Source organism: Spea bombifrons, chromosome 1 (genome assembly GCF_027358695.1).
Source record: "Spea bombifrons isolate aSpeBom1 chromosome 1, aSpeBom1.2.pri, whole genome shotgun sequence".
In the NCBI taxonomy this organism is placed as follows: domain Eukaryota; kingdom Metazoa; phylum Chordata; class Amphibia; order Anura; family Pelobatidae; genus Spea; species Spea bombifrons.
Window position 1 is genome coordinate 5,346,131 of NC_071087.1, and position 144,179 is coordinate 5,490,309.

Consider the following 144,179-nt stretch of genomic DNA (forward strand, 5'->3'; position numbering starts at 1 on the left):
TTACTAATACATTTTCTTAGCCCGTTAGCTTTTCCAGCATCGATATTGGCGAATGACTTCAAGCTAGCTTGTTACTTGTGATCAAGAGACATCTCGTAAATAACATATGTTTTTGAGTTTTAGTTTTGTCCACTTTGGTCACAGATTTCCATTTTCTTGATCAGCGACGTTACGAGAAGCACCGTTTTTTTCGCTGACCCTTGACGTTAAAAGAGACCCTCGATAAACAACTTAGAAAACCCCTCCATGCTACAAAGCAATCTAGTGTATTCGATAAAGCCTCCGCAGGATTAGGCAGTGCATTCTAGAACTTTACAGCCCTTGCTGGATTCCTGCCCTAATGTTTGTTAACGTATCTCACTGTTCCAGACATTTTTTTTTGCACGGTCGAAAGTTTTTCTGATCCAGACAGCTGGAGGGCTCAAGGGTTAGGAACCTTTTCTGGTTGGGAAACAATCTTTTTGGAGAGGTTAAAAGGTCTGTCATGGCAGCCTTAGTCATCTTACGTAATCTTGTTAGATGGTTGGTGAAGCTCTTCCTGGGTTGACCAAGCAGATGGACATCTGTCTCGTAGAGATGTCAGGATTTGGAGGTTTAAATGACTCGGCAGGCTATACGAGAGGAAAATTAACCTGCGATCAGCTTTGAACTCAACGGGCGATTTACAGAAAATAAGTACCTGGTTATGAATGGGATATACCCATGAGTAAGGAACCATCATACATACATTAAATCAGAGCCCGCAAGCAAACAGTAGCACAGAGGGTTATAGTAGAACATATGTAGACAAAATATGTAACACATGCTTCCAAATCTACCTTATCCCCAAGTGTGTGTGTATGCGTGTGTGTATGTGTGTGTGTGTATGTGTGTAAGTGTGTGTGTATATATGTGTGTGTGTGTGTGTATGTGTGTGTGTGTGTATGTGTGTGTGTATGTATGTGTGTATGTGTGTGTGTATGTGTGTGTGTATGTGTGTGTGTGTGTGTGTGTGTATGAGTATGTGTGTGTGTGTGTGTGTGTGTGTGTGTGTGTGTGTGTGTGTGTGTGTGTGTGTGTGTGTGATCTTCAACAAAGTATAGACTGTAAACATTATCGGTGGGATTTAAAAGAAAACTGATTCTGAAAGATTGTCCTGTGACCAGAAATTGTCCTGTGTTCAAGGCAACAGATTGAAAATATAATGGGTCGTTTTATATGATAAATGTCAACAACTCAACTTTTGAAGACTCACATGAAGACTCACAAAATGTGTGTTGGCAGGTGAGACCAAGAAAGCAGTTGCCTGTTAACCCGTTGGTTTATGGGAGTCATGGAGTTGGGCTGAAGGGTTTAAGTGAGTCAAGGTTTCTCGCCATGAAGAACGTGTATCTTGATGTAAATTGGATTGGTTTAAGGGGTTCTTTAAAAATCAGGGTGCGATAGTAGGAAAAAATTGGAAAATACTAGAATAGGCGTCTGAGGGACCGTAAACTACAAGGCACTCCACTGTGTAGTTTGATGGGACGGATACCCAGCACAAGGAATGCCCCGCCATTTACATAGACATACTAAATTCCATACAAACATTTAGGGGATATACAAACTACACAAATAAACACTAGGACAAGGGATCACAATCCAAAGTTAGAGCTTTAGAGGCTCAGATAACCTAAGAAAGTATTTCTTCACCGAGAGAGTGGTAGATAAGTGGAACAGCCTGGCAGTAGAAGTGGTAAAGATTATCCCAAGGACCAAGTAAAGTCTTACAACAGCTAGAAAAGTAGATAATACGGGCCAAACGCTCCTATCTACAGTCAAATGATGCTTCTATATATGTATAAAACAAATAATTATATTTTTTGGGATCACTACTTTTCAGGATTTCTCCTCTACCCGGGAAGCCCCCCCCCCGCATTTCTGCGCTGAGTAAACAATTAGGGGGATATTTGTATTGTGGCGGGGGAATAATATAAATCCAGCATAACCATCCTTGATGTGATCAGGCTGTCCCTGTGCCTGTAACTTGTGATCTCTTTGTTGATGCCTAGCCTCGGGGTAGAAGAGTCTGGGAACCTGCGAGAGAAAGCTCTCTTATTCATTAACGATCCCAATTAACAGGGGGACAATGCAGCGGCAGCAGAGCAAAGAGAGTAAGAGAGCCGGAGAATGGGAGAAAAGATAATTAAACAGAGTGGCCGGGATTATAGCCCATCATGAATGTACTAATTCTAGATCAATGGGGACCGGGCTTAGAACTCCTAATTCATTAGACATTAAAGGTCCCGGTACGCCGCTTTATATAATACCAGAACAATACAGAGAGGAGAAAGGAACGAGGGGGATAATTTGTGTCTACAATGATATGATACCCTCTGCCATTAACCCTTACAGGCTTTGATTCAAACGATTAATGAACAGGGCACTGGCTTTGTTTATTAGGGAAACAAAAGTAGGTGACATATATATTGCATTTCTATACGTTCACGTGATTTGGCAATTACGAGTGATCTTGATGGGGTGAAAAGTTAATATTTTGACGCAATAAATTTGGTTTTTGATTAGATCCTTGTGAAGGCTTAATTTTTTTTCAACAACATATATATATATATATATATTATTTTTATTATTATTATTATTTACCAGTATGTTCAATAAAGTTATTATTAATTTTGTAAATTGTTATTTTTAATGTTATTGTTAATTTTGTATTCTCCCTTCATTATAATAGTGCTACAGAATGTAACGGAGCTCTATAAGTAAAATACGTTTAAATAAGAGAAGTTTGGGCTGAGACAGACCATATTTTAAGTAAAATTCACCGACAATTTATATGCAGTTATGTAAATAACATTACACAGAATACAGATATGTGGATGGGACAAATATATGCATAAAATCTATATGTTATATAGGGATTGTTGTGATTAAATATTTTATTTTCCTACGGTTCCACATATAATATTTCGTTTACAGGTTTTCATTAATAATTTAGGGTCACTTTTATCGGAAACACCAAAAAATAATACTTGAGTTTTAGATCCATAGACCCTGCCCTACACATAGATAAACTCATACTCACTGAGAAGCCTCTTTTATTTTACCCAGATACTAAAATTAGGTTACAGAAAATATCTCTCTAAAGAGGACCCCCAGCATTTATTTTATTCCCAGTATCAGACTAAAAATAAGTTTTAAAAAATATTGTTTTTCTTTTTTTTTAAAAAACCTTTGTTGTTGTTTTTGCCCCGTAATATAATGTTTTCAGGCCTCATCATAGTGCCTGAGGGAAACAACAGAAAGCAGAACCGCCAGGAGAAAATTTAGGGCCCGGTACAAACCTAAAGAGCCGCTTTCCTGCTTCATCCCGCCCCGTGCCACTAGGCCCCATACTCCAGAAAGGGGCCCCTAGACACAGGTAGTAGGATGCAATAGCCTAGTTCGGCTGGGGGTTATTACTATATACAGCACTGGGGGGGGGATTATGCTCAAGGAGAAAAATATATTTTTCCACAGAATTTATACTATAAATAAGACGCAAACCACGCGATATAACCAGGTATAAAATCTTATGTTCCCGTGGCGAAAAATTATAAAAGACTTCTGATTTTCTTTGAATCACCAGTTTAGGGGTGCTACATTTTGAAGAGGTTTAATGTTTTGAAAGGTTGGTTAAACCCAAAATACCTGAGGCCGCACTTTCAAAAAGATTTATATAATAAGTACCTACAACCATTCACTTTTTACATATTTACATAAAACTCATGTATGTATGTATATATATATACACACCGAAAAAAGAGTACTTTTCTTGTAGAAATACTGCAAGAAAGCTGGCTTTTTTTAACATTATTCCACTAATAAATGGATATATAAACTTGGAGATTGTTGAAAACAGTTGGTAAATATTAAGCACAATTTTATAATTTCTATTATACAGTGATAACACCCAAACTAACTATAGTGAAAAGTGAATTAAAAACCTAAGATGTCTGTCCCCAGAAACATTATTATTACTTTGTTTATTTGATCTTAGGATGGTAATATTTCCCCCCCTATAACCAAGGATACATATAGGAAATCTATACTTTAGGAATAGATCGAAATTCTTTTTTTTTTCCCAGAAAACTTCTTACAAAAAAAATAAAATGTTTTTGACTCTTGACCCTACACGACTAGTATTGATAGTTTACTTTAACTTGGAGTTGCAGTTTCTTTTGACTTTAAATGACTTGGAAATATTACTTATTTAATATCAGCTGATAAATCACAATATATAAGATCTTAGAATGCTGGGTATGTAAGGACCATCGATATACAAAATAGTTGGGGAAATAAAAAAAAAAATCTGCGCCCCAACTGTTTTGTATATCGATGTTTCCACATTGTGAGGAATAGTGTTATTTGGGAAGCTGCGAACAAAAGGGATTATTAGGGTATTATTATTTTACCACTATATTTACCCGTGACTTTAAGGGGCTCTTTTTCTTTATTTCTATATAATGACCATATTGGAGTCTATTTGATATCAGCTTCAAAATGTCATGCCCATCAAACTGACTTTACTGGAAGTGTACTTAAGTATGCTTCCTGTTAACACTTCCTGGTTTCAGTAGAGGTAACCACGGGGAGCAGTTAAATGAGACAAAACTCTTACTTTATAAAGTTATATGCAGTAAAATTCATTGGGAAGACTAGATTGTCCCTCCAACCGCTATCATTTTTAGCGCTACCACAAAATGGCTGACTAGAATAAACGAGAGAGGCCATTTGGCTGGGTTGGCCAGAGAGCGTCATTAGGTCTGGTGATTGATGGGATTCCGCTATAATATATGTATGTATGTATGCATAAAATAGTAAAAGGACAGGCCTAAATCTCACTCATTTGTAGTAATGACCCACTCCCAACTTCACCCAACCGAAGACACGCATAAATCATGCAATCCGTTGACAATTAGCAATCAACAGCGTTATCAATAGACCATTAGTCTTCAAATGGCTAGAGAAACCCCGAATGATGCCTGAATGAATAGTCTTCACCCAGCGAGCATAACCCGCACCAAACCAGGCACAATACACATCATTTTATAAACAAGGGAGTGGGCCACGTGCATATCCAAGCCTCGTGCTCCTCACCCCCTGCTGTTACCACCAGATCTCCAATGTCTACCATCTGAGTGCCATACAATACGTGGCCCAACTGCCAGGCATAACAATACAAATTGGTAGCACCTTATGTTAATGCGTTCGGATTCGCATAAGAAGCAGCTTACCCATGTCTTGTGAAATTCATTCTTTATATATGACATGTTTATTTGTTTTTTTGCACAGCTGTTAAATAGATTGTAAGCTCACATAACCAGAGTCCCCCTTTTGCATCAATTTTATTGAAGTCTGTTAATGTTATTGTTTATTCGACTGTAATGTCATTGTTCGTCTTGTTGTTTTGGCTCGTTGTAATAGTGTTATAGAATCTGGTTGTGCACGATAATAAAAAAAAAAAATAATGAAAGTAATAGCAATAATATTAAATATAAAAAAGCAGAGAAAAAATAGGTAGTTAGCATTAGGCAACTAGAAGATATAACGGACCCCCATAAAGATTCTGCATTCTCTTAAATAAAGAATATTAATGTACAGTTTCTGTCTCCTCTGATTTGTCCTGGCTTTATGATGAATTAAAAATAAATATATGAATCACAAAGAAACAAACAGAAATAAATATGTAAAAAAAAATATATATAACTAGTATATTATGATAATTTATTTTTTATCGCCAACGCAGCGCTTCTTACAGTCCATTTAAAGAGTATGACGAAACTCAACACAAAACATTAGGTAAAGCGTGCCCTGCTCCCAACATTACAATCATTGTTCAAGGTAATTAAATCCATTTAAAAAATATATTTGGTGGGTTTTTTTTTTTATTATACCATTAATTTTGTTCAATAAATTTCATTAGAATTAAAGATTTTTTTTTTTTTTTACTTTTCTAGACGAGGCATGGTACAAGTTTTGGATTAAATAATATTAACTAATTGTATGATTAGACTTTTCTCATTTATAATATTTTTGAGGTTCGAGAAACCCTCCCTGTTGTTAGAAGCTGATTATTAAGCGTCTCACTATTAACAATAATTATCGGAATTATTAATCACCACCCCCTTTCTTCCACCCAAAACAGAGCGACGGCAAGCAGGCTACACTCCTTTCCTTAAAGTTTTAAACTGTACACCTGTGATGTCATAATATCCTCTTACCGGTTAAAGTAACTAGGGCTGTGATTTCTCTATAAAACAAAGTTAAAAGCCCAGCAGTGACTTTCATGTATACACACTGCAATCAGGCCTTTCATACAACACCCCGGCAAAGCATGTGTATAAATTTCAAACTATTCTTTATTTTTATTGTTTTAGTTCTAAATTAACAGAATTACAACACCTAATTAAAATTATTGAATGAAATTATTATAGTACAACTCATCTTGTAATAAACGATAAAATAAGTATCTTAAACGGATATCGTGTTCTGCTTACTAACTGTTTTGCGATAAGATAGAGAGATAGATAACTAGATAGATTGATTGATAGATAGATAGATAGACCATAGGTCCAGGGGCTAAAGGAGAACTGTCACCAAATCAGCTTTGGACATCATTAACGACCCAAATCTTCCTGCTATTCCCAGTACTGATCTATCTCACTACTCACAAGGGATTTAGTAGGACATCAAAGTGACAACAGTCTCTTGCATAGTAAGCCTCTTACACAAACATTTACAACATGACAAGTTAAAAGGAAACATGTTTTTGTATTACTGTTGTACCCTGATCCCGATGGACCCTTCCCCACCGGCCATCCAACAGAGAAGAACATTTGGTTTGTTAGTCTCACAGCTGGGGAAGGGTTAATCACGTTACATGGTTAAATCTACCCAGCTAGGAATATTGCAGAGATTAGCCCAGGTTCCTAATTCCATTGATTGGAAAGTGTCAGCCTGTGGAACATCTTACTTTAATAATTAGAAGACGTTTTGAAAGGATGGATCCCGGAGGAGTAGTTAAAGCTTGCGATGGTCAACCATGTGTCCTCCATGAGACGTGTAAAACATACGTGTAGAACATATGTTAGTAAGCGTGCCCTGTTTAGCACTACCATGGTCTTTGTTTAAAGGTGGATCTGTATAAATACCAATAATCTAGATGAACAAAATAATTGGAATTATTAAAGTTTCAGATGTGATGGAACTTTGCTGACGCTGAGAACGTCTGAGTTTCTAATATGAATTTGATTAATATACATAACTACTCATAACTACTAATACTTATTTTTTAAAGTTCCTTTTTAATGAGTATTCAAAAATTTTTAACTAAAGGGAAAATTTTAAAAAAACAAAAAAAGTCCAAAAATAAACTACCGTAAGTATAACATAATTAAATAATTACAAAGATAATATTTTGAGAGAAAGATTGTAAAAGAAAAAATAAGCAAAAAAACAAACAGTCAAAAAGTGGGTAAGAAAAAAAATACTGATAAATCTGAAAAACCATTAAAACTACATTTTGTGATTTTTTTTAAAAAAACATTTTTTTGTTTCTAGAAAATATTTATTTCTAGAAAATATTAGAATTGACAATATATAATGTGACAAATAAGATAAACACACATTAAGACATACTGGTACAGAAGGAGAAGAGGGCCCTGCTCTTGTGAGCTGACAATCAAATATATATTTAATTCCTCTGATCCCTGTGACGGCGAATATAACAATTTATAATACGGGCTGCAGAATTGTATTTTGCATCATAGCTCACGTTTTTAGAAGACAAGAAAAAGAATTAGGACGCTTTAGCTAGAACTTTTTTTTTAAACCAAGAATGGACTAAATCTGAGCCATATGCATCTTGGCTAATATCAATACTGACCCTTCTCTACACCAACAGAGCTGGTATTTCATACCTCGTGGGTCTGTTATATATGTATTATCCGGGTAAAAAAAAAAGGTTTATGGCACAATTGGTACAAAAAATATAGCCTAATATGGACATTATATAATACTATACCTGATACAAGTTATAATATGGTTATAAACACAGACCCTTCACTGAGACATGGAAAATATTGCAATCACAATATGGGATCCCAATCTGCGCATGTGGAAAAGGGGAATGTAACATGATGCAAAGGTATTGCCTACTGCGCAGAATGGGCTCTCTTATTGGGATCTACAACAATTCGAATTTTGGGGGAAATGAAGAACCCGGCAGGTCACGTTCCAAGCGGGCGCCGATTTGTTTATCCATGTGCTTTAAAAAAGGGTTAAGCTACCCGAGATATTTCCATCTCTCACCCAGAGACCTGGGCAGATGTTAATGTTGGCTGTTGATAAGATGCACGCTAGGTGTGAAATGCCTCAAGACCAGACAAGGAGCTCCGCAGGGTGTCACTGGGCTCTATCAACCCAATGGAAACTCATTGGAGGGGGGGGGAATGGAGGTTTCTGTTGGGGCGATTGTAAAATGCACCGTCTAAACTTCTCTTTTCCTTGTCCCCTATTCTTCTCCTACAAGAGTCCCCACTCCATATACTAGTCATTAGCATCTATTAGGGTCTTTTGAAGTGGCGAGCGGCATTGTGTGTGCGTGGAGGCCTTTCACTGGCCATACAATCCCATCTGCGGAGAGGACAGCGAAGCTCTCCTGGTCCCCGGCTTTCATCTTCTTACAAGGCACTTGGAATGTCAATAAGAGCGCTTTTCATTAATAAAGTTATCAGGAAATGCTTTTCAGCTCCTCTCCTCCCTTTTAAGAGCAGGGGGTGTCCCAATCAGGGCTGCAGTTTATAGGAAATCGAGCTCGAATTCCCACAATCAACGGATTTGGCCAACTAGACGTAGCATGGAGAATGGCGTGGGTTCTGCGTATTCATTACGGGCTGGAAGGTTATGCCAGGGTATAAAAACACTTTAATGATATCAGCCAAATTCTTTAGGCCCCTCCATTGTCAGGAAAACTATAAGGGGGGGCATCTATCCAGGTAGACACCTTGCTTTACAGCGAATGCTTGAATGACAATCTTTATAGGCTGGGTTTTTTTTCCCTTAAAGAAGTTTTGAACTTTTATCAATGAAAGAAGAACAAGGTTACAATAAACCCACAAGATCGAAAGGACGGCAAGCGGTAAAGCGGGAAATGGGAAAAAAATGGGGGGGCTAGATTGTTTAAAATCGTATATTTTCCATTTTAGGAAATTAACTAATGGGGGAATATGATACAGAGATTATTATATATTATTAATTTAGGATTATTAATATAGGATCCATCTCTATTTTTTTTTTCTTTCTGTTGTAAGCCATATTACCTGAAATCAATAAATTAATTAGTAAATGAGTCCAATTCCAGTTTTCAATTTGGGGCACATTCTACACCATGGGTGCTCAAATCAACCCGCAAATGACGGATTATGTATTCATTTATTATTGTCATATTGTAACCGTTTACAATAGTATTACACATGTTGTTAAAGGGAAGATCACTCCCATCAATCCCAAAGGGTGGCTGGGCAAACGGGAGCTACGTTTCGCAGCGACTTCGGTTTTCTGAGCTGGAGATAAGAAACAAGAGTCTAATAAATACAGTGAAAAATAATAGAGTTAATATGGATTAGGATATGTTTGTCTGGGCTAGAACTTTTTAATGCAAAAACAAATCTAAATAAATAATAAATATAGGTTATATTTCGTGAACATGCGGTTTGAGTAACAATCTATTTAAAGTCCAAAGGCAAAGGTTTTTGTTTGGGGGATATATAGCATTCTTTGGTGCCCCTGAGATGTGGACGGAAACCCACAATACTTCCCCCCCCCACCGATCACTAAGCTGGGAGTTCATTCCACCTGACTCAGGCCCTGTAAAATGTATAATTAAAGCAAAGATATTTCTTGTAACGTAACTTTGGCAGCTGAGGGGTCCCGTTAAATTTACGTGGCGCCCCCCTTCCAAATGCATGGAGAGATTCTGTAGAACCCCCCCATCTCCTATCTATTTTCTGTGCAGGAGATGTGTTCAGCGGGTTATATCTCCTGGCACGTGATATATTTACAGACAGTCAGCTCCAGCAAACATCACTTTGGGGTGCCTAACGAGACCCCCCCTGCGCATGTGCGCAAAGCAATCCCTTTGGGTTCAACAACCCGCTTTCCTGCCACTGGTTGGTTGCTTTAAGTTCTGGAGCTGCAGCTTCCCCCTAATGTAAAGGATTTCATTATTATTAATTTTACATTTCAAAGAATGCATATTAAAGTACTCATGAAGTAATTAATCATACATTATTATTTGGTAAAGCTGTTGGGCACACTGAGCTGTCCCTTTAAGGTTATCCATAGTAATATCATGAAATTGAAACAGTCAGCTCTACAAAGTCCCAGTTCAGTGAATAGATCCTTAGTTTTCATAAGCCTTCCTAGGCTAGGACCCTGTGATAGGTAGAGTGATAACTCATATCATCTGCAGACAGCAATTATCTTACCCCGGCACTGAAATGGTTAAGACACTTAAAGGTAGGGGGCTCTACAGCTGTGTTCACCAACCCCCCCCCTTCCAAGAACATCACAGCCACAAGTGTTGGTGGACATTGGCTTTAGCTAACATTACAGCCCTGTGTCACTTGTCACAAGGGCCCCTGTGATGGGAGACCCCCCTCTATTCTTCACTATCTGGTGCAAGATTTCCCAAGTCATTACCAAAGAGAGAAATTCTGCAGCTTTTTAAGTAAAATACATTAACAAAGCACACACAGCTAATGGGAAACAAAGTGACCCATTACCTTCTTAATTAATAAAAGCCTCATCCAATGGATGGGAATGCAAGGCGCATCTGCCCATATAATTACAGAATTATCACAGAATTTAAGGATTTCAGGTGCTCATTAATAATAGCATGCTGCTCTTAAGTGCTGATTGTCCTGGTAAGCAGGAGGGGTTAAATTGTGCTAAACCATTTAACGGCTTGTTGGGTGAGTGAACAAGGCACTGGCACACCTAAGGGTTAAATCCAAGACTACTTATTAAAATCTATGCTGCTCCATTCTGAATGGGTTAATTAAATCTGTGAGTCTGTCTCTCAAGGGGTTAAAATGCTTGTTTTAACAATAGCTCCAGATATACCCAGTGCTTGCATGTGAGCAAACATGTTACATGTGTCCAGTTAGGGGGTCATCCATGGTTGCAGTGTATGCTAGGGCTGTGTATAATTCTAATTACACTATAAAGGAGCTGGTGAAAAGTAACCCTTTACTCACCTACCCCTGGCAATCATAACTTTAACTGTTGAATTTCTAGAGTGTGATTACAAGACAGGTACCTGCGTAGTAATTATATATATATATATATATATATATATATATATATATATATATATATATATATATATATATATATATATATATATATATATATATATATAAATAAATGTGTGTGTTTTATATTTTCGGGTATTTTATTAATGAGTTAAGGATTTTGTAGTTATATTTTACTTATCACTAATTGGTGTCTTTTTAACGTTTTATAGAGAACTCCATGTAGTGTATAGATACATTGTATATCATTTTACCTCTATTCTGTTATTATTTCTGTGTTCTATCTTATTTTGTTGGCTGTATTTCAATCTATTAAAATAATTTACTGTATGGGATAAAAACTCCTCATACAGTAATATACAAATCTGCACTGGCTTATTTTTTTTATATAAAATCAAAATGATAACCAAAAATAACAAAATTTAAAAAAATCAAATTAGTGTTTGCTTGACATCTATATTTATTTTGTTTAAAATATATTTACTTATATATATTTATTTGGTTTTAAATGATGGCCTCTAATTGAAGCCCGTAGCATTGTTTCCTTCAGCACATATATCTCAGGTGTGAATGTACCTGGCCAGGTATCACCCTAAGTGTGAAGCGAAACACCTTGACCAGCTAGTGCATAACAGCCATTTTTCTCCAATCATTTTAATTATGGGAACATTAGAGGTGATAATGATTACATTAAAAGTGATACATCATTTATTTATCATTTATTTCACATGTGGTAATTTGGTGGCCATCATCAACAAATTCATAATTAACACAAAACCTTTCATAAACACCAATCATTACAAAAATATATTAAGCAATATCCTAAAATCTTTTTTTTATTGTTTTATCCACAAAAAACTTCACAAATTAACAATACAAGAAATAACTTTACAATGACCTTGAAAACAAACATAACACCAATATCCTAAAATCTTAAATTTGATATGCATTATATGAATTAATGACAGGATAAAAAAATATACAATTTCTAAGCAAAATAATAAATATATGGTCTCCAAATTTCACTGATAAAAATAATTTGGGTTGATTAAACCTCTACTTACTATATATTTTATTAGTGATTTATAGGTGTGTGTACATATATAGATATACATAGATAGATATACAATGAATATGATTTATTGAGCAAATACAGATTTTAAAACAAGTGTAATAAATAATAATAACAATTATGTCCAAGAGGAATTATCAATATGTCTTTTGAGTTTTATTTTTAATTAAATGTTCAAATTTAATGGGGAGTCAACCATAAAAACGCCCAGATTTTTAAAACTGATTATTTTAAATGTAGACCAGTCTATCCATCCTATTAATTAAACAAAAAAAAGAGAACATTTATTTATTATAAAAGACAACTTTTTGATATTGTGAACACACTACTTGAGCTTTTGTATTTCATCATGAAACCAATGCATGACCATTTCCACAAGAAAAAAATAGCCCTTCACTGATGCAAATTCAACCTGGCCATTTACTTATTTATATAAACACCCGGCATTTATAAGATAATGGAGCTCTTGTTTACACAAATTAAAATTTATAATCAAGGAATGTTTTTTAAGTAGAAAAAAAAACCCCAATCAATAAATTAGTCATTCCTAGGTCTTTCAAATCTATCATCAGATTCAGATTGACTTGATAGTGTCCAATATACTTATATATTTAAGTGGATGAATATATTTAGTAAATATAAAAAATATATATTTTTACAAAACATATTCTAAAATAAAAAAGGTAAAATACGCTCTTCTATATAATATGAATGAATACATCAGGATGGGATTTAATAAATAAAGTAAAAATATAAAAATAATATAAATATCGATGTTAAAAATAATTAGGGTTGTTAAATCTTCCCTCCACCACATATTTTATTAGAAATATATAAGTGTAAAATCATTGTATTACAAATAATCAACATTCTGTCTTTTGCTCGATCATTTAATTTTAGAAATGATCAAGATTTTACTCAACAGAACTTTAAATTTGTTAATTACTTAAATTCCCACAGATAACAGCTGATTTTATTAGGTCAGTGTAAAATGGATTGTGATGAATGGAGTAATTTTAAGGGGAAAAGGGGGTAATTGATGATTACTATAATTATGCTTAATTATTAGACCCTTTCTTACAGACCCTTCAATAATCAGCTTTATTTTAAACCTCATATTTTATTTTATTTTATTATTTTTTTCATTGTAGAAAGAAATCTGTAAACTCCAAATACGCAAAACAAGTGAAAGTAGCTAATAATTGTGTTTAAACTTTCTGATAGGAAATCTCTTAACCCTTTCAATCCACGTTGAGTAACCCATTAATAATTCACCTGCTATAACTAAGTGAAATTGGAATTTATTACCAGTGGGGACATGAACATTGTATGGCACTGAAAGGGTAAATCCAAGTGGATTCCTGCTCCTAAGGTTAAAAGTCCTGCAACCTTAAAGTACTGCAATTAGGGTATTCATCAGAATTGATCATTTTTTTGGTGGTAAACCCCCCAAAACAATACAGTGAAAGCAGTAAATAAACACATGGGGCTGTTAACTGCATCTGAAGTGATGGTGTCTTTGCTTTGGGTGAAATTCATTAGCCTGGTGGTTGAATGAGTTACAGGAAACTTTCTTCTGCTCTGTGATCCCTCTCTAAGCTGTGATGGGGGGTATACAAACCTTTACTTCCTTTCTCCTCCCATCAGACAGAGTGAAGTTTTGTTTGTAGAAGACAACAGAGTGTGAACATGGTCCCCCCTCACCCTCCTGTCCTGACTGGGTGAACATTTGCATACTAATGCCCTATTAACATTTCAGAGCCCAGAGAGGGGCATATATACCAAACACCCCTTGCTAGCCTCACTTGCCTACACAATCTTGATCCGAGCAGATCTTCTGACTAACCAGGTCTCAGGTCTTCGCTGAAGGTCAACCAAGGTCCGCAGAGAAGATCGCAATCTCCCTGTGGATAATCGCTAGCAGCCTACAGGTTTTCTGGAATATTTTGGAGTTTCTTGGCTGCCATCATGCTGCACAATCCTGTGTTTCCTGGTTATGTGCACTCCTTCTCCGAACCACCCAACATTCCTGTGGTCACGGAGGTTCAGAGGAGCTCTAAGCTTTCCTTCAACATAGACTCCATCCTGGCCAAGAAGGATACAGCTGCTTCCAAGGTGGCACCAGAGATGCCAGCATGGCAACCACCCTGTCCTCCTCCAGTGCCCTATGGATGTGCCTATGGTGTGGCACCCTACCCACCTGTGTGGGTTTACCGACCAACACCAGGCTACCCGCACCTGGCACCCCAACACCAGCCAGCTAGAGCACCCTGCCCATGCCCAGACCCCTTCTGCCAAGATAAAGGTGAGTCCACTTCCACTTTTGCAATCATTGATTTGTACATGTAATTTCAGACAGTTGTAACAAGTGAAATCCATAGTTATCAAAAGGAAAAGTCAATAATATTAATTTGCTATTGGTTTTGCAAATACATAGTAATATGTATGTACTGTGTAGCTTGGTTTTGTACAGTAGCATTTTGAATGTCCCAGTTGTATTGCACTCGCCACTTACATGTAAAGGGTTAACTTTACTTATGGCATTGCACAAATGTCTTTTATTTTCGCCTAATGCTTATGCTGCCATCTTGTGTCCGTTCTAGGAATTGCTTACACACATTACAGCAACAGCTCTATGGATTCCCTGCCTTGGCAGACAGGACAGTGCAAAATGAAAAGGGTCAGGACAGTTTTCACCCCAGAGCAGCTGGACAGACTGGAGAAGGAATTCCTCAAACAGCAGTACATGGTGGGCACCGAAAGAGTAGATCTGGCCTCTACACTGAACCTCTCTGAAACACAGGTAAGGACTTTTCCCATAACTGATCTGCCACCTCTTATACACATTTTGTGGATACTCTGGGTGATAGGGGGTAATACATTGGGGTTCAGCATAGCAATGGGATCTGACTGTGTCTGTCTTTTATAGTAACTTTGAGAGTTGAACATTTTCATCCTGACAATTTTTACAGTGCTTTATGAGGGGCCGGCCTCAGTGAGCTTAGTTCATGCTTTCTTTCTTAATCGCTTAATATACAATAAAAAAGGATAACTAAACCCTGTCTTATGTACTGGTTTCCTTATCAAGTTTTGCTTTCTTCCAGGTGAAAGTCTGGTTCCAGAACCGCCGTATCAAATGGAGGAAACAGAGTCAAGAACAGAAGAAGGCCAAATTGTCTCAGTTTGGGGTAATCCCTGCAGACTCAACAGGCCAAACAGAAGAGAGAAATCCAGAGGAACAAAAGAGAGGATAATCCAGAGACTGCACTCACTGAGACAGGGCTGACTCATGTCCTATGAACTTTGACCAGTAAGACTTTGGATAATGTTCAGTTTCCCTGGATCATCAGACCTCTTCACCGTAGCTTTTGTCGGTGGAGAATGTTGCCAAAATTAATTGAAAGAAGAGCACTACAGATTATGATCTAGATATAAAAGAAGCCAATTAATTGACTTCTAGCAGCTGGACTATGATTCTTTCAAGCAATGCCATCCTTGGGACTAATCTCTTACCCTGGTTTCTCCTAGTCCTTCCAGGTTGCACTTAAACCAAGGGTTCCTGGCAGTGATTGGGATCAGCAATGTCCCCTCTCTAGACCGCATATACAAGGCCAAAGTATTTATGTTTTTTACCAAAAAAAAATGTTTATGAATCATTTTTCTTTGCAGTGGTTGCAGTGGTTTACTCTTTGGGCTGTTTTTATTATAATGATCCAGCACTTGGATGCTATTACCAAGTAAAGACTGCAGGAAGGGATCATCTTACCAAATACTTGGCAAATAAGTGCCAAGAGACAGACAATCAACGTATGATGGATTATTGCCTCCTTTTTATTAAATGTGTTCCAAAAAAAGGATACAAAAAATCTTTTCTTTCTTTTGTTGGATTACAACTCCCATTGTCTAAGCATCATGGGAAATGTAGTTCAACAGCAGCTGGAAAACCTTTTGTAACTTGTTTTAAGAGAATGTGGTTTCCTGCTTTTAACCCACTCGACACCACTGATCATAGTGAAATTAAGTAATTTATGGAATTTATCAAATTCTTTCCTCTGGACACCCTTCTTTCTAGAAGGTTTTCAGAATATCCTTTCTTGAATAGAAGTGGATTAACCCCTTTCTATTTTTTTTTATGTATACAATTATATGATCCTTTCTTGAATTAAAATGGTTCTGGCTTTTGAAACATTTAAAGCTTACAGCTCAGTTCTTACACTGTTTTATATCCTCTATTAGACTGGGTTAACCATTCAGCTGCTATTGGTTTGCAACTCCAATTTATAGCCAACAAAATTCTTGTTTGGCTGATGGTAATGAGAGTTGTCCTCTAATATCAGCTGTGGCATTGCACAAGTAAGCATACACCCGGTTCTAGACTAATGATGTGACGTTAATACTCCGGTTGTAGACATCCACTGTGAATCTCTCAGGATGATTTTATCCCTTATTCCTGTACATATCTGTTAATATGTTATTATTTATACAGACACCCAATCTTTTTGTTTTTATATTGTAATTTATTTATATATGTTTTTTTATTTTTTTTTTATTCTTTTTTTTTTATTTTACTCCTATACATTAAATTTTCTTATCCTTATTCCAAATGAGAATAGGGCAGATTGATGGGATTATATAGATGTTTGCAATTTCACTAAAAAAGAGAAAGTTGGCTGTAATGTTTCACGATACTGGAAAGATATTGCCTTATTTTCAGACTTTTTGTATTATGTACTTTGTTTAAAAATGTAACAAAATATCTGCAGATGTTTTTGACCCAGACACTTCTATAATGGATTTTTCTCTCCTTCCAAATAAATCCATACAATGAACTCACATCAGTTTGTGCTTTATTTTATAATGCCACATTTCCACCTTCACTATTAAATCGGCTTTAGTCCTCGCAGATGAAGAAACATACAGCTCTAGTTATTCATTTATTAATAAAAATTTGATCTATACCTTTTTACACACTGTCCAAATACATCAGTGACCTGATTGTACAGCGCTACAGAATTTGATGGCGCTATATAAAACAATAAATAATAATGCTCATGAGACACCTTCATGATGTTTCAGAATGCTGTGAACATACAGCATTCTGGGATAGAACAGAAGGCTGCTAGCAGCAATCATTTCTTTGAATTTGTGCCTCCTGGGTACAATTTTTACCATGCAAACTGCTTTTTGGGGATATTTCTAGATTTTATACTGGCCGCGTCATAAAATCCCTCGCATCTAAGGATTTGGGGGTTTTATTCACTAAAGAGAGAGCGATTTTTTTTAATTTTTTTTTTATTTATTTTTTTTTAATTAATTTTTTTTATTTATTTTTTTTTTTTTTTGTCATTGTTTTGGTTTCTACTCTAACTCAGTATACACTGCTGTAGGCAGTTCCATATTAATATTCAGTGCTCACCTATGCCTAAGCAATCTAACTTCTGAGCGCTAGCAAAGGACGTCTCTTAAGGATATGACTTTGGCTTTTATGGACGCAGAAGTGAACTTAGTACTGTCCTCCGTAGTGTTAAAGAGCTCTCCCTTTTAACAGAGTAGTGGTGCTACAAGGAGCTTGATCACCCAGCGGGCCAGCTCATCCTGGTCTTTGTAATTAATAGTGAAGGAAAGGTGCTTAAACCACAACTATTCAGCAAACTCTCCATTTAGTGAATAAAGCTCCCTTTTAGCATATCTGTGAGCATAGAAACAGATAGAAGATAGACTAATGTATTTTCTAAAAATAATTTAGTTGTATTAAAATTGAAAATTAAGTTAAACAGCCACTACTTGATTAAAATAGCTTTTTTTTTCTAGAATTCTAGTGCACACAATGTACAAAGGAGTTGTGAAGCCTGGAAAGATTTCATGAGTGGATGTTGCTGGTTGCGCCACCACATATGATGCAAAAGTGACACCTAGTGGACAAACTGGGAATATAACAATATTTTTGTGACCAATCTAGAATAGCACACTGCAAAAAACAAAAAACAAAAATATACAACGTTAAATACAATTGCGAGAGTAAATTGGGGTAAATTTCTGGGGTAAAATTTAAAATCGCCATGGAAACAATGGTAGCAATCGCCATGGAAACAAGTAAAAGATTGATGCTGATTAATGCTTTGGCTAAAAGTGGCTCCATTAGTTTGAAATGCAGGTATTGCGCAAAGCTCTATCAAGATATTTATTTTACATGCAGCACATTAGTATGTAATTGATAATTTAATATTACAAGTTTTCCTAGTATTCAAATGTTGTTTAAAAAAAAATAAAAAAAAGTAATGATGAAATTAGGTGGTTTGATTCTTTTTTTGTTGCAATGGTTTTTTTGGTTACTTTTTGTGTTTTTGATCAGTTACGATTCAATAGGATTCTCAGTCTGTTAAGTAATGTAATAATTACGAATAACAAAGCTACAGTGTGTTTACTTAAAAAAAAGACTGATGCCCTTTAAAATGCAAAATGCGACCTGTTTTCACACTGATCTGCATACAGTTAAGCTTCCATTATAAAAACAAAGCTTATTTTGGGGTTTATTTGGTTTGGGGCTATTTTTTGCTTTCTGGTCTTTACAGAAGGTGTTAGAGTGTATTTTCTGGGTGTGGATTCAACATAAGAAGAACACACCTGGATTTTGCATTTACTGGGGTGAGCACCTGCTGATGCATATTTTGGAGCCAGATAAATGTAACAGGGATATACAAATTGTTATATTGGTATATTTACATGCCTATAGCTTGGGAATTGATAACCTCACTGGATTTATGTTTAAATAGGACCAAAAGCGGCTTTATCTGTAGGAGACCACAGTTGGCAGAAAGGTCAGAACTCTGAAGCCTCCTTGATAAATGTACAGGGAGAAGAGATGATCCATCCATCCATGTATTTGTATGCAAAAAATAAAAAATCATCTTTTATGTGCATTTATATGAAGTCTTTAGGGCCACGCCAAGGCAGCTGCAAGATTGTGATGTCCCCAACCAGCCCTGCTCGGTGGGCGCCCCTGTGGGCAGTGCGCACCCAGGCACCATGAGTGCTGGTCTGGGTAGGAGGTATCCGATGAGCAGGGCTGGTTGGGGAGATCCCAATCCCCCTCTAACTGGCCCAACATTAGAGAGTGTGAAGTCTGTCACTTCAGATCTCAGCTTCTGTGCTCCATAATCACTACGTATCAGCGAGCGCCGGGATATGATGTTTACCCCGTTCTCTGCATCAATAGTCGGCGCATAGTGATGAGGGAGCGAAAAAGCAGAGGTCTGAAGTGACAGACCTTGTGCTCCTATGACAGGATGGAAGAGAGAACATGAGAAAGATAAGATATGGGGAGAAAGGGGTGTAAGGGCAGTCTATGTGTATGTACATGTGTGTTTGTAAGCTGGTATCTGTATATGTGTGTGTATGGACAGGCGTATGTCAGGGCAGTGTATGTGTATATGTGTGTGTGTGTTTGGGCAGGTGTTTCTAAAAGCAGTGTGTGTGTGTGTATAAGAGCAGTGTAGGTAAATGTGTGTTCGCAAGCTGGTATGTGTATATGCGTGTGTAAAGGCAGGGGTGTGTAAGGGCAGTGTATGTATATATGTGTTCATGGGTAGGTGTGTGTAAGGGCAGTGTAGTTGTATATGTGTGTTTATGGCTAGGTGTGTTTATGGGCAGTCGTGTGTGAGGGCAGTGTATGTGTATATGTGTGTTTATGGGCGGTCGTTTGTAAGGGCAGTGTATTTGTATATGTGTGTTTATGGGCAGGTATTTGTAAAGGCGGTGTGTAAGTACAGTGTATGTGTATATGTGTGTTTATGGGCAGGTGTGTGTAAAGGCTGTGTGTAAGTACAGTGTATGTGTATATGTGTGTTTATGGGCAGGTGTGTAAGGGCACTGTCAATACAATAACCTCTGTAAAAAAATAGCGAGAGGGGACACAATTTTCTATTCGTCGGGCGCAAAAGCAGCCAGCTACGGCTCTGCTCACAACCAGGCAGCGCGAGAGCCCGTCGCTCTGTCTCTGCATTTATTTGTAAACTAGAAGGAAAAGCTTTCAATAGTTTTCCTCTCTTTCTCAGGTCTGAAGCAATACCCGAGGAAGACTTTTGAAAGCTTGTCTTAAGTATTATGTTAATCAAATAAAAATGTATCACTGCATACTGCAATACTCTGGTATTTTGGCATCTTATTTATATATATATATATATTTACCGTATTGGCTCGGATATAGGCCGCACCCTAAAAGTTTGGTGCTTTTTTAAAGAAAAAGTTTATTAATAAACATGCTGCCACTCTGTCCTCCCCCCTCGAGATATGCTGCCACTCTGTCCTCCCCCCTCGAGATATGCTGCCACTCTGTCCTCCCCCCTCGAGATATGCTGCCACTCTGTCCTCCCCCCCTCGAGATATGCTAACACTCTGCCCCCCCCCCCGATTTACCAGAGCAGACTCCCGGGTGTCTTGCGGGGCCGGAGGGGGACATCTACGCAATACGCGTATACAACTCCCGGTGCCGGCACACCCGGGAGTCTGCTCTGGTAAGTCTTGGGGGCAGAGGTAAAACGCATCGTGGGAATTCCCGGCAAGGGAGATTGTTAAAGCACATCGTGCAGATGTGCCGTCAGCGGGGGCTGTTTACGCGCATCGCCGCTGCCGGTGAACGTCTGCGCGATGCGCTTAGACAACCTCACGTGCCGGCACTCCCCCTGTGGAAAGTCCCGGCAGGGGAGGCTGTCTGAGCGTATCGGAGAGTAGGATGCAGGTCCCCTGCACCGCTGCGGGGGATCTGTATCCTAACCCCGCTGCCTGCCTGGCGCCCGGGACTGCATGTCCCGGGCGTCGGGCGCTAGAACCCGAATATAGGCCGCACCCCCATTTAAAGACTTAAAGTGGGGGGGGGGAAGTGCGGCCTATATTCGGGCAAATACGGTATTTCGTTTTTCAGTGGCATGATTTAGTGGTGGAACTTAATAGTGCCAGTTTTGGCTGTGGTATCTTTTGTGCCCCCCGCCCCCATATCTTGTTCCTAGAGTCGCCACCGGTAGTGAGTGATGTTACAGAAGACAGAAGATTTTTACACAATACATGCTTCAGCACTTGGCAGCCTCACTCAATGAGTGTGCGTGCTCTACAGCTTTATGGCAGAACTTTTGCTTTTGTGTCATTTGCTTCCTATGACACCTTTAACCCCTTAAGGACTGAGATGTTTTTAATAAAATGTCTACCCTTTATGACCGTTGGCTGTTTTTAACATTTCTGGTATTTGTGTTTTCTCTCTCATTTACTGTACGCGCACAAATTATGTATTGCTTCTTACAGAACAAGAAGGACTTTCTTTCGATATCATTATTGTGATCATATCATCTAATTTACTAAAAAAATAAAATATGGATTGGAGGATCGGGGAGATTAGCTGCCAGCGTCTCTTCTTGATACACAACCAACAATGATGTGCCCGCAAGCGTCATATTGCACCTGAGTTCACCTGAGGGCAAAATGACTGCGCTTGAAGTGATGTCCTTTCTGACATCATTATGTCTGTCACTGCAAGCAATGCAAGACTGCCGCTTTCTGTGACATCATCTTCCCCAATTGGAGGATTGGGAAGGACGTTACCATAGCGCCGCCATTTTGGCAGAAGTTAATGGGTTATGTCCGCAGAGACACGGACGAAGAGAAAATACACCATTAAGGATTGAAGATAGAATAGAAAAGATAAAAGATGAAGAAGACTATGCAGAAGAAGATGCCAATGTAGAAGTGGTTGTCAGAAGCAAAAGCGTTCGGCAGAAAAGGCAGAGAGCGTGAGAGAGTGAATGAAAATGAAAGTGTGAGAGAGTGAATGTGAGCACTGGGCAACGAATTTAATTCCCGAATCAAATGAATTTTTGGCTGAACTGAATGTGCAGGCAACGGAATTCGTTGCCCGAAAACTAATAGGCCAAAAATGAACCGAAAAATTATATTTATTTGGTCTTATGGCTATCAATCCGATATTCTACACATTTCTTCATCCACAATATCTTTTGAGCCTAGAAGCTCAAGCAGGTGTTCATCATATTATCAGGCAGCGGGGTTAGGATACAGATCCCCCGCAGCGGTGCAGGGGACCTGTATCCTGCTCTCTGATACGCTCAGACAGCCTCCCCTGCCAGCACTTCCCACGGGGGGGGTGGGGGGATTGCCGGCACGGGAGGTTGTCTGCACGATGCGTTTTACCTCTGCCCCCCCCCCGACTTACCGGAGCAGAATCCCGGGTGTCTTGCGGGGCCGTCGGGGGACATCTACGCAATACGCGTATACAACGCGTATACAACTATACGCGTATTGCGTAGATGTCCCCCGCCGGCCCCGCAAGACACCCGGGATTCTGCTCCGGTAAGTCGGGGGGGGGGGCAGAGGTAAAACGCAGAGGAGGACAGTGGCAGCATATCTCGGGGGGGGGGGCAGTGGCAGCATATCTCGGGTGGGGGGGAGGACAGTGGTAGCATATCTCGGGGAGAGAGGACAGTGGCAGCATATCTCGGGGGGGGACAGAGTGGCAGCATGTTTTTTTGGTGCTTTTTTAAAGAAAAAAACTTTTTCTTTAAAAAAGCACCAAACTTTTAGGGTGCGGCCTATATACGGGGATTGCGCATGTCTACTATCTATATTAAGAACTCTTTTTGTCCAAAGACTAACAAAATATAATTTGTTTTTATTACCTGCACACAGGGGTATAATTAGAAACCACAAGGCCTTGGTGAGAAAATTGCCCCTGGCCCCCCCCAACTTCAACAGATGGGGCATGATTGCCCCCAAAACAACTTGTCTGTGCCTTCTTTGACTTTTGCTCCCCCTTCCAGCATACAACAAATGTAACACACACTTACTCATACTTACTAACACACACTCCATCTTACCTCACTTACACATACATGCTCGCACACACACAAGTACACAAAAATACACAAGTATACATCCCTACCTTCACCCACACAAAAGTACACATGCATGCTCACACTCATTACACACACACAATACACTCACAAGTACACATCCATGCTTACATCCATCCATCCATGTAAATATACATACAGTACATACATACAAACACATATATCCATCCCACCGCCCGCCCCTGCTTACCTCTCACCGCTCCTGCAGCTTCTCCTTTGGCTGCTCACACATTGTGCGGGCAGCATCAGCTTTACCGCGGGGTCACATGACCCCCATACGGTACTGTCTCCCCGTGCTGGTTCAAAATAGTCTAGAAACTACTGTGAACCGGCAAGGGGAGACAAGAATAAGGAGTCGCAGGTAGTTACGCCAGTGTCTGCCCCTAACATTTATCTCCGGAGGTGTTTATCTTTAAATTTTGGGGATTACCCGCCATGCAACCCCAGAAGGAGAGGAATCAGACCGATTTGTTGATGGAGATTTTTCCTCTGTAATGGAACAAGGGAGCGAAAACTTGAGATTCTCCCAAGTTCTCCCCAGTTGGAATTCGGGTTTTGGTGGATGCATTTATTTTGTTGATAGAAAAAAGTGATGTCCAAGACAGCCGATCAGCACAGGTAGCGGGGTTATTTATATTAACCACAACCCTTGAACTATCAACTGGATACACGGTAAAGATTTATTCCGATTCTTCATATGCCACTAATAGATGTTATTGTTTTGAAAACCTCTGGAGTGAAAAAGAGATTGTTCAACTCTCAAGAGAATGACATTTAAAACCATAATTACATACAAAGGCTTCTGTGTCCCATGTGTTTTCTCCCACTCACACATTGTATGTCAAAATTGTGTAGACTAAAAACAAAGATATCACTGAATGTATTGAATTACAGGCTATGGTAATGATTGAACAGACAAATAACTCTGACAAAGAAGGGAACCCTAAAGGGTTTATATTTTATATATAATTATTATTATAATATACATAATAATTATATATAAAATATAGCGTATTTGCTCGATTATAAGACAAGGTTTTTTCCAGAGCAAATGCTCTGAAAAATAACCCTCGTCTTATAATCAGGGTCGTCTTATAATCAGACCTCAAATAGGTCTGATTATGAGACTAAGATCCAGATCCCCCGCAGCGATGCAGGGGACCTGGATCCTCCTGTGTTAAACACCCCCCCAACTTACCGGTGCTTCTGAGTCCCCGGTGCTTAGTCCGGGCTGCGTGTAGAGCTCTACGCGATACAATCCCCAAACCACAATGGGTATGACAATTTACAAAATGGTCCCTAACGTAACAACACACAGCCTTAACCTCCCTTTAACCTCTACACCAAAATTCAAAAGATGCCGCTGAGCCTAGTCCTCCTCAGCATCCCAGTCAAGGCCCACTCTGTCCTATTCTGGCCCATTCTGGCCCCATGGTCTTCAGTATTGTATTTTTGATTATATTCATTTTCACAATGTATTTCTCTAACTCTTTACTCAAAAGATTTCACATCAGTCTTATGCCAGGTAGATTATTATTACATACCTCCCAACATTTCAAAATGTGAAAGAGGGACACATAAAACACACTTCGTTTTTGTCAGCAATCATGCAAATTAAAAATAACCAACACATTGAATTGAATTCCCATAATTCAGACATACTACTTCCATGATGCTGGCTGAGAGAAATCTGAGAGTATTTGCTTATAAGGGCAGAAATGTATGGAGGAGCAGAGTTATGGTGGGCCCTATATGTTAGTACCAGGATTTTAAATTTAATTATAAAGGTAGTAGGGAGCCAGAGGAGGATTTCACAGAGTGGGGAAGCAGAAGATGAGCGGTGTGTAAGGAAGATAAGCCTAGCAGCGGCATTTAGGACAGACTGCACAGGAGAGAGTCGAGACAGTGGAGTGCCAACCAGGAGAGTGTTGAAGTAGTCAAGACGGGAAATGAAATGTGAATGAACCAGAGTTTTTGTGGATTCTTGGGTAAGGTAGATGAAGTAACATGCACACTCGTCATTTATGTTATAATTTGTTGTATGCATGTTCTGATGATTTTGATAAGTTTTAAATGTGAATAAGGTTTACACTGTCCATGTTGCAGGGGGAAGGTGTTTGGGGTAGGACTGTTACTCAGAAGGAAAGGGTATGCTGAGTCATACTGGTCACAGCAGTAATGAACAAGAGAGCCGGCACATTATCAAGAGTTAACAGAGTCCTTTCTCATATGTAAGGTTGATTAGTTTGTTTAGCAAACCCCCTGAAAAGGCATAAGGTCTGTATATTTGTTTAAATCACTATGTATTAATAATAAGGCTAAAGATGAATAGAGTTTATGGATAAGTCATTAATGCATATTATTTGTATTTTGTTCAGCTCTTACGGTGAATTTTTGGAGTTAAAACGGATAGCGTACAATAAAGCTTCTTAAAAATCATCAGTAAAGTTTTGGCCATCATTCAGACGGGGCCTGCTACACTGCTCACTATGTTATATTTAGTCAACGTAATTTGGGCGTTTTTTTTTCAATATTTTTATTAATAACATGAAACCTGCTGCTTTAGGGACATCAGAGGTCCCTCATTGCCTAGGGTGCAATATACAGTTTTCAGTGCATTTTTTTTTACAATCACTCAAACCAAAGAGTTTTCAGGTATGGCTTAACCTTTTCAGTCCCCTCAGGACATACCTATACATCCTTACAACTTGTGGCAAGAAGCCCATTAGGACGTACAGGTACGTACTGATTCTGTTGCAGCAGCAGGCCCATCTCCCTGCCACTACACAGAAGGTCAGGCTGTCTATCGACAGCTTGAACTCTCCCCATTGGCAGAAGCCAGCATCTCTGGTTTCCTGCTGATTGTGTGTAACGGCACTTGCCGGTACACCCTCATTCCAGAAACACCCGCCGATAGTTTTTTTTTTCTATTTTAGTATAGGTTTTTTCATCTATTATCATTTATTATTATTATTAATAATTAAATATTATTAATAATTTTTTTTATGTATTTCTCTGCTTCCTGCTGTGAAACGGACTTCTAACACTGGTCATGCGTTGACGTGCGTTACAAATAATAATCATTGGTATAAATTGTCACACCTCGTTACACGTCTAAATGGCAATTCTCTCGCTACCATCTTAGATGAAAATGTATACAATCATTACAATCAGTGGCGTCGCTACAGGGGGGGCAATTGCCCCCCCTTAGGTTATTCCTTGCCCCCCCTGTTGCCCCCCGCCGAATTTGGAACCACCAGGACAGTCCCGGCATGATGCTGTCGCTAGCAGTCCCAGTCAGGTGCTAACGACGGCACCAGGGTGTTATCTGGGTGCTGGCCAGGTTCTATGTGGGCAGTGTGGACGCCAGGGCTGGCTTTGGGGGTGTGCAACCTGCTCGTCCGGGTAATCGAGCTGGATCCACAACATCCACTGGATTCCGTTCCCGCTTTCTTCATAATTCAATTGATGGCTAGGAGGAAGAGAAAGTATGATAACAAGAACCCCTGCCTGGACTGGTTCACACCGGGAAGCTGTCTGTGAGCTGCCCTCCATTGATCACTGTGCAGGACATTCTGCTGTATGCATTTTTGATCAGGATGACCAGTTTGGCAGGCATGACGTAGTGTCAAAAGAGCTTCCAGAGGATTTCTCGATCCACGCTGTCAAATGCTTTCTGACATTTGACAAAGTGATGTACAATGGGCACTTCTACTCCATGGACTGCTTGACTATGATGTGGATCATTGCTATCTGGTCTTTGTATGATCTGCTCTACCTAAAGCCTGTCTGCTCATCTGGTAGCTGTGCAATAATAGCATCCTTCATTCTTTTCAGGAGGACCTGGCTAAAGACCTTCCCTGGCACTGAGTATAATTACTATGTAGCTGGCACAGTTGATGAGGTCCTCTTTCTTGGGGAACTTGAGGAGGTATCCATTCTTCCAGTCTGACAGCATAGCACGGACCACTGTTGATCCTCTTCTTCATGGTTCTGAGAAAATGAATTGAATTTAGGGCTGCAACAACTAATCGATAATAATCAATAATAATCGATAATCAAAATCATTGCCAACGAATTTCATTATCGATTAGTTGAATCGATTTTTATCGATTATAAAATGAGGATTTTTTCAGAGCAAGCGCTCTGAAAAATACCCCTTATTATATAATCCGTTTGAGTGACTCACAGCAGCAGCTCCTACTTACCAGTCTCTCCCTGTAATCACTGTGACAATTGGCCCCGCCCCTTCCTTCTCCAGAACAACATGGCTGTGACACTCATCTAACTGTAAGTAAAAAATAATATTTGAGCTGCTGGAAGTTAGGGGTGTTTAGGTTTAATTTAGGGGCAGTTATGGTTAATGGGGTGTTTAGGGTTAATTTAGGGGCAGTTATGGTTAATGGGGTGTTTAGGGTTAATTTAGGGGCAGCTGTGGTTAATGGGGTGTTTAGGGTTAATTTAGGGGCAGTTGTGGTTAATGGAATGTTTACGGTTAATTTGGGGCAGTTGTGGTTAATGGTGTGTTTAGGGTTAATTTAGAGGATGCTGTGGTTGATGGGGTCTTTGGGGTTAATTTAGGGCATGCTGTGTTTGATTGGGGTCTTTAGGGTTAATGTAGGGGATGCTGTGGTTAATGGGAGTGTTTAGGGTTAATTTAGGGATAGTTATGGTTAATGGGGTGTTTAGGGTTAATTTAATGATGAGGACTGAGGGTTAATTTAATTAATAAAGTTAACTTAAGGTGCAGTTAGAGGTAAAGGGGGGCAAACTAAGGGGAATCTAAATCCTGGGGGCAGTGAAGATTAACCCAGTACTTATTTATAAAAGTATGGTGTCAGTGTGCTGTGAACGGGTCTGTGACTCTATGAGGGGACTATGAGATGTCTGGGGGGTATAAGGCATATCTGGGGAGGATGGTGACATATCTGGGGGTATAAGGCATATAGGGTATATAAGGAATATGTGGGGAGGGCAGTGTGGCATGTCTGAGATGGACGGAGTGGTGTATCAGGGTGTATAAGGCATATCTGGGGCCACAGTGGCATATCTGGGGGTAGAATGGAGTGGCATATGTGGGGAGGGCAGCGTGGCATGTCTGGGAGGCAGTGTGGCATGTCTGGGGAGGATGGAATGGTGTATCAGGGGATATAAGGCATATCAGGGGCCACAGTGGCATATCTGGGGGTAGAGTGGAGTGACATATGTGGGGGTAGAGTGGCATATGTGGGGGTAGAGTGGAGTGGCATGTCTGGGAGGCAGCATGGCATGTCTGGGAGGCAGCGTGGCAAGCTCAAATAAATGGGGGGGGGCTGGTTGGGAAATAAAGACAAGAAATGCATTTTAGCAAAGTTTTTTTTATACTGCTGTTTGTATTTAACATCATTTATGAAATTATTTTAAATAAATGACAATTTTACATTCATTTGTTTTATCCGATTAATCGATTAATCAAAAAAAATAATCGGCCAACTAATCGATTATGAAAATAATCGTTAGTTGCAGCCCTAATTGAATTCGATGATCCTAGAGTTGTGCGCCTCCCATACAATCAGTGTTAGCTTGTTTGGACAACACAGAGCCTACTCCTTGTATATAGCTTTCGTCACTCTCTTCATATCCGGAGTACGGCAACATCGCTGTCCAGTTTGCATCAATCATGTCTCGCTAATGCCTAGTAGGGTAATGTTTTTGTTCCTCATCTCTGCTGCAACCTGCACCGTCTTGCCTGACTCATAAATGGTCCTCACGTTCCATGTGCCGATGTTGATCCTCATGGTTGAAAGAAGGGACAAATAAATATGGCCTGTTTGTATTAGGTGCCTGTAAAAATAGCCCTTTAATGGGATGCATTGAAAATTTGGATATGGTTATTGAGGAACGCTATACACTTGATCGGCTGTTATGAATCAGAAGGCACAAAAAAAGAAAAAGTTTATTAGAAAAAAATCCTTTGCGATCTAAAATAATAGTATTTGTGTGCCGAGCAGGGAGTGTATCCCAAGTGAAATATGTCTATTTTCTTTGTGGATAGTTATTAGAATGTGAGAGGTTTTTATCTATGTGAAGACATTATAAAGACATAAACTTTAGAGCCTCATCCTTCACTGTACAAAATGGTCTACAGATACAAAGTTATTACTGCGGAGCTGATGGTGTCTATAAAGCAACTTTGGAGAGTCACCCTTGGAGCTTAAAGTCATGATTTTTAAAGAACGGAGCACGATGCTACTGGTTTGCTGGTTAATTCACATCATTGTCTCCCAAATGTTCTCAAAATTATTCCTTTTGGTTGCCTTGTTGGTGACTCCTTGTAGATCTGCAATCCTGAAATCTCCATGTCATCTTATAAGAAGAACGTATACATTTGAATATGAGTATTTCCAGGAAGGGGATATCATTATTGGAGGAATATTCACAGCGAACACCTGGATAACAAACTGGTATACTGACGTCAATATGCATGCAAATCAAGCGTGTACGCAGTGAGTAGATTCCTTTATGTATTTATAAAAGATTTACATCATATAGGAGCTATCCCAGATAATGCGGCAAGACCTTAGGTGAGGCACGAGGAGACTGTTGTTCTGGTAACACTGACTGTAGGAAAGCGATAGTTAAATTCAAAGCTTTATAGTCTATGTGAAGGGTACAAAAAATAAAATCAGCTATTGTCACGAAGGGGTTAATATTTCCTTCACAACCAAACGAGACTGGAGCTTTAAGTGTAAAAAAAATAGCAATGCCACATACATTTATCTCACCGCCATCAGGACAGCACGGGGCATAAAACAAGGGCAGTCGATGCCGCACATTAACAAAACCGCCGACTCTGCTGCCTTTATATATTCGGGTTGCGATGCCAGCAAGAGGGACCTTTTTTTTTATTTTTGCTTTAAATAATTCGAAGGGCTGCGCTGTGGCTACTGGAGCAGAAATCTGGCAGGTTTAGCAGGTTAGCATACCGGTTAGACAGAAATTTCACCCCGCCACGCAGTTATAAATTACCCCCATCGTGTTTTATTATAATACAAATCTGTAACAGGATATTTGGCACTAATAATATTCAGCCATTTTTTCTGCAATACTTTTTGACAATTAAGTATCATGTATCACAGTTCTAAAATGGAAACTTGCTGTGTAACAGCTATTCGGTTTAACCTCTCATTTCCCACAGAAACACGTTTCAAAGACAAACATATTAATCAGAACATTTGCTGTTTTAACATTTCTGCGCTGCTCGTGTTTAGCTGTAATTTCCTTCTTTCTCATTTACTGAACCCACACAAGTTATATATTGTCTTTTTCAGAAAAAGAATAAAAAAAGCATAAAATATGGTGAAACATTGAGGGGGAAAAAGGACTTTTTCTGACTTTTACTTGAGAAAAATTTTACTCATCTATGAAAGCTAATGAAAAAAACCTGCTGAATAGATTCTGCTATTTGTCATGAGTTTAGAAATACCCAATGTTTTTATGTTTTTTGCTTTTTTCTGCACATTATGGGGCAATAAGTACAAGAAGACTAGACACCCCAGTGTATTTCAAATCAGAATCAAATCTTGAGAGTAGTTTCCTCATTCATGACAAACCTGCAAACAGATGCCCATGAGTAGTAAACTGTCTCTGTAGACTGTTGATAATCTTGTAGAGTTTTATGTTTTACACGTCAGCCCTGAATTTGTCACATTCTGTTATGATTGGCTCATCAACTGCACATTCATCCGCCATCTTCTTCTTTCGGCGTACCCTTCTACACATAGGAAAATGGTCTCTTAAGGTGTCTATTGTCTCTGTCACCATTCAATATGCCTGAAGAACACCCAGACCCTGGGTTTGCAGGTACAGAGACAAGGGAGAGGTATGTTTGAAAATAAATAGGTACATTTGGGCTGTGATTAAAGTTTGAAACTTTCTCAGTGACTCTAGGAATGTCCCAACTTTTACCTTGTTTCTCCATTAAAAAAAAATGAGATGTTGAGATTTCAGCCAGGGCCTAAATGAGTTCCACGTCCATTGCTGGGCTTTGGTCATTAAATGAAGCACACACTTTGGTCAGTGCTGCATCCTTGGCCCACCGCCTTGTTTCTCCAATAACAGACAGAGATCTAAATCGCTCTTCATGAGACTGCTCTCTCCAAACATTCATGTGGAGGTAGGATTCAGAAATAAATACTGCGCAAGAATTTAGCAGTCCAAATAACGATATTGCCTGTGACATGGTGTTTGTGTACACGTGCTGGTAGAAGATGCAAACGTTCAGACAGGGCTCTTCATAGACCAAACAGTAACATCTTTCAATCAGTTTTATCAGTCTGTGAATCTGTATGCTGCTACGACTACCACAGATTTTTAATCTTTAGCAATATTAGAAATAATGGAATCAAAACATTTGCTACTGCAAACATTTTTAGATGAAAAAGTTTTATTTTATTCAGTGGAACAAAACAGTGATCACATTATTTCTTGGCTATTAATACCACCACAACTGTCCTAGCACTGCATCACCCAATGAAAACTGGGTCCCAGATACATTATTAATTTTTTTTAAAAGAATACATATAGTTCATGGTGCAAAGTTGAATACTAGTTGGTCTGCCAGTGTGTTTGTGTAAAAGGTCCTGACCCCTTCAGGGGGAAGGACTGTGAAACCAAAGAGAATAATGAAATCAGTCAATTAATTTTCTGCGACTAATCCTTTGTGAAAAGATATGCAGATTGAAATAGAGTAAATAACACAAGACCTTTACTTTTCCTCTCACTGATTTACGGGCCTAGAAAGTTTTGTCCTCTAAAGTGACTACAAATTCAGAAGGGTGTTTTATCTCTGGATAAGTAAAAATTAAATAGTTCCATTTATTCCTAGAGTAAGTAAAGTGCCAGGAAACAGATATCCAAATACACATCAGGACAGGTTCTGCCATACTGACACCCAAATGCACACACAGCAGGAGAGGCGCTGCCACACAGACACCCAAATGCACACACCAGGATAGACTCTGCCACACCAACACCCAAACACACACACCAGGACAGACACTGCCACACCGACAGCCAGACACACACCAGGACAGGCTTTGCCACACCGACACCCAAAAACACACACACCAGGACAGGCTCTGCCACACTGACACCCAGACACACACACCAGGACTGGCTCTGCCACACCGGATCCAAACACACACACACCAGGACAGGCTGTGCCTCACCGACACTTAAACACACACACACTAGGACAGGCTGGGCCACACCGACACTCAGACACACACCAGGACAGGCTGTGCCGCACCGACATCCAAACACACACACCAGGACCGACTCTGCCACACGGAAGCATAAAACATTTATTTTCTACACTGCTTTGTCATTAACTCCCCCTTTTGTATTTTTGCCCCTTGTGTATTGATGCCCCAGCCAGGCAATGTAATACTTACATTTTTTGGTTTACTTTTTTCCTACTCTCCTCCGACATGGCGATCCTATCCTTGTCACGGGGAACTCTTCTGTGAGCCCGCCCCTTGAATTTCACGTCTTAAAAGGGAAGAATAGCTGAGGCACTGCCACTGGACGGCCGCTTTGAAGGTTGGTCAGCCCACCGGGAAATTTCCTTTTTTCCTGGTGGTCCAGTCCGGCCCTGGTCTATTCAGACTCCGTCCACATGAGATGATAGCACTCCTGTTAATTCCAGTGCTTGAAATGTTGTATCATGGAGTTGAAGCGTACCTGAAGGAACAAGGCTGCAACTTCTAGCTCAGCTATTTCTCTATAGGATAACATAAAAAATTTCACTTGCTACAGACCTGTAGACTGCTTTCAGTTTTGTGATATTGTGGGTGACTTTCCTGCTAAAGCATCACACTGATTATTATTATTTTATACCAATACCAATTAAGCCTTTATTTTTAAATTACTTCAAAAAAATGGTGTTATTTAATAATTGTAAGAAATCATTTTCATGCTTTTATTCTTTCCTATACATATACCTTAGTGTATATATATATAATGTGGTTTAGACCTCTCTTTTAGCCCTGTAAATTGAGACACAGAGAGATCATAGTGTAACCCATAAATGCAGTTATGATATTAATGGGGTATAGAATAAACTCACATGAGATAGAGCCGTGAACAGGCTGTATATAAAGAGCTCAGGGTGCCCATTTGAGGTGTAAACAAAAGGATGGCTTCCTTCTGAACCCACTCCAGGCAGTAAAGGATCCACACAGTTCTTTTTCTTCTGTTTTTTTTTTTTTTAATAAGGAGAACTAGGTATAAAAACCTATATTTCCACAAATATAAAAGTACAGTATATTTAAAAACACAACACGTTTCGACTTTTTGTGTATTGTCCTTATCCTTTGGTTCCATATTTATAATGTGCCCAACACTGGTTTTGGATCCAATTCCATAGACTTCCTATGTCTATTCCGGTGTGTAACATCCGGTTTGCGGTACGTCATGTCCGGTTCCCGGTATGTCACATCCGGTTCCCGGTATGTTACTTCCAACCTCTCATTTCTGCTAGGTCCTAGGTCCTGTGCAATCTTCAAAGTGTCCCTTCCAATCGGCTGTATTTTGAACTTAGTCCAATATGGGCATCACCCATTATAAAGGCTCTTATGAAAGGCAGAATCCGGCAGCCATTTTGGAAAAGGGCAAAAAGAAGAAAAGTTTAGATATTTAAGACAATGGAATATCTAGCAATAATAAACCGTATAGGCTCACAACAAAGGTTATGTAACATGGAGCTTGTATTTTCACAGTATTAACTATGAATATTATCTACACGTCCTGGCTTTTATATTCACTGTTGATGAAATTAACAAGAATCCAGATATTTTACCCAACGTCACTGTGGGATATTATATATATGATTCCTGTGGATATGTGACTAAAGCTCTAAGAGACGTCATACAGATAATATCTGGACGCGGTAAGATGGCACCTAATTATTCCTGCAAGAAACATGGCCAACTGGTGGGTTTTATTGGAGACATTGGTTCAGATACAACCATGGCTGTGGTACAAATGTTGAATCTTTACGGCTATCCTCAGGTAAGTTACATTGTTCAATTTCCATTAAATTAGGACTGACTGTGCTTTAGTAACTGGATGGCTATATGAGCAACTTATTTCTATACTTCCTCACTTGGAAAACTATCGACAGCTTTGGCTTCAAATACCACCTCTATGCAGACGACAAATCTATCTCTCCACCCCCAATCTCTCTGCATCTGCCCTCTCTCAGATCAGCAGCTGCCTATCTGGCATCTCTTCCTGGATGGCCTCTCACCACCCCAAGATAAATATGTCTAAAACTGAGCTCCTTCTAATCCCTCCCTCTAACTCTATTCCCCTTTCTGACCTTTCTATCACTGTCGAGGGTGCCACTATCTCTCCTTCACAAGTCCGCTGCCTCGGAGTGACCCTAGTCTCAAACCTCTCTTTTATCCCTCACAGCAAATATACTCCAGCTTTCCCTCTAAGATCCAACAATGACCACACAGTCCTCACCTCCTGTTTCTCACCCCTTATCCACCTAGATTGTAAGTTATAAATAAAGAATAATAGTAATAACTTAGTTTACGGAAACATAAGCTGCCTAGTTCAAATAGAATAAGTAATATATATTTCTAGTACAGGGGGACTCTGGCTTCTTTTTACCACCATTATTTCATTTTGGGTATTTTAAATGAATTGATAAAATTATCCTTTTAAACTTTGTGTATGTTGATATTGTATAGTTAGGGATTTACCGTATTTATCGGCGTATAACACGCACTTTTTTAACTAAAATTTGAAGCTGAAATCCTACCTGCGTGTTATACGCCGATAAATCCTAGAGCCAGTGGCGGAACTACCGGGGTCGCAACTGCGACCGGGCCCTGGAGTTCTGCCAGTCAGGGGGGGCCCAAGGGGTGCCGAGCGGTTGCTGAAGACGACCGCTCGGCAACTCTCGGGCCCCCCTGACTGACAGAAATCCAGGACTCCTCTGCTGGCGGCCGCCTGCCTCAGCCTCAGCCGCCGCCGCCGCCCGCCGCCTGCCTCAGCCTCCGCCGCCCCCGCCGCCTGCCTCAGCCTCCGCCGCCTGCCTCCGCCGCCTGCCTCAGCCTCCGCCGCCTGCCGCCTGCCTCAGCCTCCGCCGCCTGCCGCCTGCCTCCGCCGCCTGCCGCCTGCCTCAGCGCTTCAACTCTTGTGTTGGAAGCGTGAGGCGTTTGTCTCGGGTGCCGGCGCTCAGCAGTGAAGCGCCGGCACCCGAGACAAACGCCTCACGCTTCCAACACAGGAGTTGAAGGTAAGTGACCGGGGTGGGGTTAGGGAGAGGGGAGATCCTGAGAAGGGGGGTTAGGGTGTGTGTGTCTGAGTGTGTGTGTGTCTTACTGTGTGTGTGTCTTACTGTGTGTGTGTGGTTTCCCAGATAGCAGTGATTCTGATGAAGTTTTTTTTGTTCAGTTTTTTTGTTAAAAAATGGGGGTGCGTGTTATACACCAGTGCGTGTTATACGCCGATAAATACGGTAATTCCCACATATCCCCTGTGGTTATATACAGGGTGGGTTATAATTGTGTTTAGCCTTGACTGACCAAAAAATACCAGACATGTGAAAATCCCCTATTATCTATTAACACGTATATCACCGACATTTCTACCCAGTGTCCTATGCAAGGGTTCCTTGTTTCTATTATATCACTTTTACCCCATCTTTATCGAGAGCACTTTGTACTCTAAATCCTTGACCTTTATTTGTGTTTCTACAATATGTTTGTTTAGCTACGATTCCTCTTTTTCTCTTGATACTACTTTAGATGTATATTCCAAAATAATGTATTTATAAATGGAGAAAAAAAGCTACAATTTTGTATAATTTTAGTATGATAATTGACTAAATTAGCTGAATTGACCAAAATAACCCAAATATATTAATATACACTATAGTTCAAAAGCTGTAACATATTCGTAAAGGGCTTTTCTACTGATAAATTACTCTTTTAAACTTAAACTTAGATTAGCGAACACAACGTACCATTGAAACACAGGAGTGATGGGCAGGGCCGGCCTTAGGCGCCCTGTGTGGACTACTACTCTGGCGCCCCCCCATCCCACAAAAAGAAAGGAAAAAAATCTTGCAACAAACAACTAGTTTTAATTAAAGGTTATTTATGTGCAAGTGCAAACAAGAACAATAATATATAACTTGAAACACTGGTAACCTATAATATACATTAAATATAAGGAAAAAGACAGCTAATCTTTGTAACAAATTTTTTTTTTTAAAATATTGAAAAAATTCAACCCCAGAAAGCATTTCCTTGGGCCCCGCTCCACGCTCCCTGGCATGCAATCACTCCCTCCGCTCCCACACCAAAACAAAATATTTGCCACACTGACTACAGATTAGGGGAAGACTGTGAGTCAGTGCAGTCTTCCCTCTTTCTGACCCTACCGTGACTTTGAGTGGTCCTCCCCCCATAATCATCCCCAGAGTCCCCTGATTCGCTAAGCCATACCTCTTTTCTGTCCTCGCTGTGAATTATAGATCAAACAAACAACACATGTAAACAGCACTTGCATCACCTGAATAAGACATACAAATCCTATATTTGCAGGTATACATAAATAATGTATGGAAACAGGGCCGCCCCGACAATGGAGCCGAGTGGGGCAACTGCTCCATGCAGCCCTTTTTTTTTTTTTTTTTTTTTTAAACTGGAAGAGAGAGAGAGGGGCGCCGAGTGGTTTTCGCTTACCACTCTGCGAGCCCTCTAGCTCGGTCTCGGTGCCGGCTTGTAATGCTGGGCGCCGGAAGATGACATAATTTGCACTGAGACAGAGCAGGGAGACTCTCCGCAGGACTGCTGAAAGGTAAGTACAAGGGGGGGGGATAAGGGTAGATAATGGGGGGGCGGCAGGGACGGAGGGAGAGGAAGGGTAGATAATTGGGGGGCGGCATTTTAAACTTCGCCCCAGGCGGCATTTTGTCTTGGGCCGGCCTTGTATGGAAACATGGCATAGCAGGTATAGATCAAAAGAATAACACACAAACCCAGTTTTGCTGTTATAGATCAATTGGAAATCACATATAAACTTGGCATTAAAGGTATAGATAAAAAAATCGTAAATTACAGGCATAGGTCACAGGTTGTACACCCCAAAGGCCAGCACTGGCGTCCACATAGAACTTGACAAGCACCCAGATTACACACAAATTAAAGCCCAGCCTGAACCAACTTTGTCCCCAAACAGCCCAGCCTAAAACATCTTTGTCTGCAAACAGCCCACCCTTTGCCATCTTTGTCCCATAAACACCCTACATGTGCATTTGCCTTTCCCCAAATCACTTAACCATCCATGATACACACAAACACTTATACAGTCACTCACTCTTTCATTCACGCAATCATTCCTTCTCTTACTCATTCACACCAATCATTTATACATATTCATTAATGGATTCTCACATATAATTAAATTCACCCACACATTAATTCATTCTCTCACCCATTCTCACTCTATTTATTTCAATATTCTTACTATCCACTTTCTCACTATCTCTCCCCTTCTGACTATCTACCCCCTCTCCCCACTTCTCACTATCTACCCCCACCTTTGTAGTTCACTTACCTTGATGAAGTGTTGTGGTGGGAGTGCAAGGCCTCTGTCATATTCTGGTGCTCAGCATGAAGCACTGGCACCAAGACAGAGGTCTCGCGCTCCCACCACTGCAGTCAGAGCAGCGACGAGGCGGGTGACGGTAGGGAACGGAGGAGATAGAGGGGTGCCGAGTTGTTGCTGAAAACTTTTTCAAGAGCGACCACTCGGCGCTCCTCTCTCGCCTCCGCTGCCTGGGTACATCCGCCTCAGCAAGGCCCTAGCCTTGGTAATAGGGCAGTGCCTGGCACCTTGGGTGACCACATTTTCAGGAACAAACTATGAAGCGCATGAGATCACACACACATGTATTAGACATGCATTTTTAACTACATAATATGTACTTATCTCTTAAGTAAAGACTGTGATTGAAATATGATTTCAAAATAATATGCAAGATTAAAGGAATGAATGAGTATATGAATGATTGAATAAATGTTTGTGAATGAGTGTGTGTTTGTGATAACATGGATGTGTAAGTTTTGGGGGGGATAGCATGACATAGGGAGCCTGTAATTACACTCCTATCATACCCAGGTTCTAGCATGTACTGGCTGCCTGGGCATGATAGAAGTGTGATTGCTGTTAGATAGATATATGTATGAATGTGATATATATATATATAATTGTTAAAAGCAATCACACTCCTGTCATGCCCAGGCAACCAGTATATGCTAGAACCTGGGCATGATAGGAGTATGATCGCTCGGCGCTCATCTCTCTCCTCCGCGTCAATATTTTAAAAAAAGACAGCGTTTTAATAAGGCTGCATGGAACCCGGGCAATCCAGGACATGTGGTCACCTAGTGGCGGCCATGCTGCCATGGCGCCCTGTGCAGCCGCACAGCTCGCACCCCCCAAAGGCCGGCCCAGGTGATGAGAATGGTAAAGCGCCTGTCACGGACCGGGTGAGCAGGTCTAATAGGAGCTCAGGTGCAGGGGATACGAGGGGCTCTGTCTACCCCACGAAGCATGATGGCTTGGGGTTGTTACAGACAGGCGCAGGAAATAAACCACAGACAGAAGATGCTGATAAGAGTTGTATTGCAAACGATGGTACAACAACGTAAAATTATAGAAAGTCTCTTGGCAGGAAGCCCTCTGGATGGGGCACACACGGCAGGAAGCCCTCTGGATGGGGCACACACGGCAGGAAGCCCTCTGGATGGGGCACACACAGCAGGAAGCCCTCTGGATGGGGCACACACGGCAGGAAGCCCTCTGGATGGGGCACACATACACAACAGGTAAGCCCACTTGCAGGGCACACGGCAGATAGCCCACTTGTAGGGTACTCAGCTTGGGAGTCCACTTGTGGGGTGCTGGCCGCAACGCAGGAACAGATCAGGAACCAAAGCAGGAACCAAACAGGCAGTCCTAAAACGTCAATGTGGCTGGAAGCCAGAAACCAACAGCACAGAGTGAAGATAATTCCTAACAGCAAATGGTGGACGTTACAGCACCTCTGTATGCTTATGACTGACGATATGCCATTAAAAACATTACAACATTAACAATGTCTGCACTGTATTTCTGATCAATTTCTGTTATTTTATTGGGCAAAAACAAGGCACTTCCTATGTCACCCCAAATTTTTGAATGGTAGTGTAAAAGTGTTATATAAGTACAGCTCACCTGGTATAATCAGGAGGGTTTAAAAAGCCCAGCTTGGTGCAATTCAGTCCTCATTTTATTTCCAACAGCTCTCTTGCCCAGTGATGGTAAGTAATTTTCACATCAATGGTGCTTAGATTGGCCTCAGAGATTTTATGCAAAGAATTTACCCCTATGTTGTCCCTATTTCTAGATAAGCTATGGGGCCACAGACTCTATATTAAGTGACCGAAGGCAATATCCTTACTTTTACCGAACCGTTCAAGGGGATGAGGTCCAGTATACTGCAGTTTTGAAGTTATTGAAATATCTCGGATGTAACTGGGTTGGAATTATTACTACTGGAGATGACAGTGGAGAAAGGACATTGCAATATCTGACCAGAGAGACCCCTAAATACGGCATCTGCATTGATTTCTCCATTTATATTACGAAAGAAGGAAAATTTACTGACTACGTTAACATTATTCGGAAATCTACAACTGAGATTATCATCATTTGTGGTTCATTTAGTGCAAAATATATGACAGTCCTCAAGAAAGCATCAGCTATAGTTGTTGATAAAACACTCATCCTTCCTGCTTCATGGTCACATGAACGTGAGGTTATATATATTGCACCCAGATTGTATAACTGCAGTTTGCTATTGACATCACCCCATAGATACATCCCTGAAATGCAGACTTTTGTTGAGAGTGTTAACCCATCAAATCATGCAAAGGACCCACTACTCGAAGACATTTGGATACGCTTCTTTAAATGCTTGTCAAAAAACCCAAATAAAAATAGATTTTTTACATCAGCATTCCTTCATGTTAAACTTCATAACTGTACTGGGGATGACAAAACTTTACTATGCCCTAATTTTATGCTTACAGGAGCTCCTTATTTTGTATATACTGCAGTATACGCCATGGCCTGGGCATTGAACAATATTGATATCTCCACAATTAAGGATTCAACAAGAAAACCATTAAGCAGATACAGCTACAAAGTGAAGGTGAATATGTATCATGAATGCTATTATAAGAAATATAGGGGCATCAGTCATTATTAAATATTCTCCACCCCACCTACCAACGTGAGGCACAATTTTAGTCACTACCAAGGACTCGCAAAGGGGTCATGTTCTGGTGCTTTGGTGGGATCGAATGGGAAGATTGCTTATAAGCCATTTCATGGAGAATAAAACCACTAGTAGTGCCACCGCTACTGCAAGCGCTGCCATCACTGGAATATTCCTAACTTCCCAGAGTAAAGATGGGCAGGCAGTGTCAGATGAGAGCAGCAGATCTTTGTTTAGGTCACAAAAAAGTAAGAAGAGGAAAGGGCAACCCTTGCAGCAGGAGGGGGTCTTACTCTGCCTAGTGAAAAAGGATATTGTCATCGACAATGACAATGATCTGAATTTAAGTTATTAGCCAGAGGATGAGGAGTCAGGCAACACATCTTCCAGAAACTTCTTTGTCAGCTCTGTTGCTTTCATCCACTCTGCAGCAAGATAGCTATAACACTGATTCCCCAACATGCAATGGCACCAGTACCATCACCACCATTCTTTAACCTCAGCTTTTCCAATGCGTCTGGTTCTCAATAATGGAAAATAGTTGGCCACGTCTAGTCTAGAGAGAAAATTTAAAATCAGTCTGCTGTATCTTAAAATATATTAAATATAGCAAGAATTTTACATAAACCAAAATGCTTTGCTGTAAATTCTGTAAGAGGTATAAAGGAATCATCTTTTACTGCGATTTTTCCTATTCTCACTGGATTGTTAGTTGGAAAATACTCGTATAACAAACGTTCTTGAATTAGAAGATTGGAGGGGAGGGAAAGTATCCAGATCAAATATTTGTATTTGATTTACCTGGGATCTGTAATGATAACTATTTGTTCTTATTTTTAAGCTTAATACCTACCTAAAGAACGTTCGTTACAAAGACAGCACAGGCAGCGACATTTTTTTTAACGACAAGGGAGAACTTCCAGGAAATTATGATATTATTAATCAGATACTACTACTTGATAGCGAACAAAAAGAGAAAATCCTAAACCGGGTGGGCACGTTTAATTCACTTCTTCCCGATAACCAGCAAATGCATATTGAGATCCGGAACATAATTTGGAAACATGACACGGTGAGTTATATATGACATCATGTCAACGCTCCTGGAGCTTCTTTTTAAAAAGATATTCATCTCTAATTTCCTCAGACACCCCTTCCCCCCCCTATATACACTGTATACATTGACTTATGCTCAATTTTTGCTAAATGAATATTGTTCTCTTTCATACTGGTCTTCTATCAAACTTTAAGCTTGAAACTTGCTTTTACATAGTAGAGTAATATATTTAGTTATTACATGAATTTTATACGTTTGTTGAATTTTGCACACCAGCAACATTGATTCTTCAGTCTATGAACTATGAGTTCTTCCTTTAGATGCCTCGATTGAGGTGCACGGAAATGTGTCATCCAGGATTCAGAAAAGCACTAAGGGAAGGATATCACATCTGCTGCTATGACTGTATCCCATGTTCAGAAGGAGAATTTTCCAATGTATCAGGTAAGCCATTCTACCACAAAGAGGCCTTCATTACAATATTAATACATTTACAATTTCACAAACAGGGAATATAAAGCAGATACAATGTTTGAGCTGCAAATAAAATTCTTGTGTTAATTTGGTGTCGCAGTTCAAACCATAGGAACTACCAGAAGAACTATACGTCTCTGACATAGAATTTGACTGCGCGCAGACACGTTCTCGTCCCAGTATAGAGAATCCAAGTGAATCCTCATTGTTTTAAGATACATCTATGATGATTCACCCCTTCACGCAGGTGTAATATCCTGTTTAACCTCTCGAGGCCCCCCTTCTGAGTGTAGAACCTGGGACTGTTGGTGATCTTCTGGTACCAGCCCGGCTCGACTGCGTCTTATTGTGTCCTGTCTAGGGACTTTCAGCCATGTGCCCTGCCTGGGACTTTCAGCCATGTGCCCTGCCTGGGAGTTTCCAGCCGTGTGCCTTGTCTGCGGGCTTCCTGCCGTGTGCCCTGTCTGTCGGCCCCTGCCAGTGTGGCCACAGCTTCCTAACTATAAAATTCCCACACCGTATTTCCTGTTTGAGGTCCGTGTCCCTGTAAAAGGCCCATGTCCCTATCCTGCCAAGGTGCCTGTCCAAGTCCTTATCAATGTTTTTATCTTCTGTCTGTATCCTGCCTGTACATTATCCTGTTGGTGCATACCAGTCCTGTTTGTATTTACCCATCCAACCTGCACGTTCCAATACAGACTTCATTCCATATATCCAGATATCTCTTGTCTGTACCTACCTGACAAACATCATGCATCATAGGGTACCCTTCTATAACAACAATCTGGCATTCTAAACACACTTATTGTGTTATTTTTTCACTTTGTGCGCTTCCTTTAAACATCACGACAATATTCTTCTACCACATTAATATGATGCAGGAGTTAGCTTTTAGATAAACTTATTCCAGGTCATTCTTATATTTTTTTTTTGGCTTACGTTCATAATATAGGAGGTCCTTAGAGGTCACACTATTGGGCGGCACATGAGGTTTTATTGGGTTACATTTTCACATTTTTCTATTTGTTCTATATTTGTAGACTGGATACATACAGAAAATGTATTTTGATTATTCCTAGTTATTTATTTTTATGAAGATTCACATAGTTTATCAACATAATTGTAGGTTGCACATTTTGCTTGAAAACATATAAATATGCATATCCCTTTCTTTCACAGAATGCCTGCTATTTGCATTTTAAACATATCTCTTTATTTTCAAAAACAATATTTGACTTTTTTTATATATTAAAGAAAAGTAAATACAGAAAATCATATAATTTTAAAATGGTTTGCAATGTAACTGTATTTGAGATTCAGTATTGATAATGCCATTCATATTATTTTTTTGATAGACAGTGAAGACTGCTTCAAGTGTCCTGAAAATGAATGGCCTGACCAAAGGAAAACCAAGTGTATTCCAAAAATTCTGGAGTTTCTATCCTACGAAACAGATGTTTTAGCTTTAGTTTTTTGTGCTACTTCTATATTCTCAGTTCTAATTACTACTGTTATAGTTGTCATATTTTTCTCATTTCGAGACACCCCCATTGTTAAAGCAAATAATCGGAATCTTAGCTTTGTCCTCTTGGTCTCCCTCAAACTGAGCTTCCTCTGCGTGTTCTTGTTCATTGGTCGCCCGTTGGATATAACCTGCATGATACGTCATATTTCCTTTGGAATGGCCTTTTCTGCAGCTCTGTCTTGTGTGTTGGCCAAGACCATCATGGTTTGTATCGCCTTCAAAGCCACAAAGCCTGGCAGCATCTGGAGAAATTGGGTGGGACTGAAGATGTCCAATGCTGTTGTCTTGGTCGGCTCCTCTGGTCAGGTTCTGATCAGTGTCGTTTGGTTGTTAGTCGCTCCTCCCTTTCAAGAGCTAGACATGCACACATTCACTGGGAAAATCATTGTTCAATGTAATGAAGGCTCTGTCCTGGCCTTTTTCTGTATGTTGGGTTACATGGGGCTTCTGGCAGCTGTGAGTTTTGTTCTAGCTTTCATGGTACGGACATTGCCAGATAACTTTAACGAAGCCAAACACATCACATTCAGCATGCTGGTGTTCTGCAGTGTGTGGGTCTGTGCTATACCGGCCTATCTGAGCAGCAAGGGAAAAAACATGGTGGCCGTAGAGATATTTGCTACCTTGACATCAAGCCTTGGAATTGTAAGCTGTATATATCTCCCAAAATGTTATGTTATTGTGTTTAAAGCTGATCTTAACACTAGACGACATATTTTAATTAAAACGATTTCATAATATCAACTGTTATACAGGGTAGTTAGTTTTGCCTTCTTAGACAGCTACAAAAGCACAATAAGTGGTCCAGAGTGTTCTAAAAATTCTTCCCAGGAATTGTATAACTGAGACTCTGAGTGCAAACCAAGAATTGTTGTTCAGAAACTCTTTGCTGTGTTTTATTGTGTTGTTTTGATGTGCACCTCCATATGTTAATAAAATTATCAGTTTATTTATAAGCATATCCTACACGATGTGTATTTAACACTTTACACATAAAATCTGCACACATTGTGTTAAAGACCCAAGGGTTGGAGGTACTCGCCTAACACAGTACAAAGCTAGCGTCGCTCTCTAATACCGGTTACCACCACATAAGTAGAAGGCACTCACCTCCCCCTTGGCAAATAATACTGACAGCTCTCTCTGCTGCCCCCAATCATTTTAACCCCCAGCCATCCTTAAGCTTGGTGGGCACGTCGAAGGTCATTGAGCACATCATACCAGATGTCAGGGGGGGATTGAGCCCAACTTGCCTTCCTTCAGAGCAGCACAATACCCGTAACTTACAACCACTCTTTTAGCGGCAAGTACACTCCAACCGCCATCAACCCACACACACCAAAGCCATGGCCTGTTCCACCGCTGCCTGCAACGCCAAGTAAAAAAGGTCCGGTCCGATCTCATTCAAATGCACACCATCACTACGGAAAAGGTTGGCCACATCCCGTTTTAAAAACTCTATGCCACACTGCCACTCCACCAATCTTTGAAACAAACTTAGAAATCTACCTATTCAACTTCACCTTCAACCGCTTCAATGCCTGCTGAGTATGAGCCTGCTGGCAATAACCTCCGACCCAATCCGCACACCAGGAAATACCGAAAAATGGGACAAATCTCTTTTAATCATATCACCCAAGGACCGAACAGGGATCACCCCTATATCGTTCCCCCTAAGTGCACAACCAAAACTCTCTCGGAAACCAACAACCTAGACAAACAAACCAACTCTGGGAGAAGCTGCACCCAACTCATCCCATGAACCACTGAACGTCGGCCTCGAATGATGAAAAACCCAGCCCCTCACCATCCTGCCTCAACGCCGCCCGTTTCTCCGCCCAGAAAATAAAGGAATAGTCCACGAGCCACACCTGAGGTAAAGCAGGACCTGAAACACATAAACAGCTTCTGGCCGAACATATGACCAAATATATGCCAGTGCTCGATAAGCCGCACAGATGCACCTGACAAGCCAATCCTAGCCGTCTCCGTTGCCACGCCAATTCGAAACGAATGCCCCCATACTCCCTGAACGGGAGCCCCAACACCTCTAAAGAATTTTTAAATACCCCAACAAACTGAAAATGGGACAAAAACTGCCCATCCAGATGCACCATCAACTGGCCCACCAACCCCAGGGGCGTTCGACTCAAAACTCCCTGAAGGAAATTCCCGAGATTCAGTAATAGTTTTAATATACTTTGGTATGTACGTTACAACGAAGAAAAATATTTATTGCATTTAAATAATTATTATCATCCAAGCATTTTGTCATGTCCCTGAGGCACTTCACTGAATTTATACTTTCAAAATAATTAATAAAATGTGCAAAGCATCCATAATTTTTCACTGAAAATGAAAAGCATTTATTTGCATTTCTTTCTTGTGAAAAATAATTTTAAAAATAAATGCAGGATATTTTATTTAAAAAAACAGGCTATAAAGTTATGTGCCTCAGTCTACACTCAACCCCGTCACACAATTGCTTCTCTGCCCATAATAATTAAAACGCAACCCATATGTGACATCATTGACAGGAAGTGACATCATTCAGCTGTCTTCTACAGTGTGGTTCAGAAGAAAGTAAGCAATATCATACTTTTATTAAGATATTTGATGCATATTATAGCCAGGGAGGGTAGTGTCAAGCTTAACCACATAGAATTAAGATGAAAAATGATCACTTTTAAAATATATATTTTAATCAATATTTTAACTACATAAAATATAGTTACGGTATTTCATTGCTGCCATGTAGCCTTACACCTCATGAGGAGCATGACCCCGTCACACTCAACCCCATCATTTTGGGTTGTAAACTTGTGACAGGGTTGAGTTATTAACTACATTTATAAATAATTACATTTAGAACAATCACTTTGCATAAAGTGAGGATACAGAAATGTTCCTGCAGGACCCCATGAAAAACTTGCACAGAAATCAGAGAACCTTGGGAATATCTCTTATCCTCTGTTTTGCCATCTTAGACCTTTTGGGTTGTTACAAATCCATCGCCTCACTTGCCCAGCCCAAGGGCCCAGACGTCCGCCGGACACGGGTTCCCTGTCGCGTTCGCATAAGGTGCCGTAGCTCGAAACTCCGCCCACTGGAAGTGAGAGAGCGCATCAGCCATTAAATTCTTGACACCTGGAATCTGCATTGCCCTACAGGTCACATTTCAACTCAAAAAATCCAACACCGACTTGCGTAAAAGCCGAACCGCCTGAGGGGAAGAGGCCCTCAAACCATTGATATTCTGCACCACACCCAGGTTATCACACTGAAAGATTCCCCTCCTGTCCTTCAGAAACTCCCCCCAGAGCCACCACTGTGGGAAGCAGCTTGAGAAATGCTATATTTCTTGTGAGCCCCACAACACTGGGGACCTGGGTCACCCTTTATCCCCTCTGTGACCCCACCCCTCTCAATTTGCATACACCAATCACAGAGCGCTCACGCACACTCATACATGCTCCCTGTCCATTCAGCTACGCTAACAAAGACAACCACATCACCAGAACTCAAATCCAACCCTGCAACCAGGGACAGACTGAGACCATCCAGGGCCCCAGGCAAAAAAAAATTTATGGAATCGTGTAATAGTGGCCTAACGGGGCCATAATCCCAAGAGCTATGGCCGGAGAACATGGATCTATAGCCAGGGTGCTGAATAAAAGGTGCTTTAGCAATGTGTTTATTCACACCATTTTCAGAATGTAAGCCCAGTGATGTACAAAAAACCCAAAAAACAGCATCATCGGAACTCAAAATTAACCCTGGAACTATATACCTCGAATAAACAAGAACCATTACTACTGTATTGTAGTGCACAACATCAATCGCCATGCTGATATACCTCATAGGAGGTCTGTCCTAACTGAAATACAATTTTCAACAAAGCTAACTGTTCTCTCTGTAGGCCTTCACCGAAATGTAATAACCGAAATCAAGTTTTTTCCAGTACAAGTACAGAAGGGTCTCTGTAAACATAACCCTATAATGGTATGTTGTGTTTGTGGCAGGTTTTTATATACGTTAATTATACAAAATGTACGATCACGAAACACGTCAGTCTGTGAGAGGATATTTGCTGCTTATTGTTACGTTACCCCTGCAATAAATTGTTACCGTTGTATAGAAAAATTTGGATTTGATTTTTGAGTAATGCTATAAACTTGATTGGTTGTTAGGAATCAGAAAACAACATGCTTTACCAACACATCACACTTTGATGGAAAAAAATAGATTCAAAGTTTCCTAGAAGAAATATGATCTAAAATAATATTGGTATTTGAGGTGCCCAGAAGGTAGGTATCCCAAGTGAAATATATCTATTTTCTTTGTGCACAATTATTAGAATGTGAGAGGTTTTTATATAAACACAAAGCTGAGAGCCTTATCCTTCATTGTACAAATCGGTCCAGAGATACCAAGTTATTACTGCGGAGCTGATGGTGTCTATATAGCAACTTTGGAGAGTCACCCTTGGAGCTGAAAATCATGAGCTTTAAACAGAGCACAATGCTACTGGTTTGCTGGTTAATTTCTATCATTGTCTCCCAGATGTTATTGTTCTGTTTCCTAGCCCTCTGGGTGTCTCCTTGTAGATCTGCAATCCAGAAATCTCCATGTAATCTCATAAGAAGAACGTATACATTTGAATATGAGTATTTCCAGGAAGGGGATATCATTATTGGAGGAATATTCACAGTTAACACCTGGATAACAAACTGGTATACTGACGTCAATCTGCATGTAAATCAAGCGTGTTCGCAGTGAGTAGATTCCTTTATGTATTTATAATAGATTTACATCATATAGGAGCTATCCCAGATAATGTGTCAAGACCTTATGTGAGGCACGAGGAGACCTTTTTGGGTTATACTGACTGTAGGAAAGCCTAACGTCTTCTAAACGCTTTACTGGTGTCTGTGGGAAATAAGTGGTTAAACCGAATAGCTGTTACACTGCAACGCAACCATTCTAGAACTGTGCTACATGATACTTAATCACCAAACAGTATAGCCGAAGAAATGTCTAATCAGGTTTAATGTTATCAGCGCCAAATGTCCTCTTACATTTTTGTTTTACAATAAAACACAATGGGGGTAATTTATAACTGCGTGGCGGGGTGAAATTTCTGTCTAACCGGTATGCTAACCTGCTAAACCTGCCAGATTTCTGCTCCAGTAGCCACAGCGCAGCCCTTCAAGTTATTTAAAGCAAAAAAAGCACAATACGGTCCGTCTTGCTGGCATCGCAACCCGAATATATAAAGGCAGCACAGTCCATGTTTTATGCACTTGATGGCGATGAGATAAATGTATGTGGCATTGGGATTATGTTTTGTGCACGTTACGCACCAGTCTTGTTTGGGTGTGAAGCAAATATTAAATCTTAAAATGTAATATATTTAAAAAAAAAAATTAAAGTCCTTTCAAATTGTCCAGAAAAAAAAAATCAGCAACTAATTTTTAAAGCAGATGATGAACTATTGGAAGGGGGATCTTTATCTCCGGAAGAGGAAGCAAAGGGGGGGGGGGGGGTGACAAGATTTTAAAAAAGTAAATAAGGAAGGTACCAAAAAAAACAATAGGTATTTGTGAGTTTGGAAATATTAAAAATTATCACATTCATCCCAAAAAAAAAACACACATAGGTGAGGGCGCCCTTCACACCAAGTGAGTGTGAAAAATAAATACATTGATATATATAATACCAACAGAATCTTATTCAAAAGGGGTCCAAGTGATGTATCCGGCAGAAACATGTAACGGAAGATAACAATAAAATAGTATAATATGTCAAACAAATATAAAGAAATGTTGAAGGAAAGATGGACCCTTACGTTTGGTGGGGCTTTTCAAAAAGCCCAAATCATAGCGTATGTGAGTGAGATGGACGGTTTTTCCTCTCCCTGTTTAACCTCTCCTCTCTAGAAATATAACATAGAAACCTTCTGGAGACTGCTGCCAGTCCTGTGATGTTTTGACTTTTCCTCCTCATGCACCCAATCTGATTTTATGCCAGTTTCAGTTAAGTTTATATTATTTATTTCAATATATGTATAGGCACACCACAAGGGTTAAGTAATACCGAGCTTGTATATTCACAGTATTAACTTTGAATATTATGCACACGTCCTGGCTTTTATATTCACCGTTGACGAAATTAACAAGAACCCAGATATTTTACCCAATGTTACTGTTGGATATTATGTATTTGATTCCTGTGGATATGTGAATAAAGCTATAAAAGACGTCATACAGATAATATCTGGACGCAATGTGATAGCACCTAATTATTCCTGCAAGAAACATGGCCAACTGGTGGGTTTTATTGGAGACATTGCTTCACATACAACCATGGCTGTGGCACAAATGCTGAATCTTTACGGCTACCCTCAGGTAAGTTACATTGTACAATTTCCATTAAATTTGGACTAACCAAAAAACACCAGATATGTATATCACCAGCATTTCTACCCCACTGCTGGGTTCCTTGTTTATATCATATATCTTCTTTACCGAGGGTACTTTGTACCCCTAAACCTACAGCTTTATTTGTGTTTCTACAATATGTTTTTTAGCTATGATTACCATTTTTGTTTTTTACTGGGGGTGCCGATCGGTGCGTGGGGCGGGCAGCTGACAGACCAACATTCAAAACAGCCGCTGAGCGGCTGCAAGCGGGATTGAAAGTGGGAATCGCCGCCTCCGCCCGCGCCTAATGAAGTTAAAGTGGCCGGCGTGCACGCACTGCACTGCCCAATGGCCGTGCCTCAGCACTTCGGGGGTTAAAAGGCATATTATGGGGCAGAGTGGCATATAGGAGGGTATAAGGCATTTCTGGAGGCAGAGTGGCAAGTCTGGGGGCAGATGTGCATAACTCTGGGGACAGGTTGGCAAATAAATGGAAATAAAACCAAAAAAATATTTTTCTCAATCATAGCTTTTATTAAATATGAAAAAATAGTTTACATGAATTAATAAAGAAATAGAAGTTTCTTACAAGAATATCGTGAAGAATAATGTGATCGCAGCAAATGTTTTGATTCCATTATGTCTAATGTATTTCATTTATTAGGGCCTTATGCTTTCTGGCATTTTATTACACAGAATGTTTTATAGTTATTTGTACGGCAAATAGTGTGACTCGGGCATGTATAAGGGGTGCGTGTGGGAATAAGAGCTCGACCCTGAGATAAACCATATGAGGCTGGTCTCCAAATGTTTCCAGGGCTGCTTTTCATTCCCAGTCCGGCCCTGGATTTAATTAGTCACTTGAGGCTTTTCTTTTTTACTAAATATTTGCAGATAAGTTACACCTATGTTGTCCATATCTCTAGATCAGCTATGGGGCCACAGACTCTATACTAAGTGACCGGAGGCAATATCCTTACTTTTACCGAACCGTTCAAGGGGATGAGGTCCAGTATACTGCAATTTTGAAGTTATTGAAATATCTCGGATGTAACTGGGTTGGAATTATTACTACTGGAGATGACAGCGGAGAAAGGACATTGCAGTATCTGACCAGAGAGACCCCTAAATACGGCATCTGCATTGAGTTCTCCATTTACGTTACAAAAGAAGGAAAATTTACTGACTACATTAACATTATTCAGAAATCTACAACTGAGATAATCATCATTTGTGGTTCATTTAGTGCAAAATATATGACTCTGCTCAAGAAAGCATCAGCTACAGACATTAATAAGACACTCATCCTTCCTGCTTCATGGTCACATGTACATGAGGTTGTATATGTTGCAGCCAGAATGTTTAACTGCAGTTTAGTATTCGCATCACCCAGAAGAAACATCCCTGAAATGAAGACTTTTGTTGATAATATTCACCCATCTAATCGCCCAAATGACCCATTACTAGAAGACATTTGGATATGTTTCCTACAATGCTTGTCAAAGAGCCCTAATAAAAATAGATTTTTTCCATTGGCACTTCATATTAAACTTCATAACTGTACCTGGAAGGATAAAACATCACTGAGCCATAATTTTGTGCTTACAGGAACGCCTTATTTTGTATATACTGCGGTATACGCCATTGCATGGGCATTGAATGGCATTGATGTTTCACTAATGAAAAATTTGGAAGGAAAACAATCAAGCAGATACAGCTACAAAGTGAAGGTGAATATGTATCTTGAATGCTATAATAAGCAATATCGGTCATTATAAGTAAGTGTTCTGTCCTCCATAAGTGTTTAATGGTAAGATGTTTATGTGTTCCTATTAGATTTGGGCACCGGCCAACTCTTCGTGTTCGTCTTCATGGGGGGAAAAATATTCGTATTCCACAAATATTCGCCCATTCCTGTGTTTGGTTTGGCCGAAGTTTCATGTATATTCTTCGTGTTCATTTTTTTCTTCTTTTTTTTGTAGAAGTGGTTAATACGGGGTTAACGCGGTATGCACTACGCATCTGCTTTGGCGCCAGGATTTTAAAGGTCTGTACAAGCAACTCTATTGGTCGCGAGCAGGGCCCCCAGCTGGCGACCAATGGAGTCCCTCGTACAGACTTTTAAAATCCTGGTATGGACCTTTAACTCTTGAAGCAGGGAGACAGGCCAAGTTGAGCTGTCAGGAGTTAAAGGGCCATGCAGGCGACTCTATTGGATGCCTGCTGGGGCCACCTCTGGCATCAACCAATCGGGTGATCCCAGAGGAGGCCCCTGCAGGCGACCAGTAGAGTCGCTTTCATGGCCCTTTAACTCCAGATGGGGAACTTGGCCTGTCTCCCCTCTCCAAGAGTTAAAGGTCTTTAATGCCTGATGGCGAACCTACGGATTTCTGCTCTCGTTATCTACGCAGCATCGTAGGGGTTAACGGGAGAGTTTAAGGGCTGTGCGGGCAACTATATTGGTCGCCTGCAAGGGCCCCCTCTGGCATCATCCAAAACTGTTGAATTTTTACATTTGATATGATGGGATTACGACTCTAATTTTGAATAAATTAACCAAAAAATACCCACAAAAGTATATATTTCTGTAAATCAGACAGGCCAGACTATCGTATCAGGGGTATTTGGGCTCTTCACGCAGCTATTTGGCCACCAATCACTGTCAAAGGTGGTCGCAGAAATTGTGAATTGTTACGGCAGAGAAACCCGGCCAAAATTGTTCAGCCTTATCTCCAGATTATGGAAATACCCCACATCCATAGTTTTTTTTGGTTTTCTGGACATTACAGAGCACAAATCGGTCCATGCGAGTTATAGATTCCAAAGACAAATTTTTCACATTTTGCGTTAGTGGCCCTATGTCTCATTTGGGCCTGTTTAGGACCTCCTAATTCTAAATACTCCGATAAAAGTACATATTTCTGTAAAGCAGACAACCCAGAGTATCTCATCAGGAGAATTTGGCCATTTTTCATTCAGCCATTTGGCCACCAATCCCTGCTAAAGTCAGCCATAGCAATAATTTCCTGCGCTTTTTGTCAACAACACGTCAGTGTTGCTTAAGATATTTTGCACAGGATATGTGTTATGGCAGAGAAATCCAGCCTAATTTGTCCAGCCGCATCTCCTGATTACCTCGGAAATACCCCACATGCATAGGTTTTTTTATTCCTATGCTTATTTATGTTTTCCTTGGAATTTGCAGGGCCAAAACGTATGGAATTATGCCAATTCAAAATACCCCCGTTTTCCCCTTGTGGCTCAACTTAACGCAACGTAAAATATATAAATATATATTTAAAATAAATCTTATAATCTAACCTGGTATGGTAGATCATGAAGCGCTCATCAATGCAGAGTCCTAGCAAAGAAGGACACGAAGGGCAGTGGTACCAGTGGAGTCCTTCCTAATACCCTATATGTAACAGACTCTGCATCCGAGGCTTCTGTTTGCCATCAGGGGGGTTGTGCAAGAAAAATGCCTGCAAGTAAGATGCAGGACATTCTCATCTTGCACATTTAGGATGGACTCCTCAAAGAGGATATCCCTCAGGATTTTCAGCTGGAACGCTAGGAAGGTGTAGATCTTCCCAGTGGCACATGACATGTGTTGTGCATGGCAACCTGGCTGAGGTAAATAGCCACCTTTTTGTACCAGGTCTTGGTCTAATGCAGCACCAGGTATGGCTGCAGACACCGGTCAGAAAGATCTACACCCCGGTGAGGCATGAGCACCTGTGCATCACCTTCCCGTCGTACACTGCAGGTGACCACCTCTCAATGTTTATAGTTGAGAGAATATACACATCCTTCCTGTCAGTGTACCTGAGGGCCAACAGCTCATTACTGTGCAGAGCTCTGGTAGTGCCGCGCCTCTGCTTGGGGTAGGCCAACTTCTTGGGAAAACCTTGCCGGTTTTTCCTTACAGTGCCACATGCTGGGGTCTGTGGCAAACATAGAAAAAATGCAATAAATCTGGGCTGATTTAATAATTATCCACCCAGAGGTGGTAGCCTGTATTCAAATAGGGGGCAGCAGTTTACTGCAGGATATACTGTCTGAAGTGCAGTTTACCTTTGAACAGGACCAGGGACTCATAAACAGGAATATTTTTATTAGGGGTATACATTTCGGAGAAATTTCTACACAAAAAATTAATAATGGGCCTCAATTTATATAAACGGTCAAATGGGGGGGGGTGTTCTCTAGAGTAAAGTGACCAGATTTTGGTAGAAATGGTGAAAAATATTGTATTAGCATATTTTCTTCAAGCTATACATGCAGTGTATATACTTTTTAGAATGTGTTGGGCAGGGCCGGATTATGAGCATCACGGGCCTGGTGCCGAGGATATTGGGCCTTTTTATGGAAATAAATAAAATAGACAGGATCTTAAATCCTTGGCATCCATGTGTACCGGATAAAGATGACATCAGTGCTCGGCAGATAATATAAAGTAGAATCTTATGTGATGGGATTGGGAGTACATAACTACACTAAAAAAGTAATCATACACAGGACGCCTAAAGCCACAATTTAGTGCCACTAACATATACAGATTGAAATGGTCAAAGATATACGCAGATTGAAATAGAGTAAGTAACACAAAATCTTTACTTTTCCTCTCACTGATTTCTGGACCTAGAAAGTTTTGTCCTTTTTTTTTTTATCTCTGGATAAGTAAAAACTGGTTGCAGCTTGCTGTCCAGGGGTTAAATGGGTGGAGGTTTAATTGCACCTCCCCCAACACATTAATAAGGTTTTGGTAGCAGTATAAACTGCTTTGTGTGCCCACTATGTAGGAGGTGAGAGTAGGTTCTCACCCTATTGAGAGTGTGCCTTGACGTGGCGGGTGAGCTTAATTATGCTTTGGCCATTTCTTATAACCAAAACTTCTCATTTATATTATGTTTATATATTTGTTGCCAACTTTATTAGGGTAAGAAGCGCAGACAGTTTTTGTTTTTCTAAGTAAAAATTGAATACGGTATTTGCTCAATTAGAAGCCGACCTTCATTATAAGACGACCCTATAGGAAAAAAGTTTTACTAGTGAATATTAATGCACATGTGAACAATTTGTTCATATTTAATAAAAACTATGATTAAAAAAAAAAAGATTTTATTGTTTTTATTTCCTTTTATTTGCCAATAAGAAAAAAAGTTTTACTAGTAAATATTAATTGACATGTAAACTATTTTTTCATATTTAATAAAAAAACTAGGAGCAAATACAGTAATTGTCCCAGCTTCCCCCCTTGTGTATTGATGCTGCCAGCCCAGATAAAATGCTGCCCTGCAATAAGGCGGATGTATAGCTGACTAGTTGGTTCCTTCCATTAGTCTATACATCCCCCATACTGCAGGGCAGCATTTCATCTGGGCTGGTCAGCAATACGTAAAGGTTATATGTGCCCTGGAAAACATGGCCGATGTGGTCACCCTAATGCCCCCACACCGTTTTGTACAGGACGTACCAGTAGGTCCATAAGGCCATCTTAAGGGAATGAAGAGGTTAAACTCTACTACTCCAAAAGTTTTTGTATTTGAATAAGAAGATTGGCGGGGAGGGAAAGTCTCCAGGTGAAATATTTGATTTACCCGGGATCTGTAATGATAACTGTTTGTTGTTATTTGAATAGCTGAATAACAACCTGAAGAACATTCATTACAAAGACAGCACAGGCAGCGACATTTATTTTGATGATAAAGGAGAACTTCCAGTAAATTATGATATTATTAATCAGATAATACCACTTGATGGAAAACAAAAAGAGAAAATCCCGAATCAGGTGGGCACGTTTGATTCAACACTTCCAGATAACCAGCAAATGCATATTGAGATCTGCAACATAACTTGGAAAAATTACAGGGTAAGTTATGACATCACGTATCAAGTCAACACTCTTGGCCCTGTTTAAAGATACTTTTTTTTTACCACGTAACAGTAATTGGGGACGTAACACAAAGGATTCCAGATGCAACATTCTTTAGTGCTTTCTGAGGCAAAACAAATAAAAATAAAAAATATGACTGCACGTAATGAACATAGGTTTATTACATAGGTTTATTATCAAATAGGGTATTAATATGTATTTTTAAGTCAATTATTACACAAAATAGTATCAGATTTTAAATATGGTTTCAAAAATATTGTGCTTTTTTCTTTAATTAAAACAGTTACAGTTTTTGCCCTGTAATATACTGTTTTCAGGCATCTGCATATTAGCTATTTGTATGAGTTCTCGCTCTGTCCACAGACACTGTTAATCACCCAACCAGACACTCTGACTAATGAAAGTCTATGAAGGAACGGACTTCATTAGCATTGCCATAAAGCATCAGCTCAATGTGGTGTTTGAGAAAGGAAAGACCCCCAAAATATCACATCACTGACATCAAGAGTGGCCTCCAGTTCCGTAAATAATGGAACAAAAATTAGATAAAACAAGTCAATTAGTCATATATTGCCAGGTGAATGTGAAAAATAGAGATATCTGTGACATTTTTATACATCTTAAAAAATATAAATTTCTATCATGTTACACAAAGTTGACTACAGTTCAGTTTTTGCTAAGTTGTTTTTTTCTTCATACTGGTCTTCTCTTAAAATTTGATTTAAGCTTGATTTTGCATAGTAGATTACTATATCATTACTTCATTTTTGGAAATTTGTTCAATTTTGCACACCGGCAACATTGATTCTTCAGTCTATGAACTTTGAGTTTTTTCTTTAGATGCCTCGATTGAGGTGCACGGAAATGTGTCATCCAGGATTCAGAAAAGCACTAAGGGAAGGATTTCACATCTGCTGCTATGACTGTATCCCATGTTCAGAAGGAGAATTTTCCAATGTATCAGGTACACCATTCTGCCACAAAGAGGCCTTCATTACAATATTAATAAATTTACAATTTCACACACAGGGAATATAAAACAGATACAACGCTTGATCTGCAAATAAAATTATTGTGTCAATTTGGTGTCCATATCTAACCATATGCTCTAGCAGAAGATCTACATGTCTCTGACTGTCCACAGACACCATCTCTTCTCAGTATAGAGAGTCCAAGTTCAAAGGTTTTTTTACACTGTGCATACAGTCATAATGCGGGAGTTAAATACATTTATATTAGATACATTTATTCCACATCATTATTCTCATTATTTATTGGCTTTTACATCACCATCATATCACATATTCAAATTCGGTTGGTTGGCTGAAACCCCAAACTATTATTAAAATATTTGTTAAGAAAAAGAGTTGCATTTATTATAATATCATTAGAACAATTTAATTTGTCGAAGAACATCTCCCAGCACACATTATAAAGGAGATCCTTAGAGATCACACTATAGGGCATCATATTAGGTTTGAATAGGATGTATTTTCACGTTCTCCTATTCGTTCAATATTTTGAGACTGGATACAGGCAGGCAATGTGTTTTGATCATTACTAAATATTTATTTTTATGAAGATACACATTTTTCACTGTCGTAGGTTGCATCCTTTGCTTGATAACACATATACGCATGTCCATTTTTGTCACATCATACCTGCTATTTGCATCATAAATTTCAATTTTTTAAAAAAAACTAAATATATTTTTTTTATATATATTAAAAATAGTTAATACAAAAAATCATATAATTTTTAAATGGTTTCGCAATGTAACTGTATTTAACATCCAGTACTGATAATGTCATTCATGTGATATTTTGTTTGATAGACAGCGAAGACTGTTTCAAGTGCCCTGAAAATGAATGGCCTGACCAACAAAAAACCAAGTGTATTCCCAAAATACTGGAGTTTCTATCCTATGAAACGGATGTTTTAGCTTTAGTTTTTTGTGTTACTTCTATATTCTCCGTTTTAATTACTACTGTTACAGTTGTCATATTTTTCTCATTCCGAGACACCCCTATTGTTAAAGCAAATAATCGGAATCTTAGCTTTGTCCTTTTGGGCTTCCTCAAACTGAGCTTCCTCTGCGTGTTTTTGTTCATTGGTCGCCCGTTGGATATAACCTGCATGATACGTCATATTTCCTTTGGAATGGCCTTTTCTGCAGCACTTTCTTGTGTGTTGGCCAAGACCATCATGGTTTGTATCGCCTTCAAAGCAACAAAACCTGGCAGCACCTGGAGAAATTGGATGGGACTCAAGGTGTCCAATGCTGTTGTCTTGGTCGGCTCCTCTGGTCAGGTTCTGATCAGTGTTATTTGGTTGTTACTCTCGCCCCCGTTTCAGGAATTAGACATGCACACATTCACTGGGAAAATCATTGTTCAATGTAATGAAGGCTCTGTCCTGGCCTTTTTCTGTATGTTGGGTTACATGGGGCTTCTGGCAGCTGTGAGTTTTTTTCTAGCTTTCATGGTACGGACATTGCCAGACAACTTTAATGAAGCCAAACACATCACATTCAGCATGCTGGTGTTCTGCAGTGTGTGGGTCTGTGCTATACCGGCCTATCTGAGCAGCAAGGGCAAAAACATGGTGGCTGTGGAGATATTTGCTACCTTGGCTTCAAGTCTTGGAATTGTAAGCTGTATATATCTCCCAAAATGTTATATTATTCTGTTCAAGGCTGACCTTAACACTAAACGACATCTTTTAGGTAAAACCTTTTTATAATATTGTATATTATACTGTTATACAGCATAGTCAGATTGGACAACCCAGATAGCTCCAAAAGCACGACAAGAGGCCCAGAGTGTTCTAAAATCTTCTCAGAAATGGTATGAATGAGACTCTCTAAAATTGTTATTCTGAAACTCTTTGCTGTGTGCTCCTGTGTTGACTCTGCATTATATCTTTATGGTTATGTTTTCATACTTAGTTGTACTTGATGTGCAACTCAATGTGTTAATAAAATAATAATTTTATATATGAGCTTATTATACGCAGTGTGTATTTATCACCTTACACATGGGTGTCCTGAGAGGGGGCGCAAGGGGGCACTTGCTCTCCCAGGAGATTCAAAGAGGCTCACTGGGACAGCAGCAGTGAGGTGAGAAATGGTAGGTTTTTTCATGTCAGTTAAATAGACATAGAGGACAGAAAAACACCCAGTGGTCAGCAGAAAAAAAATATTTTATTTAATTCTGTACACCCCACCTGCCAGAGTGGTTTGGTCTGCTCTTTTCATCTTCCTCTAGCTGGTCTCTCTTTCACTCTGGCATCTGTTCCTTCATAGGTACAGAGTCCCTGTTTGGGCAGAGACACAGTTTGCATGCTACAGACAGAAGGTAGTTTATTTGAAACATGTATTGCCGCTAGGGTTACATAATGAGACTGCTGTTGAGACTACATTTCCCATGACTCTCAGCCAATGTTAAGCATCATGAGAATGTGAGTGTAATGGTATGGTGAGGTAGGACCCCAGATGGCGGAGTGGGCCAGGCCAAACAGGAACCAGAAAGTCAGAGAGCCAACCGGGTCAGACAGGTAATCAGGATAAGCCAAATCAGAATCCAGAGACGAGGTCAACAAGCCAAATCAATACCAGACGAGCAGGAATCAGGAGCCGAATCAGGAGACAGGAACGAAGTCAACAAGCCAAGTCAAACCTGAGCAGTCAGTCACAATCTAATGCGCAAGCAAATAGCAAAAATACACCAACCAAGGGTGATCCAGAAGAGGAAGTCGGGGTTTAAATAGGGAGAGGAGGAGGCGTGTCCTGCATGAAGAGGTCACCCGAGGTTATAAAGGCATGTTACAAATGTAACGTGCAATATTACGTTTTGACCACACAGTGGCGCTGTGGTACCTGTTTCCTGCGTGGTCGGCCATGCGGTGAAGACGCCGACCGGATAGCGGTGGTACTTGCTGCCCGGGAAGCTGCCTGAGGAGGAAGCGTCGCGGGAGCAGCCATGGATCGGGACCGGAGAGTAGTGATGGGAAGTTCGGATCATTAAAGTGAATCGGATCATTTCGATTCGTTCACTGAAATGATCCGATTCATGATCCGAATCTTCGGATCACTCAGTGTGACTCACAGGAGTTACTGTTTTCCAGTAACTCCGTGCAGGCACACTAACGATTGGCCCCGCCCCTTTCATTATGAATCCTCCCCCCTGCCTACTCCAGTGATGTCAATGAAGGCAGAGAGTCGTTCAAAGATTCGGATCTTACAGGGATCCGAATCTTACAGTGATCCGGATCACTGTAAGATCCGGATCAATGTAAGATCCGGATCTTTGAACGACTCTCTGCCTTCATTGGGATTCGAATCAGTCAGATAATATCACCATACTGTTATAAATAATACATTAATAATCACTGCCCCCAGGATTTACATTCCCCTTTACCTGCAACTGCACCTTAAGCTAACTTTATTAAATTAATTAAATTAACCCTCACCATTAAATTAACCCTAAACACCCCATCAACCATGACTGCCCCTAAAATTAACCCTTAACCCCCCATCAACCATGACTGCCCCTAAAATTAACCCTAAACACCCCATTAAGCATAACTGTCCCCAAATTAACCCTAAACACCCCATTAAGCATAACTGCCCCCAAATAACCCTAAACACCCTATTAAGCATAACTGCCCCCAAATTAACCCTAAACACCTCATTAAGCATAACTGCCCCTAAATTAACCCTAAACACCTCATTAAGCATAACTGCCCCAAATTAACCCTAAACACCCCGTTAAGCATAACTGCCCCAAATTAACCCTAAACACCCCATTAAGCATGACTGCCCCCAAATTAATCCTAAACACCTCATTAAGCATAACTGCCCCTAAATTAACACTAAAGACCCCATTAAGCATAACTGCCCCTAAATTAACCCTAAACACCCCATTAAGCATAACTGCCCCTAAATTAACACTAAAGACCCCATCAACCATACCAATTTATTAGGTAATTTATCTGGAGTACATGCAATTAATTTAGGGGCAGTTATGGTTAATGGGGTCTTTAGGGTTAATTTCAGGGGCCGTTATGGTTAATGGGATCTTTACGGTTAATTTCAGGGGTAGTTATGGTTGATGGGGTATAAGGGTTAATTTTATGCTGATGACTGAGGGTTAATTTAATTAATTTAATAAAGTTAACTGTTGGTGCACTTATAGGTAAAGGGGGGCAAACTTAGGGGAATCTAAATCCTGGGGGCAGTGTGAACATTATTAATGTATTTATTTTTAAAAGTATGGTATCAGTAATATTCTCTGTAAGATTCGAATCTCTGTAAGATTCGGATCCTTGTAAGATCCGGATCCCTGTAAGATTCGAATCATTTGAATCATTGAATCATTCGAGTCTTCGGATCATTCGAGTCTTCGGATCATTCGAGTCTTCGGATCATTCGAATCTTCGGATCATTCGAATCTTCGGATCATTCAAATCATTGAACGAGTCTCTGACTCTATGAGTCATCGGTCCTCTGTGAATTAATGAGCTGTAACCTGACCCCAGAGTCTGTGTCTGAGTGCTCTGCAGATGACTCACAGCTCTAGGATCAGGTTACAGCTGAATGATTCACAGACTGAACCGCTACAAATGAATCGTTCAGTCTACTGAACCGATTCATCCGGATCACAAAAAAGAACCGGATCAAATGAACGATTCGTTCATGATCCGGACATCACTACCGGAGAGGCAGGTAAGTCCTTACAGTGAGTAGTCAACTGGGGTGCCATATGTTATCTTTTATATCATTGGTACTGCAGCTGCTGTAGAATGCATATCTCATGATTCTCAGCTATCCATTTGGTTGGCTGAACTTCATGAGAAATCTAGTAACAGCAATTTCAATGCTAAATCTTACTGCTGGAAAACTACCAAGTGTCCTATTTTGGTTCCATGCTGCCATGTGCCTTTGTTACTACCCTCTAACTAGCATCTTTTTTGTAGTACCTCAGAATGTTTGCTGTGCATCACAGAGCTACACTACACAACATTAACTTTTCCTGATGGGCAACTCCCATGATGTAGAGTAGCAACACAGTTAGTTGATTAATAGTAGATTATTATGGGAATAGTAGCTTTAACTGTAGATTTGGCTTTAGGGGGGTTCACTTAGTGTACAGTGCAAACACCATCTTTTGTTGGCTGCATCTACAATGATATTCAGCCAGCCATATTGCTAGCTGAACTTCATGGTAATTGTAGTTATTATTATTATTTATTTTTTTATAGCGCTGTACAATGGGTAGACAGGGCATAACAAGTAGTATGTAACATAACAAATTGACTAACAGAGACAACAGGTGAGGAGGGCTCTGCTCAAAGAAGCTTACAATCTAGTTATAGACAGGGGTTGTGGTTTCCCACACTACACACTAGTTTTTTTGTTGGTGACTGCAGCTCTAATCATATGCAGTTGTGTTTGCAGCCACTAGATGGCGCTTATGAGCATAATTGTCAATGTATTTTATTCCCATAATGCATTGTTACAAGTCACTTACATAAAGGATTGAATGGTCTTGTCATCAGAAGTCATAAAGTTATCTCTGAGAATCATAAGCCATCTGATTAAGAAAATTCAAGATACACACCCCTCTCTTAGTTCACAAGCAGGCAAAAGTGGTATGTAGGTGTATTTCTGTCTAATTATGAGTTTCCAGTCATGTGTTTTTTGATATAATTGACTGTATGTCTGATGATTTGTCTTTCATATTTATCTTTATTTAGTTCTACGGTGTTGATGTAAATGTCTTAGTTGGAACCTGATATGTGCATTAAACATCTGTGAGATAAGAACCTCAGCCTTCTCATTGTGACTAAGGGCGGCATACCAGTCATCCATTGCTGGCTGAACATCATAGAAATTGTAGACTGGCGGCACTTCTAGCTAATATTTTGTCACTCCAGCTATTGTAAGCTAAAGGTCTCATTGCAGGTACATGCTGGTTTGTTAGCTACAGGAAACTTGGTAGGGAATAGGGAGGAGGTAAGGAGGGACTGGGGTGGGAGAGTGGGAAAGTGGGGAGGATATTTTGCCCCCCTCTGGAAAAAACCTGCGAACCCCCATGTTCATGTATGAGAAGAATGCATTTTGTGTCAAAGACCCAAGGGCTGCAGGTAAGAGCTACCTGGCCCAAGCTTGAATAAAAGCTGTTATAGTAATATCCTTTAGTACCATATTTTGGGCAAACGGCACAACATCACCTACCATGCTGCTATACCTCATAGGACAGGGGCGTCCAACATGCTTCCAAGTAAAGGTTTTGTGTAATTTTCTTTATTGTAATCTGCATATTTTATTAAATACACCTCTGTTGTCTATTAGCCATTGCTGAATATGTGAGGAGGTTAGTCTGGTGCTGATCTTGTCTGCATAATGCCATGCCGCTGTGTTATGCTTTTAGATTTTAGCCCGGATATTTTATCAAATCCAAAGAAGTTGACTGCTGCTATCTTGTCAAAGGAACAAACTGAACAAGTGGCACATTACTCTCTCATAGAGTCCAGAAGAGTTTGACAGAATGTTTGTTGCCACTTTCTAGCCAACTCTGAGAGAGATCTTGCATGGCAGGTTGCGCACGAATTTTTGCCAACTAGACAATTTTATCATTGGAGAGGTCTTGGTGCCACCGCTAAATGCCCCAGAGATCAGTGTACCCAAGATGAGTTACATATATTTTGGAACTGCTTTTATGCACAGGACATATGGGAAAAGGCAGGCCCACTCTTAAAATGGATTTGTGGCCTCCGGTTTTTAGGCTATATAGCTGTTTTATATGGCCTTTTTACCTGCCCCACAGCTGACCAGTCGCATGTTTTATGGATTATGATAAATTGTATAAAAGAAGCAATTTGGAAGACCAGGATTATTTTATTGCTTCATAAAGAATATATAGACCCTTCCATTTGTCTTAAGATGACTTTAAGTGGTATGTACACACACTTTTTAAAGGATTGTAAAGGCATGGGTTCAATGAACTTTGGCGCCTTAATATGTGGAACATTTTACTTGCATAAACGTCCCAAAGACTGGTTTTATGTATTTATTCTAATTTTATGTAAAATGTTTTAATTCATTTTATCATTTTAAATGTTGTATTATATTTGTTTACCTGTTTTAAAGTATTTATTTATTGTACTGTGGCATATAGTTAACAAAAAAGGTGTAATCTGGCTCCTGAAATCCTGTGATTTAACCTACACTTACCTGACTAAAGAACCTGGTTCCGTTGGAATTAAGATTACCAGACTCAAGTTCCTCAACTACAGAAGCCTGTGTATCTTTGTAAGAAGTCTTATTGGAACATCAACTCTGCGTCATTGATTTTGCTCATCATAGTTACACCTGCTACAGATTCCAATACTGCTTATAGCTCCAATATCTCACTTGGACTTCAACTCTGGGGCAGTGGCGTCACAACCTGAGTGCCCTGGATGGTCTCTGTCCACCCCTGGTTGCAGAGTTGGATTTGAGTAGGGCTGCAACTAACGATTATTTTAATAATCGATTAGTTGGCCGATTATTTTTTCGATTAATCGGATAAAAAAAAAAACAATATGCAAATTTTTCGTTTAGTTAAAATTTAATGAACTGGATGTTAAAAAACAACTTAAAATTTACATTAACATTCTTATTTTGTTATGATGTAATAAACAACAATATTTTCAAAGTACAAGAACCCAAACACAATATTTATCAAACTAGTTTTAATACCTAAACCACTCACTTTGCCCCTTGCCCCAGCACTTTGCCCCTTTCCCCGGCACTTTGCACCCTGCACCCAGCACTTTGCACCCTGCACCCAGCACTTTGCACCCTGCACTTTGCACCCTGCACCCAGCACTTTGCACCCAACACTTTGCACCCTGCACCTAGCACTTTGCACCCAACACTTTACACCCTGCACCCAGCACCTTGCACTTTGCCCCAGCACGTTGCACCCAGCACTTTGCACCCTGCACCCAGCACTTTGCACCCTGCACTTTGCCCCAGCACTTTGCACCCTGCACCCAGCCCCCACATCCACAAATTGGATTCTTTTCCTATGTAAATTGTTAAAATACACACTGTGTGGTATATGCCTATAAATAAACTGATCATTTTATTAGCACGTGGAGTTTTACATCAAGTACTTCAAGTATTAGGGACCAAACCTTTAAAGACGTGAGGCAAAGACAACACAGGAAAGGTTTTCTGGTTCTGATTCAGAGTCTCATTTGTATCATTCCTGAGATGATTGTACACCACTCTAGATCTCATTGTGCTTTTGAAGCTGTCTAAGAAGACCTGTATAACAGTTGATATTATAAGAAAGTTTTACCTAAAAGATGTTGCTTAGTGTTAAGTTCAGCTTTGAAGAGAATCATATAACATTTTGGTAGATATATACAGCTTACAATCCCAATACTTGATGCCAAGATAGCAAATATTTCTACAGCCACCATGTTTTTTCCCTTGCTGCTCAGATAGGCCGGTATAGCACAGACCCACACACTGCAGAACACCAGCATGCTGAATGTGATGTGTTTGGCTTCGTTAAAGTTATCTGGCAATGTCCGTACCATGAAAGCTAGAACAAAACTCACAGCTGCCAGAAGCCCCATGTAACCCAACATACAGAAAAAGGCCAGGACAGAGCCTTCATTACATTGAACAATGATTTTCCCAGTAAATGTGTGCATGTCTAATTCCTGAAACGGGGGAGAGAGTAACAACCAAATAACACTGATCAGAACCTGACCGGAGGAGCCGACCAAGACAACAGCATTGGACATCTTCAGTCCCACCCAATTTCTCCAGATGCTGCCAGGCTTTGTGGCTTTGAAGGCAATACAAACCATGATGGTCTTGGCCAACACACTAGAAAGACCTACGGAAAAGGTTGTTCCAAAGGAAATATGACGTATCATGCAGGTTATATCCAACGGGCGACCAATGAACAAGAACACGCAGAGGAAGCTCAGTTTGAGGGAGACCAAGAGGACAAAGCTAAGATTCCGATTATTTGCTTTAACGATGGGGGTGTCTCGGAATGAGAAAAATATTGCAGCTATAAAAGTAGAAATTAGAACTGAGAATATAGAAGTAACACAAAAAACTAAAGCTAAAATATCCGTTTCGTAGGATAGAAACTCCAGTGTCTTTGGAATACACTTGGTTTTACTTTTGTCAGGCCATTCATTTTCAGGACAATTGAAGCAGTCTTCACTGTCTATCAAATAAAATATCATATAAATATCAATACTGAAATTACATTATTGTTTTTATTTATTATGATAATAAAAAATTAAAATACCGTATTTGCTCGACTTATAATTGAGGTCTTCTTCTAATCAGACCTCAAATGAGGTCTGACTATGAGACTAAGATCCAGATCCCCTGCAGCGCTGCAGGGGACCTGGATCCTCCTGTTTGGTAACCTCAGCTGCTGCCGGCACTTACATTGGGCGTCTATCACTGAGCACCGGCGATAGTGCCGGCAGCAGCGGAGGTTGTGTACGTGCATCGCGCATACCTTTCCCGGCTGCCAGAGAGGAGAATTCCCCTCAGCGCTGCTGGGATTTCTCCTCTCTGCCAGCCGGCAAATGTCCACTCGATGAACGCAGACAACCCCCGCTACTGCTTGTACTTCCACTGTAGCTTTTATGGCGCAGCACCAGCTTCACATGACCTTCCCGTGCTCATAGATGTTCCGGCGGAACACCCACTGCCCCCACCATAAGGCTTTTCTGGAGGCAGAGTGCCCCATGATATGCCTTTTAACACCCTGTATGCCACTCTGCAGGAGACCAATAGAGTCATGCGAGCGACTCTATTGGTCTCCCGCAGGGGCCTCCTCTGATATCAACCAATTGGTTGACGCTAGAGGAGGCCCCTGCTGGCGACCAATAAAGTTGTTCTTATGGCCCTTTAACTCCTGACGGCGAACTTATGGTTTTCCGCTCCTGTTAACCTCTGCGATGCTGCTAAGATAACGGGAGTGGAAATCCGTAGGTTCGCCGTCAGCAGTTAAAGACCTTCAACTCTTGGAGTGGGAAGACAGGCCAAGTTCCCCGTCAGGAGTTAAAGGGCCGTGCAAGCGACTCTATTGGCATCAGCCCACACGGCCCTTTAACTCCTGACGGCAGAACTTGGCTTGGGCATAGTCTCCCCGCTCCAAGAGTTAAAGGTCCGCACAAGTGACCTTTAAAACACTGGCGCCAAAGCTGCTGCCTAGTGCGTACCACGTTAACCCCGTATTAACCCCTTCTACAAAAAACGAAGAAAAAAACCAACACGAAGAATATACAGGAATATTCGCCCAAACTGAAACACAGGAGCGGGCGAATATTCGTGGAATAAGAAGATTTTTTTTCCCCGCAAAGAGGAACACGAAGAGTTGGCCGGCGCCCAAGTCTAGTTTGAAATTGTAGATTGTAATTGTAATGAAGGCCTCTTTGTGGTATAATGGCGTACCTGATACATTGGAAAATTCTCCTTCTGAACATGGGATACAGTCATAGCAGCAGATGTGATATCCTTCCCTTAGTGCTTTTCTGAATCCTGGATGACACATTTCCGTGCACCTCAATCGAGGCATCTAAAGAAAAAACTCATAGTTTATACACGGCAGTATCGATGCTGCCAGTGTGCAAAATTCAACACATTTTCAAAAATGAACTAATGACGTTATCGTATCAAAATATAGTAATCTACTATGCAAAAACAGGTTTGGTATATTCAAGCTTAAATGAGAAGCCCAGTATGAAGAAAAAAACCCTAATAATTAAGTATTAAGCTGGCTCACCTATAAAGTAATATAGTGGCCCAAAACACAGATAGCACAGTCCAATCACGCTGTCCAAAAATGTCTGCTTGGAAAATTCTTCAAGAGCAAATCCAATGGGGAAAACAATCTTATTTGGAACATAAGATATAGTGGTGTATAAATAAACATGTCTATAAACATTATATTATGGGGCAAAAACTACTACCGGTCTTTTATCTCATACTAGTTATAAAAATGGTGGGAGTTGTCCCTTAAGTTTAGACAACTATTTCTTACTTTTTCCTATAGTTTGGGGTAGCCGTATTAGTCCAGTGTATACGAATGCAAAAAACAGAATGTTGCAGAATCTTGTAATACCTTTTTTATTGGACTAACAGTATTTAAAAAATTAGACGAGCTTTCGGGAGTCCTCCCTTTATCAAGTCAAAAGCATTTTGACTTGATAAAGGGAGGACTCCCGAAAGCTCGTCTATTATTTTAAATACTGTTAGTCCAATAAAAAAGGTATTACAAGATTCTGCAACATTTTATTACTTTTTCCTATATAGAATATTTACTTTGATAAAATATTATGTAATAATTGACTTAAAAATACATATTAAAAGTGAATTCGATAATTTAAGGAATGTTGCTTTCCAACAGATCCTCCTCTGCGGCCTCCATTCCTACTGCCGAGTGGTGAAATACAGTCCTCCATAGTGTATATGGGGAGATCACAGATTAAAATCTTTTTAAACAGAAGCATTCAGGCCAAGGGTGTTGACTTGATACATGAGGTCATATATAACTTACTGTGTCATTTTTCCAAGTTATGTTCCAAACCTCAGCGTATATTTGCTGGTTATCTGGAAGTAATGGATAAAATGTGCCGACTTGATTCAGGATTCTCTTTTTTTCTCCATCATGTGGTATTATCTGATTAATAATATCATAATTTCCTGGAAGGTCTCCTTTATCATCAAAAAAAATGTTGCTGCCAGTGCTGTCTTTGTATTGAACGTTCCTTAGGTAATGATTCAGCTTTTAAATAACAACAAACAGTTATCATTACAGATCCAAGGTAAATTAAATACAAATATTTCACCTGGATTCCTTTTCCTCCCCCTCCAATGTTATAATTGGAAACTATTCTAGCCTTGGTGTCTGAATAATTAAATTTTTTAAGACAGGAGTTAAGTTAACAGAAAACTAGTAACAACCAATGAAACAACTTCCAGAGGTACATAAACCCCAAAACATATAAAAAGCAATAAACAAAAACCTCCACCCCACCCAGATCACCAAGCCCTAGAAAGGTCATAAACGGTAAAATAAGGGGGAAGGGAGGGAGTGAAAATACTCGCCTCCTGTCTTTATTAAAATTTTAATTACTCAGATACCAAGGCTAGAATAATTTCCAATTTTTAGACAAGACAGGAGGCTCCTATTTTGTAGTTTTAACATCAGACACCAAAACCATTGCCGCCGATGTCAAAGGGCAAAAATAAAACGTACGGAAAGTGGAAGTCCGAGACCGGTCTGCCGCCCGCAATAAGTCACCTAAAGCCACACCTGCCACCAAGGCACCGGAGGCCGCAGCTACCCTGGGCTCCGAACGTACCCTCAATACCTGACTGATCTTTTGCCAGACTCTTTATCGCAAATAACCCCCCAATCATCTCCAGGCAATTTATGTGGAGGGAGCGTTCCTCCCGGGACCAAAGTCCTCCGGTCGCTTCCAAGAGGGAGGCCGCCCCCAACCCAGCTTGCTGGCTTCGGATTCTAACACGAAGTCGGGTTGCGCACCGAAGATCACTCGACCATTCCAGTCATCCATGTGGCAAAGCCACCACACGAGTTCCTGGCGTACTTAGTAAGGAGGATGGGCTGATCGTGTGATGGAAGACTGTGAAGATGCTGGGCTTGAGGCGCCGAAGAGTCCGGTAATGCAGGCGACCCGGAGAGATCGCCGGATAGGAGGACGACAGGAGACCTATCACACACGCCAACTGGCGTAACAAGCACAAGTTCTGATGCAGGAGAGAGTGTATTTTCTTCCTTATGGAAACTATCTTGGACCTCGGTAGGCGAAGCATTGCAGCCTTTGAGTCTATCTTGAACCCCAAGAATTGAATCCGCTGACTGGGAGATAGCTCTGATTTATGGGTGTTGACGACAAAACCCAGCTCTCGGAGCATCTGCATGACAAAATCTGTCTGGGATTGAAGGGTATCCTGGCAATCGGTGAAGAAAAGAATGTAGTCGGGATAAATGATGGACCTGATGTCGGCAAGGAACTACAAAGATGGCCGCCGCTACACTCTTAACAGAGGAACAAGGAACCAAGATGACGGTGATATATCGCGAAACGAGATCTTGCCGCCCCAACCAAGATGGCTGCCACGAGAACAAAGATGACAGGGACTCTCGCGAGACAAGAGTTCATCGCGAGAACCAAGATGGCCGCCGCAATGGAGAAACACTGGAAAAAAGGCAGAGCAGCACAGGACACAAGTAGAAAGGAACAGGATGGCGATACGGCAAACCCACAAGTAAGCAAATGAAAACCACAGAGGGAAACAGAATAAAAGGCAAACTAATACGGTATAACAGGAAAACCGGGCAGAGCCCAGACCAAAGGGGAAAGGAAAAAATTGGCAACTGTGCATACTATAAAACAATATAAATATAAATTAACATGTATAACTAAATAAATTCAAAAACAAGGTCAACCAATAACTCCCAAGGCAAAATGCTTGGAAAGAGAAGGAAAATGATCTGACCTGCAGCTACCTCTGGAAGTAGTTTCATTGGTTGCTACCAGTTTTCTATTAACTCTTTCTTTGCTGCTATGGGTGAAAGTAAAGAGAGATATGCAAAATATGAGCCTTCTGTCTTGCCTTAAAATTCAAATAAATTTTTTCCAAACCAACCTCTGTCTACAATCCAACGAGAATAAGAATAATCACAGATAAAGATGATTCCTTTATACTTCTTACAGACAGTATGAATTTACAGCAAAGTCTTTTGGTTTATGTAAAACTCCTGCTATTTTAAATATATTTTACGATACAGCAGGCTGATTTTTCATTTTCTCTCTAGACTAGACGTGGCCAACTATTTTCCATTATTGAGAACCAGACGCATTGCGAAAGCTGAGGTTAAAGTAGGTGCCATATTAGGACAAGGGGTAATAATGTCAAACTGGAAGGTAAGAGGCTCAGATGTGATGTAGGAAAGTTTTATTTCACAGAGAGTACGGTAGATAAACTACGGTAGACAAACTTTTGGAGTAGTAGAGTTTCATATAGGGAGTTAGTTTAAACATGTATGGGACATTAGGCTCTCCTGAATATGACACAAAACAATTACAGTTTAAGGTTTTACAGCAGGAAAAAATAGGCAGGCTAAATTAACACCTTAACATCCAATGACGGGCCAGGCATGCCAGACAAAAAACCTCAGGTAACAACAATGTCTGGAATGTCATTTCATTGAACAGGCTTAGAAAGTGATCTACGATCACTTTCTTCGCTTAAATGGTATTGCTATAATGCCTTGATGTCAAGGCATTTAGCGACACTGAACTCCCACCCCAGGACGCGCTGTGACCTCTCTTGAGAGCAGTCATAACCGCCACATGTGGTAACATTTAAAAAACAATTATGTAGTGATGTCACCATCAGAGGAACCATCCAGTTCCAGCAAAATGTAAAAAAAAGTCCAAAAAGAATAAAATAAAAAAATAAAGTTTATTATTATGATCAAGTGCTAAAATTAGCACTGTATCTTCCCAAAAATCTTGACATGGAAAGAGTTAAAATAGAAGCACTTCAAATACCTAAGGAGTTACCGGGTTCAAAGATAGGGCATAGACACAGACTGACCAAAATGGGGAAAAAAGCACACTTCCCAAATGTGGCCTTTTAGCCCCCAAACACTAGACAAACTCATGCAGGTGTGGTATCAGTGTGATCAAAAGATGTTGCTGAACACATATTGGGATACTGTTTGATAGTGAAATTAGATGATCTAATCAAAAAATGGTATCTGAAGAAATCCCTTCTCGTCCTGAAAAAAAATGTATAACTTGTATGGGTTCACTAAATGAGGAGAAAATTACAGCTAAACATGAGCACCGCAAAAGTGTTAAAACAGCCTTGTTCACAAAAGGTACAACAAATAAAAAACAGCCTGGTCCTTAACGGGTTAATAGTTCTTATCTGATGTGAAAATGTCATTGTTTGTTCCATTAGAATACGTAGGTTTCTCATAGAGGATGAGAGGAGTACAAAACACTAGAGAGAAAATGAAATAAGGTTTTACTCTTTCATCTCTGAATTTATTGATATATAAAAAGTGCTGTCTGTCTGTCACTATTATACTAAGGCAAATAAAGGTGTGTTTATCGGGCCTTCAAAATCATTTTCAGGGTCCATAATACAACACACCAAAATGTATTTAAATCACTTCAAGGTGTCTGACATTTTAGACTAACCAAATTAAAAAAGAAACATGCCGTGCTGGTAAAGGAAGCTTTTCGACAAACTGTTTGTTTTTCTGGACATCTGAAGCCTAATCCGTCTTCAGTTTTCTTCACTACAACTTAGGTTCCAATTTGCAACTCACAGATTAATGAATAGAATTGTGTGCGGCAAGCTTTGGACAAAATTTTAATTTTTCCCACATTTTCGGGCAAGGGACTTAACTTTCCAACCGTTTGGATGAGATTTGGAGGCCTTTATTGTTTCCAAAGGGACATTCCTAAAGTGGGGTTTCCCTGACACCTTCTGGACTCACTTTTCACCTAAAGCAGCACAATTACATGGTTCAAGAAGAGATCCAGACTCAATTTTTCACTACAGAATCACTACCACGAGCAACAGCAGCACTGCACCAATGGATACTTACATCCAGCAGCATGCTATGGGAATTTCTCAAACAATTGATCGTTGTCAACAATTTTCATTATCGATTAGTTGGTCGTTTGATTAGTTGGTCTTGGTACAGGATGTACTATTGTTTTAAAGTTAAACTTACTTCAGACTTTGGAGGGGAGTGGAGAAGACATGCCGGACTGTAGGCTGCTGTAAGGTATGTATTAACTCCCTCCCGCCCATCAGTCTGATGCAGTCCCCAGTCTTTCTGTCTTATCCCATCATTAACCCCCTCGGTCCCTCTGGTCTGCAAATAAAATAAACTCCCCGTCCTTCCCTCCCACCCTTCAGTCTGATCTGGTCCCCAGTCTCTCTCATCCCAGTTCGTCCCCACATTAACCCACTCCCATCCTCCGGTCTGCAAATTAAATAAACTCCCTCACACCCTTCGGTCTGATCCGGTCCCCAGTCCCCATTATTAACTTCTCCAGTCCCCTCATTATATTATCTTAAATAAACAAAAAATTGCATTTTCTTTATCTGATTAATCAAAGAAATAATCGCCAAACTAATCTTAAAATGAAAATAATCCTTAGTTGCAGACATAAGCACAGCCACAGTCAAATGCTTACTTTTGTCACTAATATTTATCAATGAATATAAAAATAATTGTTGTGTATTGTCCAACCCAATTCAGGAACAGTATTTCAACAAAGAAAACAAAAAGTGCAGATCCCTCTGTGAGTCCTTGGTAGTGACTAAAATTGACCCTCATGTTGGTATGTGGGGACGAGTATATTGAATAATGACTGATGCCCGTATAATAATTATAATAGCATTCATGATACATATTCACCTTCACTTTGTAGCTGTATCTCCTTAATTGTTCTCCTGGTGATTCTTTAATTGTTGAGATGTCAATATTGTTCAATGCCCAGGCCATGGCGTATACTGCAGTATATACAAAATAAGGAGCTCCTGTAAGCTGAAAATCAGGGCTTATTGAAATGTTGTCATTCCAGGTACATTTATGAAGTTTAATATGAAGTACCGATCGAAAAAATCTATTTTTATCAGTGTTTTTTGACAAGCACTCTAGGAAACATATCCAAATGTCTTCGAGTAATGGGTCATTTGGACGATTTGATGGGTTAACACTCTCAACAAAAGTTTGCATTTCAGGGATGTATCTTCTGGGTGGTGTGAATACTAAACTACAGTTAAACAATCTGGCTGCAACATATACAACGTTATTTGCATGTGACCATGAAGCAGGAAGGATGAGTGTTTTATTAATGACTGTAGCTGATGCTTTCGTGAGCAGAGTCATATATTTTGCACTAAATGAACCACAAATGATGATTATCTCAGCTGTAGATTTCTGAATAATGTTAATGTAGTCAGTATATTTTCCTTCTTTTGTAACGTAAATGGAGAACTCTATGCAGATGCCGTATTTAGGGGTCTCTCTGGTCACATACTGCAATGTCCTTTCTCCGCTGTCATCTCCAGAAGTAATAATTCCAACCCAGTTACATCCGAGATATTTCAATAACTTCAAAACTGCAGTATAATGGATTTCATCCCCTTGAACGGTTCGGTAAAAGTAAGGATATTGCCTCCGGTCGTTTAGTATAGCGTCTGTGGCTCCATAGCTTATCTAGAAATATGGAAAACATAGGTGTAAATTATCTGCATATATTTAGTAAAATACACAGCCTCAGATGACTAATTAAACCTGTAAAAGAATATGATCAATTTGACTCATGGAGAGCATGATCTGCCTGCTATGGTAAATCATCCCATGTGTGTGTAGCGCTAAGCTTTACTCAAGTTAGCTGTTGAATTTCACATAACTCTATAACAAGAGGGTGAACTGGAGAAACTGTCCCTCAACCTTACTTGGAGGTGTAGAGTTGGAAGATGGGGTAAAAATATATAAAGATTCCCTATTGGTGGCATGCACCCAATCCCATACCTCTCCCCACCCTTCCATCGTTGTCCTGTGGGAGAAATATCTACTCAACCCCACCAACTCTACTTCCCCAAGATGGTGGCAGTTGGGGAGTGAGGACAATCCAACCATCACTGGTGTGAAAACTACTGTCCATCCTTTGGCACTCAAAAGGAAAACAAAATTTTACTTACCAATTTTGGTGCTTCCTGTGAATAGTGTACCCTTGTAAACTATATATTGTTTTTTTCTATGACATTTAGAGATTTATTTTGATACCATAGTTACATACCTAAAAAAATAGCATAAGTAATTTTGTAAAAACTAGAGACAAAAAAGAGAAAAACATTTATCATATATTTTTAATTCTGAATCATAACAAAATTAGTTAAATTGACAGAAATACTTTGGCATAGACAAGCTGTCTGGGGACAAAGATAGAACTGGGGAGCTGCTTGGGAACAAAGATGGCACTGAAAAGCTGTTTGAGGACAAATATGGCATTAGGGAGGAGTTTTTGGACAAAGATTACCCTTACAAACTGTGAAAATAATGCAAGATTGTAAGGTCTAATATTTGACCTATGATTCCTAAAAAGATATAGGAAACCTTATATATCCAAATATCCAAATATCCAAACACAAGTCTTCTTTTTTTTTATTTTATTTTTTTTAAAAGAAAAGTAAATTTTGTCCGTTAAAATAACATGTAATGGATCAGAAATCCAGCGCAGACGGGGTTGATGTTGTAAATGACTATTATCGATGGAAATGGCAGATTTTTTAATGGAATATCTTCATAGGTGTACAGAGGCCCTTTATCGCTCCCATCACTCCTGTATTCCAATGGCCCTTTATCACTCCCATCACTCCTGTGTTCCGATGGCCCTTTATCATTCCCATCATTCCTCTATTCCAATGGCCCTTTATCACTCCCATCACTCCTGTGTTCTATTGGCCCTTTATCAATCCCATCACTACTGTGTTCCAATGGCACGTTGTGTTCTCTGATCCAAGTTTACGTTTAAAAGGCCAATTGATCGTGAGAAAAACCCTTTTGCAGCCATAAATGCCCTTGTTTTCCATAAAAACAGCTCAGTGACCCCATACCTTTGTATTGTAGTGTATATTAATATATTTTGTTCTATTCACAATTATCATATCAAAATCTTACAAAAATTTAGCATTTTTTCTTCACTTATTAAAATATTATTTATACTATGCAACTAACGATTATTTTCATTAATTTTCGATTAATGGATTAATAGGATAAAAAAATAAATGTACATTTTTTGTTTACTTAAAATAATTTAATAAACAAACTGGATGTTAAAAACAAACAGGAGAATAAAAAAACTTTGAGAAAAATGCATTTCTTGTTCTTCTTTCCCAACCCCCCCCCCCAGTTATGCACATTTGAGCCCAGGCTTGCCACACTGCCTCCCAGATATGCCTTGTACCCCCAGATATGCCACTCCGCCCTCCCCAGATATGTCTTATATCCCCTATATGCTTATATGCCCTTATATGCCACTGTGCCCTCTGATATGCCTTATACCCCCCGGATATGCCCCTCTGCCCCCCAGATATGCCTTATACCCCCTTTATGTCATAGTGCCCTCTGATATGCCTTATGCTCTTTATATAAATTGAACGATCTAACTTACCTATCTTTGAAAAAGGATGTATAATTTGTAAGGGTTCAGTGAAAATGAAAAAGGGGAATCATACCTAAACAAACGTATTGTAGAAACACAAATAAAGGTCTAGGATTTACAAAGTACTCTCTATAGTACAAAGAACTCTCTATAAAGAAGGGGTAACAGATATATATTAGAAACAAGGAACCCTTGCATAGGGCACTGGGTAGAAACGTCGGTGATATACGTGTTAATAGTTAATAGGGGATTTTCACATGTCTGGTATTTTTTGGTCAGTCAAAGCTAAACACAATTATCACCCACCCTGTATATAACCACAGGGGATATGTGGGAATTAAATCCTTAACTATACAATATCAACATACACAAAGTTTAAAAGGATAATTGTATCAATTCATTAAAAATATCCAACAGAAAATAATGGTGGTAATTAAATAGTTAACTGCACCTTTTAAAGAAGCCAGATTCCCCCTGTACTAGAAATATATATTTCTTATTCTATTTGAACTAGGTACCTTATGTTTCCGTAAACTAAGTTGCTCATATAGCCATCCAGTTACTAGCACAGTCAGTCCTAATTTAATGGAAATTGGACGATGTAACTTACCTGAGGATAGCCGTAAAGATTCAACATTTGTGCCACAGCCATGGTTGTATGTGAAGCAATGTCTCCAATAAAACCCACCAGTTGGCCATGTTTCTTGCAGGAATAATTAGGTGCTACTACACTCCGTCCAGATATTATCTGTATGACGTCTTTTATAGCTTTATTCACATATCCACAGGAATCAAATACATAATACCCCACAGTAACGTTGGGTAAAATATCTGGGTTCTTGTTAATCTCATCAACGGTGAACATGAAAGCCAAGAGGTGCGTATAATATTCATCGCTAATACTGTGAAAATACAGGCTTGGTATTACTTAACCCTTGTGGCGTGCCTATACGGTTTATTATAAAATAACACTGACTTAAACAATATAGACTTAATACAAATAATCTGATCAGTGTGGAAAGGTCACACAACTGACAGCCGTCTCCAAGTCTGTGGGGAATTCTTTTATGTTATATGTCTAGAGAGAAATACCTGAGCTAGAAGTTTCAGCCCTGTTGCCGCGGCTGCCCTCCCCCTCCTCCATGATATAACATTTCCAACATTGAAATGAATAGTAATGTTTGCCGCACTTGTGGATGGGGGTCTGATGGAAGTGTCTTATTATGTGAAGGGCTGCGCTGTAGCTACTGGAGCAGAAATCTGGCAGGTTTAGCAGGTTAGCATACCGGTTAGACAGAATATTCAGCCTGCCACGCAGTTATAAATTACCCCCATCGTGTTTTATTGTAAAACAAAAATGTAAGAGGACATTTGGCACTAATATTAAGCCTGATTAAACATTTTTTCTGCTATTCTGTTTGGTAATTAAGTATCATGTAGCACAGCTCTAGAATGGTACGTTGCTTTGTAACAGCTATTTGGGTTAACCTCTCCTTTCCCACAGACACAGTAACGCTTATGTGTCTCACATAAGGTCTTGACACATTATCTGGGATAGCTCCTATGTGATGTAAATCTATTATAAATACTTAAAGGAATCTACTCACTGCGAACACGCTTGATGTGCATGCAGACTGACATCAGTATACCAGTTTGTTATCCAGGTGTTAACTGTGAATATTCCTCCAATAATGATATCCCCTTCCTGGAAATACTCATATTCAAATGTATATCTCTTCCTTATAAACTGACATGGAGATTTCTGGATTTTGGATTTACAAGGAATCACAAACAGGGTAACCAAAAGGAACAATTTTAAGAACATCTGGGAGACAATGATATGAATTAACCAGCAAACCACTAGCATTGTGCTTTGTTCTTTAAAGCTCATGATTTTCTGCTCCACGGGTGACTCTCCAAAGTTGCTATATAGACACCATCAGCTCCACGATAATAACTTGGTATCTCTGGACCGATTTGTACAATGAAGGATAAGGCTCTAAGCTTTGTGTTTATATAAAAACCTCTCACATTTTAATAATTGTGCACAAAGAAAATAGATATATTTCACTTGGGATATACTCCCTGCTGGGAACAAAAAGGATTTCTTTTTTCTAGAAAATTTTGAATCTGTTTTGTTTTATTTTTGAAGATGTGATTTCTTGGAAGCCTTTTGATTAATAACAAACATAGACTCAACAAAGTTTATAGTCCGTAAGAATATCCAAATAATTTTTAATACAGGGGTAACGCAGCGAATATCCTCTCTTCACCTTAGACATTGTAAAGGTCGCCTTTGTTTCCTGCCATCTTAGGCATCTCATGGCTAATTAATCCTTTTATTGACTGGTCTTCCAGCTCCTTGTTGTTCACTTCTTCCTACTGCAGCACCACTTGTATCAAGAACACTGCCTGCCTCCTTAAAGCGCCATCAGCCCTGCCCCTCCCACAAAGATACCACAACTTCACGCACATCTTATAAAAGAAGGGAGCCAGGAGACCATTCGACTTTCCCATTGATCTGTTGCCTGGAGCCCCCTTACCATGTGGTCCCACCTACTCCTTATCTTTACCAGAGTCACAAGCCTTCAAACAGTACATCGAGGAGGAACTTCCGAAAGGGTTTTTTACGACCTTTTACGTCTCCTACAGAGGCCGGAATTTATTTTTGTCGGAAAGAAAGATCTTGGACTACGGCCTTGTGTTGATTACCATGCTTTCAATAACACAATAACCATCAAGAACAGGTGCCCTCTGCCTCTCATTCCTGATTTGTTGAACCGAGTAAAGAACGCCAACATCTTTACGAAGATAGACCTCCGAGGGGTTTACAATTTGGTTGGTATCAGAAAGGGGGACAAGTGGAAGGTGGCATTGTGGTCCAGATATGGACACTTTGAATACAGAGACATGCCTTTTGGACTCTGTGACGCCCCTGCCACTTTCCAACACTTTCTCAATGACATCTGTCTGACATGCTTGATACCTTTGTAGTGATCTATCTAGATGACATCCTGGTGTTCTCAAACACACTACAGGAACACGTGACACACATCAAGGCAGTTCTGTCTCGTTTGCGTCAAGACGGACTGCATGGGAAACTGGAGAAATGCATCTTCGAGGTACCATCCATTGAATTCTTTGGCTACGTGCTGTCTAATGGTCATATCGAGATGGAGCCAAAAAAAATCACAGCCATCGTGGAGTGGCCACCTTCAAAGAACAGACGCATGGTCCAACAGTTCATTCAGTTTGCGAACTTTTACCAATGGTTTGTCTGTAACTTCTCCAGAATCATACCCCTCACCAAGAAGGCCGTCTCCTTCCTGTAGACCCCGGTGGCACAACAGGCTTTTGAAACGATGAAACAAACCTTTCTGCCACACCACAATACCTGTATCATGGTTATGAGATCGACGTTCCTCGAGGGGCATGACTGAAAGTCATGCATCACCACCATGATTCCCCCATGTCTGGTCGTGGCAGTATCAAGAAAACTATCGAGAAGATACAATAACAGTTCTGGTGGCCTTCCCTACTCAAGGACGTCCAGAGGTTTGTCCACTCCACATGTGCCCCGAGTAAGCATTTGATCCTGAGACCCGCTGGCCTCCTACAACCTCTTCCGGTTCCATGTCACCCTTGGAAGGAGGTCGCCATTGACTTTACAGCCAATCTGCCATCTTCCCACAAACACACTTCTATTATGGTGGTTGTGGACAAAAATGTCCTATTTCATACCTGTGAAGGACCTTCCCTCTGCCAGTCAGACGGCGTCTCTCTTCGTCTCCATGAGATTCCCAGTTCCATCATCTCCAGCGTTGGTTCCCAGTTCACCTCACAGTTCTGGACCCCTTTCTCTCGTCTTTAAATTAAGAGATGTTTTTCATCTGCTTACCGTCCTCAGATGAATGGACAAACAGAGAGGACAAATCAGACAGTTGAGCAATAACTCTGGTGCTTCTCCTCGTACCTACAGGGCGATTGGATGGATCTACTGCCTATGTCGCCTATAACATGTCACCCTTCTACGCCAACTACAGATGTCATCCCAGTACCTTGCCTGACCTACCGTCTATGCTTCCTGTACCTGAAGCCTCTCAACGCTTCCGTAGCCTGTGACTACATTTTCGGTATCTATCACAACATCTCCACCAGATGAAAAGTTGCCAAAAGAACCAAGCACATCGTCAGAAACATCCAGCTCCTGCATATGCAGTAGGGGACAAGGTGTTGCTCTTTACTCCTCACTTAAGACTCTCCTGTCCTTCCAAAAAAACTGAGACCACGTTTCACCAGCTCTTTCCCTATAACAAGAACCATTGGTCCTGCTGCAGTCCTGCTCTCTTTACTTCCACAATATCGTATCCATCCAGTCTTCCTTGTCTCTCTTCTCAAATCTTGTCATGAAAACACATTCCCAGGATGACTGGACGTGCCTCCTGCCCCCACTACTGTGAACAGGTCTGTAGAGTATGAGGTCCATCAGATCCTAGACTCCCTCCTACGACAAGTAGAGTATTTAGTTGACTGGAAGTACTATGGCCCGGAATAAGGGTCCTGGAAGCCTGCTAGCCACATCCATGCCCCTGCAAAAATCTGTGCCTACTACGCCAAGCATCCTTCTCGTCCTTCTCCAGCTCATGCCTGGAGGTCGCGCCTAATGGTCCTCTTATAATAAGACCTGAAATAGATCTAGATACCCCGCAGAGCTGCATCGGACCTCTGCTGCTGCCGGCACTTCCGAGTGCCAGGGTGAGAGGAGGATCCCTCCAGCACTGCAGGGGACCTGGATCCTCCTCTCTGGTAACCTCTGCTGCTGCAGGCACTTCTGCTGGGGCTTCTATGATGGAGCACCAGCGGGACATGACCTTTCAGTGCTCAGTCATAGAAGCCCCAGTGGAAGTGGCAGGCAGTAGCGGAGGTTGTCTACGCATTTACTGGCTGCCAGAGACACCAGAGAATCTGGAGCAGGACCAGTCTGGGGATGCATTGGTAAGTCTGGGCGGGGGTGGCAGAGTGGCATATAGGGGGTATAAGACATTTCTGGAGGGCAGAGTGGCATATCTGGAGTGCAGAGTGGCATATAGGGGGTATAAGGCTTATCTGTGCAGGCTCACTGCGGCTGGGATGACATGAATTTCCAGTCATTCAACAGTGATTGATTAATAAAGCAAGCAGAAGCATTCTTCATGAGTTCTGCCTCTAAACAAAGCATTATCAACACAGTACTGTCCTTAATGTATAGGTAGGCCAATGTTATTACCATTTAATGCTATCATGAATTCTCTAAAGAGTTTAGCTGTTCCAGTCCCAACAAATCAAAATGGTGTCAATATATCTTTTCCAGATTTTAACGCGGCAATGAAATCTAGAAAGTGTTTCAAGAGAGAGGATTTATTTTTCTCATTTTCCAGGGGAAAAGATTAGCATATGCCAGGTCAGAGCATGTACCCATGACAATGCCTTTTTATTTGATGGTATATCTTATCGTGGAAAAATAGTTATTTTTAAGAATAAATTATAAAAATCAGAATTGCTGTGCGTTGAGTCCCTAGAAAGGAAATCCTTGCAGGCCATGATGCCTGCTTTGTGTGGGTTATATTATATAAGCTTTCAGCATGAAGATTCATTGGTGGGAATGCTGGAAGTCTGGCAGACAGGTTCTGAGTAAGGTGGCACCCTAAAGCCAGTGGGACAAGCCTTAAACCTACAGCCCTATATAAACCATGCATTGTCTTCATTCTATGCTTGGATTTTGTTCATTATTAGTACACTGAAACAAAGTTGAGGAATACATTACAGAGTTTATGAGGTTATTAGTGGAAACCAGATGGAACAAACCAGCACTCTTTCATCAGTTTCGCTGGCCCATGTGGAAGTATGAGGGTTACTGGAAGACATATCAGAGTCATCATCCTGTGACTACCAGGGTTCGTTCCACCATCATTAGCTGGTTATCAGGTGGTCCACAGGTGTGACAGGGCCAGGCTAGCTGGCTCATATGTTCATGTGAAGTTTAGCCGGGTCATGGAGCACTTTTGTGTCTAGTTCCTGATACCGTGACCCGGTAATATTTTATAATCTGTTTTATTGTATAACCGGCCCAGAGACTGAATGTGGCTGCAGCTCCAGCCTTCAAAGAGACGATCAGGTAACCCAGCTGGGGCACTTAATCAGCCAACACAGCCCTGTTTGCCCAGACGGCACCCGCACTACAGGGGGGGGGACACAGGTAGGGGAAACCATTGTATTCCTTAATCCCCTCATCTGATACATTGCCTGTGTACTGATGGGATTTGTGATGTGATGTGGGTTATGTGATTGAGGGTTGGGTTCGGTGCACATTGAATTGAGGTTATACCGTATTGGCTCGAATATAGGCCGCACTTTTCCCCCCCACTTTAAGTCTTTAAAGTGGGGGTGCAGCCTATATTCGGGGTCTAGCGCCCGACGCCCGGGACATGCAGTCCCGGGCGCTGGGCAGGCAGCGGGGTTAGGATACAGATCCCCCGCAGCGGTACAGGGGACCTGCATACTACTCCCCGATACGCTCAGACAGCCTCCCCTGCCAGCACTTCCCACGGGGGTTGCCGGCAGGGGAGGCTGCGTTTTACCTCTGCCCCCCCGGACTTACCGGAGCAGACTCCCGGGTGTCTTGCGGGTCCGGCGGGGGACATCTACGCAATACGCGTATACAACTTCCGGTGCCGGCACATCCAGTGCCGCACCGGAAGTTGTATACGCGTATTGCGTAGATGTCCCCCGCCGGCCCCGCAAGACACCCGGGAGTCTGCTCCGGTAAGTCGGGGGGGGCAGAGGAGGACAGTGGTAGCATATCTCGGGGAGGGAGGACAGTGGTAGCATATCTCGGGGAGGGAGGACAGTGGTGGCATATCTCGGGGAGGGAGGACAGTGGTAGCATATCTTGGGGAGGGAGGACAGTGGCAGCATATCTCGGGGGGGCAGAGTGACAGCATGTTTTTTTGGTGCTTTTTTAAAGAAAAAAACGTTTTCTTTAAAAAAGCACCAAACTTTTAGGGTGCGGCCTATAGACGGGGGCGGCCTATATCCGAGCCAATACGGTATATAAGTTCTGTGTGTTTGTAAATAAAAGAGTTCTTGTTTTACTACGAATGGTCGTCTGACTGATCCTTGGATAGCAGGAGCTATCCATATGAGGGACTGACTCGTGATTCCTCAGCCCTCAAACAGGGGTACCCAGCCTTGGGTACGGTTACCCTGTAACAACAGGAACCATTACTGTTGGCAACATTGTCTTATTCGTTCCTGTTTCTGCCCCACCCAAGAGGCTGCCCCTGTGCCTCCAAATTTACAGTTCCTTTAGTAAAGTGTTGTACAAAAGAAAGGCAAAACACGTACAACCTTGCAGGCCCTATTGATCTATTGTTGGTAGCAGCCATACCGTTTTGCCGGAAATTTCTGCTCTCTGAGCCTGAACTGGCAACATTAAAGAAATATTTAAAAGATAGACTTCATTAAGGCTTTATTAAGCCTTCCACATCACCCATGGGAGCAAGCCTCTTTGTTGTGGGTTAAATGGACGGATTACAGGGGACTAAATAACATCACCATAAAAAAACAAATACCCATTCCCTGTGATACTTGAGCTGGGCTGAGCATACAACCTCATTAGGATATGTAAAGGGGAAAAATGGAAGACCACCTTCCGAAGCATATATGGCCACTTTGAAGGCCAAGTCATGTCCTTTTGTTTCTGCAACGACCTAACCACATTCCCGCGCATCCTCAATTAATTTTTTAGCGATCTGTTGGAGTCCTGTGTGGACTTGTTCTACTCCCCGTCCTTTTCTATCCAACAGAGACACATGACTCACTCGTCTACAATACCACCTCTATGCCAAACTGGAGAAATGTGTCTTGAAACTACCACTGCGGAACTTTCACAATAATTGACTCATTCAGAACTAGCTAAGAACAATTCTAAGAAAAGGCAGCTTTCCTACTATTTACATATACAAATTGCTTCATATGTATCTAGTAGCTAACTTATAATGAAGATTTTTTAGGTGACTCCATTCATGCAAAAGTCATTCCCTAGGCTAACTCTTCTCAATTTACAATTTTAAAGGGAAAATATTATCTACCTATTACTATAGGATCTATGTACCATTTTTTTTGCTCAGTATAGCGGACAATACATACAGATCACAAAGACCATGTGATGGTCTTATACCATATATATGGTTTTATAGCTTTCTTTGTTATTTATCACATAAAACTAACACATACTTTATTTTTTCACATTTTCATTTGTATGTGTTTACAGGAATATTTATACATTTTTGATTATATAATCTTCATTTGGGTTACCGCATTGGTATTCTCTTAGTTGTGATGGGAATTTTGATGTACCACTGTCAATGTATTTGCACAATATATAGTGATAGGAGTAATGCTGTACCACCGTCAATCTCTGGCTCGGTATATACTGATGGGAGCTAAGGTGTACCACAAGCAGTGCCTGGCTCAGTATATAGGGATGAGAGCTATGCTGTAGCATTATCAAGTTCTAGGTCTGTATTGTCACGGACTGGGTCCAAGCTGGTGACTGGAAGGACCCAGCGCGCCCGATGTAGTTTTCAGGAGTCTCGATGCAGTAGCGGAGTCTGGGGCAGGACCTGGTGCAGGGTGACCACACTCGCCCAGACGTTGAGCACCTAGGTAGTGCAGCCAAACACCAGCGCCCTGATATGGCAGCAGATGGAGTCCAGAACAAAACGAATCCTGCAGGTACCCTGGAGCAGGCATGAAGCATATCACATGAGTCACGTGCTGGATGCTGCAGGCTGGGAGAATGGAAGCTAAGCAAAGGGCTAATGTAGCAGACACAAAACAAGCAAGAGAAAGGGAGACCAGGCAAGAAACATGATATAGGATATACACGAGAAGTGGCAAGAAGCATGACATGAATTGAAAGATATAAACAGGCACAAGACAAGGAATAAACATAACCAGACAAGACATACATGTTACAGGGCACAACAAAGGACAGGGAAGAAGGCAAGGAACACAGGGGAAGGAGTGAGGAGCCGGAACCCTCAGACGCTTCTCCTATAAGCAAGGATAGGACATATTAACAGGGACATGGGGAGAGGAGAGAGGAACCGGAATCCTCAGATGATTCAAGGAAGAAGGGCAAAGGTACATAAGAGACAGACAAACATGAATACAGAAACTAGCCTAGGACTACAAGATAACTATTGGAGATTTCGTCACATGATATGGCCATAGTATGCTTAGCCCACCACTACGCCAAAGTACTCCAATGACGGTGGGTCCTAACGCTAATCCCTGCAGACAAAGATACAAAACAAACCACACATGGAAACCAAACACATAGCACTGAGACATACCTTAGACTGCAGACTGCAGACTGAGACAAACAGAACACACAGGTGGGGCACACTTAATAAAGGAAGCAGAGCTGAAGCAAAGAGCCGGAGCAGAAGCAAGGAATGGAAAATAGAACAAAGCAAAAGGAAATCCAGGAATGGATCAAAGCAAAGCAGAGAAACTACAGCAGGACAGATATGCAGCTCCGCAGCCTGGGCAGACCGTGACAGTATCCCCCTCCGAAAAGAGCGGCCTCCGGACGCGAACAGAAACAGCAATAGAAGGAAGGCCCGCCCTCTGACGGGAGAACGGAGGAAACAAGTCAACCCAGGAACCAGCATACAGAGTCCGAAAAACGTAGGAGTCCTTCGATGACCAGCACTGCCGCTAGTAGACAAATCTCCTCCAAAAACAGGAAACAGAATGACTGTACAGGATTGAGGAAGTAGTCTCTAGCTGACATTTAGGGCCAGACGAAAGCAAGGTAGATAAGCCACTTGACAAGGCAAACACGGCAGGAACCCACTTGCTGGGCAGACACGACTGGTACAGGTTCAGGCACAGGCACGGTTCAGGTTCAGACAACAGGTTGCCCACTTGCAGGGCACACGGCAGGTTGCCCACTTGGAGAATACTCGACCAAGGTAGCCCGGATGCAGGCACTCATACTGGGAGTCCATAGTGGGTCTCTGGCCGCAACTCAGGAAACCCTCTTTCAGGGTACACGGCGGGTTGCCCACTTGGAGAATACTCGACCAGGGTAGCCCGGATGCAGGCACTCATACTGGGAGTCCATAGTGGGTCGTTGGCCGCAACTCCGGAAACCCTCTTTCAGGGTACACGGCAGGTTGCCCACTTGGAGAATACTCGACCAAGGTAGCCCGGATGCAGGCACTCATACTGGGAGTCCATAGTGGGTCGCTGGCCGCAACTCCGGAACATGACAGGAAGCCCACCGGAAGGGGCAAGCTTGGTAGGAAGCCCTCTGGAAAGGGCAAGCTTGGTAGGAAGCCCTACGGAAAGGGCTCACACATCAGGAAACCCTACGGAAAGGGCACGCTCGGTAGGAAGCCCTATGGAAAGGGCTCACACATCAGGAAACCCTACGGAAAGGGCACGCTCGGTAGGAAGCCCTACGGAAAGGGCTCACACATCAGGAAACCCTACGGAAAGGGCACGCATCAGGAAACCCTACGGAAAGGGCACGCTCGGTAGGAAGCCCTATGGAAAGGGCTCACACATCAGGAAACCCTACGGAAAGGGCACGCTCGGTAGGAAGCCCTATGGAAAGGGCTCACACATCAGGAAGCCCACCGGAAGCGGCGAGCTTAGGAGGAAACCCCTTTTGATGGGGTGTACACGACAGAAAACCCCGTTTGATGGGGTGTATACGACAGAAAACCCCGTTTGGTGGGGTGTATGTTAGATAGCCCTCTGGCCGGGCTGGAATGCTGCAGACAGGTACGGAGGCCCACTGGAAGGGCAGACGCTGCAAACTCCACTCCGCGAACTCCTGGCCTTTTACCTGCGGCCATGTGTCACGGACTGGGTCCAAGCTGGTGACTGGAAGGACCCAGCGCGCCCGATGTAGTTTTCAGGAGTCTCGATGTAGTAGCGGAGTCTGGGGCAGGACCTGGTGCAGGGTGACCACACTCGCCCAGACGTTGAGCACCTAGGTAGTGCAGCCAAACACCAGCGCCCTGATATGGCAGCAGATGGAGTCCAGAACAAAACGAATCCTGCAGGTACCCTGGAGCAGGCATGAAGCATATCACATGAGTCACGTGCTGGATGCTGCAGGCTGGGAGAATGGAAGCTAAGCAAAGGGCTAATGTAGCAGACACAAAACAAGCAAGAGAAAGGGAGACCAGGCAAGAAACATGATATAGGATATACACGAGAAGTGGCAAGAAGCATGACATGAATTGAAAGATATAAACAGGCACAAGACAAGGAATAAACATAACCAGACAAGACATACATGTTACAGGGCACAACAAAGGACAGGGAAGAAGGCAAGGAACACAGGGGAAGGAGTGAGGAGCCGGAACCCTCGGACGCTTCTCCTATAAGCAAGGATAGGACATATTAACAGGGACATGGGGAGAGGAGAGAGGAACCGGAATCCTCAGATGATTCAAGGAAGAAGGGCAAAGGTACATAAGAGACAGACAAACATGAATACAGAAACTAGCCTAGGACTACAAGATAACTATTGGAGATTTCGTCACATGATATGGCCATAGTATGCTTAGCCCACCACTACGCCAAAGTACTCCAATGACGGTGGGTCCTAACGCTAATCCCTGCAGACAAAGATACAAAACAAACCACACATGGAAACCAAACACATAGCACTGAGACATACCTTAGACTGCAGACTGAGACAAACAGAACACACAGGTGGGGCACACTTAATAAAGGAAGCAGAGCTGAAGCAAAGAGCCGGAGCAGAAGCAAGGAATGGAAAATAGAACAAAGCAAAAGGAAATCCAGGAATGGATCAAAGCAAAGCAGAGAAACTACAGCAGGACAGATATGCAGCTCCGCAGCCTGGGCAGACCGTGACATGTATAAAGTGATGGAAGTTATGCTTTACCACTGTCTGTGTTTGGTTCAGTGTACAGCGATTGGAGTTATGTTGTGCCATGGTTTATGCCTGGCTCAGTATATAATGAGCATGAGTATAGCTTGGATGAAGCCATTGAACAATTTTCAGAAATAGAGGCTCAGAGGCAGAGAATATGAATCAATTTACAGAATAGAGTGGTCCCTGTGGGCCTGTATTTGTTGTTGGGTTTTTTTATTATAGAAAGCAATTTTATCTGTTCAGTACATTTTCTTATTTAAACAAATTTAATTTAATAAATACAATTTTAATTTTTAAGTGTGTGTGTTGAGGGGTGCCACCTTTGGATCAGTCCGGTACCAAATACTGCATTCACTCCCCTTCTGTCTGCCCCTGTGCAGAGCTGATTTAGTTTCTTTATCTGAAGTTTACACCAGGCCAGGGAGCCATCTGGACACTATTACTTTTTGTTGCCCAGGCCCTGGATGGTCTCAGTCCGCCCCTAGTTGCAGAGTTGCATTTGAGTTCTGGTGATGCGGTCGTCTTTGTTTATTAAGTATATATCCATGAGTCCAGGGATTTCCTCTTACTAGCAGCCATTGGGTACTTGCCACAATGTGGATCCTTTTCCTATGTAAATTGTTAAAATAAATAAATAAACTGATAATTTTATTAGCGCGTGGAGTTTTACATCAAGTACTTCAAGTATTAGGGACCAAACCTTTAAAGACGTGAGGCAAAGACAACACGGGAAAGGTTTTCTGGTTCTGATTCAGAGTCTCATTTGTATCATTCCTGAGATGATTGTACACCACTCTAGATCTCATTGTGCTTTTGAAGCTGTCTAAGAAGGCTAATCTAACTGACCTGTGTAACAGTTGATATTATAAGAAGGTTTTACCTAAAAGATGTTGTTTAGTGTTAAGTTCAGCTTTGAACAGAATCAAATAACATTTTGGGAGATATATACAGCTTACAATTCCAATACTTGATGCCAAGGTAGCAAATATTTCTACAGCCACCATGTTTTTTCCCTTGCTGCTCAGATAGGCTGGTATAGCACAGACCCACACACTGCAGAACACCAGCATGCTGAATGTGATGTGTTTGGCTTCATTAAAGTTGTCTGGCAATGTCCGTACCATGAAAGCTAGAACAAAACTCACAGCTGCCAGAAGCCCCATGTAACCCAACATACAGAAAAAGGCCAGGACAGAGCCTTCATTACATTGAACAATGATTTTCCCAGTAAATGTGTGCATGTCTAATTCCTGAAATGGGGGAGAGAGTAACAACCAAATAACACTGATCAGAACCTGACCAGAGGAGCCGACCAAGACAACAGCATTGGACAGCTTCAGTCCCACCCAATTTCTCCAAGTGCTGCCAGGTTTTGTTGCTTTGAAGGCGATACAAACCATGATGGTCTTGGCCAACACACAAGAAAGTGCTGCAGAAAAGGCCATTCCAAAGGAAATATGACGTATCATGCAGGTTATATCCAACGGGCGACCAATGAACAAAAACACGCAGAGGAAGCTCAGTTTGAGGGAGACCAGGAGGACAAAGCTCAGATTCCGATTATTTGCTTTAACAATGGGGGTGTCTCGGAATGAGAAAAATATTGCAGCTATAAAAGTAGAAATTAGAACTGAGAATATAGAGGTAACACAAAAAACTAAAGCTAAAATATCCGTTTCATAGGATAGAAACTCCATTGTCTTTGGAATACACTTGGTTTTATTTTTGTCAGGCCATTCATTTTCAGGACACTTAAAGCAGTCTTCACTCTCTATCAAATAAAATATCATATCATTGAGAAACCATTTTGAAATTACATGATTGTTTTTATTTATTTTCATAATAGTAGAAAATTATAATAATATTTTTATTATAAAATATACAAATACATATATTTTTTTTTAAGTAGAGGCATATTTATAATGCAAATAGCAGGCATGCAGTGAAAGAGAGTGACATGCAAATGTTTTTTTTTTCATGATCAAAATGTGAAACCTACAATAATGGAAAATTATGTGTATCTTTATGAAAAATAAATAATCTGGAATTATCAAAATACATCATCCACCTGTATCCAGTCTCCAAGTATTGAAAGAATGGGAGAATGTGAAAATACATCCCAATAAAACCGCGTGTGCCGCTGTACTTAGCGTGACCTCTAATGACCTCTTTTATCACATATCCCGGAAGAAATTATTAAGACAATTGAAATTGAGTTTTAATGATATGATAATATTTGCAGCTCTTTTTCCAAATGAAATATTTTTAATAGTTTTGTTTTTTCACCAATTAACCCAATTTAAATATGTAAAATATTGTTATATATAATGGAAATTGTAGATTTGGTATATGATGGTGATGTATAACCCAATAAATAATGATGATGTTGAATACATTTATCTAGAAGCTAACTCCCGCATCATGATAATATGGTAAAAGAATGTTGTTGTGTTCTTTAAAAGAAGTGCACAGTGTGAAAACCTTTTTTTTTTTGAACAATAAGTGTGTATAGAATCCCAGGTCGTTTTTAGAGAAGGGTAAAGGTTAAAAAATAAGGAGTCACTCTCAATACTAAGGAGAAAACGTGTCTGTGAACAGTGAAATCCTACATCAAACAAGTATAGGTCTTCTGCTAGATCCTTTGGTTTGAATTAGACTTGTGCATTCGTATTTGGGCGAAAATGAAAACAAACACGAACAGTGCGTTTTCGTTGTTCAGCAAGAATACCGAACATACAAACATGGTGGCGGCAAAACGTATGCGAAGACACACAACACAAAGGATCTTCGTGTTCATCTTCGCTAACTAATCTCCCTTGTCCCTTCCTCGTCTAGCCTACCTTACCTATGCAGCATTGCAGGGGTTAACAGGAGCAGACATCCGTAGGTTCGCCGTCAGGAGTTAAAGGGCCATAAGAACGACTCTATTGGTCTCCTGCAGGGGCCTCCTCTGGCATCAACCAATTCGTTGATGCTAGAGGAGGCCCCTGCTGGTGACCAATAGAGTTCCCTGGCAGAACTTGGCCTGGGAATGGTCTCCCTGCTTCAAGAGTTAAAAGTCTGTACGAGCGACTCTATTGGTCACCAGGAGGGGGCTCGTCTGCCATCAACCAATGAAGTGCATTTGAACTTCATTGGTTGATGGTAGAGGAGGCCCTGCCAGCGACCAATAGAGTTGCTCGTACGGACCTTTAAAATCCTGGCACCAAAGCTGCTGCGTAGTGCGCACCGCGTAAACCCCGTATAAATCCTACAAATTCTACAAAAAACAAATAAAAAAACAATACGAAGAATGTACACAAATATTCGCCCGAACCGAAACACAGGAACTGGCGAATATTCGTGGAATAGAAAGATTTGGTTCCCCACGAAGACGAACGCGAAGACGAACACGAAGAGTTGGCCGGCGCCCAAGTCTACTTTGAAATTGTAGATTTATTAATATTGTAATGAAGGCCTCTTTGTGGTATAATGGCATACCTGATACATTGGAAATTTCTCCTTCTGAACATGGGATACAGTCATAGCAGCAGATGTGATATCCTTCCCTTAGTGCTTTTCTGAATCCTGGATGACACATTTCCGTGCACCTCAATCGAGGCATCTAAAGAAAGAACTCATAGTTTATACACGGCGGTATCGATGCTGCCAGTGTGCAAAATTCAACACATTTTCAAAAATGAAGTAATGAAGTTATCATATCAAAATATAGTAATCTACTATGCAAAAACAGGTTTGGTATAGTCAAGCTTAAATGAGAAGCCCAGTATGAAGAAAAAAAACAATAATTAAGCATAAATTGAGCAGGAGCCCCATGTCCCCAGTAATAAAGTAATACAGTGGCCCAAAACACAGATCGCACAGTCCAATCACGCTGTCCAAAAATGTCTGCTTGGAAAATTCTTCAAGTGAAAATTCAATGGGGAAAAAAAATCTAATTTGGAACATAAGATGTAGTGGTGTATATATATATTAATATAATAATAATAAACCAATAATAATTAGTTTTATCTAACTTTGTCCCAATAACTCTTATTTACAGACCTAGAGCCTGCCATTGCTGTCAGTCATGTGACATTTTGGGTGACTTTCCTGGCTCAAACACCACTCTAAGACGATGCTTTATGGCAATGCTAATGAAGTCTATTCCTCAACAGGCTTGAGTCTGGCTGGGAGCTGCTTTATATAGGCATATGATAAGGAGTCAGGGTGTTTGTCTTATAGTTTGTGTTCAGATACCAGAGCGACAACTCATACAAATAGCTAATATGTCTATAAACATTATATTATGGGGCAAAAACTACTACTGGTTTTTTATCTCATACTAGTTATAAAAATGGTGAGAGTTGTCCCTTAAGTTTAGACAACTATTTCTTACTTTTTCCTATATAGAATATTTACTTTGATAAAATATTATGTAATAATTGACTTAAAAATACATATTTAAAGTGAATTCGATAATTTAAGAAATGTTGCCTTCCAACAGATCCCCCTCTGCGGCCTCCATTCTTACTGCCAAGTGGTAAAATACAGTCCTCCATAATGTATATGGGGTGCTTGGGGAGATCACAGATTAAAATCTTTTTAAACAGAAGCATACAGGCCAAGAGTGTTGACTTGATACATGATGTCATATATAACTTACTGTGTCATTTTTCCAAGTTATGTTCCAGACCTCAACATATATTTGTTGGTTATCTGGAAGTGTTGGATCAAATGTGCCCACCCGATTCAGGATTTTCCCTTTTTTTTTTCCATCAAGTGGTATTATCTGATTAATAATATCATAATTTACTGGAAGTTCTCCTTTTTCATCAAAAAAAATGTTGCTGCCGGTGCTGTCTTTGTAATGAACGTTCTTTAGGTAGTTATTCAGCTTTTAAATAACAACAAATAGTTATCATTACAGATCCCGGGTAAATTAAATACAGATATTTCACCTGGATCCTTGGTGTCTGAATAATTAATTTTTTTAAGACAGGAGGCAAGTACTTTGCATATCTCTCACCCATAGCAGCAAAAGAAAAAGTTAACAGAAAACTGGTAACAACCAATGAAACAACCTCCAGAGGTACATAAACCCCAAAACATCTCTCCCTCTTCCCCTTCAATCGCTGTGAACCGAAGCTCTAGGACCCAGCCCCAAAACCAATGAACCGGAACAACTTAGTAACCATAACAGGAACCTAAACCCGGAACCAAATTCAGGAACGTCCAACGGACTGTAGGAAGGCATCTCCCTCAAAAGCCACTACTCCTCAGATGCTGGTTCAAGCTGGAAGAGAGAAGGAGACCTGGGCCATATCCAGGTAGAGAAAATCCATAAGGGAACAAGCGATAGCCAATAAATATGAAATAGATAAAAGACTACAAACAAAAACCTCCACCCCACCCAGATTACCCAAGCCCCTGAAAGGTCATAAGGGGGAAGGGAGGGAGAGAAAATACTCACTTCCTGTCTTTATTTTAATTGCTAGGACTTCCGGGTCGGGTAGCCAGCTGAAAAAATCGTATCAGTTTTCTGTTAACTCTTTCTTTGCTGCTATGGGTGAGAGTAAAGAGACATATGCAAAATAGGAGCCTCCTGTCTTGCATTAATATTCAAATACATTTTTTCCAAACCAACCTCTATCTACAATCCAGCGAGAATAGGTATAATCACAGATAAAGAAAAAGTCTTTTGGTTTATGTGAAACTCCTGCTATATTTAATATCTTTTACGATACAGCAGGCTGATTTTTCATTTTCTGTCTAGACTAGACGTGGCCAACTATTTTCCATTATTGAGAACCAGACGCATTTCGAAAGCTGAAGGTGCCATATTAGGACAAGGGGTAATAATGTCAAACTGGAAGGTAAGAGGCTCAGATGTGATGTAGGAAAGTTTTATTTCACAGAGAGGGCGGTAGATAAACAAAACTTTTGGAGTAGTAGAGTTAGTTTAAACATGTATAGGAGATTAGGCTCTCCTGAATATGAGACAAAACAATTACAGTTTAAGGTTTTACAGCAGGAAAAAATAGGCAGACTAAATTAACACCTTAACATCCAATGACGGGCCAGGCACGACAGACAAAAAACATCAGGTAACAACCAATGACATGTCTGGCATGTCATTTCATTGAACAGGCTTAGAAAGTGATCTACCTTCTTTGCTTAAACGGTATTGCTATAATGCCTCCAGAACCGCTTGAGAACTCTGGCTCCCCTTGCAGGTACTGCATACAATCCGTTCAAGTCAGTGGAGCCCAGCTTTCTAATCACAACGTGGTTAGTAAAATATTTATAACATTTTTAAAAAGTATGGAAAAAATAAAAATAGCTACAAAAAATGTGCTAATATTTAAAACCAATTATGCAGTGATGTCACCATCAGAGGAACCATCCAGTTCCAGCAAAATGTAAAAAAAAAAGCCCAAAAAGAATAAAATAAATACATTTTAATGGTTTGATGGGGTATATTGAAGTGGCAGGATTCAAAGATAGGGCATAGGCACAGACTGACCAAAATGGGGGAAAAAGTACACTTCCCAAATGTGGCCTTTTAGCCCCCAAACACTAGACAAACTCATGTTGCTGAACACATATTGGGATATGGGATTGTTTTAAAGTGGCGTATACCAGAAGCTGTAAATTTACACCTGAAGTACAATTTGTGTGATAAAAAAATAAAAATAAAATTACTACCACAAATTTTGACAAAGGCTGGTGGTAAAATTAGTGCATGGAAAGGGTTAAAACACCGCCATTTGAAATATATGGTTTGATGGGATAAATTGAATTAGCCGGCTTCAAAGATGGCTCATTTAGGACATAGGGCAGTAAAGTTCCAAGTTGAAAAACGTGCACTTCCCAAATGTGGCATTTTACCTCCCAAACAACCCAACAAACCCATTTCCCCTCGGGGAATGTTGCTGAACACATATTGGGGTGTTGTGTGACAGTGACATACACTATGAGCTGTAGTGCATTGTTTGTGATAAAAAAACACAAAATAAATTACTACCACAAAGTTTGAAAAAGGGTGGTAGCAGGGTTAAAATACTAGTATTTGAAATACCTTGAGGGGTAAATTGTATTGGCTGGCTTTAACCCTTTCGCTGCTAAGCCATTTCCCACCCTGGTGCTAAGGCAATTTTGAGTATTTTGGTGCAGCTCACGTTTAAACCTGTTTAGAAGTAAATTTCTTGGGCATAAAATTTACAAACCATATATTGAGAACAGTCAGATGGCGACCGTCCTGTAAAAAAAAACCAATGAAGTTGAAAAAGTTCGCTAGATGGTCTCCAGACTCTCTAGAGAACTCTAGCTCTACTTGCAGGTTGAATACAGGTACTGCATTCAACAATGCAAGTCAATGGAGCCCAGCTTTCTAATCACAGTGTGATTAGTAAAAATAAAATAAAAAATAAAATAAAAATAATAATAATTAGAAAAAATAGTTAAAAAAAACAGTAAAATGTATTTCCCACTGATGTCACTATCAGGGGAATCTTCAAGTTCCAAAAAATGTAAAAAATATTTTAAAAAAGGCCAAAAAAATAATATATATAAAAAAATATTTTTGTGAGCAAGTCCTAAAATTAGCACATTAGCTTAAAACAATTCTCGCATGGAAAGAGTTAAAATACTGGCATATTAAATGCCTATGGGGTGTCTACTTTTAAAAAGTGTATGATTTGATTGAACTGGCCGGGTTCAACAATGTCCCAATTAACACAGGAGGAAGGATGGCCACACATCTAATTTCCAATTAGAAAAATGCACACGTCCCAAATGTGGCCTTTTAGTTCCCAACAAAAAAACAAGGCATTTGGGGTATCACTGTACTCAGGAGATGTTGCTGAACACATATTGGGGTGTCGTGTGACAGTGACATATACCAGGAGCTGTAAATTCATACATAAAGTAGGTGTATGGGGAACAATACACACACAAAAACTTTCAAAAAATGCTGGTGGTAAAATGTGTACATGCAAAGAGTTAAAATACCAGCATTTAAAATACCCTGGGGTGTCTAGTTTTAAAAAATATGTGGTTGTATTGGGCACACTGAAATGTGAATCACCAAATGCCAAAGTTCAACACTGAAAAATGTGCATGCCCCAAATGTGGCCCTTTTTCCCCCAAACAGCCGGGCAAAACCATTCATGTGAGGTATCGCTGTACTCAGGAGATGTTGCTGAACACATATTGGGGTGTTTTATGATAGTGACATATACCAGAACCTGTTTATTCATTCCATGAAGTAAAATGTGTGTGGAAAAAAATGCAAAAAAATTACTACCACAAAGTGTGAAAAAGACTGGTGGTAGAATTAGCCCATGGAAAAAGTTAAAATACCAGCATTTAAAATACCTTGGGGTGTCTAGTTTTCAAAAATATATGGTTTTATAGGGCACATTGAAATGGCCGGGCTCAAAGATGTACCAAATAGGGCATGGGCAGTGGATCACCAAATGCCAGAGTTCAACATTGAAAAATTAGCATTCCTCAAATGTGACTCTTTTCCTCCAAACAGCCAGGCAGAATCATTCATGTGAGGTATCGCTGTACTCAGGAGATGTTGCTGAACACATATTGGGGTGTTTTGTGATAGTGACATATACCAGAACCTGTTAATTCATACCTGAAGTAAAATGTGTGTGAAAATAAATGCAAAAAAATGACTACCATAAAGTTTGCCAAAGACTGGTGGTAGACATGGTGCATGGAAAGAGTTAAAATACTAGCATTTGAAATAGCCTGGGGTGTCTAGTTTTCCAAAATATATGATTTGATGGGGTAAATTGCATTGGCCCGCTTCAAAGATACCCGAAATGGCACATGGGGGAAGAATTACCAGATTTGGAAAAAATGGGTTTGAAATAGCAAAACGCTATCTGTACTTATTGCCCCATAACGTGCCGAAAAAAGCAAGAAAACATAAAAACATTGGGTATTTCTAAACTCAGGACGAATAGTAGAATCTATTTAGCAGGTTTTTTCATTACCTTTTATAGATGAGTAAAAGATTTTTCAACTAAAAGTTAGAAAACCATATTTTATACTTTTTTTTAATAGTAAATAATATGATACAATCAAAACAATGTCATCTAAAGAAAGCCCTTCTTGTCCTGAAAAAAACAATATATAACTTGTGTGGGTTTAGTAAACGGGAAAGAAGAAAATTACAGCTAAACACAAGCAGCGCAGAAATGTTAAAACGGCCACTGTCAAAAAGGGTACAAAAAATAAAATCAGCCTTTGTTACGAAGGGGTTAAATAAACTCCCTCACACCCTTCGGTCTGATCCAGTACCCAGTTCCAATTATTAATTTCCCCAGTCCCCTCATTATATTATCTTAAATAAAAAAAAAATGCATTTTTTTGTATCCGATTAATCGAAAAAATAATCACCAAACTAATCTCAAAATGAAAATAATCCTTGGTTGCAGAACTAAGCGCAGCCACGGTCAAATGCTTAATTTTGTCACCAATATTTATCAGTGAATATAAAAATAATAGTTTTGTATTGTCCAACCCAATTCAGGAACAGTATTTCAACAAAGAAAACAAAGTGCAGATCCCTCTGTGAGTCCTTGGTAGTGACTAAAATTGACCCTCATGTTGGTAAGTGGGGACGAGTATATTGAATAATGACTGATGCCCGTATAATAATTATATTATTATATAATTATATATTATATTAGCATTCATGATACATATTCACCTTCACTTTGTAGCCGTATCTGCTTAATTGTTCTCCTGGTGAATCTTTAATTGTGGAGATATCAATATTGTTCAATGCCCAGGCCATGGCGTATACTGCAGTATATACAAAATAAGGAGCTCCTGTAAGCAGAAAACCAGGGCTTATTGAAGTGTTGTCATTCCAGGTACATTTATGAAGTTTAATATGAAGTACCGATCGAAAAAATCTATTTTTATCAGCGTTTTTTGACAAGCACTGTAGGAAACATATCCAAATGTCTTCGAGTAATGGGTCATTTGGACGATTTGATGGGTTAACACTCTCAACAAAAGTTTGCATTTCAGGGATGTATCTTCTGGGTGATGTGAATACTAAACTACAGTTAAACAATCTGGCTGCAACATATACAATGTTATTTACATGTGACCATGAAGCAGGAAGGATGAGTGTTTTAGTAATGACTGTAGCTGATGCTTTCGTGAGCACTGTCATATATTTTGCACTAAATGAACCACAAATGATGATAATCTCAGCTGTAGATTTCTGAATAATGTTAATGTAGTCAGTAAATTTTCCTTCTTTTGTAACGTAAATGGAGAACTCAATGCAGATGCCGTATTTAGGGGTCTCTCTGGTCAGATACTGCAATGTCCTTTCTCCGCTGTCATCTCCAGTAGTAACGATTCCAACCCAGTTACATCCAAGATTTCTCAATAGCTTTAAAACTGCAGTGTAATGGACCTCATCCCCTTGAACGGTTCGGTAAAAGTAAGGATATTGCCTTCGGTCATTTAGTATAGCGTCTGTGGCTCCATAGCTTATCTAGAAATATGGAAAACATAGGTGTAAATTATCTGCATATATTTAGTAAAATAAACAGCCTCAGATGACTAATTAAACCTGTAAAAGTATATGATCAATTTGATTGGCTCATGGAGAGCATGATCTGCCTGCTATGGTAAATCATCCCATGTGTGTGTAGCGCTAAGCTTTACTCAAGTTAGCTGTTGAATTTCACATAACTCTATAACAAGAGGGTGAACTGGAGAAACTGTCCCTCAAACTTACTTGGAGGTGTAGAGTTGGAAGATGGGGTAAAAATATATAAAGATTCCCTATTGGTGGCATGCACCCAATCCCATACCTCTCCCCACCCTTCCATCCTTGTCCTGTGGGAAAATTATCTACTCAACCCCACCAAATCTACTTCCCCAAGATGGTGGCAGTTGGGGACTGAGGACAATCCAACCATCACTGGTGTGAAAATTACTGTCCATCCTTTGTAAAAGGAAAACAAAATTTTACTTACCAATTTTGGTGCTTCCTGTGAATAGTGTACCCTTGTAAACTATATATTGTTTTTTTCTATGACATTTAGAGATTTATTTTGATACCATAGTTACATACCTAAAAAAATAGCATAAGTAATTTTGTAAAAACTAGAGACAAAAAAGAGAAAAACATTTATCATATATTTTTAATTCTGAATCATAACAAAATTAGTTAAATTGACAGAAAATACTTTGGCATAGACAAGCTGTCTGGGGACAAAGATAGAACTGGGGAGCTGCTTGGGAACAAAGATGGCACTGAAAAGCTGTTTGAGGACAAATATGACATTAGGAAGGAGTTTTTGGACAAAGATTACCCTTGCAAACTGTGAAAATAATGCAAGATTGTAAGGTCTAATATTTGACCTATGATTCCTAAAATGATATAGTAAACCTTATATTTATATATGGGATATCCAAACACAAGTCTTCTTCTTTGTTTTTTAAAAAAAAAGAAAAGTAAATTTTGTCTGTTAAAATAACATGTAATGGATCAGAAATCCAGCGCAGACGGGGTTGATGTTGTAAATGAATATTATCGATGGAAATGGCAGTTTTAATGGAATATCTTCATAGGCGTACAGAGGCCCTTTATCGCTCCCATCACTCCTGTGTTCCAGTGGCCCTTTATCATTCCCATCACTCCTGTATTCCAATGGCCCTTTATCACTCCTGCGTTCCGATGGCCCTTTATCATTCCCATCACTCCTCTATTCCAATGGCCTTTTATCACTCCCATCACTCCTGTGTTCTATTGGCCCTTTATCACTCCCATCACTCCTGTGTTCTATTGGCCCTTTATCAATCCCATCACTACTGTGTTCCAATGGCACGTTGTGTTCTCTGATCCAAGTTTACGTTTAAAAGGCTAATTGATCGTGAGAAAAACCCTTTTGCAGCCATAAATGTCCTTGTTTTCCATAAAAACAGCTCAGTGACCCCATACCTTTGTATTGTAGTGCATATTAATATATTTTGTTCTATTCACAATTATCATATCAAAATCTTACAAAAATTTAGCATTTTTTCTTCACTTATTAAAATATTATTTATACTATGCAACTAACGATTATTTTCATTAATTTTCGATTAATGGATTAATAGGATAAAAAAATAAATGTACATTTTTGGTTTACTTAAAATAATTTAATGAACAAACTGGATGTTAAAAACAAACAGCAGAATAAAAAAACTTTGAGAAAAATGCATTTCTTGTTCTTATTTCCCAACCCCCCCCCCCCCAGTTATGCACATTTGAGCCCAGGCTTGCCACACTGCCTCCCAGATATGCCTTGTACCCCCAGAAATGCCACTCCGCCCTCCCCAGATATGTCTTATATCCCCTATATGCTTATATGCCCTTATATGCCACTGTGCCCTCTGATATGCCTTATACCCCCAGATATACCCCTCTGCCCCCCAGATATGCCTTATACCCCCTTTATGTCATAGTGCCCTCTGATATGCCTTATGCTCTTTATATAAATTGAACGATCTAACTTACCTATCTTTGAAAAAGGATGTATAATTTGTAAGGGTTCAGTGAAAATGAAAAAGGGGAATCATACCTAAACAAACGTATTGTAGAAACACAAATAAAGGTCTAGGATTTACAAAGTACTCTCTATAGTACAAAGTACTCTCTATAAAGAAGGGGTAACAGAAATATATTAGAAACAAGGAACCCTTGCATAGGACACTGGGTAGAAATGTCGGTGATATCCGTGTTAATAGTTAATAGGGGATTTTCACATGTCTGGTATTTTTTGGTCAGTCAAAGCTAAACACAATTATCACCCACCCCGTACATAACCACAGGGGATATGTGGGAATTAAATCCTTAACTATACAATATCAACATACACAAAGTTTAAAAGGATAATTGTATCAATTCATTAAAAATATCCAACAGAAAATAATGGTGGTAATTAAATAGTTAACTGCACCTTTTAAAGAAGCCAGATTCCCCCTGTACTAGAAATATATATTGCTTATTCTATTTGAACTAGGTACCTTATGTTTCCGTAAACTAAGTTGCTCATATAGCCATCCAGTTACTAGCACAGTCAGTCCTAATTTAATGGAAATTGGACGATGTAACTTACCTGAGGATAGCCGTAAAGATTCAACATTTGTGCAACAGCCATGGTTGTATGTGAAGCAATGTCTCCAATAAAACCCACCAGTTGGCCAGGAGTTGCAGGAATAATTAGGTGCTACTACACTCCGTCCAGATATTATCTGTATGACGTCTTTTATAGCTTTATTCACATATCCACAGGAATCAAATACATAATACCCCACAGTAACATTGGGTAAAATATCTGGGTTATTGTTAATCTCATCAACGGTGAACATGAAAGCCAGGAGGTGCGTATAATATTCATCGCTAATACTGTGAAAATACAGGCTTGGTATTACTTAACCCTTGTGGCGTGCCTATACGGTTTATTATAAAATAACACTGATTTAAACAATATAGACTTAATACAAATAATCTGATCAGTGTGGAAAGGTCACACAACTGACAGCCGTCTCCAGGTCTGTGGGAAATTCTTTTATATTTCTAGAGAGAAATACCTGAGCTAGAAGTTCCAGCCCTGTTGCCGCGGCTGCCCTCCTCCTCCTCCATGATATAACATTTCCAACATTGAAATGAATAGTAATGTTTGCCGCACTTGTGAATGGGGGTCTGATGGAAGTGTCTAAAGTGACAGCCATAATATGCACTTGATTCTTATTATTTGAAGGGCTGCACTGTAGCTACTGGAGCAGAAATCTGGCAGGTTTAGCAGGTTAGCATACCGGTCAGACAGAATATTCAGCCTGCCACGCAGTTATAAATTACCCCCATCGTGTTTTATTGTAAAACAAAAATGTAAGAGGACATTTGGCACTAATATTAAGCCTGATTAAACATTTTTTCTGCTATTCTGTTTGGTAATTAAGTATCATGTAGCACAGCTCTAGAATGGTAAGTTGCTTTGTAACAGCTATTTGGGTTAACCTCTCCTTTCCCACAGACACAGTAACGCTTATGTGTCTCACATAAGGTCTTGTCACATTATCTGGGATAGCTCCTATGTGATGTAAATCTATTATAAATACTTAAAGGAATCTACTCACTGCGAACACGCTTGATGTGCATGCAGACTGACGTCAGTATACCAGTTTGTTATCCAGGTGTTAACTGTGAATATTCCTCCAATAATGATATCCCCTTCCTGGAAATACTCATATTCAAATGTATATCTCTTCCTTATAAATTGACATGGAGATTTCTGGATTTTGGATTTACAAGGAATCACAAACAGGGTAACCAAAAGGAACAATTTTAAGAACATTTGGGAGACAATGATATGAATTAACCAGCAAACCACTAGCATTGTGCTTCGTTCTTTAAAGCTCATGACTTTCAGCTCCAAGGGTGACTCTCCAAAGTTGCTATATGGACACCATCAGCTCCACAATAATAACTTTGTATCTCTGGACCGATTTGTACAATGAAGGATAAGGCTCTAAGCTTTGTGTTTATATAAAAACCTCTCACATTTTAATAATTGTGCACAAAGAAAATAGATATATTTCACTTGGGATAGACTCCCTGCTGGGAACAAAAAGGATTTCTTTTTTCTAGAAAATTTTGAATCTGTTTTGTTTTATTTTTGAAGATGTGATTTCTTGGAAGCCTTTTGATTAATAACAAACATAGACTCAACAAAGTTTATAGTCCGTAAGAATATCCAAATAATTTTTAATACAGGGGTAACGCAGCAAATATCCTCTCTTCACCTTAGACATTGTAAAGGTCGCCTTTGTTTCCTGCCATCTTAGGCATCTCATGGCTAAAACAACATAATCCTTTTATTGACTGGTCTTCCAGCTCCTTGTTGTTCACTTCTTCCTACTGCAGCACCACTTGTATCAAGAACATTGCCTGCCTCCTTAAAGCTCCATCAGCCCTGCCCCTTCCACAAAGATACCACAACTTCACGCACATCTTATAAAAGAAGGGAGCCAGGAGACCATTCGACTTTCCCATTGATCTGTTGCCTGGAGCCCCCTTACCATGTGGTCCCACCTACTCCTTATCTTTACCAGAGTCACAAGCCTTCAAACAGTACATCGAGGAGGAACTTCCGAAAGGGTTTTTTACGACCTTTTACGTCTCCTACAGAGGCCGGAATTTATTTTTGTCGGAAAGAAAGATCTTGGACTACGGCCTTGTGTTGATTACCATGCTTTCAATAACACAATAACCATCAAGAACAGGTGCCCTCTGCCTCTCATTCCTGATTTGTTGGACCGAGTAAAGAACGCCAACATCTTTACCAAGCTAGGCCTCCAAGGGGTTTACAATTTGGTTGGTATCAGAAAGGGGGACAAGTGGAAGGTGGCATTGTGGTGCAGATATGGACACTTTGAATACAGAGACATGCCTTTTGGACTCTGTGACGCCCCTGCCACTTTCCAACACTTTCTCAATGACATCTGTCTGACATGCTTGATACCTTTGTAGTGATCTATCTAGATTACATCCTGGTGTTCTCAAACACACTACAGGAACACGTGACAGCCATCGTGGAGTGGCCACCTTCAAAGAACAGACGCATGGTCCAACAGTTCATTCAGTTTGCGAACTTTTACCAATGGTTTGTCTGTAACTTCTCCAGAATCATACCCCTCACCAAGAAGGCCGTCTCCTTCCTGTAGACCCCGGTGGCACAACAGGCTTTTGAAACGATGAAACAACCCTTTCTGCCACACCACAATACCTGTATCATGGTTATGAGATCGACGTTCCTCGAGGGGCATGACTGAAAGTCATGCATCACCACCATGATTCCCCCATGTCTGGTCATGGCAGTATCAAGAACACCATCGAGAAGATACAATAACAGTTCTGGTGGCCTTCCCTACTCAGGGACGTCCAGAGGTTTGTCCACTCCACATGTGCCCCGAGTAAGCATTTGATCCTGAGACCCGCTGGCCTCCTACAACCTCTTCCGGTTCCATGTCACCCTTGGAAGGAGGTCGCCATTGACTTTACAGCCAATCTGCCATCTTCCCACAAACACACTTCTATTATGGTGGTTGTGGACAAAAATGTCCTATTTCATACCTGTGAAGGACCTTCCCTCTGCCAGTCAGACGGCGTCTCTCTTCGTCTCCATGAGATTCCCAGTTCCATCATCTCCAGCGGTGGTTCCCAGTTCACCTCACAGTTCTGGACCCCTTTCTGTCGTCTTCAAATTAAGAGATGTTTTTCATCTGCTTACCGTCCTCAGATGAATGGACAAACAGAGAGGACAAATCAGACAGTTGAGCAATAACTCTGGTGCTTCTCCTCGTACCTACAGGGCGATTGGATGGATCTACTGCCTATGGTCGATGTCGCCTATAACATGTCACCCTTCTACGCCAACTACAGATGTCATCCCAGTACCTTGCCTGACCTACCGTCTATGCTTCCTGTACCTGAAGCCTCTGACTAAATTTTCGGCATCTATCACAACATCTCCACCAGATGAAAAGTTGCCAAAAGAACCAAGCACATCGTCAGAAACATCCAGCTCCTGCATATGCAGTAGGGGACAAGGTGTTGCTCTTTACTCCTCCTGTCCTTCCAAAAAAACTGAGACCACGTTTCACCAGCTCTTTCCCTATAACAAGAACCATTGGTCCTGCTGTAGTCCTGCTCTCTTTGCTTCCACAATATCGTATCCATCCAGTCTTCCTTGTCTCTCTTCTCAAATCTTGTCATGAAAACACATTCCCAGGATGACTGGACGTGCCTCCTGCCCCCACTACTGTGAACAGGTCTGTAGTGTATGAGGTCCATCAGATCCTAGACTCCCTCCTACGACAAGTGGAGTATTTAGTTGACTGGAAGTACTATGGCCCGGAATAAGGGTCCTGGAAGCCTGCTAGCCACATCCATGCCCCTGCAAAAATCTGTGCCTACTACGCCAAGCATCCTTCTCGTCCTTCTCCAGCTCATGCCTGGAGGTCGCGCCTAATGGTCCTCTTATAATAAGACCTCAAATAGATCTAGATACCCCGCAGAGCTGCATTGGACCTCTGCTGCTGCTGGCACTTCCGAGTGCCAGGGTGAGAGGAGGATCCTTCCAGCACTGCAGGGGACCTGGATCCTCCTCTCTGGTAACCTCTGCTGCTGCAGGCACTTCTGCTGGGGCTTCTATGATGGAGCACCAGCGGGACATGACCTTTCGGTGCTCAGTCATAGAAGCCCCAGTGGAAGTGGCGGGCAGTAGCGGAGGTTGTCTACGCATTTACTGGCTCCCAGAGACACCAGAGAATCTGGAGCAGGACCAGTCTGGGGATGCATTGGTAAGTCTGGGCGGGGGTGGCAGAGTGGCATATAGGGGGTATAAGACATTTCTGGAGGGCAGAGTGGCATATCTGGAGTGCAGAGTGGCATATAGGGGCTATAAGGCTTATCTGTGCAGGCTCACTGCGGTTGGGATGACATGAATTTCCAGTCATTCAACAGTGATTGCTTAATAAAGCAAGCAGAAGCATTCTTCATGAGTTCTGCCTCTAAACAAAGCATTATCAACACAGTACTGTCCTTAATGTATAGGTAGGCCAATGTTATTACCATTTAATGCTATCATTCTCTAAAGAGTTTAGCTGTTCCAGTCCCAACAAATCAAAATGGTGTCAATATATCTTTTCCAGATTTTAACGCGGCAATGAAATCTAGAAAGTGTTTCAAGAGAGAGGATTTATTTTTCTCATTTTCCAGGGGAAAAGATTAGCATATGCCAGGTCAGAGCATGTACCCATGACAATGCCTTTTTAATTGATGGTATATCTTATCGTGGAAAAAGAGTTATTTTTAAGAATAAATTATAAAAATCAGAATTGCTGTGCGTTGAGTCCCTAGAAAGGAAATCCTTGCAGGCCATGATGCCTGCTTTGTGTGGGTTATACTATAATGCTGGAAGTCTGGCAGACAGGTTCTGAGTAAGGTGGCACCCTAAAGCTAGTGGGACAAGCCTTAAACCTACAGCCCTATATAAACCATGCATTGTCTTCATTCAATGCTTGGATTTTGTTCATTATTAGTACCCTGAAACAAAGTTGAGGAATACATTACAGAGTTTAGGAGGTTATTAGTGGAAACCAGATGGAACAAACCAGTACTCTTTCATCAGTTTCGCGTGGGTCTGTACAAAACTGTTAAAGAGGAACTGGCCCATGTGGAAGTATGAGGGTTACTGGAAGACATATCAGAGTCATCATCCTGTGACTACCAGGGTTCGTTCCACCATCATTAGCTGGTTATCAGGTGGTCCACAGGTGTGACAGGGCCAGGCTAGCTGGCTCATATGTTCATGTGAAGTTTAGCCGGGTCATGGAGCACTTTTGTGTCTAGTTCCTGATACCGTGACCCGGTAATATTTTATAATGTGTTTTATTGTATAACCGGCCCAGAGACTGAATGTGGCTGCAGCTCCAGCCTTCAAAGAGACGATCAGGTAACCCAGCTGGGGCACTTAATCAGCCAACACAGCCCTGTTTGCCCAGACGGCACCTGCACTACAGGGGGGGTAACAAAGGTGGGGGAAACCATTGTATTCCTTAATCCCCTCACCTGATACATTGCCTGTGTACTGATGGGATTTGTGATGTGATGTGGGTTATGTGATTGAGGGTTGGGTTCGGTGCACATTGAATTGAGGTTATATATAAGTTCTGTGTGTTTGTAAATAAAAGAGTTCTTGTTTTACTACGAATGGTCGTCTGACTGATCCTTGCATAGCAGGAGCTATCCATATGAGGGACTGACTGGTGATTCCTCAGCCCTCAAACAGGGGTACCCAGCCTTGGGTATGGTTACCCTGTAACAACAGGAACCATTACTGTTGGCAACATTGTCTTATTCGTTCCTGTTTCTGCCCCACCCAAGAGGCTGACCCTGTGCCTCCAAATTTACAGTTCCTTTAGTAAAGTGTTGGACAAAAGAGAGGCAAAACACGTACAACCTTCCAGGCCCTATTGATCTATTGTTGGTAGCAGCCATACCGTTTTGCTGGAAATTTCTGCTCTCTGAGCCTGAACTGGCAACATTAAAGAAATACTTAAAAGATAGACTTCATTAAGGCTTTATTAAGCCTTCCACATCACCCATGGGAGCAAGCCTCTTTGTTGTGGGTTAAATGGACGGATTACAGGGAACTAAATAACATCACCATAAAAAAACAAATACCCATTCCCTGTGATACTTGAGCTGGGCTGAGCATACAACCTCATTAGGATATGTAAAGGGGAAAAATGGAAGACCACCTTCCGAAGCATATATGGCCACTTTGAAGGCCAAGTCATGTCCTTTTGTTTCTGCAACGACCTAACCACATTCCTGGAGTCCTGTGTGGACTTGGTCTACTCCCCGTCCTTTTCTATCCAACAGAGACACATGACTCACTCGTCTACAATACCATCTCTATGCCAAACTGGAGAAATGTGTCTTGAAACTACCACTGCGGAACTTTCACAATAATTGACTCATTCAGAACTAGCTAAGAACAATTCTAAGAAAAGGCAGCTTTCCTACTATTTACATATACAAATTGCTTCATATGTATCTAGTAGCTAACTTATAATGAAGAATTTTTAGGTGACTCCATTCATGCAAAAGTCATTCCCTAGGCTAACTCTTCTCAATTTACAATTTTAAAGGGAAAATATTATCTACCTATTACTATAGGATCTATGTACCATTTTTTTTGCTCAATATAGTGGACAATACATACAAATCACAAAGACCATGTGATGGTCTTATACCATATATATGGTTTTATAGCTTTCTTTGTTATTTATCACATAAAACTAACACATACTTTATTTTTTCACATTTTCATTTGTATGTGTTTACAGGAATATTTATACATTTTTGATTATATAATCTTCATTTGGGTTACCCCATTGGTATTCTCTTAGTTGTGATGGGAATTTTGATGTACCACTGTCAATGTCTTTGCACAATATATACTGATAGGAGTAATGCTGTACCACCGTCAATCTCTGGCTCGGTATATACTGATGGGAGCTAAGGTGTACTACAAGCAGTGCCTGGCTCAGTATATAGGGATGGGAGCTATGCTGTAGCATTGTCAGGTTCTAGGTCTGTATAAAGTGATGGAAGTTATGCTTTACCACTGTCTGTGTTTGGTTCAGTGTACAGCGATTGGAGTTATGTTGTGCCATGGTTAATGCCTGGCTCAGTATATAATGAGCATGAGTATAGCTTGGATGAAGCCATTGAACAATTTTCAGAAATAGAGGCTCACAGGCAGAGAATATGAATCAATTTACAGAATAGAGTGGTCCCTGTGGGCCTGTATTTGTTGTTGGGTTTTCTTATTATAGAAAGCAATTTTATCTGTTCAGTACATTTTCTTATTTAAACAAATTTAATTTAATAAATACAATTTTAATTTTTAAGTGTATGTGTTGAGGGGGTGCCACCTTTGGATCAGTCCGGTACCAAATACTGCATTCACTCCCCTTCTGTCTGCCCCTGTGCAGAGCTGATTTAGTTTCTTTATCTGAAGTTCACACCAGGCCAGGGAGCCATCTGGACACTATTACACTGCTCCATGACTTTTTGTTGCCCAGGCCCTGGATGGTCTCAGTCCGCCCCTAGTTGCAGAGTTGCATTTGAGTTCTGGTGATGCGGTCGTCTTTGATTATTAAGTACATATCCATGAGTCCAGGGATTTTCTCTTACTAGCAGCCATTGGGTACTTGCCACAATGTGGATTCTTTTCCTATGTAAATTGTTAAAATAAATAAATAAACTGATAATTTTATTAGCGCGTGGAGTTTTACATCAAGTACTTCAAGTATTAGAGACCAAACCTTTAAAGACGTGAGGCAAAGACAACACAGGAAAGGTTTTCTGGTTCTGATTCAGAGTCTCATTTGTATCATTCCTGAGATGATTGTACACCACTCTAGATCTCATTGTGCTTTTGAAGCTGTCTAAGAAGGCTAATCTAACTGACCTGTGTAACAGTTGATATTATAAGAAGGTTTTACCTAAAAGATGTTGTTTAGTGTTAAGTTCAGCTTTGAACAGAATCAAATAACATTTTGGGAGATATATACAGCTTACAATTCCAATACTTGATGCCAAGGTAGCAAATATTTCTACAGCCACCATGTTTTTTCCCTTGCTGCTCAGATAGGCCGGTATAGCACAGACCCACACACTGCAGAACACCAGCATGCTGAATGTGATGTGTTTGGCTTCATTAAAGTTGTCTGGCAATGTCCGTACCATGAAAGCTAGAACAAAACTCACAGCTGCCAGAAGCCCCATGTAACCCAACATACAGAAAAAGGCCAGGACAGAGCCTTCATTGCATTGAACAATGATTTTCCCAGTGAATGTGTGCATGTCTAATTCCTGAAATGGGGGAGAGAGTAACAACCAAATAACACTGATCAGAACCTGACCAGAGGAGCCGATCAAGACAACAGCATTGGACAGCTTCAGTCCCACCCAATTTCTCCAAGTGCTGCCAGGTTTTGTTGCTTTGAAGGCGATACAAACCATGATGGTCTTGGCCAACACACAAGAAAGTGCTGCAGAAAAGGCCATTCCAAATGAAATATGACGTATCATGCAGGTTATATCCAACGGGCGACCAATGAACAAAAACACGCAGAGGAAGCTCAGTTTGAGGGAGACCAGGAGGACAAAGCTCAGATTCCGATTATTTGCTTTAACAATGGGGGTGTCTCGGAATGAGAAAAATATTGCAGCTATAAAAGTAGAAATTAGAACTGAGAATATAGAGGTAACACAAAAAACTAAAGCTAAAATATCCGTTTCATAGGATAGAAACTCCATTGTCTTTGGAATACACTTGGTTTTATTTTTGTCAGGCCATTCATTTTCAGGACACTTAAAGCAGTCTTCACTCTCTATCAAATAAAATATCATATCATTGAGAAACCATTTTGAAATTACATGATGTTTTTATTTATTTTCATAATAGTAGAAAATTATAAAATAGAAAAAATATTTTTTTTATTATAAAATATACAAATACATATATTTTTTTTAAGTAGAGGCATATTTATAATGCAAATAGCAGGCATGCAGTGAAAGAGAGTGACATGCAAATGTTTTTTTTTTCATGATCAAAATGTGAAACCTATAATAATGGAAAATTATGTGTATCTTTATGAAAAATAAATAATCTGGAATTATCAAAATACATCATCCACCTGTATCCAGTCTCAAAATATTGAAAGAATGGGAGATTGTGAAAATACATCCCAATAAAACCGCGTGTGGCGCCGTACTTAGTGTGACCTCTAATGACCTATTTTATCACATATCCCGGAAGAAATTATTAAGACAATTGAAATTGAGTTTTAATGATATGATAATATTTTCAGCTCTTTTTCCAAATGAAATATTTTTAATAGTTTTGTTTTTTCACCAATTAACCCAATTTTAATATGTAAAATTTAATAAGATTTGGTATATGATGGTGATGTATAACCCAATAAATAATGATGATGTTGAATACATTTATCTAGAAGCTAACTCCTGCATCATGATAATATGATAGAAGAATGTTGTTGTGTTCTTTAAAAGAAGTGCACAGTGTGAAAACGTTTTTTTTTCTTTTTTTGAACAATAAGTGTGTATAGAATCCCAGGTCGTTTTTAGAGAAGGGTAAAGGTTAAAAAATAAGGAGTCACTCTCAATACTAAGGAGAAAACGTGTCTGTGGACAGTGAAATCCTACATCAAAGAAGTATAGGTCTTCTGCTAGATCGTCTGGATTGAATTAGACTTGTGCATTTGTATTTGGGCGAAAACGAACACGAACAGTGCGTTTTCGTTGTTCAGCAAGAATACCGAACATACGAACATGGTGGCGGCAAAACGTATACGAAGACACACAACACGAAGGATCTTCGTGTTCATCTTCGCTAACTAATCTCCCTTGTCCCTTCCTCGTCTAGCCTACCTTACCTACGCAGCATTGCAGGGGTTAACAGGAGCAGAAATCCGTAGGTTCGCCGTCAGGAGTTAAAGGGCCATAAGAACGACTCTATTGGTCTCCTGCAGGGGCCTCCTCTGGCATCAACCAATTGGTTGATGCTAGAGGAGGCCCCTGCTGGTGACCAATAGAGTTCCCTGGCAGAACTTGGCCTGGGAATGGTCTCCCTGCTTCAAGAGTTTAAAGTCTGTACGAGCGACTCTATTGGTCACCAGGAGGGGGCTCGTCTGCCATCAACCAATGAAGTGCATTTGAACTTCATTGGTTGATGGTAGAGGAGGCCCTGCCAGCGACCAATAGAGTTGCTCGTACGGACCTTTAAAATCCTGGCACCAAAGCTGCTGCGTAGTGCGCACCGCGTTAACCCTGTATAAATCCTACAAATTCTACAAAAAACAAATAAAAAACCAATACGAAGAATGTACACAAATATTCGCCCGAACCGAAACACAGGAACTGGCGAATATTCGTGGAATAGAAAGATTTGGTTCCCCACGAAGACGAACGCGAAGACGAACACGAAGAGTTGGCCGGCGCCCAAGTCTACTTTGAAATTGTAGATTTATTAATATTGTAATGAAGGCCTCTTTGTGGTAGAATGGTGTACCTGATACATTGGAAAATTCTCCTTCTGAACATGGGATACAGTCATAGCAGCAGATGTGATATCCTTCCCTTAGTGCTTTTCTGAATCCTGGATGACACATTTCTGTGCACCTCAATCGAGGCATCTAAAGAAAGAACTCATAGTTTATACACGGCGGTATCGATGCTGCCAGTGTGCAAAATTCAACACATTTTCAAAAATGAAGTAATGAAGTTATCATATCAAAATATAGTAATCTACTATGCAAAAACAGGTTTGGTATAGTCAAGCTTAAATGAGAAGCCCAGTATGAAGAAAAAAAACAATAATTAAGCATAAATTGAGCAGGAGCCCCATGTCCCCAGTAATAAAGTAATACAGTGGCCCAAAACACAGATCGCACAGTCCAATCACGCTGTCCAAAAATGTCTGCTTGGAAAATTCTTCAAGAGAAAATTCAATGGGGAAAAAAAATCTAATTTGGAACATAAGATGTAGTGGTGTATATATATATTAATATAATAATAATAAACCAATAATAATTAGTTTTATCTAACTTTGTCCCAATAACTCTTATTTACAGACCTAGAGCCTGCCATTGCTGTCAGTCATGTGACATTTTGGGTGACTTTCCTGGCTCAAACACCACTCTAAGACGATGCTTTATGGCAATGCTAATGAAGTCTATTCCTCAACAGGCTTGAGTCTGGCTGGGAGCTGCTTTATATAGGCATATGATAAGGAGTCAGGGTGTTTGTCTTATAGTTTGTGTTCAGATACCAGAGCGACAACTCATACAAATAGCTAATATGTCTATAAACATTATATTATGGGGCAAAAACTACTACTGGTTTTTTATCTCATACTAGTTATAAAAATGGTGAGAGTTGTCCCTTAAGTTTAGACAACTATTTCTTACTTTTTCCTATATAGAATATTTACTTTGATAAAATATTATGTAATAATTGACTTAAAAATACATATTAAAAGTGAATTCGATAATTTAAGAAATGTTGCCTTCCAACAGATCCCCCTCTGCGGCCTCCATTCTTACTGCCAAGTGGTAAAATACAGTCCTCCATAATGTATATGGGGTGCTTGGGGAGATCACAGATTAAAATCTTTTTAAACAGAAGCATACAGGCCAAGAGTGTTGACTTGATACATGATGTCAGATATAACTTACTGTGTCATTTTTCCAAGTTATGTTCCAGACCTCAACATATATTTGTTGGTTATCTGGAAGTGTTGGATCAAATGTGCCCACCCGATTCAGGATTTTCCCTTTTTTTTTTCCATCAAGTGGTATTATGTGATTAATAATATCATAATTTACTGGAAGTTCTCCTTTTTCATCAAAAAAAATGTTGCTGCCGGTGCTGTCTTTGTAATGAACGTTCTTTAGGTAGTTATTCAGCTTTTAAATAACAACAAATAGTTATCATTACAGATCCCGGGTAAATTAAATACAAATATTTCACCTGGATCCTTGGTGTCTGAATAATTAATTTTTTTAAGACAGGAGGCAAGTATTTTGCATATCTCTCACCCATAGCAGCAAAAGAAAAAGTTAACAGAAAACTGGTAACAACCAATGAAACAACCTCCAGAGGTACATAAACCCCAAAACATCTCTCCCTCTTCCCCTTCAATCGCTGTGAACCGAAGCTCTAGGACCCAGCCCCAAAACCAATGAACCGGAACAACTTAGTAACCATAACAGGAACCTAAACCCGGAACCAAATTCAGGAACATCCAACGGACTGTAGGAAGGCATCTCCCTCAAAAGCCACTACTCCTCAGATGCTGGTTCAAGCTGGAAGAGAGAAGGAGACCTGGGCCATATCCAGGTAGAGAAAATCCATAAGGGAACAAGCGATAGCCAATAAATATGAAATAGATAAAAGACTACAAACAAAAACCTCCACCCCACCCAGATTACCCAAGCCCCTGAAAGGTCATAAGGGGGAAGGGAGGGAGAGAAAATACTCACTTCCTGTCTTTATTTTAATTGCTAGGGCTTCCGGGTCGGATAGCCAGCTGAAAAAATCCTATGTTTGGTGATTTGTCCTGGATGCGAACAAGTCCAGATGTTGAGGACCCCTCCGACAATGAATTTCCTGAAAGACCCAGCTGTGAAGTCTCCAGTCACTCACATCCCTCTAATGCCGCAAAAAACAGTCCACCATCAGGTTGTCTTCGCCCCGGCAAATACTCCGCTTGCAGCGTGAAGTTGCAGGACAGACAGAACTCGAATATCTCCTTTGTCACCTCTGTAAGGCAATTGGACCACGAACCCCCCAGGCGATTTATGTACCTCACGGCAGATATGTTGTCCATCCACAGGAGAAGGCAACAATCTGTCTGATCTTTTGCCAGACTCTTTATCGTGACGGACCTCCTCTGTCCGCTTTTGGACTAGAAAGGTGGAGCTGAGGAAACCTAAGGGTCCCCGCACCCGCTGGATAGCCCCTTTTTGGAACAGAGGCTAGAGCTCTGCTTCCACTAGCCTCTGGTCGACGGCTGACCTGCATATGGGAAAGGGCCTCCTTACCTGCTGGGGAGAGGAGACAAAGTCTATCCGATAGCCCTCACCTTCTGGGGGATCCAAGGGTCTGACGTAATCCATTCCCAATTGTGGAAAAAACGTGAGATCCTGCCCGCAATCTATGGAAGGGAAGAAGGAGAGGAAACAATGGGACTTACCCATACCGGAGCAGCTGCTTTTTGGCACTCCAAGGCAATAGCACATTGGCATTGCCCAGGAGGCACATGACTCGAAGGAGCCCAATTCCTAATGAGTTTAGGGTCCAGTGGGGAGCCCTATAAGAACGGCCGGTCGAGAATGTGGGTCACTGGGCCCACCAAATCCAAGAGCTTGTCCTGAGCGGATTTTAGCCCTTGCTCCAAAGCCTTTCTAGGATCCCTCTTGTTGAGAGATACGAGGGCGACCACATTTGAATCGAATTCCGGCGTGACTGCCACCTTGTCAGGAAGGCATAGACGGGGGCATTCTGCCCTCAACTTATTTCGGACCTCCTTGGGAATAGATTAACGCAGCTACTTATGAAGGTACAGGCCAAGGTGTTCTGGAAGTGCCCACTGCATGGCACTAGAATGGCGCATGGTAGTGGTATCAAACAAGTGGGATCAAACAGGGCAGTGCCTGCAGGGTCTAAGACCGGTAGGACTGTTGAAGTCCAGGCCGAGTGGGGTGTAATGGAAGTCACTGCCGTATGCTGGGTATCAACTAGGTGGGGCTCATCCGCCTGAAACTCACGAATAAAGTCCTGAGGGAGGCCAGGTTAACTGAAGCCACAGACTCATCAGAGGAGTCAGCCCACCACTCATCCACTATAGCTAGTGGGTTGTGGTAAGACACATCATCTCCGAAGAAAGAGTGCCCCGAGGGTAAAGGGGTGGGGGTAGATTTCGGGTGTTTGGCTGAGGCTTTGCCCTTACCGGCAGAGGCACTATTGCCCTTCCGAGGGCATTTAGACCCTTCCGGTTCCTCATCCGACTTATCCGAATCAGACCCTGAGGGAACAATGGCAATTTCCTGAGGCACCTGGGCCTGACTGGGGACAGGCTGAGGCATGTTAGCTGTCATTTTAGAAATCAAATTCTCTACAGACTCTAGCCATGCCATAAAGGCATCCAGGGAAGGTGTGCTGTCATGAGACATGCTACCCAGATGAAGTACCAGTAGAGAGACTATGTAAGGTACAAATGGGGGCTCACCCTGAAACAAGCAGCACCAGTAGGGGCTCACCCTGTAAGTCTGCCCAGGTGTACAAGCAGCAGTCTGCCACACAAACAGTAACAGGGGCTCACCCTGTAACCCAGCACTTTCCAAAAGCAAATAGACATAGCAGGGTCTCACCCTGGAGAGACAAAGCTCACTGAAAGGTTGTATCACTTGGAAACTCAGGAAGCAATATCAGAACTGGAGACTACTAACTGAAAGAGCATTAAAAATGGTGACAAACTACCAAAAAACGATGCCCTCAAAAAAGATGTCAGCCACTGGCAACGTTTATGTCGGCGAGGAACTACAAAGATGGCCACCGCTACACTCTTAATAGAGGAACCAAGATGGTGGTGATATCTTGTGAAACGAGATCTTGCCGCCCCAATCAAGATGACCGCCGCGAGAACCAAGATGACAGGGACTCTCGTGAGACAAGATGGCCGCCGCAATGGAGAAACACTGGAAAAAGGCAGAGCAGCACAGGACAAAAGTAGAAAGGAGCAGGATGGCTATACAACAAACCCACAAGTAAGCAAATAAGATGAAAACCACAGAGGGAAACAGAATAAAAGGCAAAGAAATACGGTATAACAGGAAAACCGGACAGAGTCCAGACCAAAGGGGAAAGGAAAAAACAGCAGCCCCACATACTATAAAACAATATAAATATAAATTAACATGTATAACTAAATAAATTCAAAAACAAGGTCAACCAATAACTCCCAAGGCAACATGTTTGGAAAGAGAAGGAAAATGATCTGACCCGCAGCTATGGTGAGCAGCAAAGAAAGAGGAAGAGGGAGGGATGCTTGGGGGTTTATGTACCTCTGGAAGTAGTTTCATTGGCTGTTATCAGTTTTCTGTTAACTCTTTCTTTGCTGCTATGGGTGAAAGTAAAGAGACATATGCAAAATAGGAGCCTCCTGTCTTGCATTAACATTCAAATACATTTTTTCCAAACCAACCTCTATCTACAATCCAGCGAGAATAGGTATAATCACAGATAAAGAAAAAGTCTTTTGGTTTATGTGAAACTCCTGCTATATTTAATATCTTTTACGATACAGCAGGCTGATTTTTCATTTTCAGTCTAGACTAGACGTGGCCAACTATTTTCCATTATTGAGAACCAGACGCATTTCGAAAGCTGAAGGTGCCATATTAGGACAAGGGGTAATAATGTCAAACTGGAAGGTAAGAGGCTCAGATGTGATATAGGAAAATTTTATTTCACAGAGAGGGCGGTAGATAAACAAAACTTTTGGAGTAGTAGAGTTCGTTTAAACATGTATAGGAGATTAGGCTCTCCTGAATATGAGACAAAACAATTACAGTTTAAGGTTTTACAGCAGGAAAAAATAGGCAGACTAAATTAACACCTTAACATCCAATGACGGGCCAGGCACGACAGACAAAAAACATCAGGTAACAACCAATGACATGTCTGGCATGTCATTTCATTGAACAGGCTTAGAAAGTGATCTACGGTCACCTTCTTTGCGTAAACGGTATTGCTGTAATGCCTCCAGAACCGCTTGAGAACTCTGGCTCCCCTTGCAGGTACTGCATACAATCCGTTCAAGTCAGTGGAGCCCAGCTTTCTAATCACAACGTGGTTAGTAAAATATTTATAACATTTTTAAAAAGTATGGAAAAAATAAAAATAGCTACAAAAAATGTGCTAATATTTAAAACCAATTATGCAGTGATGTCACCATCAGAGGAACCATCCAGTTCCAGCAAAATGTAAAAAAAAAAAGCCCAAAAAGAATAAAATAAATACATTTTAATGGTTTGATGGGGTATATTGAAGTGGCAGGATTCAAAGATAGGGCATAGGCACAGACTGACCAAAATGGGGTAAAAAGTACACTTCCCAAATGTGGCCTTTAGCCCCCAAACACTAGACAAACTCATGTTGCTGAACACATATTGGGATATGGGATTGTTTTAAAGTGGCGTATACCAGGAGCTGTAAATTTACAACTGAAGTACAATTTGTGTGATAAAAAAATAAAAATAAAATTACTACCACAAATTTTGACAAAGGCTGGTGGTAAAATTAGTGCATGGAAAGGGTTAAAACACCGCCATTTGAAATATATGGTTTAATGGGATAAATTGAATTAACCGGCTTCAAAGATTTAGGACATAGGGCAGTAAAGTTCCAAGTTGAAAAACGCGCACTTCCCAAATGTGGCATTTTACCTCCCAAACAACCCAACAAAACCTTTTACCCTCGGGGAATGTTGCTGAACACATATTGGGGTGTTGTGTGACAGTGACATACACTATGAGCTGTAGTGCATTGTTTGTGATAAAAAAACACAAAATAAATTACTACCACAAAGTTTGAAAAAGGGTGGTAGCAGGGTTAAAATACTAGTATTTGAAATACCTTGAGGGGTAAATTGTATTGGCTGGCTTTAACCCTTTCGCTGCTAAGCCATTTCCCACCCTGGTGCTAAGGCAATTTTGAGTATTTTGGTGCAGCTCACGTTTAAACGTGTTTAGAAGTAAATTTCTTGGGCATAAAATTTACAAACCATATATTGAGAACAGTCAGATGGCGACCGTCCTGTAAAAAAAAACCAATGAAGTTGAAAAAGTTCGCTAGATGGTCTCCAGACTCTCTAGAGAACTCTAGCTCTACTTGCAGGTTGAATACAGGTACTGCATTCAACAATGCAAGTCAATGGAGCCCAGCTTTCTAATCACAGTGTGATTAGTAAAAATAAAATAAAAAATAAAATAAAAATAATAATAATTAGAAAAAATAGTTAAAAAAAAAACAGTAAAATGTATTTCCCACTGATGTCACTATCAGGGGAATCTTCAAGTTCCAAAAAATGTAAAAAATATTTTAAAAAAGGCCAAAAAAATAATATATATAAAAAAATATTTTTGTGAGCAAGTCCTAAAATTAGCACATTAGCTTAAAACAATTCTCGCATGGAAAGAGTTAAAATACTGGCATATTAAATGCCCATGGGGTGTCTACTTTAAAAAAATGTATGATTTGATTGAACTGGCCGGGTTCAACAATGTCCCAATTAACACAGGAGAAAGGATGGCTACACATCTAATTTCCAATTAGAAAAATGCACACGTCCCAAATGTGGCCTTTTAGTTCCCAACAAAAAAACAAGGCATTTGGGGTATCACTGTACTCAGGAGATGTTGCTGAACACATATTGAGGTGTCGTGTGACAGCGGCATATACCAGGAGCTGTAAATTCATACATAAAGTAGGTGTATGGGGAACAATACACACACAAAAACTTTCAAAAAATGCTGGTGGTAAATTGTGTGCATGCAAAGAGTTAAAATACCAGCATTTTAAATACCCTGGGGTGTCTAGTTGTAAAAAATATATGGTTGTATTGGGCACACTGAAATGTGGATCACCAAATGCCAAAGTTCAACACTGAAAAATGTGCATGCCCCAAATGTGGCCCTTTTTCCCCCAAACAGCCAGGCAAAACCATTCATGTGAGGTATCGCTGTACTCAGGAGATGTTGCTGAACACATATTGGGGTGTTTTATGATAGTGACATATACCAGAACCCGTTTATTCATTCCATGAAGTAAAATGTGTGGAAAAAAATGCAAAACAATTACTACCACAAAGTGTGAAAAAGACTGGTGGTAGAATTAGCCCATGGAAAAAGTTAAAATACCAGCATTTAAAATACCTTGGGGTGTCTAGTTTTCAAAAATATATGGTTTTATAGGGCACACTGAAATGGCCAGGCTCAAAGATGTACCAAATAGGGCATGGGCAGTGGATCACCAAATGCCAGAGTTCAACATTGAAAAATTAGCATTCCTCAAATGTGACCCTTTTCCTCCAAACAGCCAGGCAGAATCATTCATGTGAGGTATCGCTGTACTGAGGAGATGTTGCTGAACACATATTGGGGTGTTTTATGATAGTGACATATACCAGAATCTGTTAATTCATACCTGAAGTAAAATGTGTGTGAAAAAAAATGCAAAAAAATGACTACCATAAAGTTTGCCAAAGACTGGTGGTAGATATGGTGCATGGAAAGAGTTAAAAACTAGCATTTGAAATAGCCTGGGGTGTCTAGTTTTCAAAAATATATGATTTGATGGGGTAAATTGCATTGGCCGGCTTCAAAGATACCCGAAATGGCACATGGGTGGAAGAATTACCAGATTTGGAAAAAATGGGTTTGAAATAGCAAAACGCTACCTGTACTTATTGCCCCATAACGTGCAGAAAAAAGCAAAAAAACATAAAAACATTGGGTATTTCTAAACTAAGGACAAATAGTAGAATCTATTTAGCTGGTTTTTTCATTACCTTTTATAAATGAGTAAAAGATTTTTCAACTAAAAGTTAGAAAACCATATTTTATACTTTTTTTTAATAGTAAATAATATGATACAATCAAAACAATGTCATCTAAAGAAAGCCCTTCTTGTCCTGAAAAAAACCAATATATAACTTGTGTGGGTTCAGTAAACGGGAAAGAAGAAAATTACAGCTAAACACAAGCAGCGCAGAAATGTTAAAAGGCCATTGTCACGAAGGGTACAAAAAATAAAATCAGCCTTTGTCACGAAGGGGTTAAATAAACTCCCTCACACCCTTCGGTCTGATCCAGTACCCAGTTCCAATTATTAATTTCCCCAGTCCCCTCATTATATTATCTTAAATAAAAAAAAATGCATTTTTTTGTATCCGATTAATCGAAAAAATAATCACCAAACTAATCTCAAAATGAAAATAATCCTTGGTTGCAGAACTAAGCGCAGCCACGGTCAAATGCTTAATTTTGTCACCAATATTTATCAGTGAATATAAAAATAATTGTTTTGTATTGTCCAACCCAATTCAGGAACAGTATTTCAACAAAGAAAACAAAGTGCAGATCCCTCTGTGAGTCCTTGGTAGTGACTAAAATTGACCCTCATGTTGGTATGTGGGGACGAGTATATTGAATAATGACTGATGCCCATATAATAATTATATTATTATATAATTATATATTATATTAGCATTCATGATACATATTCACCTTCACTTTGTAGCTGTATCTGCTTAATTGTTCTCCTGGTGAATCTTTAATTGTTGAGATGTCAATATTGTTCAATGCCCAGGCCATGGCGTATACTGCAGTATATACAAAATAAGGAGCTCCTGTAAGCAGAAAACCAGGGCTTATTGAAGTGTTGTCATTCCAGGTACATTTATGAAGTTTAATATGAAGTACCGATCGAAAAAATCTATTTTTATCAGCGTTTTTTGACAAGCACTGTAGGAAACATATCCAAATATCTTCGAGTAATGGGTCATTTGGACGATTTGATGGGTTAACACTCTCAACAAAAGTTTGCATTTCAGGGATGTATCTTCTGGGTGATGTGAATACTAAACTACAGTTAAACAATCTGGCTGCAACATATACAATGTTATTTACATGTGACCATGAAGCAGGAAGGATGAGTGTTTTATTAATGACTGTAGCTGATGCTTTCGTGAGCAGAGTCATATATTTTGCACTAAATGAACCACAAATGATGATAATCTCAGTTGTAGATTTCCGAATAATGTTAACGTAGTCAGTATATTTTCCTTCTTTTGTAACGTAAATGGAGAACTCTATGCAGATGCCGTATTTCGGGGTCTCTCTGGTCAGATACCGCAATGTCCTTTCTCCGCTGTCATCTCCAGTAGTAATGATTCCAACCCAGTTACATCCAAGATTTCTCAATAGCTTTAAAACTGCAGTATAATGGACCTCATCCCCTTGAACGGTTCGGTAAAAGTAAGGATATTGCCTTCGGTCATTTAGTATAACGTCTGTGGCTCCATAGCTTATCTAGAAATATGGACAACATAGGTGTAAATTATCTGCATATATTTAGTAAAATAAACAGCCTCAGATGACTAATTAAACCTGTAAAAGTATATGATCAATTTGATTGGCTCATGGAGAGCATGATCTGCCTGCTATGGTAAATCATCCCATGTGTGTGTAGCGCTAAGATTTATTCAAGTTAGCTGTTGAATTTCACATAACTCTATAACAAGAGGGTGAACTGGAGAAACTGTCCCTCAAACTTACTTGGAGTTGGAAGATGGGGTAAAAATATATAAAGATTCCCTATTGGTGGCATGCACCCAATCCCATACCTCTCCCCACCCTTCCATCCTTGTCCTGTGGGAAAATTACCTACTCAACCCCACCAACTCTACTTCCCCAAGATGGTGGCAGTTGGGGAGTGAGGACAATCCAACCATCACTGGTGTGAAAATTACTGTCCATCCTTTGGCACGCAAAAGGAAAACAAAATTTTACTTACCAATTTTGGTGCTTCCTGTGAATAGTGTACCCTTGTAAACTATATATTGTTTTTTTTCTATGACATTTAGAGATTTATTTTGATACCATAGTTACATACCTAAAAAAATAGCATAAGTAATTTTGTAAAAACTAGAGACAAAAAAGAGAAAAACATTTATCATATATTTTTAATTCTGAATCATAACAAAATTAGTTGAATTGACAGAAAATACTTTGGCATAGACAAGCTGTCTGGGGACAAAGATAGAACTGGGGAGCTGCTTGGGAACAAAGATGGCACTGAAAAGCTGTTTGAGGACAAATATGGCATTAGGAAGGAGTTTTTGGACAAAGATTACCCTTACAAACTGTGAAAATAATGCAAGATTGTAAGGTCTAATATTTGACCTATGATTCCTAAAAAGATATAGGAAACTTTATATTTATATATGGGATATCCAAACACAAGTCTTCTTCTTTGTTTTTTAAAAAAAAAAGAAAAGTAAATTTTGTCCGTTAAAATAACATGTAATGGATCAGAAATCCAGCGCAGACGGGGTTGATGTTGTAAATGACTATTATCGATGGAAATGGCAGTTTTAATGGAATATCTTCATAGGCGTACAGAGGCCCTTTATCGCTCCCATCACTCCTGTGTTCCAGTGGCCCTTTATCATTCCCATCACTCCTGTATTCCAATGGCCCTTTATCACTCCCATCACTCCTGCGTTCCGATGGCCCTTTATCATTCCCATCACTCCTCTATTCCAATGGCCTTTTATCACTCCCATCACTCCTGTGTTCTATTGGCCCTTTATCAATCCCATCACTACTGTGTTCCAATGGCACGTTGTGTTCTCTGATCCAAGTTTACGTTTAAAAGGCTAATTGATCGTGAGAAAAACCGTTTTGCAGCCATAAATGCCCTTGTTTTCCATAAAAACAGCTCAGTGACCCCATACCTTTGTATTGTAGTGTATATTAATATATTTTGTTCTATTCACAATTATCATATCAAAATCTTACAAAAATTTAGCATTTTTTCTTCACTTATTAAAATATTATTTATACTATGCAACTAACGATTATTTTCATTAATTTTCGAAAAACTTTGAGAAAAATGCATTTCTTGTTCTTATTCCCCCCCCCCAGTTATGCACATTTGAGCCCAGGCTTGCCCCACTGCCTCCCAGATATGCCTTGTACCCCCAGATATGCCACTCCGCCCTCCCCAGATATGTCTTATATCCCCTATATGCTTATATGCCCTTATATGGCACTGTGCCCCCCAGATATGCCTTATACCCCCTTTATGTCATAGTGCCCTCTGATATGCCTTATGCTCTTTATATAAATTGAATGATCTAACTTACCTATCTTTGAAAAAGGATGTATAATTTGTAAGGGTTCAGTGAAAATGAAAAAGGGGAATCATACCTAAACAAACGTATTGTAGAAACACAAATAAAGGTCTAGGATTTACAAAGTACTCTCTATAGTACAAAGTACTCTCTATAAAGAAGGGGTAACAGATATATATTAGAAACAAGGAACCCTTGCATAGGACACTGGGTAGAAATGTCGGTGATATACGTGTTAATAGTTAATAGGGGATTTTCACGTCTGGTATTTTTTGGTCAGTCAAAGCTATACACAATTATCACCCAACCCGTACATAACCACAGGGGATATGTGGGAATTAAATCCCTAACTATACAATATAATTTTATCAATTCATTAAAAATATCCAACAGAAAATAATGGTGGTAATTAAATAGTTAACAGCACATTTTAAGGAAGCCAGATTCCCCCTGTACTAGAAATATATATTTCTTATTCTATTTGAACTAGGTAGCTTATGTTTCCGTAAACTAAGTTGCTCATATAGCCATCCAGTTACTAGCACAGTCAGTCCTAATTTAATGGAAATTGGACGATGTAACTTACCTGAGGATAGCCGTAAAGATTCAACATTTGTGCAACAGCCATGGTTGTATGTGAAGCAATGTCTCCAATAAAACCCACCAGTTGGCCATGTTTCTTGCAGGAATAATTAGGTGCTACTACACTCCGTCCAGATATTATCTGTATGGCGTCTTTTATAGCTTTATTCACATATCCACAGGAATCAAATACATAATATCCAACAGTAACGTTGGGTAAAATATCTGGGTTATTGTTAATCTCATCAACGGTGAACATGAAAGCCAGGAGGTGTGTATAATAATCATCGCTAATACTGTGAAAATACAGGCTTGGAATTACTTAACCCTTGTGGCGTGCCTATACGGTTTATTATAAAATAACACTGACTTAAATAATATAGACTTAATAAAAATAATCTGATCAGTGTGGAAAGGTCACACAACTGACAGCCGTCTCCAGGTCTGTGGGAAATTCTTTTATATTTCTAGAGAGAAATACCTGAGCTAGAAGTTTCAGGCCTGTTGCCGCGGCTGCCCTCCTCCTCCATGATATAACATTTCCAACATTGAAATGAATAGTAATGTTTGCCGCACTTGTGAATGGGGGTCTGATGGAAGTGTCTAAAGTGACAGCCATAATATGCACTTGATTCTTATTATTTGAAGGGCTGCGCTGTAGCTACTGGAGCAGAAATCTGGCAGGTTTAGCAGGTTAGCATACCGGTTAGACAGAAATTTCAGCCCGCCACGCAGTTATAAATTACCCCCATCGTGTTTTATTATAATACAAAAACGTAAGAGGACATTTGGCGCTAATAGTATTAAACATTTTTTCTGCTATTCTGTTTGGTAATTAAGTATCATGTAGCACAGCTCTAGAACGGTACGTTGCTGTGTAACGGCTATTCAGGTTAACCTCTCATTTCCCACAGACACAGTAACGCTTATGTGCCTCACATAAGGCCTTGTCACATTATCTGGGATAGCTCCTATGATGTAAATCTATTATAAATACATAAAGGAATCTACTCACTGCGAACACGCTTGATATGCATGCAGACTGACGTCAGTATACCAGTTTGTTATCCAGGTGTTAACTGTGAATATTCCTCCAATAATGATATCCCCTTCCTGGAAATACTCATATTCAAATGTATATCTCATCCTTATAAACTGACATGGAGATTTCTGGATTTTGGATTTACAAGGAATCACAAACAGGACAACCAATAGGAACAATTTTGAGAACATTTGGGAGACAATGATGTGAATTAACCAGCAAACCACTAGCATTGTGCTCCTTTCTTTAAATCTCATGATTTTCTGCTCCAAGGGTGACTCTCCAAAGTTGCTATATAGACACCATCAGCTCCACGATAATAACTTGGTATCTCTGGACCGATTTGTACAATGAAGGATAAGGCTCTAAGCTTTGTGTTTATATAAAAACCTCTCACATTTTAATAACTGTGCACAAAGAAAATAGATATATTTCACTTGGGATATACTCCCTGCTGGGAACAAAAAGGATTTATTTTTTCTAGAAAATTTTGAATCTGTTTTGTTTTATTTTTGAAGATGTGATTTCTTGGCAGCCTTTTAATTAATAACAAACATAAACAAAGTTTATAGTCCGTAAGAATATCCAAATAATTTTTAATACAGAGGTAACGTAACAATGAACAGCAAATATCCTCTCACAGAGGTGTCATGACCTGTCGCGGTCCTCGGGTCTGCAACACCCGTGACCAGGTCCTACCTGGTGCTCCCAGGTCCCACGCGGGTGTCCTCTAATCTCTTACAGCCTTTACCCTGGTCACCGACGATCCCGGGTTCTCTGAAGCAGCACACGCATGTGTTCCACCATCCAATATGGTGGACGCATGGGTTCCACCATCCAATATGGCAGATGCAAGAATCAAATTAAAGGGGAACACCTGTGTCCAGGTATCGACATACCCCATGGACATACCCAATTCAGCATACTGCTGCTCCTCCTTCCATTTCCGTATACCTTGGATACCAGGAAGTATAAAAACTCTCTGCACCATACCGTTAGTGCTAGGCTATTTTGAGCAGCGGTACTCCTGTTTATGCTCCTGCTCCTGTTCTCATTCCTGCTCCCGGTCCCTAATCCTTCCATGTGGCTTCCTAGGTACTAAATCTTGGATATCCTTTTGACCTTACTACCTGCCTCTACCTCAGATCTGTTCCTGACTACGGCTTGTCTACTCCTTCTATTTTGACATTTTAGATTACCGGAACCTCTATTAGGTCCTTGCCATTGGGTTCCATACTCAAACACCACAAGGTTACCCTCCAGACGTGACATAATAATCTAGCCACCATGGAACCCACAGGACCTAGCGACGCTCTTGCTGCCATCGTACAGCAGCTGACCTCCCTGGCCAACATGGTACAGAACCTACAGGCCAAGCAAGACACTCTGCTACAGAGAGAGGGAGAGAGAAACATCAGGCTGCGGCTACACCCTTGCTGCCTTCTCCTCCTGCAACCAATGTTCTTGTACTAGCCAGCGTAGCCTCAGAACCTACAGTTGCATTGCCAGACTAGTTCTCTGGGAAACGCTCCTCCTATAAAGCCTTCATCACCGCCACCTGTGAACTGCTGTTTTCCCTCAGGCCCTGGATTTAAGATACTGACTACATCAAGGTCAGGGCAGCCATTTCCCTCATGACCGGACCCCATCAGAAATAGGCCCATCAGCTGCTCCATAACAGCCCGGTTCTAGCGACCCTGGAATCATTTGTTCAAGCAATGAATCTGTTGTATGACGACCCGCTCCAGGCCTTATATGCACATTCCACTCTTCATTCCCTGAAGGGTGAGTTGGCTCGTGTGGGCCTTCCCACAAAGCTGGAAGATCTGATCCTCCTAGTCAGACAGATAGGCTGACGCTACTGGGAGCGATGTCAGGAGAGGGCAAACACCACCCCTGTCCAGCCTCGTCGCTATGACTCCAGAGGAGACTCATCCACCTTTGCCTCCGTTACTGATCCAGAGGAACCCATGCACATTGGTTTAACCAGCAGCCCTCTGTCTGACACCGAATGGTCTTGAAGGAAATTCAGGAATTTATGCCTCTGTTGTGGTGAACCAGGGAATTTGCTTGTTCTTCAGCTTCCCATCTGGATATTCCCATTACCTTGCAGTGGGACAACAGAAAGACTGAACTACCAGCCAACCTTGACTCCAATGCCAGCGGTTGCTTCCTCGACTCACCCTGGGTGCCAAACTTGATGTACCACTCCAACAAAAAGCACACCCTGCTTTGTTGCATATGGTTGATGGAAGCAGACAGGAAGGACCAGTCACCCAAGAGACCACTCCCCTCACAGTCCGCATAGGCGACAAACACATTGAGCACATCACCTTGGACATTGTAAAGGTCGCCTTTGTTTCCTGCCATCTTAGGCATCTCATGGCTAAGACAACATACCGGTAATCCTTTTATTGACTGGTCTTCCAGCTCCTTGTCGTTCACTTCTTCCTACTGCAGCACCACTTGCATTAAGAACACTGCCTGCCTCCTTAGCACTCCATCAGTCCTGCCCCTCCCACAGAGATACCACGACTTCACACACATCTTATAAAAGAAGGGAGCCGAACAAATGCTCCCAGGAGACCATTTGACTTTCCCATTGATCTGTTGCCTAGAGCCCCCTTACCATGTGGTCCCACCTACTCCTTATCTTTACCAGAGTCACAAGCCTTCAAACAGTACATGGAGGAGGAAATCCCGAAAGGGTTTTTTACGACCTTTTACGTCTCCTACAGAGGCCGTAATTTATTTTTGGCGGAAAGAAAGATGGTGGACTACGGCCTTGTGTTGATTACCATGCTTTCAATAACACAATAACCATCAAGAACAGGTATCCTCTGCCTCTCATTTCTGATTTGTTGGACAGAGTAAAGAACGCCAACATCTTTACCAAGATAGACCTCCGAGGGGCTTACAACTTGGTTGTTATCAGAAAGGAGGACGAGTGGAAGGTGGCATTCCAGTCCAGATATGCGCACTTTGAATACAGAGACATGCCTTTTGGACTCTGTGATGCCCCTGCCACATTCCAACACTTTCTCAATGACATCTGTCTGACATGCTTGATACCTTTGTAGTGATATATCTAGATGACATCCTGGTGTTCTCAAACACACTACAGGAACACGTGACACAGGTCAAGGCAGTTCTGTCTCGTTTGCGACAACATGGACTGCATGGGAAACTGGAGAAATGCCTCTTCGAGATACCATCCATTGAATTCCTTGGCTATATGCTGTCTACTGCTATCGAGATGGAGCCAAAAAAATCATAGCCCCTCACCAAGAAGGCCGTCTCCTTCCTGTGGACCCCAATGGCACAACAGGCTTTTGAAACAATGAAATAAACCTTTCTGTCACACCACAATACCTGTATCACGGTTATGAGATCTACATTCCCAAGGGGCATGACTGAAAGTCATGCATCACCACCATGATTCCCCCATGTTTGGTCATGGCAGTATCAAGAACACCATCGAGAAGATACAATAACAGTTCTGGTGGCCTTCCCTACTCAAGGACGTCCAGAGGTTTGTCCACTCCACATGTGCCCCGAGTAAGCATTTGACCCTGAGACCCGCTGGCCTCCTTCAACCTCTTCTGGTTCCATGTCACCCTTGGAAGGAGGTCGCCGTGGACTTTATAGCCAATCTGCCACCTTCCCACAAATACACTTCTATTATGGTGGTTGTGGACAAAAATGTCCTATTTCATACCTGTGAAGGACCTTCCCTCTGCCAGTCAGACGGCGTCTCTCTTCATCCAAGAGATCTTTCGTCTCCATGAGATTCCCAGTTCACCTCACAGTTCTGGACCCCTTTCTGTCGTCTTCGAATTAAGAGATGTTTTTCATCTGCTTACCGTCCTCAGATGAATGGACAAACGGAGAGGACAAATCAGACAGTTGAGCAATAACTCTGGTGCTTCTCCTCGTACCTACAGGGCGATTGGATGGATCTACTGCCTATGGTTGAGGTCGGCTATAACATGTCACCCTTCTATGCTAACTACAGATGTCATCCCAGTACCTTGCCTGACCTACCGTCTATGCTTCCTGTACCTGAAGCCTCTCAACGCTTCCGTAGCCTGTGACTACATTTTCGGTATCTATCACAACAGCTCCACCAGATGAAAAGTTGCCAAAAGAACCAAGCACATCGTCAGAAACATCCAGCTCCTGCATATGCAGTAGGGGACAAGGTGTTGCTCTTTACTCCTCACTTAAGACTCTCCTGTCCTTCCAAAAAAACTGAGACCATGTTTCACCAGCTCCTTCCCTATAACAAGAACCATTGGTCCTGCTGCAGTCCTGCTCTCTTTGCTTCCACAATATCGTATCCATCCAGTCTTCCCCTTCTCTCTTCTCAAATCTTGTCATGGAAACACATTCCCAGGATGAATGGACGTGCCTCCTGCCCCCACTACTGTGAACAGGTCTGTAGAGTATGAGGTCCATCAGATCCTAGACTCCCTCCTACGACAAGTGGAGTATTTAGTTGACTGGAAGTACTATGGCCCGGAATAAGGGTCCTGGAAGCCTACTAGCCACATCCATGCCCCTGCAAAAATCTGTGCCTACTACGCCAAGCATCCTTCTCGTCCTTCTCCAGCTCATGCCTGGAGGTCGCGCCTAATAGTCCTCTTATAATAAGACCTGAAATAGATCTAGATACCCCACAGAGCTGCATCGGACCTCTGCTGCTGCTGCCGGCACTTCCGAGTGCCAGGGTGAGAGGAGGATCCTTCCAGCACTGCAGGGGACCTGGATCCTCCTCTCTGGTAACCTGCTGCTGCAGGCACTTCTGCTGGGGCTTCTATGATGGTCAGCGGGACATGACCTTTCGGTGCTCAGTCATAGAAGCCCCAGTGGAAGTGGCGGGCAGTAGCGGAGGTTGTCTACGCATTTACTGGCTGCCAGAGACACCAGAGAATCTGGAGCATGAGGGACCAGTCTGGGGATGCATTGGTAAGTCTGGGTGGGGGTGGCAGAGTGGCATATAGGGGGTATAAGACATTTCTGGAGGGCAGAGTGGCATATCTGGAGTGCAGAGTGGCATATAGGGGGTATAAGGCTTATCTGTGCAGGCTCACTGCAGTTGGGATGACATGAATTTCCAGTCATTCAACAGTGATTGATTAATAAAGCAAGCAGAAGCATTCTTCATGAGTTCTGCCTCTAAACAAAGCATTCTCAACACAGTACTGTCCTTAATGTATAGGTAGGCCAATGTTATTATTATTTAATGCTATCATGAATTCTCTAAAGAGTTTAGCTGTTCCAGTCCCAACAAATCAATATATCTTTTCCAGATTTTAATGCGGCAATGAAATCTAGAAAGTGTTTCAAGAGAGAGGATTTATTTTTCTCATTTTCCAGGGGAAAAGATTAGCATATGCCAGGTCAGAGCATGTACCCATGACAACGCCTTTTTATTTGATGGTATATCTTATCGTGGAAAAAGAGTTATTTTTAAGTAAACATTATAAAAATCAGAATTGCTGTGCGTTGAGTCCCTAGAAAGGAAATCCTTGAAGGCCATGATGCCTGCTTTGTGTGGGTTATACTATACAAGCTTTCAGCATGAAGATTCATTGGTGGGAATGCTGGAAGTCTGGCAGACAGGTTCTGAGTAAGGTGGCACCCTAAAGCTAGTGTGACAAGCCTTAAACCTACAGCCCTATATAAACCATACATCTTCATTCTATGCTTGGATTTTGTTCATTATTAGTACCCTGAAACAAAGTTCATGAATACATTACTGAGTTTAGGAGGTTACTAGTGGAAACCAGATGGAACAAACCAGCACTCTTTCATCAGTTTCGCTTGGGTCTGTACAAAACTGTTAAAGAGGAACTGGCCCATGTGGAAGTATGAGGGTTACTGGAAGACATATCAGAGTCATCATCCTGTGACTACCAGGGTTCGTTCCACCATCATTAGCCGGTTATCAGGTGGTCCACAGGTGTGACCGGGCCAGGCTAGATGTCACTAACGGTGATTCAGGCTGTGGATCCACGCTGCAGTTCAAGGAAAGGCGCCCCAAGCGGTAATGACGAGCAATGCAGTCATTGAAACAAAGTTGAGGAATACATTACAGAGTTTAGGAGGTTATAAGTGGAAACCAGGTAACCCGGCTGGGGCACTTAATCAGCCAACACAGCCCTGTTTGCCCAGACTACACCCGCACTATGGGGGGGGTAACACAGGTGGGGGAAACCATTGTATTCCTTAATCCCCTCACCTGATACATTGCCTGTGTACTGATGGGATTTGTGATGTGATGTGGGTTATGTGATTGAGGGTTGGGTTCGGTGCACATTGAATTGAGGTTATATAAAAGTTCTGTGTGTTTGTAAATAAAAGAGTTCTTGTTTTACTACGAATGGTGGTCTGACTGATCCTTGGATAGCAGGAGCTATCCATATGAGGGACTGACTGGTGATTCCTCAGCCCTCAAACAGGGGTACCCAGCCTTGGGTACGGTTACCCTGTAACAACAGGAACCATTACTGCTGGCAACATTGTCTTATTCGTTCCTGTTTCTGCCCCACCCAAGAAACTGCCCCTGTGGCTCCAAATTTACAGTTCCTTTAGTAAGGTGTTGGACAAAAGAGAGGCAGAACACGTACAACCTTGCAGGCCCTATTGTTCTATTGTTGGTAGCAGCCATACCGTTTTGCCGGAAATGTCTGCTCTCTGAGCCTGAACTGGCAACATTAAAGAAATATTTAAAAGATAGACTTCATTAAGGCTTTATTAAGCCTTCCACATCACCCATGGGAGCAAGCCTCTTTGTTGTGGGTTAAATGGACGGAGGCCTACTTCCCAGCATGGATTACAGGGAACTAAATAACATCACCATAAAAAAACAAATACCAATTTCTTGTGATACTTGAGCTGGGCTAAGCATACAACCTCATTAGGATATGTAAAGGGTAAAAATGGAAGACCACCTTCCAAAGCATATATGGCCAAGTCATGTCCTTTTGTTTCTGCAACGACCTAACCACATTCCTGCGGATCCTCAATTAATTTTTTTAGCGAGTCCTGGAGTCCTGTGTTGACTTGGTCTACTCCCCGTCCTTTTCTATCCAACAGAGACACATGACTCACTCGTCTACAACACCACTTCTATGCCAAACTAGAGAAATGTGTTTCGAAACTACCACTGCGGAACTTTCACAATAATTGATTCATTCAGAACTAGCTAGGAAAAATTCTAAGAAAAGGCAGCTTTCCTACTATTTATATATACAAATTGCTTCATATGTATCTAGGAGCTAACTTATAATGAAGATTTTTTAGGTGACTCCATTCATGCAAAATATTATCTACCTATTACTATAGGATCTATGTACCATTTTTTTCGCAATGGACAATAAATACAAATCACAAAGACCATGTGATGGTCTTATACCATATATATGGTTTTATAGCTTTCCTTGTTATTTATCACATAAAACTAACACATACTTTATTTTTTCACATTTTCATCTGTATGTGTTTACAGGAATATTTATACATTTTTGATTATATAATCTTCATTTGGGTTTCCCTATTGGTATTCTCTTAGTTGTGATGGGAATTTTGATGTACCACTGTCAATGTCTGGCACAATATATAGTGATAGGAGTAATGCTGTACCACCGTCAATCTCTGGATCGGTATATACTGATGGGAGCTAAGGTGTACCACAAGCAGTGCAAGGCTCAGTATATGGGGATGGGAGCTATAATGTACCACTGTCAATGTCCTGCACAGTATATAGTGATGGGAGTTATGCTGTAGCATTGTCAATTTCTAGGGCAGTATAAAATGATAGAAGTTATGCTTTACCACTGTCTGTGTTTGGTTCAGTGTATAGCGATTGGAGTTATGTTGTGCCATGGTTAATGCCTGGCTCAGTATATAATGAGCATGAGTATAGCTTGGATGAAGCCATTGAACAATTTTCAGAAATAGAGGCTCAGAGGCAGAGAATATGAATCAATTTACATAATAGAGTGGTCCCTGTGGACCTGTATTTGTTGTTGGGTTTTCTTATTATAGAAAGCAATTTTATCTGTTCAGTACATTTTCTTATTTAAACAAATTTAATTTATTAAATACAATTTTTACGTGTGTGTGTTGAGGGGGTGCCACCTTTGGATCAGTTCGGTACCGAATACTGCATTTACTCTCCTTCTGTCTGCCCCTGTGCAGAGCTGATTTAGTTTCTTTATTTGAAGTTCATACCAGGCCAGGGAGCCATCTGGACACTATTACGCTGCTCCATTACTTTTTGTTGCCCAGGCCCTGGATGGTCTCAGTCCGCCCCTAGTTGCAGAGTTGCATTTGAGTTCTGGTGATGCGGTCGTCTTTGTTTATTAAGTATATATCCATGAGTCTAGGGATTTCCTCTTACTAGCAGCCATTGGGTACTTGCCACAATGTGGATTCTTTTCCTATGTAAATTGTTAAAATAAATAAATAAACTGATAATTTTATTAGCGCGTGGAGTTTTACATCAAGTTCTTCAAGTATTAGAGACCAAACCTTTAAAGACGTGAGGCAAAGACAACACAGGAAAGGTTTTCTGGTTCTGATTCAGAGTCTCATTTGTATCATTCCTGAGATGACTGTACATCACTATAGACCTCATTGTGCTTTTGAAGCTGTCTAAGAAGGCTAATCTAACCGACCTGTATAACAGTTGATATTATAAGAAAGTTTTACCTAAAAGATGTTGTTTAGTGTTAAGTTCAGCTTTGAACAGAATCATATAACATTTTGGTAGATATATACAGCTTACAATTCCAAAACTTGATGCCAAGGTAGCAAATATCTCTACAGCCACCATGTTTTTACCCTTGCTGCTCAAATAGGCCGGTATAGCACAGACCCACACACTGCAGAACACTAGCATGCTGAATGTGATGTGTTTGGCTTCATTAAAGTTGTCTGGCAATGTCCGTACCATGAAAGCTAAAACAAAACTCACAGCTGCCAGAAGCCCCATGTAACCCAACATACAGAAAAAGGCCAAGAGAGACCCTTCATTACATTGAACAATGATTTTCCCAGTAAATGTGTGCATGTCTAATTCCTGAAATGGGGGAGAGAGTAACAACCAAATGACACTGATCAGAACCTGACCAGAGGAGCCGACCAAGACAACAGCATTGGACAGCTTCAGTCCCACCCAATTTCTCCAGGTGCTGCCAGGTTTTGTTGCTTTGAAGGCGATACAAACCATGATGGTCTTGGCCAACACACAAGAAAGTGCTGCAGAAAAGGCCATTCCAAATGAAATATGACGTATCATGCAGGTTATATCCAACGGGCGACCAATGAACAAAAACACGCAGAGGAAGCTCAGTTTGAGGGAGACCAAGAGGACAAAGCTAAGATTCCGATTATTTGCTTTAACAATGGGGGTGTCTCGGAATGAGAAAAATATTGCAGCTATAAAAGTAGAAATTAGAACTGAGAATATAGAAGTAACACAAAAAACTAAAGCTAAAATATCCGTTTCATAGGATAGAAACTCCATTGTCTTTGGAATACACTTGGTTTTACTTTTGTCAGGCCATTCATTTTCAGGACACTTGAAGCAGTCTTCACTCTCTATCAAATAAAATATCATATCATTGAAATTACCATTTTGAAATTACATGATTGTTTTTATTTATTATCATAATAGTAGAAAATTATAATAATATTTTTATTATAAAATATACAAATACATATTTAGTTTTTTTTTTAAATAGAGGCATATTTATAATGCAAATAGCAGGCATGCAGTGAAAGAGAGTGACGTGGAAACGTTTTTTTTTTCCATGATCAAAATGTGAAACCTACAATAATGGAAAATTATGTGTATCTTTATGAAAAATAAATAATCTGGAATTATCAAAATACATCATCCACCTGTATCCAGTCTCCAAATATTGAAAATACATTCCAATAAAACCTCATGTGCCACCGTACTTAGTGTGACCTCTAATGACCTCTTTTATCACATATTCCGGAAGAAATGATTAAGACAATTGAAATTGAGTTTTAATGATATGATAATATTTGCAGCTCTTTTTCCAAATGAAATATTTTTAATAGTTTTGTTTTTTCACCAATTAACCCAATTTAAATATGTAAAATATTGTTATATATAATGGAAATTGTAGATTTGGTATATGATGGTGATGTATAAGCCAATAAATAATGATGATGTTGAATACATTTATCTAGAAGCTAACTACTGCATCATGATAATATGGTAGAAGAATGTTGTTGTGTTCTTTAAAAGTGCACAGTGTGAAAACCTTTTTTTTTTAGAACAATAAGTGTGTATAGAATCCCAGGTCGTTTTTAGAGAAGGGTAAAGGTTAAAAAATAAGGAGTCACTTGGACTCTCAATACTAAGGAGAGAACGTGTCTGTGAACAGTGAAATCCTACATCAAAGAAGTATAGGTCTTCTGCTAGATCGTTTGGTTTGAATTAGACTTGTGCATTTGTATTCGGGCAAAAATGAAAAACACGAACAGTGCGTTTTCGTTGTTCAGCAAGAATACCGAACATACGGACATGGTGGCGGCAAAGCGTATACGAAGACACACAACACGAAGGATCTTCGTGTTCATCTTCGATAACTAATCTCCCTTGTCCCTTCCTCGTCTAGCCTACCTTACCTACGCAGCATTGCAGGAGTTAGCGGGAGCAGAAATCCGTAGGTTCGCCGTCAGGAGTTAAAGGGCCATAAGAACGACTCTTTTGGTCTTCTGCAGGGGCCTCCTCTGGCATCAACCAATTGGTTGATGCTAGAGGAGGCCCCTGCTGGTGACCAATAGAGTTCCCAGGCAGAACTTGGCCTGGGAATGGTCTCCCCGCTCCAAGAGTGAAAAGTCTGTACGAGCGACTCTATTGGTCACCAGGAGGGGGCTCGTCTGCCATCAACCAAAGAAGTGCACTGGAACTTCATTGGTTGATGGTCGCCCTGCCAGCGACCAATAGAGTTGCTTGTACGGACCTTTAAAATCCTGGCGCCAAAGCTGCTGCGTAGTGCATACTGCGTTAAGCCCGTATAAACCCCCTCTACAAAAAACAAATAAAAAAACCCAATACGAAGAATGTACATGAATATTCGCCCGAACCGAAACACAGGAACTGGCGAATATTCGTGGAATAGAAAGATTTGGTTCCCCACGAAGACGAACGCGAAGACGAACGCGAAGACGAACGCGAAGACGAACGCGAAGAGTTGGCCGGCGCCCAAGTCTACTTTGAAATTGTAGATTTATTAATATTGTAATGAAGGCCTCTTTGTGGTAGAATGGCATACCTGATACATTGGAAAATTCTCCTTCTGAACATGGGATACAGTCATAGCAGCAGATGTGATATCCTTCCCTTAGTGCTTTTCTGAATCCTGGATGACACATTTCTGTGCACCTCAATCGAGGCATCTAAAGAAAGAACTCATAGTTTATACACGGCAGTATCGATGCTGCCAGTGTGCAAAATTCAACACATTTTCAAAAATGAAGTAATGAAGTTATCATATCAAAATATAGTAATCTACTATGCAAAAACAGGTTTGGTATAGTCAAGCTTAAATGAGAAGCCCAGTATGAAGAAAAAAAACAATAATTAAGTATAAATTGAGCAGGAGCCCCATGTCCCCAGTAATAAAGTAATACAGTGGCCCAAAACACAGATAGCACAGTCCAATCACGCTGTCCGAAAATATCTGCTTGGAAAATTCTTCAAGAGAAAATTCAATGGGGAAAAAAAATCTAATTTGGAACATAAGATGTAGTGGTGTATATATATATATTAATATAATAATAAACCAATAATAATTAGTTTTATCTAACTTTGTCCCAATAACTCTTATTTACAGACCTAGAGCCCGCCATTGACATTTTGGGTGATTTTCCTGGCTCGAACACCGCTCTAAGACGATGCTTTATGGCAATGCTAATGAAGTCTATTCCTTAACAGGCTTGAGTCTGGCTGGGTGATAAACAAAGAGCTGCTTTATATAGGCATACGATAAGGAGTCAGGGTGTTTGTCTTATAGTTTGTGTTCAGATAACAGAGCTAGAACTCATCCAAATAGCTAATATGTCTATAAACATTATATTCTGGGGCAAAAACTACTACTGGTTTTTATCTCATACTAGTTATAAAAATGGTGAGAGTTGTCCCTTTAAGTTTAGACAACTATTTCTTATTTTTTCCTATATAGAATATTTACTTTGATAAACTATTATGTATCCTCTGCGGCCTCCATTCTTACTGCCAAGTGGTGAAATACAGTCCTCCATAGTGTATATGGGGTGCTTGGGGAGATCACAGATTAAAATCTTTTTAAACAGAAGCATTCAGGCCAAGGGTGTTGACTTGATACATGAAGTCATATATAACTTACTGTGTCATTTTTCCAAGTTATGTTCCAAACCTCAGCATATATTTGCTGGTTATCTGGAAGTAATGGATCAAATGTGCCCACTTGATTCAGGATTCTCTTTGTTTTCTCTCCATCGATAAGTATTATCTGATTAATAATATCATAATTTACTGGAAGGTCTCCTTTATCATCAAAAAAAATGTTGCTGCCAGTGCTGTCTTTGTATTGAACGTTCCTTAGGTAATGATTCAGCTTTTAAATAACAACAAACAGTTATCATTACAGATCCAAGGTAAATTAAATACAAATATTTCACCTGGATTCTTTTTCCTCCCCCTCCAATGTTATAATTGGAAACTATTCTAGCCTTGGTGTCTGAATAATTACATTTTTTAAGACAGGGGGCAAGTATTTTGCATATCTCTCTTTACTCTCACCCATAGCAGCAAAAGAAAGAGTTAACAGAAAACTGGTAACAACCAATGAAACAACTTCCAGAGGTACATAAACCCCAAAACAGATAAAAAGCAACAAACAAAAACCTCCACCCCACCCAGATCACCAAGCCCTAGAAAGGTCTTAAATGGTAAAATAAGGGGGAAGGGAGGGAGTGAAAATACTCGCCTCCTGTCTTTATTAAAATTTTAATTACTCAGATACCAAGGCTAGAATAATTTCCAATTTTAAGACAATACAGGAGGCTCCTATTTTGCAGTTTTAACATCAGAAATCAAAGCCATTGCAGCCGATGTCAAAGGGCAAAAATAAAACATACGGAACGTCCGAGACCAGTCTGCCGTCCGCAAAAAGTCACCTAAAGCAACACCTGCCACCAAGGCAACGGAGGCCGCAGCTCCCCTGGGCTCTGAACGTACCCTCAACACCTGCTAAGGAAAGAGGCCAGCGAACCCACCTCACCAACGTGGGTGAAGAAACGGAAAGGCCTGAAGTACAAAATAAGAAGTTGCGCAGACTGGGCTGAGCTAAAGACCAAGCAACACAGAGTTTAGGGTCATCCTGCAGATACGGATAGGAAACCAAAGACGAAAGAGACTTAGTCCTCCTATGGACCTCCTAGGGAATAGAATCCCCTCAGGGGAAAACGGGATGGCATTAACATTGAAGGCCCTAATATCTGATACCCGACGGAAGGCTAAAAGACAAAGAAGCAAGGTGAATTTAGCCGACAATTGTCTCAAGGAGGGAGACTCGTTATCTGGCCAGGTCATAAGAAACCATCACAACATCCCACAAAGAATCATACCGTGGAGCCGGAGGATGAGACAGGCGTATGCCCCACAACAAACCACCAACGGAGCTTTCCCCGCTCCCCGGTGGAAAAGCATACGCACTGGACGCTGGCCATACCTGGGTGAAGGCATTCCTTGCTAGGGCCTCTGGGTCGGGTAGCCAGCTGAAAAAATCCTTTGTTTGGTGATTTGTCCTGGATGTGAACAAGTCCAGATGTAGAGGACCCCTCTGACAATGAATCTCCTGAAAGACCCAGCTGTGAAGTCTCCAGTCACTCGCATCCCTCCGATGCCTCGAAAACCAGTCCGCCATCAGGTTGTCTTCCCCCCGGCAAATACCCCGCCTGGAGCATGATGTTGTGGGACAGGCAGAACTTGAATATCTCTTTATCGCAAACAACTCCCCAATCATCTCCAGGCAATTTATGTAGAGGGAGAGCTCCTCCCGGGACCAAAGTCCTCGGGTCGCTTCCAAGAGGGAGGCCGCCCCCAACCCAGAATGCTGGCATCGGATTCGACCATTCCAGTCATCCATGTGGCAAAGCCACCACACGAGTTCGGGCTGATCGTATGATGATGGGCTGATCGTATGAGGATGGGCTGATCGTATGATGGTAGACTGTGAAGATGCTGGGCTTGAGGCGCTGAAGAGCCCAGTAATGCAGGCGACCCGGAAAGATCGCCTGAATGGAGGACGACAGGAGACCTACCACACACGCCAGCTGGCGTAACAAGCACAAGTTGTGATACAGGAGAGAGTGTATTTCCTCCCTATGGAAACTATCTTGGACCTCGGAAGCGAAGCATTGCAGCCTTTGAGTCTATCTTGAACCCCAAGAATTGAATCCGCTGATTAGCTCTGATTTATGGGTGATGACGATAAAACCCAGCTCTCGGAGTGTCTGCATGACAAAGTCTGTCTGGGATTGAAGGGTATCCTGGCAATCGGCAAAGAGAAAAATGTAGTCGGGATAAATGATGGACCTGATACCCCGAAGACCGAAAGAAAGCCATCACCGGCTTGAGGAGCTTTGTAATGCACCAAGGGGCTGAACTGAGGCCGAACCGCAGTGATTTAAACTGCCAAACTACTAAATTGTAGGTACCTCCTGTGGTCCGGGTGAATTGGGACCGCCAGATAAGCGTCTTCCATCAAGAGGTCCTGTAGTAAATGGATGCCCTCCATCTTGAAATGGTGGTACACCACAAGTTCAGAGCCTGTAAGTTGATCACTGGACGGAACTCCTCTGTCCGCTTTCAGACTAGAAAGATGGAGCTGAGGAAATCTAAGGGTCCCCGCATCCGCTGGATAGCCCCTTTTTGGAACAGAGCCGAGAGCTCTGCTTCCACTAGCCTCTGGTCGACGGCTGACCTGCATATGGGAAAAGGCCTCCTTACCTGCTGGGGAGGGGAGACAAAGTATATCCAATATCCCTCACCGTCTGGAGGTGTAAGGCTTGGGGAGACAGAGGAGTCTTTGCTCAGTGCTGGGTTTTAAACTTGCCGCTCTGGGGATACTCCACCCCCGGACGTGACGTCATTCAGGCGCGTTCCCCGGCGTCTTCACTCGGGGACGCATAAAGTTTGTTGGAGGTGCGCGTGCGCCTCTAGAAGCAGACACACCGGCTGCAGAGGAGGAAGGAGAAGCGCAGCGGTATCCAATAGCCGCGACTAACGGGTATTCAGGTGAGTGGCTACGTTGTGGTCCGGGTCCCAGACCCTGACATAGTGGTCCGGGTCTCGGACCCTGACAGGAGGATCCAAGGGTCTGACGTAATCCGTCCCCAATGGTGGAAAAAATGTGAGATCCTGCCCGCAACCTATGGAAGGGAAGAAGGAGAGGAAACAATGGGACTTCCTGATACCGGAGCGGCCCCTAGGAAAGCTGGAAGATCCTCTGCCTCTACTTCCTCCCCTTGAAGTGAAGGCACGTTGATGGAACGATCCTCGATAGGACACCTGTGCCTGCGGGAAACTCCTGGACCCTTGAAAAGATGAACGGCTGGAGATCCGGTCCCTTGGTGGTCCAGCCCTGGAGGAAAAACGGGGGCCTCTCTGGAACACCTTCCTCATGGATAGCTTCGCTTTATTCCAGGAGGTCATCAGTGAAACATGCCTGTTCAGCTCCTTGGCCAAAGCCCTAGGTCTTTGGACCCCAACTCCGCTAAGGAGTGGGTCCATGCGAAGGAGTGCTGCAAGGCAATAGCGACATTGGCATTGCCCAGGAGACACAAGACTCGGAGGGCCCAATACCTAATGGGGGGGACCACATTTGGATCGAATTCAGGCATGTCAGAAAGGCATGGATGGAGACATTCCACCCTCAACTTATTTCGGACCTCCTTGGGGATAGATTTATGCAGCCACTTATGAAGGTACAGGCCAATGTGCTCTGGAGGTGCCCACTCCATGGCCCTAGAATGGTGCATGGTAGTGGGATCAAACAGGGCAGTGCCTGCAGGGTCTAAGACCGGGAGGTCTGTTGAAGTCCAGTGGGGTGTAATGGAAGTCACTGCTGTTTGCTGGATATCAGCTAGGTGGGGCTCATCCGCCTGATACTCACAAATGAAGCGTGAGTCCACAGTCCTGGGCGAGGCCAGGTTAACCGAAGCCACATCATCAGACTCATTAGAGGAGTCAGCCCGCCACTTATCCACTATAGCTAGTGGGTTGTGGTATGACAAATCATCTCCGAAGAAAGAGTGCCCTGAGGGTAAAGGGGTGGCGGTAGATTTCAGGTGTTTGGCCGGGGCTTTGCCCTTACTGGCAGAGGCACTATTGCCCTTCCAAGGGCATTTAGACCCTGTCGCTTCCTCATTTGACTTATCCGAATCAGACCCTGAGAGAACAGTGGCAATTTCCTGAGGCGCTTGGGCCTGACTAGGGGCATGTTAGTCGTCATTTTAGAAATCAAATTCTCTACAGAGCTAGAGAACTTAGACTCTAACCATGCCATAAAGGCATCCTGGGAAGGTGTGCTGTCATGAGGCATGCTATCCAGAAGAAGTACCAGTAGATAGACTAGGTAAGGTACAAATAGGGGCTCACCCTGAAATAAGCAGCACCAGTACGGGCTCATCCTGTAAGTCTGCCCAGGTATACAAGCAGCAGTTTGCCACACAAACAGTAACAGGGTCGCAGGGTCTCACCCTGAAGAGACAGAGCTCTCTGAAAGCTCTCTGAAAGGCTGTATCACTTGGAAACTCAGGAGGAAATATCAGAACTGGAGACTATCAAGTGAAAGGAGCATTAAAAATGGTGACAAACTACCAAAAAATGAAATGTTGCCCTCAAAAAATATGGCTGCCGCTGGCAACGTTTATGTCGTCGAGGAACTACAAAGATGGTCGCCACTACACTCTTAACAGAGGAACAAGGAACCAAGATGGCGGTGATATATCGCGAAACAAGATCTTGCCGCCCCAACCAAGATGGCAGAGCAGCACAGGACAAAAGTAGAAAGGAGCAGGATGGCGATACAACAAACCCACAATTAAGCAAATAAGATGAAAACCACAAACAGAATAAAAGGCAAACGAGTACGGTATAACAGGAAAACTGGGCAAAGCCCAGACCAAAGGGGAAAGGAAAAAATGGCAGCCCCACATACTATAAAACAATATAAATATAAATTAACATGTATAACTAAATACATTCAAAAACAAGGTCAACCAATAACTCCCAAGGCAAAATGCTTGGAAAGAGAAGGAAAATGATCTGACCTGCAGCTACCTCTGGAAGTTGTTTCATTGGTTGTTACCAGTTTTCTGTTAACTCTTTATTTTCTGCTATGAGTGAAAGTAAAGAGAGATATGCAAAATATGAGCCTTCTGTCTTGCCTTAAAATTCAAATACATTTTTCCAAACCATTCTCTGTCTACAATCCAACGAGAATAAGAATAATCACAGATAAAGATGATTCCTTTATACCTCTTACAGACAGTATGAATTTACAGCAAAGTCTTTTGGTTTATGTAAATATCCTGCTATATTTAATATCTTTTGCAAAACAGCAGGCTGATTTTTCATTTTCTCTCTAGACTAGACTTGGCCAACTATTTTTCATTATTGAGAACCAGACGCATTGCGAAAGCTGAGGTTGAAGTAGGTGCCATATTAGGACAAGGGGTAATAATGTCAAACTGGAAGGTAAGAGGCTCAGATGTGATGTAGGAAAGTTTTATTTCACAGAGAGGGCGGTAGATAACAAAACTTTTGGAGTAGTAGCGCTTCATATAGGGAGTTAGTTTAAACATGTATGGGACATTAGGCTCTCCTGAATATGAGACAAAACAATTACAGTTTAAGGTTTTACAGCAGGAAAAAATAGGCAGACTAAATTAACACCTTAACATCCAATGACGGGCCAGGCACATGTGTCTGGCATGTCATTTCATTGAACAGGCTTAGTTTCTTCGCTTAAACGATATCGCTGTAATGCCTCGATGTCAAGGCATTTAGCGACACTGAACTCCCACCCCATGACGCGCTGTGACCTCTCTGGAGAGACTTTGCCACTCGCAAGATGGCGGCCCGCCCTTTAAAAAAATAAAGAAGTTATGAAAGTTCGCCATCTCCAGACCATCTTGAGAACTCTGGCTCCCCTTGCAGGTTGAATACAAGTGCTGCATTCAACCGTGCAATAGTGATGGGAAGTTCGGATCATTAAAGTGAATCGGATCATTTCGATTCGTTCACTGAAATGATCCGATTCATGATCCGGATCTTCGGATCACTCAGTGTGTCTGCACAGAGTTACTGTTTTCCAGTAACTCCGTGCAGGCACACTAACGATTGGCCCCGCCCCTTTCATTATGAATCCTCCCCCCTGCCTCCAGTGATGTCAATGAAGGCAGAGAGTCGTTCAAAGATTCGGATCTTACAGGGATCCGAATCTTACAGTGATCCGGATCACTGTAAGATCCGGATCATTGTAAGATCCGGATCATTGTAAGATCCGGATCTTTGAACGACTCTCTGCCTTCATTGGCATTCTAATCATTAAGAGAATATCACCATACTGTTATAAATAATACATTAATAATCACTGCCCCCAGGATTTACATTCCCCTTTACCTGCAACTGCACCTTAAGCTAACTTTATTAAATTAATTAAATTAACCCTCACCATTAAATTAACCCTAAACACCCCATCAACCATGACTGCCCTAAAATTAACCCTTAACACCCCATTAAGCATAACTGCCCCCAAATTAACCCTAAACACCCCATTAAGCATAACTGCCCCTAAATTAACCCTAAACACCCCGTTAAGCATAACTGCCCCCAAATTAACCCTAAACACCCCATTAAGCATAACTGCCCCCAAATTAACCCTAAAGACCCCATTAAGCATAACTGCCCCCAAATTAACACTAAAGACCCCATTAAGCATAACTGCCCCCAAATTAACACTAAAGACCCCATTAAGCATAACTGCCCCCAAATTAACCCTAAACACCCCATTAAGCATAAATGCCCCTAAATTAACACTAAAGACCCCATTAAGCATAACTGCCCCCAAATTAACCCTAAACACCTCATTAAGCATAACTGCCCCTAAATTAAC

The 144,179-nt window shown here is 40.8% G+C and overlaps 6 protein-coding genes across 6 annotated transcripts; 3 read left to right on the forward strand and 3 right to left on the reverse strand.

The window, feature by feature from the left end:
- The first annotated feature begins 14,373 nt into the window (after nt 1–14,373).
- Nucleotides 14,374–16,073, forward strand: LOC128477868 (homeobox protein notochord-like). The gene is made up of 3 exons (XM_053458103.1): nt 14,374–14,710; nt 15,009–15,208; nt 15,510–16,073. The coding sequence occupies exons 1-3, from the start codon at nt 14,374–14,376 to the stop codon at nt 15,657–15,659; spliced, it is 687 nt and encodes a 228-aa protein (XP_053314078.1). The 3' UTR covers nt 15,660–16,073.
- Nucleotides 16,074–40,491: 24,418 nt separating this feature from the next.
- Nucleotides 40,492–44,438, forward strand: LOC128496879 (vomeronasal type-2 receptor 26-like). The gene is made up of 4 exons (XM_053467085.1): nt 40,492–40,578; nt 41,486–41,716; nt 42,537–42,693; nt 43,672–44,438. Exons 1-4 carry the CDS (start codon nt 40,492–40,494, stop codon nt 44,436–44,438), a joined length of 1,242 nt encoding a protein of 413 aa, XP_053323060.1.
- Nucleotides 44,439–50,065: 5,627 nt separating this feature from the next.
- Nucleotides 50,066–58,760, forward strand: LOC128497687 (extracellular calcium-sensing receptor-like). Its single transcript, XM_053468207.1, has 5 exons — nt 50,066–50,107; nt 51,049–51,450; nt 55,764–55,994; nt 56,859–56,982; nt 57,853–58,760. Exons 1-5 carry the CDS (start codon nt 50,066–50,068, stop codon nt 58,758–58,760), a joined length of 1,707 nt encoding a protein of 568 aa, XP_053324182.1.
- Nucleotides 58,761–59,703: 943 nt separating this feature from the next.
- LOC128498846 (vomeronasal type-2 receptor 26-like) lies at nt 59,704–67,627 on the reverse strand. Its single transcript, XM_053468552.1, has 4 exons — nt 67,504–67,627; nt 65,369–66,259; nt 59,896–59,970; nt 59,704–59,714 (listed from the first exon to the last, which is right to left on the reverse strand). The coding sequence occupies exons 1-4, from the start codon at nt 67,625–67,627 to the stop codon at nt 59,704–59,706; spliced, it is 1,101 nt and encodes a 366-aa protein (XP_053324527.1).
- A 21,487-nt stretch (nt 67,628–89,114) lies between these two features.
- Nucleotides 89,115–101,423, reverse strand: LOC128500079 (vomeronasal type-2 receptor 26-like). The gene is made up of 4 exons (XM_053469492.1): nt 101,382–101,423; nt 93,047–93,127; nt 91,732–91,855; nt 89,115–90,022 (listed from the first exon to the last, which is right to left on the reverse strand). Exons 1-4 carry the CDS (start codon nt 101,421–101,423, stop codon nt 89,115–89,117), a joined length of 1,155 nt encoding a protein of 384 aa, XP_053325467.1.
- A 7,904-nt stretch (nt 101,424–109,327) lies between these two features.
- Nucleotides 109,328–114,543, reverse strand: LOC128500904 (vomeronasal type-2 receptor 26-like). Its single transcript, XM_053470609.1, has 6 exons — nt 114,469–114,543; nt 114,071–114,332; nt 113,857–113,864; nt 113,251–113,331; nt 111,936–112,059; nt 109,328–110,235 (listed from the first exon to the last, which is right to left on the reverse strand). Exons 1-6 carry the CDS (start codon nt 114,541–114,543, stop codon nt 109,328–109,330), a joined length of 1,458 nt encoding a protein of 485 aa, XP_053326584.1.
- Between the last annotated feature and the right edge of the window lie 29,636 nt (nt 114,544–144,179).

Bases quoted from the DNA above. Each gene is read 5' to 3' on its own strand.
- LOC128477868 (XM_053458103.1), top strand. From the start codon at position 14,374: ATGCTGCACAATCCTGTGTTTCCTGGTTATGTGCACTCCTTCTCCGAA. The intron at 14,711-15,008 runs GTGAGTCCACTT...TGTCCGTTCTAG, and splicing joins CCCCTTCTGCCAAGATAAAG to GAATTGCTTACACACATTAC. The intron at 15,209-15,509 runs GTAAGGACTTTT...GCTTTCTTCCAG, and splicing joins TGAACCTCTCTGAAACACAG to GTGAAAGTCTGGTTCCAGAA.
- LOC128496879 (XM_053467085.1), top strand. From the start codon at position 40,492: ATGGCCTGGGCATTGAACAATATTGATATCTCCACAATTAAGGATTCA. The intron at 40,579-41,485 runs GTGAATATGTAT...CTTATTTTTAAG, and splicing joins GATACAGCTACAAAGTGAAG to CTTAATACCTACCTAAAGAA. The intron at 41,717-42,536 runs GTGAGTTATATA...TGTCCTGTCTAG, and splicing joins TAATTTGGAAACATGACACG to GGACTTTCAGCCATGTGCCC.
- LOC128497687 (XM_053468207.1), top strand. From the start codon at position 50,066: ATGGCTGTGGCACAAATGCTGAATCTTTACGGCTACCCTCAG. The intron at 50,108-51,048 runs GTAAGTTACATT...CCATATCTCTAG, and splicing joins ATCTTTACGGCTACCCTCAG to ATCAGCTATGGGGCCACAGA. The intron at 51,451-55,763 runs GTACATGAGGTT...TTATTTGAATAG, and splicing joins TTCCTGCTTCATGGTCACAT to CTGAATAACAACCTGAAGAA.
- LOC128498846 (XM_053468552.1), bottom strand. From the start codon at position 67,627: ATGCCTCGATTGAGGTGCACGGAAATGTGTCATCCAGGATTCAGAAAA. The intron at 66,260-67,503 runs GTACGCCATTAT...TTTATTTGATAG, and splicing joins AGAATTTTCCAATGTATCAG to ACAGTGAAGACTGCTTCAAT. The intron at 59,971-65,368 runs GTAAAACTTTCT...CTTCCTCCTCAG, and splicing joins CACTAAGCAACATCTTTTAG to GCAGCTTCCCGGGCAGCAAG.
- LOC128500079 (XM_053469492.1), bottom strand. From the start codon at position 101,423: ATGGCTGTTGCACAAATGTTGAATCTTTACGGCTATCCTCAG. The intron at 91,856-93,046 runs GTAAATTATGAT...TTCTTTCTTTAG, and splicing joins ATGAAAAAGGAGAACTTCCA to ATGCCTCGATTGAGGTGCAC. The intron at 90,023-91,731 runs GTATGCCATTAT...TTTATTTGATAG, and splicing joins AGAAATTTCCAATGTATCAG to AGAGTGAAGACTGCTTTAAG.
- LOC128500904 (XM_053470609.1), bottom strand. From the start codon at position 114,543: ATGGATTACGTCAGACCCTTGGATCCCCCAGAAGGTGAGGGCTATCGG. The intron at 112,060-113,250 runs GTAAATTATGAT...TTCTTTCTTTAG, and splicing joins ATGAAAAAGGAGAACTTCCA to ATGCCTCGATTGAGGTGCAC. The intron at 110,236-111,935 runs GTACACCATTCT...TTTATTTGATAG, and splicing joins AGAATTTTCCAATGTATCAG to AGAGTGAAGACTGCTTTAAG.